The 144,179-nt window shown below is 38.4% G+C and overlaps 1 protein-coding gene and 1 long non-coding RNA gene across 13 annotated transcripts; one reads left to right on the forward strand and one right to left on the reverse strand.

The window, feature by feature from the left end:
- Positions 1–2,930: 2,930 nt before the first annotated feature.
- MBIP (MAP3K12 binding inhibitory protein 1) lies at positions 2,931–24,697 on the reverse strand. 11 transcript variants are annotated; one of them, XR_001428628.3, is made up of 10 exons: positions 24,502–24,688; positions 20,599–20,718; positions 18,557–18,781; positions 18,370–18,466; positions 15,537–15,602; positions 15,156–15,308; positions 11,454–11,551; positions 7,734–7,878; positions 4,799–4,837; positions 3,433–3,533 (listed from the first exon to the last, which is right to left on the reverse strand). XR_001428628.3 is itself a non-coding variant. In XM_015061580.3 (9 exons), exons 1-9 carry the CDS (start codon positions 24,628–24,630, stop codon positions 3,426–3,428), a joined length of 1,035 nt encoding a protein of 344 aa, XP_014917066.2. In that variant the 5' UTR covers positions 24,631–24,697; the 3' UTR covers positions 2,931–3,425. The 11 variants fall into 11 exon arrangements, 9 of the variants coding, with proteins under 9 accessions (XP_014917066.2, XP_014917068.2, XP_014917067.2 ...); XR_008299372.1 differs by having other exon boundaries at positions 3,452–3,530; XM_015061580.3 differs by lacking the exon at positions 7,734–7,878 and having other exon boundaries at positions 2,931–3,533; positions 24,502–24,697.
- LOC113601288 (uncharacterized) lies at positions 24,642–104,518 on the forward strand. Of its 2 annotated transcripts, XR_008299375.1 has the most exons (4): positions 24,642–24,949; positions 38,642–38,733; positions 43,210–43,258; positions 96,585–104,518. It is a non-coding gene; the product is annotated as an uncharacterized LOC113601288 (long non-coding RNA). The 2 variants fall into 2 exon arrangements; XR_003422463.2 differs by lacking the exon at positions 96,585–104,518 and having other exon boundaries at positions 43,210–51,372.
- Positions 104,519–144,179: the final 39,661 nt, after the last annotated feature.

Raw genomic sequence — 144,179 nt, forward strand, 5'->3', positions numbered from 1 at the left:
GAATTACATTATTTTTTTTAATGTTTGTTTATTTTTGAGAGAGACAGAGACAGAATGCGAGTGGGTTAGGGGCAGAGAGAGAGGGAGACAGAATCCAAAGCAGGCTCCAGGCCCTGAGCTGTCAGCACAGAGCCTGACGAGGGGCTCAAACTCATAAACTGTGAGATCATGACCTGAGCCCGAAGTCGGATGCTCAACCGACTGAGCCACCCAGGCGCCCTGAATTACATTCTTTTATTTTCTTTTTTGAAAATTTTATTTATTTGGGGGGGGGGGGGTAGGGGGCAGAGAGAGAATCCCAGGAAGGCTCCATGTGGAGCCCTATAAAGGGGCTCAAACTCATGAACTATGAGATCATGACCTGAGCAGAAATCAAGAGTCAGGTGCTTAACCAACTGAGCCATCAGGCACCCCTGAATTATATTCTTTGTAACAACCTATATGTAAGTTAGAGTTGGGTTTCTGTTTCTTGAAAACAACAAATCCCTAAAACAGAAATTAGCGCCAGCAGTGGGACTGCAAGTCACAGACTCTGAGTGAAAATGAAGAACTAGCTGTGGAATCAAGGCAGAGGGATAAAGGCAGGAGTGACAGAAAGGATTCCTTATGCCATGGAAAACTGGGTAGTATGGAGGTAAGAGTTGGCAAAATAGCTAAACAATTGTCTAAAATTTCTTGGGACCCAAACCACATGTCACTAAAGGCCAAGCTTAGATTTAAAAGTTGTCAAATGTCAAAATGTAGGATTAATTCCCTATGGACATGATTAAAATGCAGTGGCAAAAAGTTTTCTATACCCAGTTGGCTAAAAGCAGATAGGGAAAAGCAGAAATTACATATCTGTTTCATAAAGGTAAGTCTTTTCTAATGAGATTGTTGAAGACGAGGTCCAGATACCATTCATGAATTTGGAAAAGCTCAGGGCTCAGGAGCCTAGCAATTGAAAGGCTATCCAGTAGTAGCTGGAAACCCAGCCCTTTTCCTCAGGATAAACATATTGATTACTATCACCCCTGCTAGCTCCCAACCCTTAGTAAATCACTTCCTTAGACTGGAGGGGAGGGATTTTTAGGGGTAGACTAAGGTGGAAGTGCTTCCTGTTTTGCAAAACCTTTTCCACTTTTCCTCCTTTATTCTCTTGAGGACCGGGCCATTAAGAACAATGGGTCTAAGAGGAGCCAAACTAACAAAAATCCTGAGGAAATGGTCATTAGGTAGCCTGGTAATTAAAGAAGCAAACTTACCCACACAGAAATTCCTAGCATTGACTTTCAGTCAAGGATGTACTCAAGAAAGATGGTGATTGAAAACTCTCTAAAATTCTGGGGTAGTGATCATCAGAACCTTAGTCTTGAATAAGTACCTATGCCAACTCAAATCAACATGTTTAGTCCTGGTCTCTTTTGGAGGCTTGAACTCAAGTAGAAAGGATGCTGGCACCGGACAACACTTACTAAAGTGGAGAGAGGAGGCTTGAAGGGGACAATGGTAAAAGGAAATCCTTCTAGTGGACAGATCCTAGGACTGTTAGGCATGATTTGGGAACTTATTCTACTGTCAAGAGGGTCAAGAAACAGACTCAAGACATTTATTTCGGGGCAGACTAGTGACCAGTATGTGATCCTGTTTTCTAGGTTTCTTCTCTACCTCTAAGTCAACCTCATTTTTACTTTTATTGACTTTTTTCCTGTTGTTATTGGCACGATGGTAGTAAATGTGCCAGTAAACCCAGAGGAGGTCATTCTGGCAGGATCATTACAATGACCAGACTGTAATGGAGACTGAGGAGCAGTCATCTGCAGCTGTCCCTGTAATACTGGATTACGCTGGGCAAGACGATCTTGAAGGATGAGTTGCTCCACAGAGAAGAAATATAGTGGTTAAAATGTTAGTAGAATCGACCTAGTCCACAGCTACTTCTTGGGAATGATTTCAAAGCCCCTTTTACCTGGTGCCCCCATTCTCAAAGCTTCCACAAATGGTTGTGCAAGGTTGTGTGCATACTGTATATTTCTGTGAGGTCCTGCCCCATCATCCTGGCCACAAATGATAGAGACCCCTGATCGCACTGAGTGAGATCTAAGAGGAGTTGTGAGGTTCTGCAGAGTTGGGTTCGAGTTTGCACCATGTCAACTCAAAGGCATGAATGCCAAGGCTATGGAGACAGGGCTAACATGTCACCCTGTATGGAGTAATGAAGTTACTATCAAGTAGTAATGAAGAGGCCTTCAGAGAAATCAGTTCACAGAGAATAAAGCAGTCACATAGATGATTAGGGGTAAGAGAAAAAGAACGAAGAAGAGAGACAGAGGGAAAGAGAGGAAGAGGGAGAGCAGAAAAGAAGGAAGGTAGGGCACAGAGAACTAGACATAGAAACAGTCAGAGGCAGCTAGAGACAGAGAGAGATGAACTGTTGGTGACCTCCTAGGTACCACAATGTCCAGCTATACTTCTTATAATTAAATTCCAGATTTTTTTATTCAACAATTTCCTATTTACAAGCTATTTTATACCTAAAATAGCTTGTAAATAGGAAATTGTTGATTTGATTCTTGCAACCAAAACAATTCTTGACCTAAACATCTGCTCCTTGACTGTAGCTGCATCTTTTCAATGATTAATTTGCAACTATAGAAATACATATGCTGCCTAACATAACTGGGACACTGTAAAAAAGTGAGGCTGTCAAGAGAGAGGGACTATTTGTAACATCTAAACACTTTCAAAGACAGACTTGGTTTTATACTGGAATAATAGCTAACATTTACTGAGCACTGCCCTTGGGCCAGTTTCAAAAGCTGTATATGCATGATCTCACCTATTCATGACAACCGTAGGTTTTATTATTATCAATGCCATTTTACAGATAAAGAAATTAAGATACAAAGAGAGATTAATTTGCTAAAGGTCACACAGTAAGGGGATAAAGGTAGAGTCTACTGTTTATTTACATTAAAGTTGGCATTTGGGAAAAAAAGTATGCATTCATTTAAAATTCATTTCAGTTGGTAAATTCTTCTTGCCTATTACGTACAAAGTACTGATTTAAACAAAAAAACTGGTTAACACTGATGTTACAAATATAAAGTCCTTTTAAATATCACTATTCAAAATAAATCATCCTTTCTGTGGCATGTACACACACACAAAAAGATGTGCTTTGAAATTAAGTTTTTCGGTTTCCAAAATACCTCCTTTAGAACAGAAGGGGACACGTTCCGACAATGCTATTTTCCACACCTTATAACCATTTCAAACTTCACTGGAATATCTGCAGATGACCTGCTGCAGGCCAGACTCTCATGAAAAGAACCTTGATTTCAGAGAAGGAAAGTTACATTGATAAACACATATCCACTTAATTAATTGCACTGTAAGTTACATGCATATAAAAAAAGTAAAATGACAAGAATGAGAGGAGTTTTTCATGGAAGGTGGTGGGTAGCCATGGAGTCTGCTTCTCTTGATTTTCTGAGCAGGGCTTGTCTGAGGGCACTAATTTTTTCATCAAGTTCAGCCAGTGAATAATTCTGCTGTAAACAAGAATAGAAATTGCTGAATAAGACTCTGAAGTATCTTAATGCAGATAAAGGGCTAAATGAACTAGAAATACTGACAATACAGTAAATGTCTTTTTTTTCCTTCATAAGAATAATTTTTAAATGTTATTATTATTATTATTATTATTTTGAGAGAGAGAGAGAGAAAGAGAGCGCAGACACATGAGTGAGGGCAGAGACAGGAGGAGCAAGCTCTGTGCTATCAGAGCAAAGCCTGACAAGGGCCTCGAATTCTTGAACCGTGAGATCATGACCTCACTCAAAACCAAGAGTCGGATGCTTAACCGACTGCACGACCCAGGTGCCCCCATAAGAATAATTCTTAAATTGAACTATTTATGTTGGCTATATCAGATAGGCAGAAAATAACAAGGCTTAAAATATTTCATACTTTTTTTCTCTTTCCTAATGAGAAAGCTCTCCTGGATACTTCTAAAGGATTGTAAAAACTTTTCTTTAACTGACTACTCTCACTTTGAAAGGATTGTAAAAACTTTTCCTTTAATTGACTATTCTCACAGTAAAAAAATTAAACTTTAGGATTAGCTTAACTGCTAGAAATTCTCTTTTGATGGATCAACTGCAAGCAACTACCTCTCCTGGAAAACACGGATGCTCTCAGAAATTTATTCAAAATTTTACAAAAAAAAAATAAGTAGAAAACTATTCTTCAAAAATAAACCAAAAAATTTTTTTAAGTTTTCTCCAACTTTAAATTTACATTACTACCATTAACAGCTATGAGAACCTCACTAATTAAGATTCAACTAATTAATATAGTAGGACTGTGGACAGTGGTAGGCTGAAGTCAACCTCTGCCAAACATCCTTTTTGGATTTAGATGCTGCTAATTAGTAGGGTCAGCAAAAGGGGGAGGGGTGGGTGGGGTGCCTGGCTGTCTCAGTCTGTAGAGCATAGGGCTCTTAATCTTGGGGTTCCTGAGATGGGGGGGATTTAAATTACCTAGCATTTATTATTTTTCTGCATTTGGTAATTGATACATTCTGCCACAATTAACAGCTAGATACTTTCACATTTATATGACTCATATGAATCATTCCTTACCCTTGAAATAAAATTATTTAATTCAAGTTCATTAATTTATGCTGCCCCCTTTTTTTTTCAATCTTGAATCCCAGGGTATGATCTAAAAACAACCAGTGTAGAAACTTTTATTGATGAGAGGCATAAAATTTATCCAACTATTTCAGAAGCCACATGAGAATTCAGTAACTTACTTGAGGTGGTTGTACTTTTCTTCTTTTTCCGGAAAAGCTCTAGATAAAAAGAAAGTAAGTAATCAATGCTTAGAAAATATAAACAATTTTCCTTTATAGAATACTGAACACAACACAGAGAACCCTGGCAGAAACAAAGCCCACAGAACTCATCAAGCACTATCTGCCACTGATATCTGCGTCCTTGTATCTTGGAAGATACTCTCTAAAAGATGATCTTAAAGGTATATAGTAATAGGGTGCCTGGGTGGCTCAGTCGGTTAAGCATCTGACTCTTGATTTCTGCTCAGGTCATGATCTCAATGCTCAGATCAAGCCCCGAGTTGGGCTCTGTGCTGACAGCAAGGAGCCTGCCTGGGATTCTCTCTCTCCCTCTCTCTTTCTACTCCTCCTCTGCTAGCACTCTCTCTGTTCTCAAAATAAGTAAATAAACTTAAAAAAAAAAAAAACTATATAGTAGTAACATCAAAGCAACATGCTCCTCCCTGGCTACACACACATTCCCATTAATTCCCAGCTTCTAATGAGGGGGAATAATTATGGAAGGAGACGCTGTGGGGACTTTCTCTACTTAGTTTCCTTTCTTATAGCCTTTCAGGATACTGAACAAGTGAAGCAATAGAGGAAAACAGAATTTGGAGTACCAGGTGAAAACACACACATCCTTGGTTGACTCTGATGATCACTGTAGTTGTCTGTACAAGCAGCTACCCACTGCTCCTCTATAGGACTCGGGAATGCTGATCGTATCCCACTGGTCTTGTCAGCGACTAGAATGGACATGGGCCCAGTTGTGGCCAATGAGTAAGAAGAGGTTTGCTGGAGACTCGGGAGAGAGCTTCTGGAAAAAGCTTTCTCACTTCTAAGAGAAAGCCTTCAAAAGAGGCAGTTCCTCTGGACACTGCTGTGTCTGAATAGGACACCTGAAAGTAGCTGTCTTGCAATCTGCCACTGGGGGAAAAGCCAATACCAAGCAGAGCTGAGGGGGAAAGAGCCCAATTCTTTGACAACCATGATTTAGCCCAAGAACCAATTAACCCTGAAGAGTGTACTACCATTGAACTTCCTACTTTGTAAGATAATTTCCATGCTGTTCAAGCTAATTTAAGTTTAAATCTCTATTACTTAAGCTGACAACATTCTCACTGACATGCTGCTGAGCCTTTTAAACCTTGGCCAAATGAATTTCTAGATTTTCTTAGTTTCACAGAACCATAAGCTTCTGAATGGCAAATTAGTATATCGGTATATTTGACAAAGAAATTGTCAATGTAGGTGGCAAAAATTTCTCACGAATATTTCTGACCACTAAGATTTAGAATAAAAGGTAAAAACTTTCATTTTCCTTTGTGTCAAAAGCTGTTTCAAAGAATACTGAGGTATGCTTCTTTATCAGTAGTTACAGTAAGTGGGAAATCATGAAGTGTTGTAATTGTTTTTTTTTTTTAATGTTTATTTATTTTTTAGTGAGATACAGAGTATGAACAGGAGAGGGGCATAAAGAGAAGGAGACACAGAATCTGAAGCTGTCAGCACAGAGCCCGACTTGGGGCTCAAACCCATGAACTGTGAGATCAAGACCTGAGCTAAAGTCGGACACTTAACCAACTAAGCTATCCAAGTGCCCCGAAGTACTATAATTATTAAATATGGGGGGAAAGGTGTTTATGTAAACAGGTTCCTTCCTTTGCCAAACTAAGCTGGATACCTGTGATGGGGCCCATAGGCAGGTAAGGGCTTAAGGTTTAATATTGGTCAGATGACTCCTCAGTCTTCTACCTTCCCAAGGGGTGCCTTTTTACACACCGATTAAAATATACTTCCCCTTGTCTTCCTAACAGTTTAGTCTATTAAAATATTGACAGTTTCCATGTCATTGAGCAATCAGATTATTATTATATCACAAAACCAAAGTGAGAAGTATCAGAATGAGGATAATAAGGACATCAGATTCAGTAACTTAAAAACAGTAAAATGTGGTTTTGGGGGCTTAGTTTAGGTGTAGGGTCTTAAGTATTTCTTCCATTGTGGTCCCATCCCACTACCGTGATTCAGATTTCTTTTTGGTGTGGACAATGATCTATTTCCTAAACTATCTTTCTGGACTCTAATCTCTAACTCAAACTTCATAATGCCACCAGATAGGAACAAGTTTCTCTTTCTCAAAAACTTAATTGTGCACCAGTGACACCAGAATTGCAAACTGGTTAGTGTGACCTTCAAGGCCCTCCAAAATGTGTTTGTTTGCAGTTTTATTTTCTAGCCAGATCCAGTTACTACCTCACGCTTCAGGCCCATGACACACTTTCACACGTACATGGCCTGTGCACATGAAGTTGACTCCCTTCTTCCTATACTTACCTTCAGAACCAGGAGTTACCATTACAGACAAGGTTCAGGATCCACCTAGTCAGTGCTTTGGAACAAAGGTAACACACCTTCAAAAGTCCAGTAATGAACTAGCAGCCAAACCCTATCCATTCACACATTTATTCAATGCCTACTATGGTCTATGTGTTCAAAGATGAACAAGACACAGTTCCTGCCCTTCAGAGGTTCAAAATATAGTGTAAAAAACAGATGTGTAAAGATGTAAGTGGTAAGTGCTGTAAAATGAACAATGCTATAAAAATATATTTGTGAAGCATGTTATATTTGAGGTTTCAAGGGTCAAAATTTAAAATCAGTAATAATTCTTTGGAAATACTAATAAGGATTTTATCTTTTAAATGTCTATTAAGGGATGCCCTTAAAAATTTTAAAACATTATCCCATTCAAATCTTATCACGCTGAATGTGAAGAATGAAGACCTTTAGAACTATTACTTTAAAAGGTACAACAAAACACTAATCTTTGTTGTAATTCCTGCTTTATATACATTGTTTTGGAGTTTTATGTCTGTTTCATAACTGAAGAGAACTTTACGTAACTTACTTTTGTTCCTGAACCAAATGCAATTTATATCTTTTTTCCGTTAGCTTTTCCCTTTTCATATGCTGTGCTTCAATGTTACCCATGATAACCAATCTCTGTTCAACTATGAGTCTTCCCTGTGTTTAGAATTCATCTACATGTAAATCTGGAATAAACACAGATAAATATTCTCAGAGTTCAGAATTCAGTTTCTATAAAAATTCAATCCATAAGAAATATAATGGGCTCAATTTTCCCTAAGTTTATTTTATGTTTATTTATTTTTGAGAGAGAATGCACATGAGCAGAAGAGGGGCAAAAAGAGACAGGGAGACAGATTCCAAAGCAGGCTCCTCGCTGTCAGTGCAGAGACCTACATGGGGCTCAGACTCACGAACTATGAAAACATGACCCAAGCAGAAGTCAGTCACTCAACTGACTAAGCCACAGGCACCCCTCCCTTACTAACTTTAGAAGCTAGAAGACTGTACAGCGTATGTACTCTTTTCTATACAGTTTTGAAAGATATGTAGAAATACGTGATTTCCATATGTGTACTCCCAGCATGAGGATGGTGAGAGTGATGAGTATATGTCCTCTACAGGGTATGTGTTTTAACTCTGCCCATGTCCACAGATGTTCCTAGAGCCGGACCTACTTTAAGTGAAGAGTGTGGCTCCCAGAGATGGCACATTCATTCTGTTTAGGAGGGGTGAGTGCCTGTGCCATTGGGCCTGTGCCATGTTTATTTATAGGCCTTAATGATAGAGTTAATATGAATGTTTAAACCTTTTCAGTGTTTTGTCCTTCCTTGTAGCTCACTATTAATTTGGACTTGTCATTTGTAATACTAATCCAGAAGTGATCCTTCTAATCAAATATATATTGTTTAACATATCTGGAAATATATTTTTAGAGTACTAGTTTTATCACAAGTATGGCAACCTAACACATACAGGCCAATCCTGTTTGCATGTATAATGCTTCCTGCTCCTAAAGTTGTCACCAAGTTTCAGACTTAAGGCCTCTGACAATCCCAGTGTTCTTTTACCCATTCTGTTTTAATTATCACCTCTACAGACTTTCCCAATTATTTGAAGTATTAAGTCCTACTCTTGAAAAGTTTACCTGATGTTTCTATCTGCATATCCTGATATGACTTTAAATTCACATTTCCTCCCAAAATAACTCCCCCTCCAGATTTTCTTATTTCTGTCAACGATAGTATAATTTTTCCAACCAGAAAATTGACTCACCCTTGCTCTATGCCTCTTGCATTAATCTTTTCTATTCACACTCTCTTGTCCTTAGTTCAGAATCTCACTTCATATCTAAGCTAGTATAATAATGTCTCCTTATTCTCGGTCTCTCCCTTTTCATTTATCTCGCAGAGTATTAGATAAATCTTCTGAGTAACTTGCACAAGTCTCTTCCCTGCTCAAATGCTTTCAATAGCATTTAAACTTTAAATGCTTTAAACTTCTGGGTATGGTATTTAAGGTCCTCTACAATCTGACTAGTCTACCTCTTTAACCAAAACAGTCTAAACATTCTATCTTGTGTATAAGACATCCCCAAAACAAGATTATGATTTGAAGGGCTTGTTCTTTTGTTAATCAAGTTCAGTAACAGGTAGATGTTAAGCTTTATAAATCAAAAACAAAGAGAATAATGATGGAGCAAGGTCTCTCTGGAGGCATCCAATACTACGATATTCTCTGTTAAGATCAGTTCTGTTGTTAACAAGAGCTATATTAACAAAGTATGAAATTGAACTAGAAAAATAATCTGCCTAGGAATTACTTAATGAAGGCAACTTGAATGGAGAAAAAAAACTTATGGCAGACTGTTTTAGGAAAAAGCATAAAATCTTTATCAAGTTTTCTAGGAAGATACATTCAAAGAACAACCCTAAAAGTGGAAAAACCTTTGCAATTATGTAATATAACCAAGAAATTTTCTAAATTAGACAACTGAAGGCTAAAGGAATTGTATGACTTATCCACATTTTACATATGACACAGTATATTCATAGCTGGTTTCTGAAACTAAGTAAATGCAGAGTTACTGAGGTTTTTACCACATGCTAGACAGTGTGCTAAGTGCTTGACTGGTATTACCTCATTTAATCCTTGCTTCAGCCTTTAGAACTTCAATAAACCTTATTTTACATTTGAGGGAAATAAATCACTAAAACTCTTTAAATTCTTGATCTTTAAGCTTCATTGCTCACTTTTGTTATATAAACCTGCCTTCTTCATCTGGAAATACTTCTTTTCTTTACCTTACTCGAATACCTAATTCACCACTTTGGAAAGATTGCTGGTTTACCTAAAATAATTTTAAATATATTTTCACCAGTGACTTATAAATGATTCATGCTAATATGAGTTATTTTACATAGTTTTTCTGACCCAGGAGTTTTAGTAAAATTTTCACTAAAAATTTAGTAAATTAAAACATTTTGTTCACTTTTAGATGACATTTTGTTCACTTTCAGGTGAAAAGTTCTAATATGACACTGCTTTAAAAAAGAGAAAAAGAAAAAAAACAAAAACAAAATAAAACCTCAGAAAAGGCAGGTGTATGTATAATCACCCCAGAAGACTGAGTAAAATAACACAGTGAACTCAGGGTCACTTGTCTGAAACCTGCTGATGTGACAAAAAGAGACTTATCAGTACAACACCGTTTCTTAAAGTCCTTGGAAAAAAGGGTAAAAATGAATGAATGAATAAATAAGTGCCAGAGTTGAGGAACTAGACAAGCATTGACTAGTCTTTCAAAAAGTTTGGTGGTTAAGCTAAAGAAAAAGGGTGGCAGATTGAGGTGTTTGTTTGTTTAGTATGGAGGAGAAATGTAAACATGTATGAGCTGAGGGAAGGAGTCTGGACAGTGAGGGATTAAACAGACAGAAAGGATAACTGACAGAGCAGGGTCCCAGAGGAAGCCTTTGTTCTATAAGATAGCATTTTCGTAAGTGACAGGATTGGCAACTACCTAGGCTGATATATTATGCCATGAAAATGGCTGAAGTTTGAGAATTTGGGTAATGTTTAATAAAACTACCCCTTTAAAAAAAATTATGAGTCTAAATACAAAATTCAAAATCATAATTTTTTAAAAAGTAGGTAATTCCCTACATATGACTATGTTTTATCTTTGAATTATTATTTTTTTTTTTTACGTTTATTTATTTTTTGAGAGACATAGAGAGACAGAGCACAAGTTGGGGAGGGGCAGAGAGAGAAGGAGACACAGAATCTGAAGCAGGCTCCGGGCTCCGAGCTGTCAGCACAGAGCCCGATGTGGGGCTCAAAGTCACAAACTGTGAGATCATGACCTGAGCCGAAGTCGGACACTTAACTGACTGAGACACCCAGGCACCTCTATCTTTGAATTACTAAAACAGTGTTTCACATGGGGCACCTGGGTGGCCCAGCTGGCTATGTGTCAGACTTCGGCTCAGGTCATGATCACGGTTCATGAGTTCGAGCTCTGCGTCGGGCTCTGTGCTGACAATGTGGAGCCTGCTTTGGATTTGGTGTCACCCCTGCTCTCTGCCCCTCCCCTCTCACGCGCTCGCACGTGTTCTCTCTCTTTCTCTCTCTCAACATTAAAAAAAAAAACCAAACAACCCACCAGTGTTTCACATATAGCAGATAAATGAGTGAATTGTTTGTTATATGATGAAGCATCATAAAATAAAATATTTATTTTTTTAAAGACACTTATACTTACTACAGAATGAAAATATTCAGGAGAGATGCCTTCCAATTCAAGGATTTTATCCTCAAGTTTTTTAATTCTCTGATAAATGTCTCTTGGCACTGGACCACCTAAATACATTTAAAAAAATTCTGAGATTCTATTGAATAATTCTTCTTACAATATTTATTCTTAAAATACTATGCAGAGAAACTTGTGCAGAGGAATGGGAAATATTTAAGCCTCAGAAGATAACGAACAAGAGTAAAATAAAATGAAATCCTTAGCTCATATTTTTATGTTATACACTGTGGGATATATTACACCTCTCCCCAAGCCCCATTTATGCTTCCTATATTTCTAGAAGATTTGTTATATGTTAAATTTATTACATGCTACTGAATAGTTCCTGTATCGGACAATTTGTACTTCTGACAGATTTTGATAGTTACTTGTGAGGAGAAAAATGCATGGGGACCACAGACAGTTCAATTTGGTGACTGCAATGTCTTTATCACTTTCAAGTTATATTTCTCCCTACATGCCACATTTTCCCCTTTAACCTAAAAGAATGTTTAGGAGCTTCATCATAATTCCTAACAAACTTTCTGTGGAGGGGGAAGATAAGTTAAAGTTACTCAAATTTCAATGTTATGATTATATCCCAAATCCTTTTATTTCTCAGTACATCAATGTGACCATTTTGTCTACACCCCCACCATCTCTGTCTGGATTACCACAACCTCCAAACTGGACTTCTTGTTTCTGCCTTGCTCCCAGTCTGTTCTCAACACAGCAATGATCTTTTTAAAACTTAAGTCAGATAGTGTCATTTCTCTGCTCAAAACCTTCCAATACCTTTGCATCTCACTCAGACTAAAAACCAGAGCCTCTACAGTAGTATATAAGGTCCTAAACAATTTGGACATTCTCCCCACACCTTTATCATTCTAGCCATTTGGTTCCTTTTTTTCTGTTATTTGAGTAGGCCAAATACTCTCACAGCTTTAGCACCTGTGGTTCCCTACACAAAGCTTTCTTTCACCAACTTTAGGTCTGGGCTCAAAAGTTACCTTATCAGGAAGGACTTCTCTGACCACCCTTTAAAAAATACCAACGCTAAACCTCCCCACAGACACACTCCCTATTCTTTCCCTTATTTTATTCCAAACCATTACTACCACCTCCATATATTACTACTACAGTCCATATATTTTGTTTTATTGCCTGTTTCTCCACTTTTATGTGAGCTCCAGGAGGGCAAAATTTTGTTGTGTTCATTGGTATGGCTGTGCAGCTTGTGCACTGCACAAACCTAGGAATCATCAGTTCACAAACAGGTGCTCAGTATTTACAGACTGAATGAATATATAATTAGATAATCATTATGCAATTAAAGCATACAGGCAAATTTTCTATCAAAAGTATCAACTTTTGTTGAAGTATGAAAACTCTAGAAATGGGTTTCTTTTTTCAGAATTTTTTTATCTTAGGATCTTGGTTGTTCTTGCTCTTGAGTACAGCAAAATGAATAACTTATTCAACTGACTTTGCTCTTGCTGCCCCCTTTACCTAGAATGTCCTCTGCCTCACCTCTGTATCTTTCAAGAGTCAGTTCAAACTTCACTGAATCAGTGAAGCACTGCCTGAATCTCTTCATATGGAGGCTCCTTGTGCCCCACCATGTCCTTCCTTCATAGCCCCCGTAACATTCCACTTCAGCATTATTCTTTCTCCCAGACTGTGAAGTTCTTGAAGCTAAGGACCGCAGCTATATCATTTCAGTCCCCCTTGTGTCTAAAATAGTACTTGGCACATAGTAGGCCCTCAACAGATACTTTTCATAATTAACTACTTGATACTATTAGACTTAATAAGCCAATCAATCCTTTTATCTAGTTGTTTTTTTAAATGAATTTACTTCTGGGGGAGGGGTTAATATTTAATGCTAATCTCTTATTACCCTCAAAGATTTACTCCTTCTCATCTTCTATCTTCTATTTCTATCCGGCAAATACTCCAGCTAGACTGGACTCAGAAATTCCCTAACCATATTTTTGTGCCTCAGTACTTTTTGCACACGGTGTTCCCTCTTTTTGGAATAATTTGCTCCTGCCTGCTGACAAATTCCTACTAATCCTTCAAGGATGCAAATAACACTTCACCAGGGATACCATCTCTTGATTTCTCCTGAGAGTTCTGAACACTAACTTTGTGCCCACTGTACTTTGCATACATCTGAAAAGGGAAATGAGCAATTGTTCATTTAAAAACCTCTTGAATACCCGTTTTTTGCCAGACACTGTGCTAAGCACAAAGTAATGAACATGGCAGACAGTTTGCTCTCACAGACCTTACTATCTAGCAAGGGACATAGATATTAAACAAACACAACTGTGCTAACTGCTGTAAAGGAGGGCAGGGAGTACCACGTGCTACTGAGACTACATGAATGGGCAATCCATAACAGTCTGGGATCAGGAGGGGAAAGCATGGGCATAAGAAAAAGCCTTGGTAAAGGCCCTAAGGACAGCAAAATAAGTAGGAGCTGGGAAGCCCAGAGGGGGCTGGAACTGTAGGAGTACATCGTGCTATTTAAAATTATAATCCCCTCCCATCCTAAGCTCCTTTCTCTTCTCTTGGTCAACCTGCTTTTCTCTGTAGCTCTTCTTGTGTAGCATATAATTTATTACTAGAATTTTTGTTTACATGTATTCTCAGTGCCTAGAACAGTACCTGGCTTACAGTAGGAACTTAATACCTATTTGTGGAATGAATATATAAGTACTAAGTTTGGTATGCATGTAAGGCCAACAGGAAACCATTAAAGAATTTTTAACTGGGGAGCAGCAAGATCAGATTTGAGCTTCAGAAAAAGCAGTTTGGCCATTGGTCCAGATTTGGTCTTGAGGAAGAAGAGAAAGAAGACTAGTGGCAAGCAACGAGCAAATATCCTTCCATCAGTCTCAGGCAGAGAACAGTGACTTCAACTAGAGAAGCAGCTGTGGAAGTAGACAGAAGTGGGTAGGTTTGAGAGATATTTAGAAGACAGAATCAACAGTTATCTGGTGACTAAATGAGAAGGGAGACTGGCTTTACAGCCAGTTAAGACTGAGGTTTGATTTCGAGTTGTCATTACTACCTTGGGCCTGTTGCTTGAGCTCTCTGAACTCAGTTTCTTCATCTGACAATAACAGCACCAACACCTCACAAAGGTACTATTAAATATTAGGTGAGTTGACATGTATAATACTTTGAGTGACTGGCACTTAGTATTATTCAATAAATGTTAGTTCATTTCCCCTATGGTATTTACTTAGTTATATGCTTCTCCTCACTGAAAGATCTTTGGGGACTAGGATCACATTTATCAATACTTGGTACCTAGCACAGTGGGTGATAGTCGTGGTTAAGTTATGACACTGGTGGCAGGAAAAAGACTACATTAATTTTCATCCATGACTTTAATAAACTGAGAGTGTCAGGATCTATTTGGAATCTGTTCCCTTTCTACTAACAGTCTCAAATTGGTGAGAAGTGCAAGAGGAGGGAGAACCTGAACACATGAACTGTAGATTCCTTGAGAGTAGACTATGCTTTGTTCATTTTCATACCAACCAGAAGCATGTTTTGTACGTGGCAAGTGCTCAATGAAAATTCTGTGACTCAGTAAATTGTGTAGTTTAACTACTTGCAAAGGTACCTTGTTAGGGCACTGCCCAGCACTCTGCTTACCCGTCTGCAATCGCAAGTGAGCCTCAATATTTTGTAGTCGTTCTTCTACAGCCTGATTACCACAATCTCGGAGCATGCTGTTAGGTTTATGACCTGACCCTTGAACTCCTTCAGGTCTAGTCTGTGGTCCATATGTATTCACAACTCTAGAAACTAAATTAAGAAACTTTGAAATGTAAATTTAATACGCTCCAAAGTCAGAAATTCTATCTCCCTAACAGTACTTTATAAAGACCATCTAACCAAACCAAGTATGAAGGCAAGACTTTTTTTGTGTTTTAAAATAAACAAAATTTAGATAGGAAGGTGATTTCTATTCCATTTTGTTTATAATTGAGAATAAACTTCTGTCAGTGATGAAGATATGTAGTGGATACTTACCTTTTACATGACTTTTAAATCCCGGGTAAGGAGTAAAAATGGCATCAGTTCTTGCACAACTGTTTTCTAAGGAGAATTTAGATGAGTATAAGTTTAAATATATTCCTTGCTAAGTGAAATAAGCCATACAGAGAAAGACAGATACCATATGGTTTCACTCTTATGTGGATCCTGAGAAACTTAACAGGAACCCATGGGGGAGGGGAAGGAAAAAAAAAAAAGAGGTTAGAGTGGGAGAGAGCCAAAGCATAAGAGACTCTTAAAAACTGAGAACAAACTGAGGGTTGATGGGGGGTGGGAGGGAGGGGAGGGTGGGTGATGGGTATTGAGGAGGGCACCTTTTGGGATGAGCACTGGGTGTTGTATGGAAACCAAGTTGACAATAAATTTCATATATTGAAAAAAAAAGGTTTAAATATATTCTTAACTTCAACTATATGAGATTTTGATAGACTTCCGATAATTCATATTAACATGCTACTAATAAAAGAATTATCATTTCAAATAACGGTAATTAAATTACCATCTTATTCAGGATAAAATTTAGTGACCTTTACCCTCTAAAATTTATAAGCTTTAATCGTACCTAATTTTTACATTTATAGAAAGAAAAGTCCTCAGCATTCAGTGGCATAATTTAATATAATTTTTTAACAAATACCAATATCCACCCAAACCATCTGGACCTTTGGAGAAAATACTTTATATATTATAGAAAGCATTTTAATTTTAAGCCAAAGAGACTTTATTCCCTTTATTTCATCACAGAAATAAATAGAACTCATTATTTTTACCGAAATGCCTTTTAAAAAAATACAGCATTTTGATATTACTTATTGGTCAAATTAGCAATCATCTAATAAAAAGGATTAATTATACATTTAACACATTTTAATTTCAGAATCCCAAAAGCTATCTATCTCTTTCCAGACTGTTCCTGTCTAAAGGTACAATTTTAGGAAAAATAAGTTGTAAAAATTTGTTCCAATTTTTTCTAAGCTGAAAGGCATAGCTTTTTTTTTTTCTTTCTCAAATTAGGTATCAAAAATTAATTACAAACCCAGGGGAAAACTGGAATAATGTTAACCTAACATGAATAAATTTGAAACATAAATGTGTCAAATATTATGAAATTACACTTAAAATGACATTAAGCCATGCACTGCAGTAAATTTCCTGAAAATTTCCCCTTATATTATAATAAAAAATAGATGGTAAAAGAGATACTGAGGGAAAATTCTTTTTTTCCCTATGGAAACTGATTTTCAAAAAAAAATATTTTTTGTTTCAGTCAGATTGACAGGTATCAAAGGAATACACGAACACATTATAATACATTCATATTTTTTCAGTCTGAGTTTCCGTAACAGTTCTGCTGACAAATTAAATTATGTGAATATTCTAAATTTATCTTTTATATAGATAGTAAACAGAATCATTTTCTTTTTCTTTCCTTTTTTTTTTTTTTTGAGATACCTCAATATACGTTCAAAGGGCCATCACTTCTCCATTCTTTTTCTAACATTTCATGGGGCTAAGGGTTAAAAAAAGAAGCTATCATCCATTCCAGAGTTATATTCCATGTATATAGATTAACTGACCCATCAGTGAGAAATTCAGCATGGTGTGAAGATAGTGAATGTATGAGTGCTAGCCACTCTTCACAGCAATTCTTGCTAGCACTGTTTTGAGCCAGCAAGGGATTGAATGGGCCAAGGAATCCTGCTGAGCATTTCAATTCTTGTCAATTTCTATCCCCTGGTGGTTTATAATAATAGAGTTAGCAGGGAGAACAGAGGAATAACATTAGTGACACATGTGCTTGTTCCCTCAACAAACCCTTTCTCATGGGTTGCTTGCAGTTGGATGGATTGCAATACCTGAGATTTTGCCACTATTGCACCTGTTCTGAAAAGCTAACAGGAAAATTTACTAAGTCTAGAGATATGCATGTATAATGTTAATAGCAGAAAAGGCTGAATTCAGGACCCACTTGAGCCTGTATTATTTCATTATTAAGAGAATCAGTATACCAATGTAAGTGTCAATTCTAGGTTCATCTCACAATTCTGTATTCATAATAATTAGCTAAGAGATGGTAGAGGCAACAAGAAAAATGTTCATTCCAATTAGGAATTCTTCTCCATAATTTTTTCTAAGAACTACTTGTTCTGATTATTACTATGATGCCTGAGTAAGATCTATGCCAGTGCTTTGCAATATTTTGTATACTGCAGCATACCTGCAGATTTGTAAATATACTATAGCACCAAGTGGAAAGGAAAAGGAGAATCTGATAAAAAGAACAGCAAATGCATGCACTGTGAGAGAAAGGAAGAAAGCATAAGACACCACAGTCTTCATGACAATTTTTTTTATCGTGACAGAAAACATTTCAAACAGCTCATGAGTAGTGAGAAAACTGCTCCCTCTTGAGGAGTATTAACTTTACTAAGTTCACTTTATGTATTAACATCATAATTTCAAAAGTACATTTACAGGCTTGAAATTTATATAGCTTAGTTCCTTCTTGGGAGACTAAGCAACACTGCCACCCACACTTCATCTTCATTTCTAAAGGAAATTTAAAAGAATCTTCACCTGTGGTAGCCCTTGTGTGTAGCATTTGATCTTTGCATAACTAAAATGAAACCTGTTTTTGCAATGTAGTGTATTATTAAACAGAAAGAAATTCTGCTGCCTTAGCTTCTAAATAAACCTGTGAAATAAACTGGTTTAATGTTATTCATTTTTAAAAACAAATGAAAAATCAGAGCAACTGTAAAAACTGTGCTTAAAATCCTATGAAAATTAACTTCTTCGAGGTAGTTACCTTGATTACAATCAATAACATTGCAAAATTCCCTCACGTTGTTTTCATTGATTTCAGCTTGCTTTCTTTCAATAAATGCAGATATTCGTCTGTCAATCTACAAACAATAAGTATGCATGTTTTAACAATTCAAGCATAAGATTTTAAAAAATAATACCCCCCCCCCAAAAAAAACAAAACTTCTTACTTCTGCTTTTCCAGCCTTTATTTGAACTACTTCTGGATCAACATGGATCTGTGTCTTTTTCACATCTCCTAAATCACAATCTTTGTGCTTTTCTTCCTCTTGTAGGTCACTAATGGGAAATTTGGCATTTACTTCATTCTTATTCCCCATTTCTGTTTTTTCTGTCCCTCCAACAACAGTTGTATTCTCCTCTTTAATCAGAGGCTGAAGTTTTGCTAAAAAAGGCTGAGAAAAACACAATTCCATCTGCAGAGGTTCAAACTAATCAAAATTAATTACACATTTAATATATTTATATAAATTTCTGCTAAGTAAATGCAATATTTAATATCAAACAAAATATAAAAAGTTGGCATATCAGGATACATAGATCTGATCACGTGTTTGCTGTTCTCTGCTATTGTGACCATTATCATTTGCTATAAATCTGTTTGAAAGAAAGAAAGAAAGAAAGAAAGAAAGAAAGAAAGAAAGAAAGAAAGAAAGAAAACAAACCTGAGGAAATTTAAAATTTTCTTTGAGGGAATCATTCTGTCACTCATCTTTTATTTTGTGCCAAATCAAAGCCTCAGCCTCTGGCACCAATGCCACTTAATTAACATGTCATTCAAATGCCTCCTCAGAACACTAAGGCTTAGTATTTTTCCTCCTTAACATGAGAGCCAGTGCTCTCACTCAGCAAAGCCCTGCATTATCACTGTATCACTGGAGATTCTCCACTTGAAACTGCAGTTGGCCAAAGTGAATGAGACAGCATAGATATGAAATATATAGGTGTTATGCTGAGTGAACACTCAGGCTTTTCCTGACATGGCAAGGTACCTTCTTGGGTCACGAAATTAAATTTTTAAAAAGAAAATAAAAACTCCCAAGTTCCATAGCTGAAAAGAGATATATGCCTATCATTCACTATACTGGAGGGAATTAAAAAAAAACAAAAAACAAAAAAAAACAAAAAAACCCTATTGTATAATGTAAATTATACCACTAATTCCACCCTCCACCCCCCCAACAATCAGGCCTCAATTGAGTTCTACAACGCATTATTTCTGTCCTTTAATCTTAGGGTTAACTATTTCAATATGAAACAGAGTTAAAATTTCCCATAGTCACTGAACAGAGGGTTGAGAATTAATGTTTACTCCATTAATCAAAACACACCAGTACTGGTCAATGTTCCAGTTATTTTTTCATACCTATAATTTTGCTTCTGTTGTTTACTATATACCAACTATTCTTCTGAAACCTTATAACATCCTAATAGCAATAAAATGACCAATCCAAACAGTTCTTCCACTTACCTTTTGACACTTCATATTATATACTTTGATTAGAGAGAAACTGCAAACTTAACATCAGTTATAACTGCAGAGATGTTCAGCTGGAAACTAGCAAATAACTAGTTCAGTTATTAAACTGAAATATTATAAAACATAGCAATACTATTATAAATAATTCAATGTTGACTTCTAATATAAGGGATGAATTATTTCAAACTGTTAAGAAAAAGAAAAGATAAAATAGTGACTGGCTACTTACTAAGATGAGACATTAATGTCACAGAAATTACTTTCTTTTTAAAAAGTATGCTGAAACTGTTTAATTGCAATAGACACTCCAGGATGTGTCATGCTGGGATAATGCCACTTCTTGAACCACTGAAAGCACTCCATGAGCCTCCAAACTCACCCAAGGCATGGAATCATTATCATAGCATGACACACACCTGCCGTGTCTTATTGCTTAATTATAACCCACCATAGATGCTACTGTATTGAATTTTCGGCACAAGTCTAGAATTGAATAGAATTGCATTCATTCAGTCTTCATAGCCACATTGGCCTATTGGACTATATTCCTGAGACTGTCCAGATCACTATGGAAATGAACGGATTTAGATCTAATCTGGCTGAAGTAACCTTTTACTGATAACACTATTAATACAGTGTTAAGACGGACCTGACAAATACTCTAGCTTATAATTTAACTGCAATTAATTTCTATTCTCAATACTGAATTAACATTTTTAACAAGAAATTTACCTGTAAATATAAAACATGTTGTTCAAGTGCACTAAAGAGCAAAGTGGGCTGGAATGCCGAGAGGCTCTGGAGCTTGTTCCAATCGATTGTAATTTTCACCACATCATCTCTGAGGTTAAGCTTCAAAGGGGCAAACCAGCGACATCACAAAAATTACACGATTAAGCTGAATATATGGGATGTCACAAAAATAATATTTCTTTAGAGTAACATGCCTATTTAGCTCAAAGTTATCAGGTTTTTAATGATACATTAAAATGCTCTACCTAGTTACCATTTTAAAAGGCCAAGAAAGGTGCAATTTTTATAGAAAAAAATCACAATGACATCTCATTCTAATTTTATTCTTGGGTCTGTGTAATGGGACCATCTCACAGGTGAAACTGTCCAGGAAAGATGGAAAGATAGGCTTTTTTTGATACTTCATTATCTAAAACCTTTGGATGAGAGGCAAGAAAGACTTGCCCTTTTCAGTACTTCTAGCTCAGAACATTAAACAGAAGGGGCAGGTACATTTATGCAAGTTCTGATATAAACATTTCTTTTTGTTAAATATGTACATAAAAACATAACTGGCATACATCGTTACTCTGATGTTTTCTGAATCACATTTTTATCATTTTCAACTTTAACCAATTTTTAAAATAATTTAAAACTCAAGATTATTCATACATATTATAAAATCTAGGGACAAACTGCAGCATGTTTATTTACTTCAAATAAAAAAACAATTACTTAGCTGTGGAATCTGAAGTGAAAAACAAAAACTTTTCCACAACACTGGCCAAATCTTTGGTTAAATAGTATTTTCTAGTATTGTGTGAGGGCTTATCATATAAAACTTCTTATAAGTTGGCTATGTGTGACCTGTTAGAATAAAATTATATACAGAAAACTACCAAGAACCCGAATATAAAATTAGTATCAAAATTAGTGAAAATTTTAGAAGGAAAGCTTCCATATTTAGGCTCTTAAGTAAATAAAAATGAACCATAATAAACTTTTCTAGGGACATGTGTTTATAGCATACTATAAAGATATGCTGCATCGTAGAATTATTTTTTCAGAAACCATTTATTAAAAGTCCTATTTTGTACAAAATAAAGGCAAGTGTTACATTAGTTCAAATACAGATGTTATGAGTTGTGATTATAATAAAACAAAAAGATGAATCACTGAATAAAGAACCAGAGACCCAAAGTTACCAAAAAGGCACTATACTCAATGAATACTATATGACAAAAATTTACCACCCCCACCCTTTGCATGAGACAAGAAACATTTAAGGTCCATATTAGATACGTATAAAGAAATAGAAGTTTTGTATAGACTGCATTGGCAAAGGTTAGTTTATGTTAACTAAGGTTTTACATTAAGATTACTGCATTAATCTTAGTTTATATTATTTAATGCCTGTAAAAATTTCATTAGACAACAACTTACGTATGGAAGTAAACTATTACTGTACTTCTACAGTCCTGTAAGAGATCTATAGTTGAAAATAAATTTATGTGTTATTCATAAGAGAGTTATCCCTAAACACTAGTTATAATAGAGTTTAGGGATAACACAGATAAATCCTCAACCAAAGCAAAGCATCAAATTTTCTAGAGAAAATAACTTATAGAAAATAAATCTTAATGTTGGGATCATATTCTTCTCCTTTCAATTCAGCATGATTATGTAAGCCTTCCAAGCACAATTAAAAATATTTGGTCTTTCAAGAAAACCACATGATACAAATTAACTTTAAAATTATCCCAATAAAAATAAATAAATAAATAAAATTATCCCAATATATCCAACTATTTACTTAACAAATTCCCTATTAGTAATACGAGTTCTATGCATTTTTACCCTACAGAACTTGTTATTGTAAACCATTCACTCAAAAATGTATTAGTTCGATATTAATATGGCCTATACAAATATGCATTTTCAGTAAAAACTTAAATTAATATGAAACTCCAAGCTAACAATAAATAATGCTTCAGCTTGGTAAAATGGGCCATGGAGAGGCAAGCAAGAAGGTTAAAATCAGTAAATCTGAAATCCGGGATAGAAAATACTTTTTAACATTCAATTTTGTTTCTTACTGAGGAGAGCCAACAATATAATGATACTATGCAGAATGAAATTAGGCATATTGACATTTTTTTTGAAACTTATAATTAAAAATGCAGCCTGCAAACTTGTTGCAAAAGTAAATAGTGATTTCCTCCAGGAGCCATTTGATAAGTATTGTGGCTTTCATGTTTATCTTTAAAGAATACATCTCAAAACATAAAGAGTAATATCAAAATGGTTAGCATTGTAAAAAATAGTTAGCATTTAATTGATGAGACAAGGATTTACTTTTTGACACTTGTATAGATGGTCCCTTCACTGTGTCATGTAAACTCGCCAAATATTTACTCTTAACATTTTTGACAAGTGACATAAGTAAACTTTAATCACATCTCTATTTGTACCGTCAGAATATCTGAATGTTTAAATTTTTTAAATGAGTTGTAAAAATTCAGTATGCAAAATATTTCAAAAGAAATGTTTAAATTATTTCTTAATGTTACTTTAAAAAATATCTCATCACTAAAAAAAAACCTTATGTAAATTATAGATGAGCAAAAACTTTTTTCATCCTGACATTTAAATATAAATAAACCTTACAATTCCAATGTCATAAAACATTCTTAAACTGTTAAACCAGTACAGGTCTTCGGTGATAAGACTAAAATATTTATGTCCCCCAGTCTTTAAAATTTTTTTAGTAAGTCCGTGGCAAACAATTGAGTTCAAAAGTTATAACTTTTATCAGATTCTATTAATAACTGTTCCATTACACCAAACTAATGTTCAACTTGGAGTAGTACTTTTTGCAAGTCGCGACATGTTAGAATTTCTTTTAAATACTGAAATAACTTTTAAAAAAATGTATTCTCTACCCACGGCTTTTTAAAATAATGTTTTACCAATCAGACAAATGATCCATTTTTATAAAGGAAGATAACATTATCTTCGACACAAAAGTCTGCTACCCGCACTAGTACCAACCCCACAACAAACATTTAGAGCTAGAAAATATTCCATCTAAAATATGAGAAAAGATTTTCCTTTTTAAAAGCAAACAAACGTATTTTCAAGTGTTTCTCATTTAAAATATGCTTTGCATTTTACTTCATGAAACGAAATAGTCACTTAATTGTAAGAGTGTAGGGAGTACTTTTATTTAAGCCCAATTTATTATGATATATCTGCAGAGGTTATTTATTAGCCAGTTAAATTAGTTAATAATTAAATGACGATTAAACAACAGTTCCCGATGCAAACTGTTGTCAACCGTGGCTAACTCATCCAACTTTATGCAAGAAGTATTTAGATTAATTCCTTTTATTTTCCTCCTTGTATGAAAGGGTAAGAGATGCACACAACGACCAGAACGAAAAAAAGAAAGAAAACCAAGTGACTCATTACAGCAAATCACTCAAAAAAGGCTGAGAGCTCTTTTCCAAAACTCTCAGGCCGCACTAGCCTATCAATTTCAATAATGAATGGACTGAAGGAAAGAGAGTCCTACGCGCCAGGCACCTTCCCAACCTACACAGCTTTTTACACATTCATTCTCTCCAAACATGTTCTCGGAGCCGGGTTTTCCACTTACACTCTCCTCTCTCACTCTTGGGGAGAAGAGTTGCAAGGAAATCTAGTCTGCAACCCATCCTGAACTAAGTCCGTACGGCCATCCTCGCTCCGACCGTAGGCTGCTGGGCTCGGGCTCCTCCTCCGGCCTCAGTTACTCAGGCCGGATCTCGGCCGGCGTCCCCGGCCCCCCGCCTCCGCTAGAGGAAAAAAGGGGGGAGGGGCCGGATAGTTCCCATACCCCTACTCCCGCAGACCACCACTCACTTGTCCCACCAGGCTATGCAGAGAGCGAAAGATTTCGCAGAGCACCTCTTGGGAGAGATTAGGGCTGCAGCTCCGTTCCAAACTCCTGTCACCACTGCTGGAGCGACTAAGCTCAGCGACAGCAGCCATGACACCTTCACAGGCTACCCCCGCCACCACCGAGTTGTGCTCACAAACCCACCCCCTCCCGCTTTCGTCTCTGGGAGATGACGTAAAAACACAGCGTCTCATTTAGATTCGGCTTTCGAGGACCCACGCTCTCGTTGTGACTGACAAGCCCGTGCACCAATCAGGTGCAGCTATAGCGTCACACCGAGGACTGGGAGCGGGGAATTGTAGACCTGAACGAGGTTGCAGAAGGTATTTGGGTTGGTGATTGGAACTGTGGTCCACTGAGTGTTAGCATCTGAAGACTGTCTTGGTTCTTAGATGTTGCTTATCAGTGATGGTAAGAGGAAACATAGTTAAATGTTAGAGTTTTAGAAGTTAAATTTTTAAATTAAAAGTTAAAATTTTAACATGGCTCTGTGAAATGGTCTGCAGAAAGGTCGGGGATACAGCAGTGCCCACACCTGCTTCTAAACATTGGAAAACTGTTTCACATAGAATTGTCATACTTAGAACATTACAACCTTGTAGAATCTACAGGGCTGTTTAAAACTTACACAAATTAACGTCGCTAATATTTCATGCGAGGGAGCGGAGGATAGAAAAGAACAGTAAGATGCTTTACTATGCCTCATTTACTATCAAGGGAATGACGTTAATTACTTTAAATCTGCAAAATAATTATGTCAAGTTTTAAAACGCGCATCAGCTGCTATTCTCTGGGTGATACTGTAGAGACGCTCACCCTAAAACTTTCAAAGTGAGACACTGTCAATACAGTTCTAACCCTTTAACCCAAGTAATTGCCTGCAACACAATCTTTGGAATTAGAAGGAAGGCATAAATCCGAATTGAAATTTGACAGAGTATTATTCATCAGATTTATTAAAACATATTTGAAGGACTTTCAATCTTATAGTCAGGGTCTAACATTAAAAAGTTTTGTGGTCCAGTTGAAGAACACAAATTTTAGAAGAATTTTTAATGTTAAGCTCTATTCAAAAACAAAACACATCAGTGTAGAGATAAGGGATGAGGGATTTAAAATTCTTAATTCTAATAGTCTAATGCATCTACAGTAGAGAAAGCAAAGGTGGAAACTTGCACAATATGTATTCTTCAGTTTTAGAGTAGGCTGAATGAAAAGAGCAGAATAGGCATCAAGAAAGTGGAATAGGGGCAGTAGGGATAAAAGAACGCCTTTGACCTGTCCCTTGGGAGCCTCTTAATTAGGCTTTCATTTCCAAAGATCAGGAGGCTTGACAGGATCTTGAGAAATCCTGTCTGTTTCCTTGTTCACAGCAAGATACACAATTTATAATCCAGCCTATGTCTAGAAACATCCAGAGAAAGATTTCACAATGTGTAATCCCAAATTGAGCAACCTTCCGTACCTAACTCATCTCCATACCTAACCTAAATTCACGATTCTTTGCGCTCATCTCCATACCTAACCTAAATTCACGATTCTTTGCAATGCTAGCATTTTTTGCCTTAGGTCTCTTTTCAAGGAGAATATAAGAGGGTAACTAGAAATTTTTGTTTTGTAACAAATTAGCAACCAGTTTCAGATCACTTCTTTTCATCTAGGTGTGAACATTTTGTTGTTTTGTTTTTGTTTTTGTTTTTTCCCCAATATTCAGGACACTGGTAGGAAACACAGTTGGGACCACGCTTTGTATATTATAAGAATAGCATCTTTAATTAGGTACTGCTCATTCCTGTCCATGCCATCACTGATTTTGAAATTTCAAGTTTTACTTGTTCCCTTATTCCTCTATTATAGAATTTATAGCCATTTGATTTTTATGTATGTCGTCTATTTAACTCTGTTTCAATATCCAAACTTACACTTACATCTTAGTACTGCTTAATGAGATAATAGTTGGAATTTAACTCTTTTGTGCATTATTCCTACTTTCCAGGGATCTTTCTTACTCCTTCCTGATGCTTATTACCTTCAGTTTGGAAATTTCTTATTTTCTTCTATTTATTTTAAATAGGCTGAAAAGATGTGGATTTCCTTGGGCTAACTTTAAATAGAAATATGTAGATAGTGATGTATTAACAAAAAATATGATGAAAGCTATGACATTTAGAAAGGGAATAAAGAAAATAATTTTCTCATTATAGAAGGCTAATTATAGTTTATAAAGTGGGATGCTGCAAAATCTGCTGCCTGACAGAAATGATTCAAAGTGTTGGTCTTTGTGTTACCAACAGAATTAGAAATACTGTCCTGCAAGTTTAAGCTTAGAATCAGTTGAGAGGATAGAAAGTATAAATGAAATCTGGACTATCCATCTTATCAACAAAAATATGCTTTATGAAGAACCTTAAAGGCACAACTCCATTAAATAATCCAGTGCACAGCAAAATGCCTGTAGTATTATACATGCTCAACATGTTTGTTCAATGTACATAGTACAAATTTTAACTAATGCAGCAAAAGAAAAATAAACGTTATTTATCTTCTCTGCTTCCCCATCACCTGATGGATAAGTGCAAGTTCCTTAGAATGGCATCTTAGTCTCTTCTCATGATCTGGCCTTTGCCTAAATTCGCAGCCTCATTTTCTGTCACAAACCATCTGGTGCTAATGCTCCTGAAACTGCTTTTAGTTCTTTAGAACTTTACTATTTTTGTCTCCATGTTTTTTATTTATGCCCCCACCTCAGTTTATAAAACTCCTATTCCTCTTTCAAACTATGGCTCAGAAATCTCTGATAAGTCTTCCCTCAATTCTCATGAAGAGTTTATCTTTTCTGCTAAACTGCTCCTGCAACTTGTATATACTTTTGATTATTGTATTTATCATATTGATATTGAAATTTCCTTGACTATGAGCCTGTCTCCCCATTGAGCCATGACCATTTATCATGTTTGTGTATTTAAGGTTCAGTATAGTACCTGTATGTCAGGTACTATACTAATTAATCAGTATATGCTTGTTAAGCTGAATTTATTTGCCTATCTAGAGTGAACAGATATGTAAATGGGAAAAAAAAAAACCCCACAAGCTTCTATACTTGAGGGGAAATTGTAACTCATAGTAAGAATGATATGCAAATTCATTTCAAATAACAAAGCATATCTGTTTATCCTCTTCTAGAATAATGCCAATTTCAAAGTGCTCAAATTTTTCTTAATGAATAAATATAGCTAGCCTCCATAAACATTCTCATGAATGTTAGCCATACCAATTAATTGTACATTCTATGTGCCAGACACTATGATCAGCATAGGCAATATAAAGATGAATCAGGCAAAGACTCTCAAAGAGCTCCAATTTTAGTGGGCTAGGTATATATGTAAGCAAACAACTATGATATAGTGTGACAATGATCATTTTAGAAGTATGTATAAGATAATACAACCAGTTAATTCCTTTGAGGAAATGTTTGGGTTCAGTGTCAGGAGAAGCTCTAAACTGATATAGAATGTGGATTGAGGCTCAAATGATGAGTATAAATTCTCAATTTAGATAAAGCATAAGCAGCAACTTGAACATGCTTGGTGTGTTTCGGGAGGATATACTGAATAGAGAAGGATGGCTGAGCCAGAATTTCCCAGAGTTTGTTCTGCTGAATACTAGTTCTGTAAGATGCTTCTTTCAACAGAAGTTTCCATGGCCAAACAAGTTGGAGTAATGTTGACTAATTGTGTTGCCATGTCATGAAATGGGTCACAGTATTCCACTTCCTATTAGCAAGGAGTTCACACTACGATCAAGTCGAGGCACAACGAAACAAATTCCAGAATCCTACCTTTGAGGATTTGTTTCCTGGGACTCTCCATAACAATTTCTGAATCAGTCAAGATTTAGTTAGAAAATAGAAACCATACGTGTTACTTGAACAGAGAAAATGTTAGTAAAAATGTTATTAGGGTACATTGTTAACTCAAAAGATACCAAGAAACAATAATATATCACAATTAGCAAATTCAGGAAGCAACTAACCCCTCTAGGGCTGGGGAAGCAAAGTGAAGAGTTTGGAATTATTAAGATTTAGAGCTTAGGGGAGCATTCCTGTGGAGTTCCTCAGAGGAGATGGTGCTCAGCTGGGACTGGTGTCTTAAGAGGCAGGGATGTGATTAGGCTGATTTGGCAAGTGTTTAAAACTGCAAACAGAACATCAAAGCACTGTAGTACAGCACCTTGCAGTCTAATATACATGTAATTGGGATCCCTAAAGGAGAATAGAGAGAGATTGGGGCTGAAGAAACATTTCAAGAGATAATGACTGAGAAAGTTCCAAAAAATAATGAAAGCATCAAACGACAGATCCAAGAAACCAGGCAACTCCAGTATTGATTGTATACTGCTATATAACAAATTACCCCAAAATTTAGTGGCTTACAACAACAAAAAATTCTTGTCTCCTAGTTTCTTTGGGTCAGAAATTCAGGAGTGGCTTTGGTGGTTCTTTCACTCACTGGGGAGAAAGCAGAAGTCATAGTGCCTTTTAGGACCTAGTCTCTCAAGTCACACAGTGCCACTTCCATCTGATTCTTTTTGTTATAGCAAGTTATGATGTTTGGCCCATACTCAAGAGGAGAGAAATTAGGTTCCACATCTCTATTTCAAATATGAAAGAGGGGCACCTGGGTGGTTCAGTTGGTTAAGCGTCTGACTTTGACTCAGGTCATGATCTCTCTATCTGTGAGTTCAAGCCCCATGCTGGGCTCTGTGCCGACAGCTCAGAGCCTAGCGCCTGCTTCAGATTCTGTGTCTCCCTCTCTCTCTCTGCCCCTCCCCTGCTTGTGCTCCGTCTCTCTTTCTCTCAAAAATAAACACTAAAAAAAATATGAAGGGTAAATAAAGATTGTTTTTATGTAAATAAAATATAGTTCCTATATCACAGCAGACCTACATTATAAGAAATGTTAAAAAACTCTTTAAGGCAAAAATACCACAATACCAGAAAGAAATTTGTGTCTACACAATGAAATGAAGACCTTAACCAATACTTAAAATAAAGTAACATATAAAAGACATCTTTTCCTCATTTTTATTTGTTATAAAGGTAACTAACTATCCAAAACAAAAATAATGGCAAATTTATTGTGGATATAGCATACATAAGAGGAATGTATAACACAAATCGGAAGGAGCAATTCTAAGTGTACACTTGTAAGGTTTCTCCATTGTACATGGTGCAATATAATATTATATGAAAGTAGACTGTGATAAATTAAAGATGTAAATTTTAAACCCTAAGGTAACTACTAAAATATTTTTAAAAGAAATATAATTAATAAGCTAATAATGGAAATATGAAGGAATTATAAAATAATTAATTTTAAAATGTCAGAAAAAAAGAAACAAAAAAGATGGAGCAAATAGAAAATAACTAACGGTAATAGTTTTTAATTCAACCATATTAATAGTTACATTAAATGTAAATGATATAAACTCAAATTTACAGGCTAATTAAAAACTAAGTTCTAATTATATTCTGACTGAAAGAAACTCACTTTAAATATAAAGACAGAGATAGCTTAAACGTTAAAAGATGAAAAAAATACCATGCAAGTATCCATAAAAATAAATCTTGAAATATTAAAATGACTATTTTAATATCAGACAATGTAGGTATCCTAAGAGCAATATGTAATGTTAGAGGGCCAGTTTACCAAGAAGCTTTAACAATATTGTTTGTGCAGCAACAACAGTTCTTCAAAAGTGTTTCATATTATCAGAAAAAACTAATAGAACTGAAAGGAGAAAGATATAAATCCACAATTATATTTGGAGTCTTCAACACTCTTCTCTTAATAATTGGTAAAAAAAATAAAATAAAAAACCAGTATGTGGGTTGGTACATTTGGTAGAGATACACTAAGTAAAAGAAAATGACTCATTCAAGAGAGGAAAGACACATTTAACATTTCTTCTTTTATTATAGTTATGAATCACCTTATTTTTTATAAATACTTTACATTAAAAATATTTTTTTCTTTGAAAAAGTCATATAAATCAAGCTTTACAAATTCAATCCCACTTTCTCGCCCTTTGACTTGTAATTTAATTTCAGAGGTAGTTAGTCTTCATTTCTAATTCATTTTTACAAGTCAGTAGTTCCAAATGTTTAAGATTTTTGTTTCTCAGTAAATGTACAAAATCTATATAAATAAAATTGTAAAACACTTCTGAGAAACACTGAATAGACTTGAACAAATTAAAAGACCTACATTCTTGGCTAAGTATTAAACATTATGAGCTTGACAGTTCTTTCCATATGAATGTATAAAGTTGATACAATCCCAATACAAATATCGAACAAAAATTTTTCTGGACCTGGAAGGTTCATTTTAAAGTCAATATGGGGGCACCGGGGTGGCTCAGTCACTTAAGCATCCAATTCTTGATCTTGGCTCAGGTCATGATCCTGCAGCTCATGAGTTTGAATGGCCCTCATGGAGCGCTTTTCTGGCAGTGCAGAGACTGCTTGGGATTCTCCTTCTCCCTCTCTCTCTGCCCCTCCCCTGCTTGCTAGCTCTCTCTCTCAAAATAAATAAACATAAAAAAAAAATCTTTAAAAAAGTAAAGTTAATGTGGAAAAATAAACAGACAAGAATAGTCAGGAAAATCTACACACATACAAAATTATTATTGAGCTTTCAGCTTTTAATATATTTGCTGGACAAAAAAATCTTGAGTATTTTTGTCTTTCAGTACTTTAAAGATGTGTCTCCATTATTTTTTGGCTTGCATGGTTTATTGAGAAGTTTGCTGTATATGTCTCTTTCTTCCTTTGGCTACTTTTAACATTTTTCTTTTTATAGCTGGTTTTCAGCAACTTTGTTTATGCTGTGCCTTGTTTTTATTCTACTTGGAGTTCATTGAACTTCCTGGGTCTGTGGGTTTGTAGTTTTCATCAATTGGGGAAATTTTAAATTTTATTTCTTCAAATATTTTTTTTCTATTACCTCTTCTCTCTATTTTCCTTTTGGGATTCTAGCTATATATGTTAGGCCACCTAATATTATCTCAGAAGTCTATTTATTTCTTTTTCAGTCTTTTTCTCTTGATGCTTCAGTTTGGATAATTTCTGTTGTTGTGTCTTCAAGTTCACTGGCATTATCTCTGAAGTGTTTAATTTGTTCTAAATCCCATCCATTGTATTTTTCATTTCTTATATTGTACTTCTCTAGAAGTTCCATTTGAGTCACTGTTATATCCTCCACATCTCTCCTCATCATGTCATGTTTCCTCATATTTTCTTAAATATACAGAGTATATTTATATTAGCTATTTCACATATCATTGTTAGTTACATCATCTCTTAATTTTGTGTCTGTTTCTACTGATTTTCTTATGGTTATCAGTCATATTTTCCTGATTTTTTGGTTACCAGACATTTTACACAAATATTACATAAATTTTACATTGTTGGTTTGTGGAATTTGAAGCATTCACTTAAATAGTGTTTTATTTTGAAATGCAGTTAAATTACATGTAATAAGCTGCTTTTGAGGTTTGGTTTTAAGTTTTGTCTTGGCAAGTTTAGAATAGCCGTAGGTCAGGGCTAATTTAGCCCCACAACGAAGGTAATACCTATTCTGAGTGTTCTAGTTAATGTTCCTTGCATTGCAAGAGCTTTTCACTCTTGTTGGTGAAAACAAACTATTCTTATCCCCAGCCCTCTAATGAGCACTGGGAATTGTTCTGCCTATTAGTTTCAAGTCTTGAGTACTTTCCTCTCACATGTACCTGGATCAATACTCAAAGATTCTAGGATACCCCTCTATAGATCTCCAGAACTCTCTCTGCAGAGCTCCCTTTTCTCTGATACTCTGTCCCACAGACTCTTAACTGCCTTGACTCTGCAAACTGATTGCTGTCTCTTCAACCCAGTGAGACAAAGACTTTACTTGCATTCCATCTTCCTGACCTGCAGACTGGAAACTGTCTATAGGCAGCAAATTTGTACAATTACTGGGCTCAACTTGTTTGTTTCCTTTCCCTCAGGGATGACAGTTCTATACTTTCTATTATCCAATATCCAAAAAACGGTTGCTTCTTTTTTGTGTTTTTGCTTCCCACCCCCCACCTCCCACCTAGTCATTTAAGTGGGAGGATAAATCTTGCCCCTTGGTCAGATGTAGCGGGCTGCCACTGCTTTAATTAGGCCTTTTGATTCCCTTATAGTTCATGCAGTGGTTGTGACACTCGGCACAGGTAACATCCTCCAGAACTGGGAAAGCCAAATTTATGCTAAGCCATTAGTACTATCAGGGCTACATTTTCATAAGGGAGGGAGAAGGTGTTGGTCAAAGCACAGATAATTCCCAGATGTCCCTGACAATGACTCGACCTCTAATATTCTACTGTTCTTAGAAGTTCATTCTCTGACTCTGATTTAACACCACTTAAAAGAGTGGTTCTGCTACTAAGTTTGCTTCAAGAACTACAATTACAAGTCCACTTCTCCAAACATCTTAAAGCAAAGATCTGTGAGCGTTAAACTTTCTGTATGCCTGAAAAGTCTTTATTTTGTCATCATTCTTGAGTGATAGTTTGACTTGTCAAAGGTTTCTAGGTTCCAAGTTTTGTTTTCTTTTTCCTCAATACCTTGAAAGTATTTTTCTGGTCTTGTATTTGTTTGTTTTCCTAGTACCAGTGTTACTAATGAGAAATCTAATGACAGTATTTTCTCATTTTTTACAGTATTCTGTGTTTTCTCTGTGGAAGCTTGTCAATATCCTTTACTTTTCACAAGCTTCACCATGAGTTCAGATATGAGTTTTTTTAACTTAATTTTGATCAGCATTTGACAAAATTTTAAAATTCTGCCAAATTGCTACTCATTTTAGTTTAACGTATTGTATTGCCCACCTACCATTCTATTTTTTCCTCCTGAAAATATGTAATATGAATGTCATTTTTTTATATTTTGTTTTTCTTTTTTAAATTTTTTTAATTAAAAAATTTTTTTGATGTTTATTTATTTTTGAGAGAAAGAGACAGAGAGCAAGCAGGGGAGGGGCAGAGAGAGAGGGAGACACAGAATTTGAAGCAGGCTCCAGGCTCTGAGCTGTCAGCACAGAGCCCGACACAGGGCTCAGACTCACGAACTGGGAGATCATGACCTGAGCTGAAATCAGACACTTAACCGTCTAAACCACCCAGGCACCCCATCTTTTATATTTTTTCTTATATCTTGGTGATAGGGGCTTTCCTCAGTTCCATCTTTCTTCATTAATTTTCTTTTCATTTATATTTGGTCTGCTATTTAGCCCATCTTCTGAGTTTTTTTAATATAAAATATAGTTTTTATTTCTAAAATGTCTGGTTATTTTTCTTAACTACTAAGTAATTGTGTGTTTTATCGTCTGTTTTTATTTGTTTGTTGATCTCTTTTATCTCTTTGAACATATTAAATATATTCATTTAATATCTTACTGTACTAAGATAGCAACTAGCTGTTTTCTTTCTTCACCAGAGAACGTAGTGAGATGAGAAAATGAAAACACATTTGAGGGCTTCTGTCTTTAACATTTAAGGGGGATGCAAGGAAAACTTTTTATAGATTTTTTTAGGATTGTAAAAATAGGATTGTTCTCAGAGGCAAGAACATTGACTACATAAAATCAAATCCCTTCTAATCCTGTGGCTGCTTCTAGTATTTGGTAAATGTAATCTTGCCATCTATTCTAAGAAATTATTCTAAAACACACAGAGTTTTGGGGTGCCTGAGTGTCTCCAACTCTTGGTTAAGCATCTAACTCTTGGTTTTGGCTCAGGTGATAATCTTGCCACTTGTGAGTTCAAGCTCTGTGTCGGGCTCTATGCTAGCAATGCAGAGGCTGCTTGGGATTCTCTCTCTCCCCTCTCCCTGTCTCCCTCTCTCTGCCCCTCCCTTGCTTGTGCTCTCTCTCTCAAAATACATAAATAAATTTAAAAAAAAATAAAAAAGTTTTGAGCATAAAGATACCCAAATACCCTTCTATTTATACATGTTTAAAAACTAGAAGTATCTTGTGCATTCAGTCAAATGATACTTAAAGACTCAAAATGGGAACATGGTTGTTATAATGTCAAAAGAAAAAGATAGGATAATAAACTGTATAGATTGTTAACTCGAATACTGGAATGATGCATAGAAAAAAGACTGAAAGGAAATTCACCAAAATACTAACTGTGATTGGTTTAGAGTAGGTTTTTTTTTGTATACTTTCCTGACAATTTTTCCTATAATTTTCTGTAATGACTGAATTGCTTGAAAAATCAAGGAAATGGGAAAAAAATCAATGGTCTAGTATTCGCTGCATGACTTACAAGTTGTTCAAATCAATTGAGACAGAGTAAGTGAAAGCATGTTGTAAACTATAAAATGAAGTAGTAAGCTAAATTATTGTTATTAGCAATAACTGAAGGGTAATATAATTCATCTTTTGAACTCTTCCTATAGAGAGCTCTCTTTTCGGTCAATTTCATCTAATTTATTTTTGTCAATACAAATGGGGTAGCAGAACACTTCGAAAATCTCCCTGAGGATAATAAACTATATTACCTTTTTTGTTATTGCTTTGAACTCTTACCATGATGATAATAAACAAAGCCCCTTCAGCTGGTTTTACCTCCTGCTCTTGTACCCAGGCAACAGCAGTATCCCCTTGAAAAAAAAAAAAAGATAAAACTATTGAGATTTAAAATACAGTTTTACAACTTTCTCTAAAAGGTGAGTTAGTTAAATCACGGGGGAAGAAAATACCAAATTTACAGGAACAAACGTGTGTTTATTTTTTTTTTTTTTAGTGTTTTTATTTATTTCTGAGACAGAGAGAGACAGAGCATGAGTGGGGGAGGGGCAGAGAGAGAGGGAGACACAGAATCTGAAGCAGGCTCCAGGCTCTGAGCTGTCAGCACAGAGTCCGACGCGGGACTCGAACTCACACACCGTGAGATCATGACCTGAGCTGAAATTGGTCGCTGAACCGACTGAGCCACCCAGGCACCCCACAAACGTGTGTTTATTAAGCAACACATTAACTGCAAGGGATTTCATATGTAGATTATCTATAATTTGAATGCAATTTTCTAAATTTTTTTTAATGTGAGTGGTTTCAAAGTCTTTTGGTATTTAATAACATGTGCTATTATTAACACAGTTGTTAAAGTGCAGATGTTTTCTTCAGTGCCTGGCCCTTTCAAGATATTGCCCAGGAGAATGTTATTACTTACAATTGAACTACTTCTGGACCTCATGGCTTCCTTCCTCCTCAGTACCAATTATGTATCTGATGCTTTGGTAGGCAATGGAGATCCAGCTATGAACAGGAGATACAGATCCATCCTTGGGTTTTATGGAGTCTAGTCACACAAGTATTTGAGTGTCTGGTGTGTACCTAGCTCTATCCTGAGAATTTCAGGGTTCCCAAAGGAAAAATACTCCATATACTGAAGAGCCTTTTAGTTCTTGAATGATGTTTTTTTGACCACTGCATAATAGCTTCCTTGGACTACCTACCTGGCTTCTGAACAAGAGGAATTGAAAATAGCCAGAATCAGTCAGCTTCTGTCCATCTTAGACTAGGAACCCCTCTACACTGAAGAAAATCCAGGTGTCAGAAAATTGATTTAAAATAAAAGATACTAATTCTGCCACAGAGTTTTAGAATTGTGATGTATTCAATCCTATCACTTTTTGATAAGCTAATGCAGTTTTGCCATATTTTCTTATGGTCATTTCAGATATGCAGACACATGGGATATATAAATTCTGACTAGACAATGAGCAGCATAAATGAATGTGCTAATAGCTAAACCAGTAGAGGCTGTTCTTTACTTTGTGTAGATTTAATGTCCTCTGGAAGGATCTCCAATTTATTTTTAAAAAATGATTTCTAAGGCTTATAGTATGGGATTCCCAAAATCTCACAATGGTAAAGTAAATGTTATTTATTTAATATTAATTTTATTACATCTTGCATTTAATACTTGTATATTTTTATGAAAGTTTAGTATAGAAGTTTATCATAAGAGGACACTTCTGTGGACATTCATATATAAATAAAACAATTCTAAGACTAGTTTACTAATCAGCTATTTCAGAAGTCATGTTAAAATGTGATTTTAGAATAGGACAGTTTACAATATAGTTCTAATTCATTTTTTATGGATTAAAAATATGAGAGAAATATCATGTAACACCATGTTATTTGGAGGAGACAGGGCTTATAGGGAAATGAGAAGCTGCATTTTGCATTTATTAAACCCCTATCTTTCTGCCATGCCCTCATCTTTAGTCACTACCCTACCCTACCCTATGTGTTTCCCTGATCCTTTTCCTGTCCAATAGAGAATTTTGTTCAAATAGTATTCTTGGAGAACGTCATAACACTATGTGTACCCCTGGCCCACTGCAAAATCAATCTAACCTACTCCAACTGGGTTCTCATTGCTGCTTGACAATCTTGATATTGATCTCCCATTTATTCCCCAGCACACTTCCCTTAGAAGGTGCTTCAGATCTTTCTGCTCACACATCTGATTCACTACTTACCCTTTCCATTCTCACCAGATAATATCCATCCAACTTTACTGAGAAATTTACAGGTAACTAGTGCTGTTTAATTTTTCCTTATCTCTACCTTCAAGCAGCAAACTTTTATTATCAACCATGTGCCGGGCTCTATGCTTGTTCCTGGCACATAGTAGGTGCTCAATAACTGTTGAAATGAATCTATGTGTTGATGAAAAGATAGGTCTAGGGGCTGAGATACTTTACATAGAGGAGGAGTACAGAATGGAAGGGCACAATAGGTAATTTTGACCTTGGATGTTCTTAGTAAAGAAGGATGGTTTCCTATTGCAAAGAAAGAAGAGTTTTGTTTTTGGTTTTGTTTTTTTATTTCCAGGGCTAAACTCTTCTTACCATTCCTTTCTTCTTCCTCTTTGAAAGTGATTCAGCTCTCTCAAAGAAGGACAACTTCATTATATCTAAACATACCTCTCTGAAACCCATCACCATCATCAACAACTAAAATTCTGACCCTACTGACTATAACCATCCCATTTTCATACTTACCTTTTGTATAAGTGCTCTGCAATTACTATAGTATACTTATTTCCTTGTCACCCATATTGTCCTCTTGAATTCATTTTGTCTTTTTTTTTTAATGTTTATTCATTTTTGAGAGACAGAGACAGAGTGTGAGCAGAGGAGGGACACAGAGAGGGGGACACAAACAGAATCTGAAGCAGGCTCCAGGCTCTGAGTTGTCAACACAGAGCCTGATGTGGGGCTCAAACCCACAAACCATGAGGTTATGACCTGAGCTGAAGTCGGATGCTTAACCGACGGAGCCACCAGGCGCCCCGTATTTTGTCATTTTATTATTCCCATTTATACCAACTAAAATCTCACCTACTTTTTTTTTTTTAATCTCACCTATTTTTTAAGACTCATCTCTCACACCAAACATTCTCTGGCCCCTGTAACTGGAAGCTCTCTTGAGAGAACCAGCATTGTCTGTGCTGCTCCTATGATATATATCTTAACCTGCCTTTTACTTCTGTGCAATGCCATGGGTTTCATTTCTAGAACATAGGGTTCAATAAACATTGGTTGAATGAACATCGATAAATTGAATACCTTACATGGGGATGGCAAAAGAAAAAATAGTTAATCTTTTTACAAAATAAACTTTTTTCTTTAATCACTCTAATAAACAATTCATTTTAAATGCTATTTCTATCCATGTCTCGCCACTCCAGTGAATGAAGATGAAATTGTCAGCAATTTGGCCAGCTTCAGTTTTAAGCTAGCAGGATGTTATTAGAAATGGTTATAGTGGTATAGCCATAGTTCCCTGTGTTTATTGTTGGAGGAAAGTAATGCTTTATATCAAATATGTTACTAAAGTCTAGATTTCTCCAATGAAACTTAAAAGGGAATTGTGAGGCACCTCTGAATGACAGGTTTCTGAACCAGTTCCAAGGTGGATTCTGAAGACTACAAATGGGAATTTTTGGTTTGCTTTCAAATAGTTCTGATATTCTTCATTTTGTCATGTTTTTCAGCTGCTACTGGTTATCACTGCACTTTATCAAATAGCATCCCCATTTCAATTGAGAATGAAGAGGTTCTTGGATAAAGAACTTATAAAAATCAGGTACAATAATAAAGTCATGGATGATTCTTGGAATTTGCTAAAATGAAATGCTGCATCTAAGTGCAATATAAGTGCAACATCTTAGCTATATAAGATCATTATCATAAAGTAATCATCATGATTAAAAAAAAACCCTAATTGAATCATTATTCTTTCCAAAAGATCAGAATTCTGAGAATACTACTCAGAAGCTCTCAAACTTAATATGGAGCAGGAAATATTGCGATGAGTCCTCAAGAGTGAGAAATAAAAAACAGTTGTGCTGTTCTTTCATTGTGCTTTTTAAATTTCATTATTCATAACTGTATAGTACTTATGTATGGTGAAGAATGTAGTCAGAGGGGAATGCATCTGTCAGAATCTTAGTATATAAAAAAGAATAGAAGTAAAAACAAAATAAGCATACTCAGTAAGTTATCATATGTCATATTTGAAACTTGAGCTATATATTCTTTTTTGAAACAAGGATAATAAAACAATAAATAAAATTTTTAAAATGTGTACTTATGCTATAACTAAATAAAAGAGACTTGTAAGCAGGTGAATAAAGCTAGATCTATGATTTCTTATTTTGACTCCCTGGACAATACCAACAGCAAAATAATGCCCAAAATATGCGTATCCTTTTGTAACTGTATCTACAAGGATACAAATGATATTTTAATATTCAATGAGAAATATTACATATATAAAAGTTATGGAAATCTAACACTAAATTTTGTGGTGGTTAACATTTTAGTAGAGTCTGTGGTCAGTATAAAATTTTAAAATAATGTATAGAGTTTGAAAGTATGATGGATACCAAAGACGAGAAAGAAAAGAAATTGTAGATAATTCAGTAAGAAGACGCTTGAAGGATCTATTTAGCTTGATTTTTTACCCAGCAGATTAAAAAGTGAAATGCCTAATTTTATATATTTATGGATTATATTTTAAGATGCTTTAATTTAGTCATTCTGTTTTTCAGTCTTCTCATATCTTGACATTGATTCCCATATTGACCTAAGTAAGCTACTACATCAGGCATAGTCTGATGTAGTAAACCTTAGTGCCTTAAAACATGACAAGTTTTTGTTTCTTGCTCCTGTTACATGTACATCATTAGTTGGCTGGGGACTCTCCTGTACATTATCCTCATTTAGAGACTCTGGCTGAAGAGGGGGTCTACCTACACTGTTTCACAATTACTGTGGAAAAGAAAAAGTAAAATGGAAAATAAGCACAAAATATTAAAGCTTCTCCCTAAAAGTGATGTTTTGTTACTTCTGATCACATTGCTTGACTAATGCAAAGGATATGGCCATGCTAACTTCAAATGGGATCAAGAATGATAGTCCCCTCATGTGCTCTGAAGGAGAAAGGCCAGACTTACTTAGTATACTAATGAGTTCTATACTCATCTATAAAGGACTGGAGATGGCAACTCTTTTAATTCATTCTCTGTTCAAGCCAGATTTGAGTGTTGCTTCCTTTTCTAGTTGTAGGACGAGAAGGATATTGATGGATGATAACTTTCTTCAAAGGAAGAAATGTAAGAGAATATTATATGGAGCATTAGGATAAACTTTTATTCTTCACTCATTTGTTTATGGACTTATTTCTTCTTTAGCCCCCAAGGAGGCTATAATTTGTCAGGAAACATAGGTCTGGGCTCCATGAAACAACTGGAGGATGAGGCAGACTATCATATCATTCCAGTGAATGGTTTATAGGCCACAAAATAAAATCAAAAAAGTAGGTGAAATTAAGGAAAAGATAAGTGTTAAGTGAGTTAAGAAAATTTCCTTGAAGAAGATATATCATTAGATGGACATGAAATATTAGGTTTAGTTTAATCAAAAGAAGGAAAGAAGTTATTTCTTTTTTTTTTTTAACGTTTATTTATTTTTGAGACAGAGAGAGACCGAGCATGAATGGGGGAGGGTCAGAGAGAGAGGGAAACACAGAATCTGAAACAGGCTCCAGGCTCTGAGCGGTCAGCACAGAGCCCGACGCGGGGCTCGAACTCACGGACTGCGAGATCATGACCTGAGCCGAAGTCGGCCGCTTAACCAAGTGAGCCACCCAGGCGCCCCAGAAAGAAGTTATTTCTAATAAGAAACACAGCAAGTAAGAAGCCAGAAATGAGAATGAGCAAGGAAGAAGGAGAGATGAGATTTGCTCAACTGGAGTAAAGGGTAAGATTAAAAGTTGAAATAGTACGTTAGGATTAGTTTTCTGTGAACTTGAACATGAGGCTATAACCTTTATATTTGACCTAATGGAAAGTAGTAAGAAACTGTGGATTCAGCTAAAGCCAGAATAAAAGAGTGTTTTAAATTGTAGGAGTTTTAAGGATACACCTGAAGAAAAAATTCCGAGGAAGTTATATTTTGTTACAAAAATGTTTTGAGAAAGCTGAAGACTGGGTTCCTGTTAGACTTTAAGTGTTTCAATCTGGTTGGTGAGATAGACCATGCCTTTGAGATAAAAGTAGTCTTTGGTTAAAATTTTCAAGTATAAATTTGGTCACTGATGGAAACTCTCTAGAAATAGTTAAGAAAAATTAATTCAGCTATCCAAAAAAGTTTTGGTTATTCCACCTGGAGATAAAAGGTTGATTTAACTTATGTTACAATTATTAAAAAGACCCATACATATATCATAAAATATAAATATGCTACCTAATACCCTGTACCCATGTGCTACCTCGTAAAAGAGCATACTGTTTTCAAGTCATGAAAAAATAAAAATTCATTGTGTCCTATATTAATTAAAGCATGAACCATAGTTTCATAGGAAAAGCATGGTTTTTAGAAGGAGACATATCTGGGTTCACATCCAAGGTGAGCTTGACAGAGAAGTAGAGAAGGCTAAACTACTCTAGCTTCTAGAGCCTTGAATTCCTCACCTATAAAATGGCAATAATAGGGGTACCTAGCTGGCTCAGCTGCTAGAGCATATGGCTCTTGATCTTGGGGTCGTGAGTTTGAGCCCCATGTGTGTTTTTTTTTAAATAAATAAGCAAATAAAATGTCAATAGTAATTGGATCTGCCTCAGAGTTGTCAATAAATGATGAAACATATATAAAGTAGCTAGATATAATAGGTATGGTAGCAGTGATGGCAATGATTATATAGAAGCAACTACTTAATATTATTGAATTGAGTTGAGTTGAATTTAATGAAAATTTCCCGTCTTTATATTTGTAAAGATTATAAAATTAGTAAATCCTAATTATTAATGATTTATTCACTAAAATTTATTTCATAATTTTACTTGTATTCTAGAAATAAGTAAAAAGAAGAAGTAAAGAAGAAAATAAATGTTAAGTCAGAGAATTCAGTGTTCTATTTCTTAAGTGTTCATGATCCCTAATAGGTTTTATTCCACTTAACAGATGGCCACCCCAAAGGCAGAAACTTTCATCAGTGACTACTCCCTAAAACTGTTTGTGGTGAATAGTACAATCCTATTTTTCAGATGAGGAGGCTATACAAAATAAGTAGAACTCAAGAAGTTAGTTGAAAAAGCAGTACTTTAACTCATGGCATTTGATTTATATTACTGTGTTGACTTTGTTGTTCCTCAGTAGTTTTATAGTACCTTGCCTTTTAGAGGAGAAGTTATGGTTATGAATGTCAGTCTTCAAACTGTACCCCAAGGACCACATTTAGTCAATCTAAGGTCCCTGAGGATTTGATCACTTCCCAAAATTGTATTCCTGGTTCTTTCCCATATCTGCTGCATACACTGAGTATAGAAGATCTGAGAGTATGGTGATAAGTAAAATGAAAACAAAGAAATAAAATAGAAATTCATATTTAACAGCCTTGAGGTAGTAATCATGAAATTTTGATTTGAAATGGTCTTAAAGTAAAATTACTAAATTTTAATTTGAAAATATACACACACACACACATACGCATGCATATGCTAATAGGGCCTTTGGCTTAATTGAGTATTAAGGTCTGATACTTCCTCTAACTGGGTAGAGCAGTGCAGTATGGTACTAATGTCCTTAGTCTAAGCAGTTACAAAAAAATGAACAATGGTAATCGTTCTCAAGTATTTATTTTGGTGGTTCCTCAAGAGATAGTCCAGAGGTTCCGCCTTACTGGAGAATCATCTACCCCATTACCACTTTGACATCACTTAAAATGGAGTGTGTATGTATGTGTGTGTATAGAAAAAAATCACTTAAGGTGACAAAGTAAATTCAATTAGACCAGGTAAGTATTTTGGCCTGTATGTGAAGGGACTTTTGGACAAATGCATTTGACAAGCCACTGAGGAAAATAGACCTTTGTTATTAGACATGAGTGCTCTGTCTTACAAACAAACAAATCCATCCCTCCTAAAAATAAATAAATAGAAAAGGAAAGGGAAAAAACAGCACAGCTTAAATGATAGGTTTTGTAAATGTTCTGCTATTTTACAGTTTTTCAATTGAAACCACAGTTTCCTTTTTCTTCTTTCTACTTTTATACACACAGCCTAGAAGATGGACGTTTGGCAAGCCATAATAGACTGCTCCTTTCCCAGGTATCTCCTGCTTGTTTCCTTTATCTGTGAATAGGAAATGGCTTAAAGGCACCTGTGTGATGAAGGTCCCAGGGGCAGCTGCCTGACTACTGAATGCCTGATTATGTGTTAACATGCTTTGTCAGATATTGGCAGAATCTGTTCTCTTCTTTTGCCTTTTCAGCAAGGGTACCATTGACAGGCTGGCTACCCATTTATAGAAATGTTGTCCATCAAACTGTGAGGAAGGACAATAGTGTTTTTCTGTGGCCAGTGACTGTGGGAAACTTTTCTTTGGCTATTCAGGCAATTTTTGTAGCTTGCTCTGAAGAGGAGAGACTGATGAGTGCAAAAAGTACAATTAAGCAAAGCCAGACTTCAATTGAAGGCTCTAGTGTAGTCTGCTGTTCTCCTTTTTTTTTTTTAATTTAGAAGGGGGGAAAAACCCTATGGGTTTTCATGTTGCTGTGTGGCATTCAGCAGGGGGCTATTACAATCCTAAATTTTTTTTCTAGACCACCTAATTCTAAGTTAAAATTAAATGTAATGAGAGCCACTTGGAGTTCTGAATATTTTAAAGCATAATTCCCACAGAAGGGATTCGACCTAAACTGCAGTGAGCATCAGTTGGCTAATTATAGCTGCATTTTATATTACAGCAGGTGTCAGATGCAGTCATCTCAATAAAGTCCACATAATACTCGGGAAATAACAAAGACTTTTCTTTGAATGTGGGTACTAATTTCTGCTAGGTGTCATATGAGCCTTGATACTTCTTATTGGCATTAACAAGAGCACTGCAGCACTCAGAAATGCTTTTTGCTTGGGATGAATTGATACTGTAAAGCACTTACCAGTCAGACTTGACAGATGTCAGTAGTTAATACTAATGTTGCAGAGGTCGGAATATAATGCAAAGAGTCTTATGTAAATACTCTTAGATGATGGGCTGGTTTTGAGAAGGCGCCTGAGCACTGCACCAACTCACTTAATGAAAGTTAAATAGATAGCAGTGGGGTATCTGCTTTTACTTTGGCTCCTGCTTTATTGCAAGTCCTCCAGAAGTGAAGGGCAGATGGTAAGGCAGTAAACTAGGTGAACAAATACACTGGACTTGGATAAGGACTTGTTATGTTCACAGCACTTTCCTTGAGCTTGTGTGGGTGATTCAAATTACTAAAGTTATAGGTCAAAAGCCTGAAGATAAGAGCTCCTGTGTATATCCCACAGATAAAAAATAAATTTAATTTAGAAAATATGTCTGCAACTGAAAAACAATTAGACAATGGCGTAGGCAAGACAAATGTCTCTTTAAAATCATGGCAATTGTTCCACACTACTCCGTACTTTTAGGAGTTCTACGGTTTGTCTAACCTATTGTAATCACATTGGATCACAGCAAGTGAGATCAAAACAGAAGACCTATTAAAATCTTATTACAAAATATCGATGAGATAAGACAAATGTGAACTTTTTACACACATGCCATTCTGGGATCAACACTATTTATTTTAAATCTAATTCAGAGGTAACAAAGCAAAGAGAATTGTCCCTAATTATATCTCCCAAAACAGTTTCGGGTTCTCATTTTGGCAGGTTACAGTTTATGTACATCTCATAGCAAATTCTGTAGGGTGCTGTCAGCAATTAGGCAGAAATTGCCTTCAGTAATTTAATATTCATTTAGCATTGGTTCAATAAATGAATGAACACTGATAGGAGCAAAGCACTGTTAAGCCCAGAAATAAAATCTAAGGTAAAACAGAAGACACATTGTCCCTAGAGTGCTGACCATCAGTTCACAAAAACAATGTCCCTCATAGCTGTTTTGAAGATTTCTGTTAATTTTTGTTCAGATCATATATGTTCATGGATTTTGATAAGGTCCAGGACAAAATTGTGAAATAGTATGACAAGTTGCAGAGAAATCACTACAAAGGAGAACAAGTAATCTGCTAATGGCAATAGTTTCCTTATAATCCTCAATAATGTTCAAGTGTTTTTAATGCTTAAGCCTCAATCGTGAATAAAAATTTTATTTCTTATTTCTTCTTACATAAATGTAATGCTTATTACAGAAAGTTTAGAAAACAAATATAAGATACAGAAAAGAAAATAATCCATAATTCTATAGGGACTCATAACATTATTAATATTTTGGTTTCTTTCATGTTTACTCTTTATTCTTCATTTATATACATATAAAATGTATATGTACCTTCTTTTAAGGTGATTTATATTTATTTTGAGAGAGAGACTGAGCACAAGTGGGGAAGGGGCAGATAGAGAGGGAGAGAAAGAGAATCCCAAACAGGCTACACTGTCAGCACAGAGCCTGATGAGGTGATCAGTCTCACTAACGGTGAGATCATGGCCTGAGTTGGAATCAAGAGTTGGACACTCAACCAACTGAGCCACCCAGGTGACCTATAACTATCTTTTGAAATAAACCTTATGGTATACTAAGAATATCTTTTTATACTATTGTGTGTTCTTTCACAATGCAATTTTTATTGATTACATAATATTCTACATAATATTCTAGTGTATGGATGTACTATACTTTCTTTTTAAATTTACTATTGCTGTACATTTAGATTATTTCCAATCTTTGTTTTAAACTCTATTTTGTCCAATATAGGTATCGTTACCATGGCTTTCTTTTCACATCCATTTGCATGAAAAATGCTTCTCCATCTGGTCACTTTCAATCTGCATGTGTCTTTAGGTCTGAAATGAATCTCTTGTAGGCAGCATATAGATAGGTCTTGTTTTTTTATCCATTCTATCAACCTTTGTCTTTTGATTGGAGCTTTTAGTCCATTTACATCCAAAGTAATTATTGATAGGCATGTATTTATTGCCATTTTGTTACTTGTTTAATGGTTGTTTTTGTAGTTTTTCTCCATTCCTTTCTTCTCTTGTTCTCTTCTCTCATGATTAGTTGGCTTTTTTAGTGATACACTTGAATTCCTTTCTCTTTATTTTTTGCATCTCTATTACTGGTTTTTGATTCATGGTTACCATTAGGTTTGTACATAATATCTTCTGTATATAGCAGACTGTATTAAGGTGATGGTCACTTAAGTTTGAACCCATTCTTTACTCCTTTCCTCCCCGTTTTAGGTATATGATATCATACTATACACCCTTTTATTTTTTGAGTCCCTTGAATTATTTTTACAGATACACTTATTTTTACTGCTTTTGTATTTCCTACTTTTCATACTCTTACTTATGGTCTTTCCTTTCCACTCAAATGTCCCTTTAACATTTCTTATAGGGCTGGTTTAGTGGTCATGAATTCCTTTAACTTTTGTTTGTCTGGGAAACTATCTCTACTTCTATTCTGAATGATAGCCTTGCTGGATATATACATCTATTTAGCGAATGTTATTATGCTTGATGGTGTTGCTGAGTTCCCTAAGTCTGTTCTCATTTTCCATAATTTTTTTCTCTCATCTCTCATCTGTGGCCTTGTGGTATTCAACTTCTCTGTACCTCAATTTCCATGTCTGAAGAGTAGGAAACCTTATTATTAGCTATCAATTACTATCACAATTTACAATCATTGATCTACATTAGTTGAATTAATAATGCATAAGATGTTAAGAATATTATTTTAATAACTTTTTTTAGTGCCTACTATGTGCAGGATACTTGAAGGTGCTAAGAATTCAGCAGTGAACAAAAGAGATTTTTTTTAAAAATCTCTGACCAAAAATGACAAAAAAAACACAACACCCCAAAACAACACACACACACAAGGGGGATAAGAAGGGATGGAGAATTCAATGTTAAATAGGATAGTGAAAGAAAGCCTTGCTAAAAAGATGATTCTTGAGCAATTATCTGAGGAAGAGAGGGAGTAAGCCTTGCAAATATCTGGAGAAAGGGAGTTCTAGGCAGAGAGAACAGACAATGCAAAGGTCTGGGAAAAGATGCAGTGATGGATAATGTAAAAGAACTCTGATATGTAGAAACTCTGAAATGTATATGGGCCGTGGGTCATGACTACACAAAAACAACACTGCTAAGTTAAAAATTCAGTTTAAAATGTTTAAAATGCTGTGAGATTAATTGCTGGCATGACAACATGAGGTGTTCTTCTGACTTGCTCCCCAGTGAAACTGGTCAAAACTGGTCAAAATTATTTTTAAAAACTGGTCAAAATTACAAACAACAAACAAAAACAGATTATTAAAACCTTTGGAAATGATCCTAATGCAAATAGCAAATGAAAAAAACATCCACTCAGGAAAATCTAAGTTAAAAAAAAGAAAAATAACTAGGTAAGAAAGGCAAGTGTATGGTATTTGAATCAGACCACTCCCTCTTTCTCCCCTCCCAAATCAGGGAGGCAGAGATTCCCCCCCCCCAACCCCCCACATACACTCCCCAGCTCTGAGCTGGAGGGCTTTCTTCCTGGGACTAGCAGGATCCTAGCATTTCTCACCCTGCCCCCAACTGCCTGTTGCTCAGGCTAATTCCTGAATGAGTTCAGGAAGAGTAGGGATCCCTTCTTGTGTCCAATCCTGCTTGTAGTAGAGAGGCTCTACCTTGGGAGTAGCATCCTAGAAGGGTTGGGACCCTGATAACCCTTACCCAAGCTCCTGACATGGTAGCTCCCTACCAGAAGAAACAAGTTAAGAGGACCTCATTGTCCCTCCTCTCAGCTCCTGGGCCCTTACTCAGAGAGTTTGTCTTAGGGGAGAGGCAGGCCATGAACCAAATACCTCCTAATTTTTTCTCAAAGTAACTGTCTTCATTTACAACAGAGACTGGAAAAATTTAAGCCTAAGGGTGTTCTCAGAAATATTAGATATGTAGTAAAAGGCAGTTGATATAGCCAAGACTAAGGCTGGCTAGTTTGCAGGAGTGAAAGGAAAATAAGACAGCTAGGAGGATCCCTCCTGGGTTTAGAACAAATATCAAACACTGACATCTAAAACTATTCCTTCAAAAGAGCCACAATTTGATTGGATCTGTTTGTACAAGAACTAATTCCTTAGGGCATTATTGAAAACAGTAGAGCAATCAGCCCTGCAATTAGTGTAGTTTAACAGCTTGGTGTGGTTTGAGATTGAGTGACTAAGAACATTCCCAAAACTGTGCCTCCTAGAGGAACAACATCAGCAATGTAACAATGTGGGAGAAAAATAGACGTCACTAAAATAATCCAACCTGTCAGTAAAAAAATAATGAAATAACAAGCTCACTATAGGGGACAAGGGGTAGCAGTACCCAGAATTGCTACAATATAGTATCCAAAATATCCAGTTTCCAATGAAAATTTATGAGGCATACAGAAAAATAAGAAAACGTGATTCATACATCAGGGAAAAAAGCAGATCTATAAACTACCTTTGAGAGCAACCAGATGACAAATTAATTTAAAATAATGATATTTTAATAATATTTTAATAAATGTTAATAGAATATTTCAAAGTAGGTTTTATATACACATCTACAGAACTAAAGTAAAGAATGATTAAAGAAACAAAGGAAGGTATGATGACACTGTCACATCAAATAGGAAATGTCAACGAAGAGGAATTATAAAAATGAACTAAATGGAAATTCTGAAGTTGAAAAGTACAATAACTGGAATAAAATATTGACTAGAGAATCTCAACAGATTTGAATTAGCATAATAAAGAATTAGTGAACTTTAAGATAGACTGATAGAGATTTTACAAGCTGAAGAACAGGGAGAGAAAAGAGTAAAGAAAAATGAACAGAGCCTCAGAGATATGGGACACCATTAGATACACCAGCATACAAATAATGGGAGTATCAGAAGGAAGGGAGAATAAACAAAAATATCAAAGAAATAATGGCTGAAAACTTCTCAAATATATTGAAAAATAATAACCTCCATACTCAGGAAGCTCAACAAAATCCCAATAGGGTAAACTCAAAGAGAACTGCAGGCACAGCATAGTAAAAATGATGAAAGACAAGAAAATCTTGAAAGCAGCAAAATAAAAGAAATTAGTCAGTTATAAGGAACCTCAGTAAAATTATGAGCTGACTTTTCAGCAGAAACAATAGGGACCAGAAGGCAGTGGGTTAAAATATTTAAAGTAGTCAAAGATTAAAAAAAAAAAAAGTTCAACCAAGAATTCTATACCCAGCAGTGCTTTCAACAATGAAGGCAAAAGAAAGACTCCCAAATAAACAAAACTGAGAGAATTTGTTGCCAGCAAACTCACAAGAAATACTAAAGGAAGTTCTTCAAGCTGAGAGCAAGTGACCCCAGACAGTAATGTGAATCTGCACACAGAACGCTGGTAAAGGGTTTCTTGGAGTAACGCACTAGAGCAAGGAAAGTGCATGAGCCTGGATATCATATTGTGTCAGAGAGTAAGGAAGTACTCAAAGAATGATGGGTCATGTTAAAAGAACACACAAGCAAACTTGGAACTTCTACTGGTTAAATCTGGGATAATTTGAGCACCAAAATAACATTGAATTAAACAATAAACCACAAGACCATACTGACTAAATAACTAAAAGTTTAAATTTAGTTATTAAATAACTAAACTGATAGATGAAGAAGGAGATAGTTACACAGTTTTAAAGCATCTTTCCACAGAACACTTAATAATTACATAAGGGAAAAGAGATGTTACTTAATTCAAATTGTCAATTTGAATATTAATAATAGGGCACACAAATTCTGAGACAGCAAGCAATATGAAGAGCTCAACATCTTTTTGTGATATTCTAGAAAAAGATTCTTTACCTAATCATAATGTAATCATAAGGAAATACCAAACAAATCCAAACTGAAGCACATTTTATAGAAACCCAAAGTGAGGAGTATTCTACAAAGTAATTTTCAAAAGTGTCAAGGTTACTGTTGTGGACAGAACCTAACATGACCCCCCCCCCCACACACACACACACACACAAAGATACCTGTCCTTTGGTGTCCATGCCTTTGTGTAATGGCCTTCCCTTCAGTTTCAGCAAACTTGTCACTTGCTTTTAACCAATACAACATGGCAGAGGTGATGGGATGTCATTCCATAATTATCTATGATGTATATAAGACTCCATCTTGTTAGCAGAGGTGCCAGAAACTCCCCCTTACTGTCCTTAAGGTAAACTGCCATAAAATAAATGGTAATGTTAGAGAAGCTAACATGGCAGGGAACTGTGGATAGCCTCTAGGAGCTAAAAGTGGCTTCCAGCAAGAGACCTGAAGCAGCTAACAACCTGAGGGAACTTGGAAGCAGATATATACCCACGGTAGCCTCTGATGAGACCACAGCATTGGCTGACACATACAATTCAGCCTGGTAAAACCCTGAAGCATAGAATCTAGTTAAGCCAGGCCTGGACTCTTGATTACATTTTAAATTATAAACATATATTGTTTTAAACTACTAAGTTTGTAGCAATTGTTATACAGTGTAGAAAACTAATATAGTTATAAAAGTCAATTAAAGACTAAGAAACTTTCAGATTAAAGGATACTAATGTGTTAGACAAATGTTTGATTGTTTTTTTGTTTTTATTTTTGTTTTTGGTTTTGTTTTTTTAGATGTTATTTTTCTAAGTAATCTCTATACCCAACATAGGGCTCAAACTCACAAACCTGAGATCAAGAGTTGCATACTTCACTGACTGAACCAGCCAGGGGCCCCTGCATTGCATGATTCTGAATTGGATTCTTTAGACAATTCTTTGGAAAACTTTAATGGGGTCTGAGAATTAGTATGCAGTAGCAGTATGTCAATGTTCCTGATTTTGATGGTTATTTTGAAGTTAAGTAGGTGGAAATGTGGTAGGAAATAAACACTAAAAGTTCAAGGATGAAATAAAAATTAGTTAATAAGTGTTTTTTCTTCACTTTGCCTAGTAAGATTGACTATTTTTCTATTTAATTAAAGAAGAGAAGCATTGCTTCTGTCTGCCTTTCTCCTAATAGATAAGGAAGGGGATAAAATAGAGGGAATTAATATTTAGTGATCAATTACTCTGCGGCAGAACTATAATATCCAATTCACATGAATTACCTTAATTTAATCCTTATAACACATGCTAAAGTAAATATCATTATTCCTATTTTATAGGTCAGGTGGATTAGATTGTCATTCCCAATTCTGCTCTGCTTCCCTCTGCCATGTGACAGAGTATATTTCCTCATCTTACTGATGTTGATGCTAGTCATGCCACTTTCTTTGACCGAGCATATGTGGGCAGAAGGATGTGCATACGTAAACTGGTTTCTTTCATGTGCTTCTGCTGTTCACCACGAAAAGAACCTGCCTGCATAACCCCTATTCTGCAGAGAATAAGGAGAAACATAAAGTAGACCTGAGCCTAATCTAAGCCCATCCTGGCTGAGCAGAATCACAATCTGCCCAAAGACTTGGTTATTATTATAAGCTACTGAAATTTGGGGGTTATTTATTACATAACATTATTGCAGCAATAGCTGACTGATCCACTGGCTCAAATTCATCCACTTATTTAATTGGTTTGTCTGATTCTAAAACTTACACTCTTTATTTCTCATACTACTACAACTCGTCTATATTCACAAGGGGAAAAAACACTAGTGTTAACTGAAATCTTTTCAAAGTACCTTGATAAATTTATTTTTGCTTTCTACATTACAAATTTATATTATTAAACTATCATCTTTTAATAGTACCCTCAGGCATTTATCATAAAATCTAATAAACTTGATATATCTAAACTGGTAACTTTGATTCTCAGCTTAGTATAGGCTATGTTGGTCTCAGTTTTTAAGTGGGAAATTTTTAAAAGATTAGGATCTATATTTTTGGAGGTATATTATTATGATTAGTATATATATTTTGACTATGTAGATTTGTCAGGATATGCCAAAGAGTTACGATCCAAAAAGTAATCCATAGGTCACTTGTGGAGATTGATTGATTGATTGATTGATTGATTTAAAATATATGAAATTTATTGTCAAATTGGTTTCCATACAACACCCAGTGCTCATCCCAAAAGATGCCCTCTTCAATACCCATCACCCACCCTCCCCTCCCTCCCACCCACCCCCCCCATCAGCCCTCAGTTCTCATTTTTTAAGAGTCTCTTATGCTTTGGCTCTCTCCCACTCTAACCTCTTTTTTTTTCTTCCCCTCCCCCATGGGTTCCTGTTAAGTTTCTCAGGATCCACTTGTGGAGATTTAAAAGTTCTTCAGGTGTGGGGCACCTGGCTGGTTCAGTTGCTAGAGCATCCGATTCTTGATCTCAGGGCCATGAAGTTCAGGTGAAATTCAGTTGGTAGATGAGAGGTCCCTGGTGCCCTGTATTGTATCGCCTCAGTGTACTTCTGATTACAACCACAGCTTTGGTGGACAATAGATTCAAGTTCAGACTCAGGCTCATATTGACTCACACTTCAAACATGCACTGTGTGGTTCATCTTTCTGCCTCAGTCTCTTCTCCAAAACTACAGAACTTGCTGGACCTACGTCAAAGGCAGGCCAGAAGTGAGAGAAGTTAATGCCTCCAGGACATTCCCAACCCGTTGGGGCTGTAGCTAAATGCTCTAGCCTTCTGTTTTGGAGTCAGGCAATTCTGGAGGGAAATTCTGTATATTTCTTAATGATCCAGGTTTAATGGAGCTACCTTTACCCAGTAACCATCTTGGTAATACACTTTTATTGTTATCTCCATCTTCCTTGTCTCTCTCTCACAGTTCATTTACTCATGCTTCCTAGAATCATCTCTAAGGTAAACCACTTTAACCCAAATTCTTGTCTTATTTGGGGGAACCAAACTAAGACAGAGACATTTCCCAGAAACTGAAGAACAAATACTCCTCCCTAAGCCAATATGAATTTGATTATGTCAGGGGTTTTAAAAAGGCAAGCTCAATGGGTGTGACATCCCTATTTTGTTACTTGGGTCACATTGCCCAATGGCTAGTTGGCACTAAGAATACGCCAGTTTCACACACTGATCTTGAAAAACTCCTTGTCTGTATTTCCAGTTTTTTGGCACCTGCTTGTCTTTGTTTTTATTGTGAGAGTATACTGCTGTGACTCCTTGAAGCACAAAGGAGGAATGGCCTCTAGTACTCCAGTCCTCACTCTGTGACTCACTGGATAACTCTGGGCCTGCCACTAAGCATCGGTTTCCACATCTGAAATGAAAATCACGTACGTGAAAGTGCTTTTTATATCGCAAAGCTTTTTATATCGTAAACATTAGAGCTGGCATAGTATATTCATGAAGAGCATCAGTTAAGTCCAATTTATTAGTTGTGTAACTTTGGGCAAATTACTCTTTGTGCCTCAGTTTCTTCATCCCTTACAAGGGATAATAACAATACCTACTTCAGAGGGTTCTTGAGAAGATAGAATGAGATAATGCATGTAAAGAATTTAAACAGCACCTCAGGGAGCCGGGGTGGCTCAGTCAGTCGAGCGTCCGACTTCAGCTCAGGTCATGATCTCACGGTTTGTGAGTTCGAGCCCCACATCAGGCTCTGTGCTGACAGCTCAGAGCCTGGAGCCTGCTTCAGATTCTGTCTCCCTCTCTCTTTGCCCCTCCCCCACTCATGCTCTGTCTCTGTCTCTCTCTCTCTCTCTGTCAAAAATAAACATTAAAAAATTTTTAAAAAAAGAATTTAAACAGCACCTAAAACATAGTAGTTGATAAATGTTAAATAATAATATTACTAAATGTTTGTATAATTAAACAAATTATTGAAGTACCTAAAATAAGCAAAGCTCTGCACAGGAAACAATATTGTATTATTCTATTACATTATAAGCAGCTAATGTTTTTTTTAAAGTTTTTATTTAAATTCTAGTTAGTTAACATACAGTGTAGTATTAGTTTCAGGTATACAATTTAGTGATTTCAACACTTACATAGAACACCTGGTGTAGGGGCGCCTGGGTGGCGCAGTCGGTTAAGCGCCAGCCAGGTCACGATCTCGCGGTCCGGGAGTTTGAGCCCCGCGTCGGGCTCTGGGCTGATGGCTCAGAGCCTGGAGCCTGTTTCCGATTCTGTGTCTCCCTCTCTCTCTGCCCCTCACCCGTTCATGCTCTCTCTCTGTCCCAAAAATAAATAAAAAACGTTGGAAAAAAAAATAAAAATAATAAGAACACCTGGTGTTCATCACAAAAATTACACTCCTTAATCCCTACCACCTATTTTACCCATCCCCCTCACCCACCTCCCCTCTAGTAACCATCAGTTTGTTCTCTGTAGTTAAGAGTCTTGTTTCTTGGTTAGCCTCTCTCTCTTTTTTCCCCTATGCTCACTTGTTTCGTTTCTCAACTTCCACATATGAGTGAAATCGTATGTTATTTGTCTTTCTCTGACTTATTTCACTTAGCAGAATACTCTCTAGCTCCATCCACATCACTGCAAATGGCAAGATTTCATTCTTTTTAATGGCTGAATAATATTCCATTGTGTATGTGTATGTGTGTATGTATACACATACACACCACATCTTCTTTATCCATTTATCAGTCAATGGACATTTCGGCTATTTCCATAATAAGTATTGTAAATAATATTGTAAATTAACAGTAAGCAGTAATGTTACTTACCCTGGTGAATATAGCCATGTACCAAAATATGTGCAGTTCAAAGCTGTATGTACAAAATGTTGGGGGAGGGTTGGAGTTAAAGTAGGCAGGCATTGAAGGATGGTTTCTGTTTCTATTTTGATGTATGAAAATGAGTTAAGTGCTTTAGTCAGTGAGAGGTGCATAAGTGAAGGCACAGACATAGGAGTGTTGTGGGATTTAAGATGAGACAAGTGCACTGGGTCCAAGTTGTGAAGAGTCAAGAATGGTGGGCCATGGAGTCTGGATTCTTTCTGGACAGCAAGAGAGAGCCTCTGATGGACTTTTAAACAGTAATGTGAACAGAATACTATGTTAGGAAAATCAGTCTGACAGTGGTTTGTGTAAAAGCACAGAAGTGGGAAGGCTTAGGTACCAAGAGATCATTTGGAAGAAATGATATAGTACTCTAGTAGTGAAGGAGTAAGGGCTTGAATCAAGGTAGGGCAGCAGGACCAGAAAAGTCAAGACGGGCACCTGGGTGGTTCAGTCGGTTAAGCGTCCTACTTCAGCTCAGGTCATGATCCCATGGTTGATGAGCTCGAGCCCTGCTTCAGTCTCTGCACTGTCAGTGTGTGGGATTCTCTCTCTCTCTCCCCCTCTCTCTGCTCCTCACTCACTTGTGCCCTCTCTCTCACAATAAACAAACAAACATTTAAAAAAAGAAGTCAGGACAGATGTGAGTCATTTTGTTGAACAAATTAAGAGGGTGATATTTCCTTTACCCTTTACTCACAGAAGAGAGTTTACCTGACTGGTTCACCTCAACATAGCCCAAATACAAATAGCCAGCAATTTGTATACAGCTACACAGTGCACTCATCCCTATGGTACACTTTTATGGGGTTTGCCAGAGGTAACCTGTCTGCTGTAAGGCTTAAGCTTTATCACTCTGAAATGTTTTGAAAGGTTACCCTGGAGATAGAAGCAATGAGTTAATAAAAGGCAGTGGGAAGTATATACATTCTTTGAGAAGTGACTGTTGCTTCTGAACTGTCCATGAAGTTGGGTTGACCCTGAGATCATTATTGCAGAGTAACCATGAGAACTACTATTATGCCTGTTTTAAAGATGAGAACATTAAGGTACAAAAAAAGAATTATAAAAGCTCCCTTTACAAATTTTCCCCATCCTAGTCTTAGCTCAAATGTCTTCTCCTCCCTGAGGACTATTCAGAACCTAGAAGAAATCTGAACTCCTTGAACACTTTTTTATGGTCTTTCGTGATGTTTAGAGTTTATATTAGAGTTATTTGTGTACATTAGTTGATCATAAATTTCTTTAAGATAGAGACTATTGTATTCATCTTTGTATTACCCATAGACTATAGTCCTAGTGCCTGACACACAGTAGGGGCTCAATAAATGTTTGCCGAATTTATTGAAGCATGAACACTAATAAGCCCCAGTCTGCTATGGGTATGTTTATTTGAATGTGCAATTGGTGGTTTCCCCATGGATCCCTTGAAGAGTATGTTGATACCGTAGCAGCTCTTTGATGTGTTGAATTAATTGTACAATCTTTTCAGAATTCTTGTATCAAGAAGATAGATTGAATATTATAATATATTCATTGTTCATTCAAAAGAAAGACCTTTCTTTTAAAAAATCTATTTCAGTATACAGTTAACAAAGACAACAAAGAAGAGAAATAACTAGGTTAAAAATATTAACCAATTCCATTCTCCTTAAAATTAAATATTTTAAGATCTCTGTTCTAGTTCATATTCCTTTTTCCCTGCTTTTGGTAAGAAAGGATCCCTTCCTAGGTAATTCCACATGGATAATTCCACATTTTTCTTGTGTTTTTACTTCATGTGAACATTTCAAAAAGAACGCTGGAGTCTGGTTCTCTGAACTGTGGTTTATAAGAGTTTTAAGCCAAGGACAGTTTGCTTCCATGGGATGGAGCCAGGAAGGTGACTCTGTCTTGCAAGCACATATACTTGTGCTTGCAGCAAGCACTGCTGCAGCCTCATAGAGTAATGCTGCTGTGAGGGCTCTAGGCTTCCAGCCAGCTTTAAGGCTGGATATTCCGTACCTTCCATCACACAGCCTTTCAGCTTCCAGCATTTCCTAGTTTTGGGATATAGTAAACCTGGTTTCCTCTTTTTTTATGGTACTGAATCGCTGCTTCTCAAACAAGGCTGATCATAAAACTAACTTAGAGCATTTATTAAAAAATTTATACTCAGGCTCCAACCTAGAATCTACTTCCTGAAAGCTTCAGGGGAGGGGCTAGAATGTCTGTTCTTATACCAAGCACCTCAGATTAAATGTCATGATCTGGTGAACTGGGACACTTCCACATAGTGGCTTAAAATAACTGGCTCTAGTACCTTTCACTTACTGGCTATGTGAATCTTTAGTTTCCACAAATGTAAAATGAGAATAATTATAGTATACAACTATTATTAGAATTTTAGAGAGGATTAAAGTAAATGATAATGTATGTTAAATGCTTAGTATATAATCTCTGGGACATAGCACTTAATAAATGTCGGCTATATAGGGAACTCTGCTTTTATTTATTTATTTTTTTAATTTTTTTTTCAACATTTATTTATTTTTGGGACAGAGAGAGACAGAGCATGAACGGGGGAGGGGCAGAGAGAGAGGGAGACACAGAATCGGAAACAGGCTCCAGGCTCTGAGCCATCAGCCCAGAGCCCAACGCGGGGCTCGAACTCCCAGACCGCGAGATCGTGACCTGGCTGAAGTCGGACGCTTAACCGACTGCGCCACCCAGGCGCCCCTCTGCTTTTATTTATATCAGCAGTCTTGACTTGTAGAAGATCTTATACATCCCTAGGTCACTTTTTCCAGGAAATATTTCCTGTATAATTAGAAGAGATTCTCTGAAGTCCTGTCCTTACTAAACCTTCAGTGTCTGTCCTAGGAGATCATAGTATTTTACACTTAGAAAGGATTTAGGAATGTATAGTCCAATATCCTAATGTCATTTTCTTATTTTTTGGTCTATTTCTTATTCATTTTCACTTAGCTCCCTATTCATGTATGGTTGCAGATTACCCTTCTAGAACCACCTCCCTCCTACTTTCTTTTTAGACTGGGAAACCTGGATGACTTCCCAGGTGGTTGCAGGATCCCTCTTAAATCCAGAAAATGTCCTGGTGTGCTTGTACCCTTGATGGTTATAAGATTTGCCCTTTCACCAAACATCTTTTCATGGCAGCTTTGCCTCTGCTGCCCAAAGAGAAACTCTTCTATGAATGCTTGCCTTCAATTTTAAAAACCAACATGTTTTCCTTACCACTAGCGATCTAAGAGTCAATCTTATTAAATTTTCATTGTATGTTTTTCTAGTTTTTTGTTTACTTACCTAAATCAGTATTGTCTCTGTTAGACTGTATATTCCTGAAAATCAGGGGTTTTCATTTTTTCCCACTGTCTTATGGAAAAATTCTGCACAACTACATAATAAATGCCAAAAGAATATGATGCTGACATTGGTAGTAAATACAATGGAGTTGACTTGGACTATTACATTATCCTTGTTCCTGTAACATTCTTTTGGTCCTAAGGTGTATTTGCCTGATTTCTTTTCACTTTAAAAACAATTTAATGCACTATATATCTTTGTCTCTGCATTTCTCCAATTTTAAGAGCCACTTCTTTGTGCTAATTTGTCAAGCAAAACTTTAACCAACTCCTAGAAATTTAGAATACAGAATTTTGAAGCATTCATTTGCTTTTCTTGGCATTTACTTCCTTAGAGAAGTCAAAAAATTATCGAAGCATGACTTTTTCATTCCAGAGACTGCATTGGCTATCTTTAATCAAGCTGTGCTTTTCTCAGTGTTCCCCATTTAATCTCCTAAAATACTTCCTAAGACTTTGCCCCCCACAATGGAATCAAAACTAAATGGTCTGTAATTTCCTCAAGTGTTCCCAGATCCTGTTGTAAATAATGACATTGTGCTGGCCACTTTCCAGTCTGAATGAAGTGACCTTGTAAAAATGTCTGCTCACTCTTCTATAATGTCTTTTTCTACTTTCTGTAGGGCTCTTGGATACAGCTTGGCAAACAATACCTATTCCAAGAAACACCATTCTTCACCTCAGTGTGTTATTTCCTTCATATAGACAGTGCTGTATCCAGAGCTAAAAGACTTATGTTTACAAGTTAATTAATATTTTAAAATAAGGAATTATAGGTGCACTGTGACAGAAGGCCAGACTGGATGACCTATGAATATCTGAATCGACAAACAGAAAATCTATTGTGGTTTTGCAGACTCAAAGAAAATGTTGAATTTCCATTTAGTCATTACATAGCTTTTATTGTAATCATGTTCAATACTTTTTTTTTTTTTTTTTAGAAAATAAACCATTCCTACTTTATAATACAAAAACATTTAAAATCAGTTATTCCAGTCTGGCAGTTAGAAAGGAAAAATTTCACATTATTGGTAAAGAGAGATGTTCTTTCTGAGCAATTATGTTGCATTCAAATGAGAAATATGTGATGTTTTGGTTGTCCCACTGCTCGTCTTCCCCTCCCCCCATCAAAAAAAAAAAAAAAAAAGAATCAGGACATCTGGCAAGGCCTATAGGGAAAAAGCAGCTAAACTCACTGAAGGGACAGGGTACTTCTCACATGAAGACAGACTAAAAATACAAAAACCTATTAGTGTGAAATAACAAAGGCTGAAAGGAGAGGAGTAACTGGGACTTCTCAATCCCCAGCTTCGTGGGACCACCAGCTAGACAAGCTAATTAAAATTAGCATTTTTGTTTTTGTTTATGGCCTACAGGTTTTATAAATAAGATACAAGTACTGCAACTAAGAGTAAAGAGAGGGAGACATCGGTAGTTTTCAACATAATGGCAGTGATCTTATTACTTTCTTTAAGAAAATCCAAAGGATAAATAAACTTGTGAGAGCATTTTGAACTTCAGAAATCAAATCAAGATTTAAAGACATCTTTGGAAGTTGTAAAACTAGGAAATAAGACGGCAAAGTTTTTTCCTCATAAAATAGGAAGGAGCAAAATAATATTTAAAATTTGGTTGTTTGGTTTTGATTATGAGTAAAGCAAATGCGTTTGCCCATGCTTTCATAATTATAAACATCACATGCATTAGTGGGGTCAGTGTGTATTCATTTACCTTCCCTTGGCATTGTTCAGCTCTATCAAACACCTGTAACACAGTATGCTCCATTGTACGAGACTGGCAGCAAGGTTCTATTTAATTAACTAATTAGATGACTCATCCTACACCTAAATTAGCATTATTAGGTCTTTTATAATGATTGTTGAAACACTGTAAATTAATTTTCTTACCGGCTATGACCATCATTTGCCGCTATCACAGTATTAAGAGATAATGCCATGCACAGTAGGAAATCTCTATCGGCAGAAAATGAACATGGTCATCCTTGGATCACCAATTAGAAAACATATTGTGTAACAAAAACATCATTTCTATGCTGTAATATGATCAAGTAACCATTAATTACCTTCACTAGTGAGAATTACCTTCTTTGTTGGAGGAGTATTGCATTCCATATTATAGTTCAAAAATGTCAGAAGAAACCAGCAACAAAAACATCAATTTCTAAAAATGATACATGTAATCCAAATCATATTAACCTAACATACTTACTATATGTCAGGTGAAATTAGCATAAGCTTTGTTACTGAGTCTGAATAACATAGCTTACCTCTTAGCCTTTAGATGTATTGATTAAATAGGTCATCCTCACCTGCCTATAAATATAAATATAATCAAACTGCACTGTTCTCCAGGGAACTGAATGGCAAAAAAACCTTGGTAAGCATCCAATCCAGATTGATGATAATTAAGAGCCTGTTTCCTTGCTTAATGCAGAGATGACAGAATGAAGATAAGCAAGTCCTTGGAGGCTGCTGTTACAGCTGGTGTGTGGTTGTGTGTGTATATGTGTGCATACCCAAATGCACATGTATTTGTGTCTATCTGTGCATGCTTCCTATAACCAGGGTCCTGGAACTTTCTTTTATGAGATTCTCATAAAAGAAATCTGTGACACCCACTTTCCCTCCAAAGTGTACCACCTTAGAAAGCTCATGTGGCAGCAGCCAATGTGGAACAGACCGCTCATGTGTGGTTGTCATGTATGTTCAGCCATGAATGAACAGGAATGCCAACACGAGGTCTCCGTCTTGTTCAGCATGGCCATTACAGACTCACTGGGCAGGGATATGGTGTGATGGTCAGGAGACGGAACCCTGGATTAAGTTGCCAGGATTTGGTCCCAACTCCTTCCATTTAGAAACTATATCCCCTTCGGCAAGGTACCCTGACTTCTCTGTGGCCCTGTTTTGCTCATCTTAAAACATTAGTCACCTCAAAAATTTGTTGTGACTCTATTCTGAGGGAGTTAATGGTGATCTAAATAACAGAACCACAAAATGAAATTCTAGTAAGTTTGACTACACAAAAATTAAAGTCACTGCAGGACTATAATTATCATAGATTAAAAAAATAATGTAAAATGATATATTTTATTTTAATATAACCCAGCAGGGCAGAGGAAGAGAGGTAATACAGGGAGGTTTTGTAATAAATGAATTAGGTTTGTCTGTGTATTGATAATGCTGGGTATTTAGTCCATAGAAATTTGTTAATCTATTCTATTTTTATATATGTTTGAAAATTTCTGAAAATTTTTTTTAATGTTTATTTATTTTTGAGAGAGAGAGAGAGGCAGAGCATGAGCAGGGGAGGGGCAAAGAGAGGGAGACACAGAAGAAGAAGCAGGCTCCAGGCTCCGAGCTGTCAGCATAGAGCCCAACTGTGGCGCTCGAACTCACTGACCGTGAGATCATGACCTGAGCCGAAGCCGGACGCTCAACCGACTGAGCCACCCAGGTGCCCCCAAAACAGTTTTTAAAAATAAAAACCACAGGTGCCTGGGTGGCTCAGTTAGTTGAGTGTCTGACTTTGTCTTAGGTCATGATCTCACGGGTTTGTGAGTTCGAGTCCTGCATTGGGCTCTCTGCTGTCAGCGCGGAGCATGTTTCGGATCCTCTACCTCCTTTTCCCTCTGCACCTCCCCCACTTGTGCTCTCTCTCTCAAAAATGAATAAATATTAATAAAATAAAATAATAAAATAAAATAAAAAGCAGAAGGGACACCTGGGGTGGCTGTCAGTTGAGTGTCTGACTCTTGATTTTGGCTCAGATCATGATCTAATGGTTCATGGTTTCAAACCCTGCCTCGAGCTCTGCACTGACAGTGAGGAGGCTGCTTGGGATTCTCTCTCCCTCTCTCTCTGCCCCTCTTCCACTCATGCAGGCTCCCTCTCTCAAAATAAATAAATAAACTTAAAAAAATTACCATGGACAATATCAGAAGAATTATCACAGGGATACCTGGGTGGCTCAGTCAGTTTAGCATATGCCTTGATTTTGGCTCAGATCATGATCTCACAGTTTATGGGTTCAAGTCCCACATCAGGCTCCACGCTGACAGTGCACAACCTGCTTGGGAGTCTCTCCCCCTCTCTCTGCCCCTCTCCCAGTCTCTCTCTCTCTCTCTCTCAAACAAATAAACTTAAAAAAAAAAGAATAATTACAAATTAAGGGGAAAATATTTGTAAGACATATAATACTAAGGGACTAATTTCCCCTAATATATAAAGAGGCCATACAAATCAATAAAAAAGAACAACAGTGCAACATTTCAAAAATAGAAGGTGAACACAATTAGAGAAAAAAGGAAAACTATATCAAGTAATGCTTATTTTTATAAAATGTTATATATATTTTTATTTTAATGTTTATTTATTTTTGAAAGAGAGAGAGAGACAGTGTGAGTTGGGGAGGGACAGAGAGAGAGGGAGACCCAGAATCCAAAGCAGGCTCCAGGCTCTGAGCTGTCAGCACAGAGCCTGATGCAGGGCTCAAACTCACTATTAAATAATATTTAAACATCAAATTACATTTTAATTAATCTAAATAAATATCATAAATTCTTACTTACATTTTTATGAAATAAATTTCATTATATTTAAAATATATAGAGTAATGCTCATTTATTCATATTAGGAGAAAATACAAATTAGAAGCAATAGTGAAAATCTATTTTTGACCTATCAAATTGGAAAAGATTAAAAAGTTTGATAATACATGTGGGTAAGAGTATAAGGTAATATAAGTTCTTTGGAGAGCAATTTTATAATATCTGTGAAAAGTTAAAATGAACATTCCTTTTAACCCATCAATGCCACTTCTAGGAATTTGCCTACAAATATATTTACATGTGAATTCAAAGGGTAAAACACAGAAGGATATTCGATGTAGGTGACTGTAATAGCAAAAATTTGCAATACCCTAAATGTCTATTAGGAAGGAACTGGTTACATAGATTATTTCACATCCATATAATTGATACTAAGAGGCAGTTAAAAAGAATGAGACAGCTCCATAATATGAGTTGATCTCTAATGCACTGAATGTGAAAAAACAAGAAGTAGAACAGTATATTAGTACGTAACTATGTAAAAAAATATGCATATGCTTCCATATGCATAGAGTAGGAATCTATACAAGGATATGCAAAAAACTGTCAGCAGTGGTTGTCTCGGGAGAGGGGAATTGAGGTAAAGGAAGAAACAGGCATAGGAGGGAGTCTTACTCTTCACTGTACCTTCTTTTTCTCTTAACTTTTATTTTTTACCATGGGCATGTATTAGCTACTCATAAATGTATTTTTTACATTGAAATGCTTAGAACTGTGTGGGCATGTATTAAAGCTCAGTGTTATATGCTCTTACTATTTACTTTACTGTTACTCCAGCCTCCATTTCAGTTATCTTCCACATGCTAGTGCATATACCTTTTTTATGTTGAACTATTTCCATACTTATATTCATGTGCTTACCTCATCTTAGAAGGTTCCTTTTCCATCTTTACCTGTTGAAATTTTACCTACCTTTCAAGGCCCAGTTCAATTCAAATGTCCCCTCTTTTTGTTTTATATACTTGCTGTGTAATCTTGAGAAATTTATGTAACTGCTTCAGCCTTGGTTTTCACTTCTGTTAAGTGGGTGGTAATAATAGAAGTTGTAAGGATTAAATGTGATAAGGCAAGTAAATCTACTCGTGCATTTATCTGACATGTAGTTGTTGGCTATCTATTTTGTGTAGGCACTACGATATTCACGAGGGCTGGAACCATGAATAAAACCTACAGTATCTCTGCCCTCATGAAGCTCACAGTCTAGAAAGGAAATTTCCAAACTGTTCATAAATGGCAAGTGTGAGTTCAGGGTATGGAAGTACAGAGAAGGGGCACCTACCCAAATAAGGCAAACCCTCAGGAGAGAAATGGTTGAGTTAAAAGGAAAGAAACAAAATATGATTTTAACTTTGAGTGATCCCCAACGAGTTTTAAGCAGGGAGCAACAGAGAATTTAGAAAGATTAGTCTTGTACCTCTTATGCTTGTGACCATCTTGAGTCATTGGTCTCTGTGCCTGTGAAAATCAAAGGCAATCCACAGAAAAGAGACAGTGCTCCTCCTATCTTTAGCCCTGGAAGCTCTCAAGGGTGTAGTGTTTCTGCTGCACCAAGCCTGTCAGCCTTCATGAAGCTAAGCTTTTCCAACTATAATACAGAAAAACAAAGCTCTTTTCTGAAGAGTCAGGCAGTTCTCTCAATGGTGTTACAGGGAGAAATAACAAAGGGCCTGTGCCTTCCAGAATTAGGAGTATCAAAGGATAGTGTCTCCCCAGCCCTCTCACCTGCTCAGTTCTGCCGGAGGTGTCCCTCCAATTTGAGTTCCCCCTCCTCCCTCTGGTCTCCATACCCTAGCCTGCATTTCAAAACTTTCTTCAAGACTCCCAGTTAGGTGATCCCTACTGCTCTCTCTGGGGGCAACTCTCCTTCACCCCTCAAGAGGAAGCTTCTTCTGGCTCCTTCTAGCACTTGGAAACTCAAGCAAGGCCTCAGGTTTGACCTAGGTATGAGCTGAAGTTCTCAACTTAGTCCATAGCATCCAGAAGAATATTTTCATTCCCTGAAGAGGGTTTAATGAGAGTATAGTCTTCCCTCCTTGTGAGAGCTGTGTCATTAGTAAAATAAATGCAAAGTGTAGCAATAATCATTCACTTTATCAGATTAATTCTCCAAATAGGAAAGAATATATCTCCTATTAGCCTGGTTTGGCCTTGACCTTTAGGGACACCACTACCATCAAACCCTGCTATCATTATGCCGAGAAACATTTTCCTCTTAAAACTGAGTGAGACTTGGGGCGCCTGGGTGGTTCAGTCGGTTAAGCAGCCGACTTCGGCTCAGGTCATGATCTCACGGTCCGTGGGTTTGAGCCCCGCGTCAGGCTCTATGCTGACAGCTCAGAGCCTGGAGCCTGTTTCGGATTCTGTGTCTCCCTCTCTCTGACCCTCCCCTGTTCATGCTCTGTCTCAAAAATAAATAAACGTTAAAAAAAAAATTTAAAAAAAACAACAACTGAGTGAGACCTGACAGCTTTACGAAAGCAACTACTTGAGCTAGTTGGAAGAATAAATTACAGTAATATCTAATAAGATCCTTTGACTCTATATATCCTTCTAATGGAAGTAAGGAAAAAGTTTTGCCAGTTTACATAGCCACTTGTTAAATTTCTCTTTCAAAGATTTGTTTGGTTTGCCCTTTTCAGGAGGAAGCTCCCTTTGCCCAAACACACCAGAAACAAAAACAAAGAGCAAACAAAAAGCTCTTGAGTCAAAAATTAAATTCTGTGATTCTTCAAAGAATTGGAGAGTAAGCCCAGGTATCTCCCCATGGCGACTGCAACCATGCCCAACTGAAATAGTAGGCAAAAAAAAAAAGGCTTTCACTTGTTTTGATCAAGTAGCCATGAACTGGAGATATGATTGGATTCAACAGCACAAAGAATCACATGCTGACGCAGTGGCACCTAGCAGGCACACCCCCGGACCCAGTTTACCTCAAGAGGAGGGGAAGGCCAAAGCCTCTCTGAGCATGTGCATGGCAAAAGATTTATGCTGCCCTCTGCTGGTGAGTAGCTCTACTGCAAATTTTTTACAAGGGGCAGGGGGCCTGAGTAGGTTGACTACTACTCCACTCCCAGCCCCATTTCTTAGCAGCCTGAATGAAAAATAATCCACTAAGGATTTGAGAGGAATGGGGCTGAAGTGAGAGTAGAATAGGGGGAGGATATAGGACAGGAGAAGCAGAAAGACCACAAACTACTGATATGTCACTATTAGAATCTAATATAGCCCACAGGGTTCAACTGTGTATTTGCTTTGTAGAGGGAAATTTTCATTCAGACTCTCATGTGACATTTGAGTTACTTAGTACTGGCTGCATTCAGAAAATGCATTTCACTAATGCTTCCCTAATTCATAGGGGCTGCTGTTTTACCAGTCACCATGATCCTTAATCAGTGAAGTTGTATAGCATGTAGATAGTCTGTAAAAGTGCTTAATAAAAATCATTTAATTCTAAATTACATGAGTGCACTTAACCCTAAAGATATTAAAACTGATTGTTTGATGTATTGCCATGAGTAGGTAGAAATTCAAAAATAAAAGCTTCCTGCACCTAAATCAAAGAGCACCAAGCTCATAGCCACTCGGTACAAGCACATGCATCAGTGTCATGAAGCTGGGCTATGATAAACTAACCCATTTTAGGCTTTTAAACTGTAAATATGAAGTACTTGAATTTGATCTGTGATGAGATACATAAGTGAGTTTTTCCGAGCAAAGTACTGTGTGTGACCTGATAGCCTGTTAGAAGCCTGTAGAGATCACCTGTCGCTCATTTGCAGACTTGGTGAGGGCAGCAGTGGAGCCAGCTGATGGCGTTTGGCAGGGCTGATACACAATGCCAATCTAGACTCTAGACTAGAGACAGGTCTGGTGTGAGCAAATAGGAAAGAGCAATTTTCAATGACTACATTTTCACCCTTGGATTTTCCTTGTAACTACATGCAGACTTGCTTAACTCACATAGTACAGCCCTCGGCACAATGCCATGTCTGTGAGGAAACTTAAATCAGTTTTGATTATGGATTAAAATAAATTTTGGAGGGATATGTCTGTCAAATTTGAGGTATCTCAATAATTTCCATGGTTTAATGAGTGTGGTAAGAAAGATTATAAAAATACCCACTCTCTCTTTCTCTCTCTCTCTCTGTTCCAGATAACAAATATGCTTACTTTTTCATTTAAGATTGTTTTCTCAGTTACGAGATTGACTCTCTGCTTTTTTTTAAAGCCTTCTTCTAAGTGGTTAAAGTGGCAGAAGAGAAAAAAGAAATATCCTCTTCTCTTTCCTTCCCTCCATGTTAACAGTGCTTTATGTTTGACTTTTATAAAGCTGAAACTTTGAGAGTCACTTGAAGGAAAATGGAGATTTCCAGAAATATTCAGGAGAACGCATAGATTCCATACATCCCATTGAGAACTAAGCACAGAATTGACTAATAAGGTATATAGCTCATTGTGAATCATCTATGCAGTACTTGTTGAGTGTAATATAATATGGTATGTGATTGAAAGTTTAAATAAATTAATAGAAAATGAAATACTGTGTTTTGGGAGCATACAGTCTAGCAGATCTAAGTCTAGAAGGGTAACAGGGTCTAGTCTAGAAGGGTAACACCCTGTTACCATGTAAATGTATTAGATGCTGGCTAGTCGGTTTCTCTGGAAACAGACTCTGAATTAGAGATTGTATGCAAGAGGTTTTTGGGGGAGTTTGGGGAAGTGAGAGAAGCAAGACTTGGCAGAGAAAGAAGTCTGATGTAATTATAATAGAGGTCTCAGCTAATCCTCTGAGGTGCTCTGGGATGAGGATAGTCTTTAAGAGTTGCCCTAAAAATGGGGTGCCTGAATGGCTCAGTCAGTTGAGCGTCCGACTTTGGCTCAGGTCATGATCTCGTGTTTCATGGGTTCGAGCCCCATGTCGGCCCCATTCTTTGCTGACAGCTCAGAGCCTGGAGCCTGCCTCAAATTCTGTGTCTCTGTCTCTCTGCCCCTCCCCAGCTTGTGCTCTGTCTCCCTCTCAAAAATAAATAAACATTAAAAAAAAAAAGTCCGAAATTGAGGCAAGGGAGTCTGGCTTTTATGTCCCTGCATTGGCATTGGATGCAGGCTGCTGCCATGGAGGGAGCATAGCCTTGAGTGAGGCAGCTCTCTTTGGCCCAGGGAAACATCTGGAAAGGGGCTCAAGCTTAAGCCTTCAGCAGGCAACTCCCCTAGCAGCTGGGGTATGGGGGATGAGTATCTTGATCCTGAAGGGAGGCTTCTGCGTAGTATACTATAGCATCCACAATCCCGACTGTGTGTTTTTTGGAGCCATTTTTTATGATAGCTTCACTCCATCTGGAAACAGCTTCTCTAGGATTCTGGTTGGTATTTCTTCTTGGGTACAATTCCAAGGGGAATATTTATAGGAAAAATGACAGCCCCTGCTGCTGTAGCTGGTCTCAAGGACCGCATCTGATACTCTTTGTCTTCCTCCTTTATTACCCATTCTAGATTTTCTTCACCCTTGGCTATCACCTCTGCTGGTCTAGATTACTTAACTGGAAGGGTAATTTAGACTCTCACCCCAGAGGGGTATGAGCTCCTGGTCACCATACACTTTTTAGACCATGGCTATTGCAAATGTCTTCTTACCATCAAAATTGGGCAGAAGAGCACAAAAACAAACGCTGGTGGATCATCTGAGTAACAAACCTCTAGTCCCATTGTATAATAACAGTTCTATTTTCTATAAGAAAATTTCTATTTCTATTTCTGCAAGAAAGTTCTTATCTCTATAAGGATAGCATCTTGTGGAGGGTGTAGTATTTGCCTACTGGTATCCCTTTTTTACTATAAAGAAAGGCTCTTGGTCCAAGGCCATGTTAGGTGAGATCCTGTGTTGGTAGATCACTCTGAACCCTCAGATAGAAGTATTGCCCAAGGCCTCAAAGGCAGGAAAGGCAAATCTGTGCCTGGATTATGTATAATTTCCAGTCAAGATGAATTACTGCCCTTTCCAGGGTAGAAAAGGCCCAACATAATCAAGTTACCACACTGTAGTCTCCTCAAGTGATATGCTCTGTTGGAGGCTCAGCTCTGGTCTCTGTTATTGGCAGATTGGACATTCAACAACAAAAGTAACTGGCCTGAATCAGTGAGGAGGAGGCCATGCTGTTAGATTGATAAAGTCACCAGTTGTACCACCAAAGCTACACTACTCATGAGCCATTATACCAGCATCAGGATAAAAGAGATTAATTGATTTCATTGTTGAGTCATTCTCTCTGATTGTTTAGTGCCCTCCATTATTGATGCTTTCTGGTGGGTGTTAATATAAGATACAAACATCTTCACACTCATGCTGCTATGGACTAAATGTTTGTGCCTTCTTGTTGAAGCCCTAATTCCCAGTGTGATGGTATTTGGAGATAGGATGTTTGAGAGGTGATTCGGATTAGATGAGGTCATGAGGACAGGGCCCTTCCTGGACTGATAGGAATAGTTCCCTTAAAGAAGAGAAACCAGAGAGCTTGCTCTTACTCTCTTTACACATACAAAGAAGCTGTCATGTGAGCACACAGTAAGAAAGTGGCTATCTGCAAGCCAAAAAGAAAGTTCTCACCAGAACACACTCTGAATCAATGCTGACACCCTGAACTCAGTCTTCTAGCCTCTAGAACTGTGAGAATGTAAGTTTCTATTGTTTAAGCCACCTACTCTATGGTATTTTGTCATGGCAGCCCAAGCTAAAACACATGCCCTCCCTTAGTTCATCCAAATGTTTTCTCCCCAGATCTCCTTATCCCAGATCTTAAAAATCTTTCTTTCTAGGCTCCTGACCTACCAGGCAGGCCATTTGCCACTTCCCATGAGTCTATTAATATTCTTATATTAGGCCACTTCTCTTTCCACACATAGTAGAGGCCCAAAGTTCTGTACATTGGGAGGATTTCCCCTGAACACTCTCTTTTAGAACCATTTGTGAGTGGGACTCGATAGAAGCCATCATTTTTTTGGCTTGTACCATATATTTGGAGATAATCCATGAGTGAAGCTTGTCCTTTTTTTCTCTTCGGTGACCTGGTCATAAGGGACCCCCTCCATGTTGCCATAGGTATAAGCTGAGGGAAAACTTCTTGTGCAACAGTGGTGAACGCCCTGGGTTCTGGGTTAGTTGCTCTCACAAACTTGCCTATGCACTCTGGCCCTGCTCATACCCAATCTCAGATATACCACTTCCATTTTATGATAGAGTTCTTCTGGGTCCTGGTTCTGATAGGATCCAGTTTAACTCTTGCCATATGGTCAATTTATGCCCTACGTTTTTCATCTCTCCCAGGACCCAGTAGCATGCCAGGAGCTAGTTTTAAATGGCATAGAGTTCTATGCTGTAGATGGCATGTCCTTGCTCTATAATCCTAGAGATCTACGTTATAAATCTTCTATTGGCGGTTGCCATAAACTCCACATGGTATCTTTTCCAACTATAAATACCATAGGGTTTGCCATGTTGTTTGGCCCAGATGGCAGAGTTGCTTATATCTCAACCCATACCTGCTTCAGAGCCTCTACTGCTCTGGGCCTAGCTCAAAACCAGCAGCCTTCTGTGTCATCCAGAACATGATTGTTGCAGTATTCCCATGTGTGCAATATCCTGCCTCCAGAACCCAAAGAAGCCTATCAAATGTTTTGCTTCCTTTTCAGTGCTAGAAGGTGCAAGATGCTATGATTTGTCCTTTATTTTGTAAGGGATATACTGACATGCACCAGACCACTGGACCCCTGAAAACATCACTAATTTGGTGGGCCCCTGAATTTTCATAGGGTTTATTTCTCACCTTCTGGGTTGCATTTGTTTTAACTAATCGTATAACAATTTGCCACTTTTTACTCACATGGTCCTGTTAATATGATGTCATTAACATAGTGAATCATTACGAGCTAGGTACTTGCAGATTATCAGAGAGGTGGGAAAGTTAACATAACTCTGGGCCAAGAATGTAAACATACACCATTATTTGTCCCACATGAATGATACTACTTTGATCCTGCTAGCCAGATCGCTGGCTTCATACCATGTGCCCAAGGCTTTGTTAGTCTCTCAGGTATCATATCTGACATAGTAGCTGTAGTTGAGACTATTGGTTGTGTTTGCCATAGTCCACTGTCGTCTTCTATAATTCACCTACTTTTTTGTACTGAGCCAAACTTGTGGATATGATGGAGATCACTGCCCCTGCATCCTTTATGTCTTTAATGGTGACACTAATCTCTGTCATTCCTCCAAGGGTGTGATAATGCTGTTGATTGATAGCTTAGTAGGTGGGGATACAGGTTCAGAGGCTTCCATTTGGCCTTTCCACCTATGACGGATCTTATTCCACAAAAGAATGAACCAAAGTGTAGTTTCTTCTGAATAGCCATTCGAATAAAATCTGTTCATTACAAATAAGCATTCAGTGACCAGCAAAATGACCACTGGCTACATCTCAGTTCCAGTGATCCTTGGGTAAATTGGCCAGGATTCTATTCTTTGCCTGGGCTTAATACATTCCCAATTAATAAGAGGGTTATTCAAACACTTCAGGTTTCCAGGTATCAGTGTCAACTCAAATCCTGTGTCCAACTGTCAAGGAATATCTGTGTATTCCTTATCATCCACTCTACAGTTACCTTAGTAAATGGCCATAGATCTCACTGCAGAAGGACTAGGGAAATCATTTCTACATATGCTAGCCATGATGCTGCAGGGTCATAGTCTATCATTCAGTAGATAGCTTTAAGGTCTGGGAACTGGCTCAGGTCCAGAAACCAGGTGGAGGATCATGGGCTTGTTTGTTTATTAGGATGACTGCTCTCATTCATCCTTGATTTCTTTTGAGTGTATAAATTAAGCAATACCCTTGTCTGCTGACATCTATCCTGCTCCTGGAAACACTGTGTTCTATTAACCATCCCTCTATTTTTCTGAATGTTACACTATGCTGGCTACTACTCTAACATGACTGCTCATTACTTTTGTGTTCACCTTACTTTTGACAGTTAAGTGCCATCATCTAGCCTCTGTATTTTCAGGATATTATTTGCCCCATTCTACTATTACCAGTGTTGTAATAAATTTCTTACCATGAGCTATAGCTTACAGAGGACAGCCATCACTGGGCCTCTATATGGTGGCCTCCTCACTAGCATTCCTTATCACTTTGGTAAACACAGCGCCCTCCAGGCCCTATCTGTCGGTGCTGATTTCCAGTCTTATGTAGTATGTCTGTTCTGACATGCCTATTTTGCTGTGCCTTTTGATTCCATCTGTGATGGACTTCTCATCTAATATGGGATATTGCTTTTTCCAAACTTCCTATAGCACATTAGCACAGGAATTAAAATCCTATGTCCCAAGCAAAGATAGATAAACTCTCCTTTATCTAACTTTACATTTTACCTCCTTTTATCCAGAATCTTTAGAATCCAAATCCCATAGCACTGTCCTGGCTTCCACCAATACATTGTGGGTAGGTCCCCAAATTCCATTAGCATATAATCCCTTTCCTCCCTCCCAGCACTTCCCTAGCTGGGTTATGTTGTAACTTGATTCTAGCTGTTGGTCTGGTAGCCAGGAGGGAGATGGGCATAGATCCCAAGGAGGACTTACATGATTTAGCAAGCAGAGGCCTCTGCGTCCTTTTCAGGTGAGGTGCAAGGGGCATTAGCCATTAGCATGGGGGAGTGATTCCCTTCTGCAGATCTAGAGGATTCAGACTCATCTGTGTTTTTAAAGTTCTTGAGTGCATTGACACAGGTAAACTCCCAAGATACCACTCCTCAGACTCCCAGGATGCCACTCCTCAGTCATGGCCATGAGCTTGGTGTAGGAGACTTGCTAGGATTAAGAAATCAACCCTCTGCTCTCTGTGAATCTTCTACTCTTAAAATTAAGTCCTGGTTCTGACCCCCAGCATTTTCTGTACCCTCACTGTAGGAAATGAGAAACTATATACAGCTATGGAGGCCCTCTGACTTTCACACTTTGCCTTAAATTGGTGGTTAATTATTGCTTTGCCTTTCATTGTCTATGTCAAATATGTATTGATAATACCAGCAACAGTCGATCAATTCCATAGTCCTTATGAGTACTTTTCTTGTTCCTCTCAACCACCTGAGGTATTGTACCAGTCAGTAAATCCCCTTCTACTGGCATCTCATTCAGTTCACTACCTGTAAGAGTTCTAATAATTGCATTGCTGTAGCATGCCGGGCCTATCAGTAGTCCATTTACCACCTGTTATGGTGTCCTGATTACCAGTTGGACAGTGCATAAACCAGCCTCACAATCCTGTTTTACAATATGTTTCTAGGATTATTCCTGTGCCAACTGTCTTAGGTCAGGTTCCTGAGAACCAAACTGAGACACAGATTTGCTTGCAAGATGTTTTCTTTTTTTAATTTTTTTAAACATTTATTTATTTTTGAGAGACAGAGCACCAGTGGAGGAGGGGCAGTGAGAGAGAGGGAGACACAAAGTCTGAAGCAGGCTCCAGGCTCTGAGCTGTCAGCGCGGAGCCCAACACAGGGCCTGAAACCACGAACCATGAGATCAAGACCTGAGCCTAAGTCAGACACTTAACCGACTGAGCCACCCAGGTGCCCCGCAAGATGTTTATTGGGGAGATTTATTGAAATAACACCTGCAGGAAATGAGGGAAGGAGAAATAGGCAGAAGGACACATTGAACTGTAATGAATGTAGTTGCAACAGAGACCTCAGCCGATCCCATAAAAAGCACTGTTGCTGGGATGGCCCCTCTGAGTTATCCCAAACGGAGGCAAAGGGGCCAGGTTTTTGAACCACTGCACTAGTTGTAGACTGGCCCTTGGGAGGGGGTGTAATATTGGGCAAGACAGCTTCCTCCAGCAGAGTCAGGAGTTCTCCACGGTGGTACTGTTGAGATTTTGGACTGGATGATCCTTGCTGGGGGAGAGAGGCTGTCCTGCATCTTAGGATGTTTAGCAGCATCCCTGGCCTCTGCCTACTAAATTTCAGTAGCACTCTCCTCCCCACCCTACCCCCCAGTCAAAATGCCTCCCAGTATTGCCAAATATCTCCTGGGGACATAATTGTCTCCAGTTGAGAGCCACTAAGCTGAGGGCATTTCACCCAAGAATGTAGCTGTGAGCCATTAAGCAGCCAAGACCCCTAAAAGCTGAGGGAACAGTACCTGTGCCCTGAGGAGGAATCCAGGCAGTACACTGCAGCATGTAGCATATGTTGCATGTGATGTCAATGAACACCTGTAGGAGGAAAAGATATGTATTTCAAATAATGCAAGTTTTCAGTACTTTTATACCGGAATCTTTCATCCGTTTGGCATTTATTTTGGGTATGATATGAAGTAGGACTCTACATTTTTTTCAAAAGTTATCATTAATTGTCTGATATTTTTGAATAGGCCATCATTTCCTTGCTAAATTGAATTGCCTCTCATTATACTGAAATTTCCAGTATACACATGGGTCTATCTTTGGACTTCCTATGAAATTCTGAAGATCTACATGTTTATTTTGGTATCAATACCTTGCTATTTTGATATTACGAAGTTATTTTTCTTTTTCAATGTAGGTGTTATTCTTCCTCAGAACTGCTTGATGATTATCATCCATTTATTCTTCCAGATAAAACTTAAAGTGAAGTTATAAATCCCCTAATCTCCAAAAATGATGATTTGAATGTGTATTAAAATTGCATTAAATTTATAGGGTAATTCAGAAAGTGCTGATATCTTTACAACATGAAGTTTTCCATTCCTGAAACCTGGTATTTCTCTCCAATTATCCAGTTTTCATTTTGTGTACTTCAGTAATGTTTTATAGCTTTCTTTGATATAGATTGTGATATACATTTACACACATAGGAGGAATGCTATTGTGCATGAGTTTTTTTCTATTATATTTTTGACATTTTACCAGAAAATAATTTTTGTTTTTATTTTTTATGTTAGTTTCACTCAATTTTACTAGTCTAATTGCTTTTAGATGATTCTTTTAGAGTAAATAAACACAACATTGTCTTTCCCTTTACAAAATTTATACATCTTTTTTTTCTTGTGCATTTTCTAGACCCTCCAGAAGAATGTCTTTTAAAAAGAAGGCCTCCAGTGTTTTTTACCATTAAATTTGATATTTGTGGTTCTTTTCAGATAAGTGCTTCATTATTTTATAAACATTTTCTCCTCCTGGTGCTGGTGCTGGTGCTGGTGTTTCTCCTTCTCCTTCTCCTTCTCCTCCTCCTCCTCCTCCTCCTCCTCCTCCGCCTCCTCCTCCTCCTCCTCCTCCGCCTCCTCCTCCTCCTCCTCCTCCTCCTCCTCCTCCTCCTCCTCCTTCTCCTTCTCCCTCTGTGAGCTCTACACCCAATGTGGGTCTCAAACTTACAACCCTGAGGTCAAGAGTTAAATGCTCTACCAACTGAGCCAGCCAGGCATCCCATCTTCTATTTCTGGTTCATTTGTTTATTTGGGGTTTTAATAAGAATGAATATTGAATTTTATCAATTGCCACTGAGATATTAATGAATACTTTGGGAAATTAATTGCCTTTCTGTCTTTCTCAAATGCCTACTTGGTATAAACGCCCCAATATGAAAGGATATGTGCTCCAGCCTGAATGCTAGCAGGAACACACACTTGGGAGGGATGAAGAAGATCCACTCTGCAACTCTGTTCCTGTTTGAGGGCAAAGGAACTCTGAGAGATACAGACAGGAATGGCAGCAGCCAGAGATAAAGAAAAAAAGCCAAGTTGCAAGAATGTTCTTTTATGAGTACACTGGATCCCTGGGCCAGAAAAGGGGCACCAGGACTAGTGGGCCTATGAGTTCATCATGGCTTAGATGAGGCATGACTTATGGCAGATACATGTAGTTTAACTCCCCAAATAGCTAAGCTTCAATACTCCAATTCCCCTCCTTATTCTTAGAGCTCATTGCTGGGAGAAAATGAACCTTCTGAGAAATTGAGGTTAAAGACAGCCCTCTCAAGGAAATAGCAAATAAAAAGTGAACTTTCAAGTAAGCAAAGTAGATAAAATCTATGTGGACATTGCTAACCCATCTTTGGTTGAAGCGCATTTGGAACTCAGGTCTTTATTATCCTGCTAACGTTCCACTTGCTGTTTATGTTGTATGCCAATACGTAATAAGCTTGTCTCTTTCTATGCCTAGGTTATGTAGTCCGAGTTTCCAAAACAAACAGAAATTAAAAGCTGTTATGTTTAGGGGCGCCTGGGTGGCTCAGTCGGTTAAGTGGCCAACTTCGGCTCAGGTCATGATCTCGCGGTCCGTGAGTTCGAGCCCCCGCATCAGGCTCTGTGCTGACAGCTCAGAGCCTGGAGCCTGTTTCGGATTCTGTGTCTCCCTCTCTCTAACCCTCCCCCTCCCCGTTCATGCTCTGTCTCTCTCTGTCTCAAAAATAAATAAACGTTACCAAAAAAAAAATTTTTTTTTTTTAAAAAGCTGTTATGTTTACAGGGTGAGCAAGTATGTTTATTCCCTCTTCTATTACAAATGTAGGCCAGCCAGGTCTTTTTTTCACTTGGTAAAGAATCAAGGCCACCAAGAAGCTCTGGGAAGAGCTCCACTCTGGTTCTCTCCATTTTATGCAGTTGTGATCAGAAATTCCAGGGGGAACCTAGAAAAGGTGTCAGAGGAAGGTTTACTTGAGATCCCCTAAAAATGCCTTTGTAATAGGAAGGCCTCCCTCAGAAACTGAGCCCTGGATCAACTTTGCTTTGGAAGATTTTTGTTCTAAAGTGCTTGAGGAAAGTAAACAAACAAACAAGAAAAACAGTGCTCCAGTGTGGCATAGGGGCTAGAAACAAGGGTATAAGCAAGGACCAGGTTAGTAAGACCTGACAGTTTGACTATTTAAATGTCTCTGGCAGTCATCTCCCATTCCCAGTTAAATTTACGTCACCCTACTTCAGATATTCATCACTTTTCACCAGATAACAGAAACAGCCAACACTCTATAGCCCCAGGAGAACTTTCCCCACCCACCTGCCTTCTGTTCTCAGAGTATCTTCCTTCAGTGCAATCATGATCACCTTACTCATCAAGATCAAAAAGCTCTACAAGTGATTCTTTGGCACATTGCAGTTAGGAAACCCCTGATCAACAGTGTAAGTGCAATCCTCCTGAGAGATCCTTCAGAACCTGGAACCTTGGCCTGTTTTCTCAGTCTCATTTCCACCAGTCACTCTTCGTTTATACTAAAAGCTGTGTCCAAATGAACGACTTGTGTTTTGTTGAAACATGCCAGGAATGTCCCATACTTTGCCTCTTGATACGTCATTGCTCTCTTTTCTTTTGTCTGCTAACCCCCTCTATATCCTAAAACTCATCTCCTCCTTGAAGCCTTCCCTGATGATGCTCTCCATGAGAGTGTCTTTCTTTTCTTGGACTCCCACAGTACTATGCATATTATTCTGCTCCAGCAGTTACCCCAGGTTATTGCTCTGTAAACACGTGTCCCTCTCCTATATGGGAGCTGCTAAGATCAGAGCCTGGGTCTTATCTGCTTCAGCATGCTAGGGTGTTCAATAAGCACGAGGGAATGAATGAGTGTTATGGTACTCACTGTAGACCAGCACTGTCCAATAGAAATATAATGTGAACATAATTTAATTTTTTCTAGTAGTCATAGTAAAAAGAGTAAGAAGAAGCAAGTGTAATTAATTCTTATGATATATTTTTATTTAACCCAATCTTATCCAAAATATTGTCATGTCAATGTATAATCCATATCAAAAACTATTGAGATGGTTTACATTCTTTTCTCATACTAAGTCTTCAAAATTCCAAAGTGTATTTTATGGTTAACACATTTCAAAGCAGACAAGCTTAATAGGCACACGTGTCTAGTGGTTCTTGCATCAGAAAGGTTGCTATCAAGGTGTATGTGAGAACCTGTGCCGGTGAAGAAAGATGCAGTCTAGTCCACGGTTCATCGTTGCTGGTTACATGGCACTGGCATGGTTTTTACCAAGGCTGTTAACCTTGGTCTCATTCACTGTACAGAGCTGTGAGTTTGGGTCTAACTGCAAAGATCTTGCATACCAGCTGTACGTGGCCAGCAGCAAAGAAGCGTCAGGACTATCGGCAGCTAACAGACCTCTCTACCAGGCATTTGGAGCCAGATACACTACCCCTCTAGGGAGCATTACAGACATTAAGTAAGAGTGCTGCATTCTTTGGTGTGCAAAGCCACACCCTCTAATGCCATGTTACAGAGGCTCTAGTCACCAAAAGAAAAAGCCACAGAAATGTAAATACAGTTCATTTGTAGATGCCTTGGTAGAGGTAAGCTCCAGGTATCCACGCCCTCTAGGGACATCATTCCATCTGAGGGAGGAGATTAAAAATATGTCTTAAGCAGGAAACTTAGAACACTTCCAAGACATGAGCTGTTTGTCTTGCTCAGGCCTGTCTGGGACTCCCTCTAACTCAGCCGCAGTGAGTGCTGGGCTCAACCTCTACTCAACCTCTCAGGGTCAGAACTAAGAAAAGAAAATGAATCTCCAGCTCCTTGCCCCATACTCTGGTGACCGCAGTTAAGAAACCTGGTGCCAACTGGCACCAAGTGTAGGGTGAAACCAGCAGTCGACTTGGCACTCCCAGCCTGGCACTGTCTTGCTGGGCAGTAACCCAAAGAAGTCTTTCCCTCTGTTCCCTCCTTCCCCCCCCTCCACCTCATTTTCAATTAAAACAGTCAGGTACACAAATTAGCATCAGAACCAAAATGGTTTCCTGGGAAACTAATGATAAAAAATCCCAGTTTTAAAACATTTTCTTTGCAATCTAGAGAGCAAAGCTGTGCCTTTCACAAGGACAAAAGCCCTGAGCCAAAGAATTCCATCTCATGGAAAAAAGTGTCATTGACCAAAGATTCTGGAATAGATGAAAAGTGCTATTTGAGGCTTTCAGAACATGCTTTATGTATTTTCCTATACTGTGCTCCCATATAATCCTTGCTGTCCATTCACCCTTGCCTGTTTTTACAGAAGTGAAACATTTCCTTGTTAATTTCTTCTTGCCACGGTCCTTCTTCCTATAAGAAGTTGGACTCTTTGGAATGCAAGCAACTGGAAGACAGGTCAGGAATTTTTGCTATTGTCAGGGGGAGAAGACAGTGTACCTCCATCCATGAAAGTATACCCTTTGGAAATTATCTGAGAAAAAAATTTATATTCCAACAGTAATAGTAATAATGTGCATTTTGCAGTGGTTCATGGTTTACAAAATGCCTTCACATATATTTCCTCAGTTTAACTTCACAATACTTGGAGTAGAAACAACAGGTTCAGTATTCATATGATTTTCCTAGTATTCAGTATTCGTGTGAATATATCTAGAAGCACTCATTCAATTGGTGAATGTACTGAGACCCTTCTGCGTGTCTGGCCTTGTGGAATGCACTGGGAAACAGAGCTGTCAAGACATAGTTCTTTCTGGGAGTAGCCGAGTCTTGGAATAGAAAACAGTTAAAATCTATGTAAACTTTCTGGCAGAGGCATACAGCATGCTGTAGGAACACATAAGAGGGACTGTGAGTGCAGAATTTTAATATCAGATAATTCCTCAATCTGAAGAAATTAAACTCCTTAATAATGGAATTTCTGGTATCCTAACAAGCTAGTAAGGGAGCTGTTGCAGGGAGGCCTTCCCAAGGACCCCTAAATCACATAGCACTGGCTGTGGTTTACCTGAAAGTTATAACTATAGTATGTATATAATATGTGTGTATATACATAACTATAGTATGTATATAATATGTGTGTATAATATAGTATGTATATAATATGTGTATAATATGTATGTGTGCATATGTAATTACAGTATGAAATTAGAGTATGTGTAGTAGTCATAACATTAGGTATGGCTCTAAAATGACAGACCTGATTCTTTCACAATATACCAGGATCCGTATGCTCTCCAAATGAGCATTAGACTCCCAATGTAGAGTAACTACATCTGAATGTAGCCCCTGCTTAAAACATTTTAAATCCCTTTTATTGGCATTTTCTTCAGAATATGGAGGTAATATTTCCCCCCTTTCTTTTTCTTTTGTATTCTAATTACAAAAGGAATATATGTATATACCCATGCTAAACAATTCAATATTACACAAATATACAATTTGAAAAATGTGTCATCTTCCTCCCCCCACCAAATACTGTTAATAGTTTGGGGCATATCTTTCCAGGGTTTTAAAAATGTATGCATTTACACATTTTAAAAAACAGGAATGGGACATACTATACATAGTATTCTATAACATGTTTGAGGAATAGCTCTCTTAGATATCTTCCTGTGTAGGTACAGAGGTAGCCTTCATTTAAGTGACTGCATAGCCATTCATTATGCAGATGCGCCAGAAGTAATTGAAGCAATCTTCTGATGAACACTGGGCTATTTTTATGGTTTTTCAGATTTATACACAGTGTTGTAATTAACAACCTTATACACACTTATTTGCACATTGGTTCGAATATTTCTTTAAAATAAATTCCTAGAAGTTGAATTGAGAGCACATTCCTTAGAGATCTTCAATGAGGGCAAAGCTTTAACACTTAAGAATAACAGATCATCTAAAAACATATTTGTCAAAATAAAACTTGACAATAAGTGGGGAGGAGAAGGAAGATTTATTGAGTAGCTACTATGAGCTAGTCACAGGGTTAGAAACTTGCGTCATCTCATTACTCTTAGAAATTCTGAATATTTTGACATTATTATTCCCATTTTAGAGATGAGGAAATTGTGACACAGTTGTGTCCTTTTCCAAAATTATACAGTTAGCAAATGGCAGAGCCGGGACTGAAGCTTAGGTCTTTCTGATTCTTTCTACCATACCACCTGCCTCTAAGTAGTGTAAAATCACATTACTGGTTTCTGGTTTAAACTCCAACTGACTCTAAAGAAAATCTCAAAAACATTTTGATCAGTTTCAGGAATGCTGAAGTAAATACATATCAAAGACGCTACTTCTCTGAAACATATAAATTCTGCTATGTTAATTATAAAATGTCCCATTAATTTAGCCACCTCTTCTCCCTGTTCTTACTGAATAACAGCACTGTTTATAAGAATATTGCATCCAAAATACATGCATTTCTTTGTTCTGAAATCCTTCTGCTCTGGGTTTACTCAAATTCTGTTATTTAAAACAATAGTAAGGAAGCAAGCTCATTGCAAAGTCAGTTTGGCTACACGCTCCATTATACTTAATGGAACTAACCTGTCATCTAAAGAGTCTATTCTTTGCTTATTAATTAACCACCTCTCTCTTTTCAATCTGCTTTTGAAAATCCAGTTCTATAGTATTCTTCAGGGTTTCTTTCTGGGGCAGTTTCTTCGGGAAACAAAATACAGAAACCATTGGACGAAATGGTTAACAACAAAGGAGAAAGCCGGGGAACAAGGAGGCCAAAAGAATAGTATCCAGATACTTTTACCTCTTCTCTGAATGGTTCTATCTCAATTGTTTCAATTTGGATCATCAACTCACAGGGCAATACTAATTTTTTCCAACGTAATGTTTTACTCATATGTGATTTGCTCATCAGCACTGGGTTTTTCTTTTGTTCTCGGGTCTTTCCTGGCACCTCTCTTATGTGTTTCCACAGCCGCTGTGTACCCCTCCCACATCCCTTGTCACACTGTTTCTCATCTTTCCTCATTAGATTGAGGGTTTCTTGATAACAACTTTTGTTCTGTTATCACTGTGCCCTGGGTTTGTAGCACAACACATGGCACATGATTAGTTTTCAAAAAATATTTGTTGCCTGAATGAATATTTTCAGGAGCATTACTTCCCCTAAACTTTCAAAGAAGAAACTCCTGAGGTGGCCTGATTTAAGTGATTGATGTGTGGTAGCAACATAAAGTCAGGAAATTTTATGGCAGCTTTCCCCAAGTGGTCTCTGTTTGTATCCTTCACTAATATGAACACAGAGCTCAACACTCCAGAAAGGATCCATTCATATCATAAGCATCAGTGAACAATGTTGATTTCACTGAAGGTTTTGTAGGGATATTAGGGAAGGGTTAACTCCTTAAAAGTCTTGATCAGGCTCATTTGTTCCCTGAGGTCCTTTCTTCCCCATTGTGCCTCAACCTCACAAGCTTCCTCCCTCTATTATGCAGAACGGTTCAATCTTCCCCCAGCTCCTTTCTCCAAACTTCCTTGCCCATACCTATTAAGGCCCGTAGTCGACACCTGCCTTTCAGAGATGGTGGAGTGTGTATGTTAAAAATAACATTTTTTCCTTATTATATCAGCATTTGCAGTTATTAGTACTTAAATTAGATTTTCTTCTTTTTAAAGTTTATTTATTTTGAGAGAGAGACAGCATGCACGCACATGTACAAGTGGAGGAGAGACAGAGAGAAGGGGAGAAAGAAAATCCCAAGCAAGCTTCATGCTCAGTGCAGAGCCCGACTTGGCCTTAAACCCACTAACCGTGAGATCACAGCCTAAGGCCAAATCAAGTGTCAGACGCTTAAGGGGCACCTGGGTGGCTTAGTTAGTTAACAGTCCAACTCTTGATTTCGCCTCAGGTCATGATCTCCTGGGGTTGGTAATTTTGAGCCCCACATGGGGCTGTGTGCTGACAGTGCAGAGCCTGCTTAGGATTCTCTCTCCCTCTCTTTCTGCCCTTCTTGCACCCGCTCTCCCTCGAAATAAATAAATAAAAACTTTTTTAAAAATTAGATTTTCAAACAGCTGTAAGCAATGTCATGCAAGCAAAAAATCTTGCTTCTTCCAGGCATACTATTTTTAAAAATTATCCTCTACCTCTCCAGTCCAAGGAAGAACTGGTTGTTTCTTTCCTTTTTTTTTTTTTTTTTTTTTTTTTTGAGAAAGAGGAGAAAGCACGCAGGAGAAAGAGAAAGAATCTTAAGCAGGTTTTACACTCAGTGCAGAGCCTGACACAGGGCTCAATCCCACCACCCTGGGATCATGACCTGAGCTGAAATCAAGATTCAGTCACTCAACCAAGTGAGCCACCCAGGCACCCCAAGAACTGGTTGTTTCTTGTTGATGATCTCCACCTTGGATCAAGTAAAATTCTTCGTACCTGGCCCTCAGGCCGTGCTCACTCTATCACCTCTTGGTGCCTCATGGTTTTTAGCCCTTGAAGAAGGGGCCTCCTCACCCAAGGCCCTGAGGTTACCACGCCAGCTGAGGCAGAAACTTTTCACCTGATGGGCTGGTGTCTCCTCTCTGGCCTCTAGGAAATATTCTTCTCCCTTATTAACAATTAAAATACAAGTGCAAATTTATTGAGCCACTACTGAGCCAGGAACTGTGCTAAGCACTTTTTACACATTACCTTATTTATTTTATTTTTTAAAGGTATTCATCTATAAATTATTTTTATTTCTCATTAAATGACCACAGAGTCATTAGCATATTAATAACGGATACGCTTATTATTACATACACATCAGTGGGGCTTTCAATGCCACTTGAGGCATGCATATTATCCTAGAGACAAATCAGTTTTCCAGTGTTTCTTATTTGATATACATCACTGCAAAGCCATTATAAATTACTGAGTAGGTATTTGGTTAAAAAAATAAACAATAAATCATACAGCCCATATGAATCAAATTTTGTTATTGGACAAGAGTTTAACAGTATTTATCTGGTGATTCCTATGTTAACTGGAAAACATCTCAGATGTATTGCCATAATTTTCTTTTATGTTGATGTAACCTACCTGTTTTGTAAAATTATATGAAGTCATTAATTATTATAGCAGGTAGTTTAAATTAAAAGATTGCACTCAATTTATGAGAGTCCAACAAACCTCTGAATATTTTAAATTAAGCCAATTATCAATGGAAAACCCACTGACACATAATTTTTTGAAAACATGTTCTTTTCAAACTTCTATATTTAGTCATGGCAGTAAAATAATTCTTTCAAATTAAGGCACTAAAAAGGGCAAAGCAACTCCTACTGAAAGTGTTCTAAGGATAATTTACAAATCAAACTGTGCATATATTACCCTGTTTAATATCTAGGACAGCCCTGTAAATGGTTATTATTCTTATTCTTATTCTCGTTTCACAGATAAGAAAATTTAGGTTAAGGGAAATTAAGTAATTTGCCTAAAGGTGCTTAACTCACTTGGGGTTTAAATACAACTCTGATTTCCAAGCCTGTATGTGTGCTTTGATCCCACTCTCTGAATATAGATCCAGCATTGCAACTAGGGCAATCTAAACATTCCCTTCTTCCTTTCTATCTTGTGTTGATCTAGAGCTACTCAGAGACCATAACCTTATCTTTGCCCTACAGGCCAGCTATGCCCTCATCTCAGTGATTGCTCTTAACTCAATCTGTGGCTTCTGTCCTAGCCATTGACACAGTTGGCTCTGGATCCGTCTTTTCCTTTTTTAATTTTTTTTCCATGCTATGGCTTTGGCTGATTTGCTTTTATCTTTTTTCTTCCTCTTGAGTAGTCGTACCAGTTACTAAATCTCTACTGAGAAAAATAAGATGCCAAACTCCATCTTCATCTGACTGAACCCCAAGAAACTTCCCAAGTTTTCCTTATTATACTATCTTTGAAAGTTCCCAGTAATTCCTAAAGATCCCCCAATACATATTCTTACTCCTAAAGAGAATAATTTTTATTGAGTGTTAAGTAACTCAGAATGATACAACGTGAAAAAGGCAAAGTGCAGAGAAGTAGATATGTTACCATGTATAAAGGATAGAAGAACTACCTGGTTTGGGTAGTTTTGAGGTGAAATGAAGACTTTTGACTGGGCAGATGAGGAATAGGGGCAAGGAGAAGATTTCACTATATATATTTTGTAATTTTTTTTAAACATTTTTTAACGTTTTTTTCATTTTGGGGGAGACAGAGAGAGACAGAGCACAAGCGGGGGAGGGGCAGAGAGAGAGGGAGATACAAGAATCCGAAGCAGGCTCCAGGCTCTGAGCCATCAGCAGAGAGCCTGACACAGGACTCAAACTCATGAACTGCAAGATCATGACCTGGGCCAAAGTCAGCGCTTAACCAGTTGAGCCACCCAGGTGCCCCAATTTTTTGTAATTTTTGATGTTTTGACCATATTACTACATTACCAATTTTAAAAATAGCTGAATGATTTTTTTAAAAAAGAAATACAAGTAACTTTCCTGATGGGCAGGAGAGGGTGTTTGGCGACAATACTTGGTAAACAATAATAAAAAATAGTAAATGGGTGGCTCAGTCGGTTAAGCATCCAATTTCAGCCCAGGTCATGATCTCATGGCTCATGGATTCGAGCCCCACATCAGGCTCCATGCTGACAGCTCAGAGCCTGGAGCCTGTTTCAGATTCTGTGTCTCCATTTCTGTCTGTCCCTCCCCCACTCATATTCTGTCTCTTTCTCTCTCTCTCAAAAATAAATAAGCATTAAAAATTTTTTAATAATAAAAAAAAATAATAGATGAATAAAATAGTTTTGAGAAAGAATAGAAAGACAATGAACCTCTTCCAGAGGAATGTTCAGGTCAATGAGTATTTCACATAAATCTAGTAATCCAAAACACCCAATGTTACGGGAAATTTGGGCAATGGCCTAAAAGCAATCAGTTGATAGTGGAAAGTACTGATACAGCTATATGTGTCCTGTTTCTTGTACTACACATGCTTAGGGGTCAGGAGCTTTTTCTCTCACATAACTAGAACTCAATAAATGTTTAGTAGTAATAGGAAAAGATTGCCCACAGAATCCCTTTAACTCTAAGAGGAGCAAGAAGCCATTTTAGTGTGATTTGCTGAGTTCTAAAAAGACAACAGAACCTTTTGGGGCACAGTTTAGTTGACATCAACTCAATCTCTACTTAATAGCATAAAATGGAGGGTAGTCAAGTAAGCAACTGTGCCTTCATTCACATTCCTAACCCAAGTCTTGGAGAATGGATAACCTGCCCTAGCCTACTCCCACAGAGTTCTTAATACAGGTGACTTGAGGAAGCTGGGATAAGTCTCAGGGAATCTGAGAAATTTGCTAGCCTTAATTTGTTACCTTCCAAATACTCTTTTTTTTCTTTTTAAATTTTTATTTAAATTCTAGTTAGTTAACATGCAAAGCAATATTGGTTTCAGGAGTAGAATTCAGTGATTCATCACTTACATACAATACCTAGTGCTCATCATAATAAGTGCCCTTTTTAATATTCATCACCCATCTAGCCCATCCCCCACCCACCTTCCAAATATTCTTGAGCACATCCTAAGGTAGAATAAATCCCCAAAGCCATCCCTAGAAGTGACTGGTTTTCTCAGTTTTCTTTGCTTGGAGATGACCAAGGAGTTGACACCCCCAACTCCCCACCCCAAGATCAGAATGGATTGGATATGACTTCGAGCCTTCTCTATGTTCAGATCTATCTCCCTAGCATCCTGAAAACAGGATAACTGATAGCTTGCTTTCTGTCATATTACTCTTGTAGCAGATGTGGTTTCATCCAGATCGTATTTTAAGACTTAAGGGAATGAAGGACGCAGAAATAGGCAAAAAGAGAAGTTGAATTTAATTCAGTCATAATAGAGACTTCAGTTGATTCCCTGGGGAGCCCTGAACCTGGGGTGGCTCTTCAGAGCTTTCCAGAATTGAGATAAATGAGGGGGCCTTCTATTCCTGCATAGACCTATCTTTGGATATGGGCTACTACAGGAAGGGGTGTGTAGCCTGTGTGAGACAGCTCCCATAGGCTGAAGGCAATTCTTGGGGAGGGACTCTGTTACAGATCTTCAACAGAAAACACTCCTGGGAGCTGAGAGAATAACTACTTTGGTTTACAAAGGAGATCTGGGCAGCACACAGTAGTGTCCACTACATAATCAGTCACCAAAATGAATACCAACAAATGCATCATAGCTCTGAAGGTAGCATGCATTTAGCCCAGAGAATGTGGTAGTATGAAACTTGATGGAGTTTCGCTCTGGCTGAATATGTTAGGAAAGTTCTTGAAGCCATAATTGCCTGTGTATGATTACCTTCTGACTCTGAAATTGCCTGTTCAGTAAGCAAAAGGAAGCTGATTAAAAGCCATATCTATTCTAAAACTCTCAGAGGCATGGCCTCTCAGGGCTAATTCAAAAAGAGAATTCTTTCTAGAGATTCTTCCACATTTTTTCCATTTCTGTATATTCCATGAGCAGGTGGTCACTACCTGCAGCTGATAATTGTAGGCTTTATGCATACCATACTATGAAAGGAACTTGTCTGATGTGCCAGGGCTGATAGGGAAGTATGCAGCATACGTTTGACCCTGTAAAAGGGGGAAATGTCCTTTTGTTATAGGCCATAGGGTTTTCAAGGCTACTATCCATGGCAAATGTTCACCGTGCTCAAAGGCTAAGGGACAAGCATACAACCTTTTAAGTGCTTGTCAGCACAATGTCCATTCACTGAAAGCCTTGGCTCTCCCATGCAGTAGCCAGGTAATCAGAGCCATATTGTGTTCCCCTCTTTTAAAAAGGTGAAAGTTCTATAGCTTATACCACTGAAAATATTGAATATTGAACATTTAATTTTCAATAGTGATGATGATGATGATGATTATGATGATAGAGAAAATGCTGCCATAGACTTTGTAGATAAAAATGGATGTTTTGAACATTGGAAAAACATTTTTTTCTTCTGGGTGGGAGCAAGACAGCCATTTTGACAATACCTAAGAAAATGACATAGCAGTTCAGGGCAAGAATATTGCAAAAGCTCTATTCAAATTATAAGAACAATTGAAACAAAGAATTGGCCCAAACCTGGGTAACTATGCTCCCCCTTCTCATTCTGCTCCCAATTTACATCACTGATAGCTGCCAAACAGATGTTTATTTGATTATTATGGATATTTAAAGATATTATATCATTGTATTACTATTATTAGAATTTTTATTCAATATTAATAGTCTCTTAGATAATTTATAATAAGATGTTCATAATCTAAATCAAGTCACAAAGTGATAATAGGAAAAAGCAGAGTGTTTTCCATTGTGACAGCAATGTTTATTTATTTTTGAGAGAGAGAGACTAGGGAAGGGGCAGAGAGAGAGGGGGACAGAGAATCTGAAGTAGGCTCTGTGCTGTCAGCATAAAGCCCAACATGGGACTTGAACCCACGACCCATAAGATCCTGACTTGAACTGAAGTCAGGCGCTCAACCAACCGGGCCACCCAGGTGCCCCCAAACTGTGAAATTTTAGAATTAGAGGTTACTTTTGAGGTCACTGGGGCAAGTCCAACTTTTACAAATGAAGAAGAGTCCCAGTGAAATGGAATTACCCTCACTCTTACATTCAGGACAAGGATCCAGGCCTCCTGATTTTCTGGCTGTCTTCTTTCCACCAGGAGAAACATACACTCTGATTATTAATATTATACATAAACGTTAGTGGTGCATTCTTATTGACTCCAAGAAAAGGAAAGTCTAGATGCTTTTGACTAGACCATATTTCTAGACTATTTCTTATGTCCCAGAGAAAACTAAATTTGAAACTGTGAACTCCAACTTAATTTGAGTCTCAGGCACAGCTGATTACTTAACCTGGACTCTGATGAAGCTTATCAATATGTGACTGCACAGGTTAGGTGTTTCAGCATTTCTGGCTTTCACATAGTTGTGTCCAGAATCCTCACAGACCTTAGAGAGTGGTTATGATAGCAGCACCTAGTGAGACTTGTAAAACTCTTAAAAGGTACCAAGATGCTTGTAGATCCCAATGTCTTCCCCCCCCCCCCAATTCCCTCATAATGGCACACACTCACAAAATGATGGCATGGATTTTTCTACTAAGAGTTGAATTGTGTTCTGCTAAGGCTAACCCTGCATATTTGGCTCTGCCTACTCCAGTGTCTTAGAAGAGCTGGGGAGAAAAACCTAGAGAAGTTAAAGTGAAAGTCACTTGTCAAAAATATCTTCTATCTTTACAAGTATAGCCATGCAAGTGGCATAGAGATTTTCAAAATAAAGCTTTGCTTTTATTTGACAGGTTTTTTCCATGGCTGCTAATTCCTGGAGATGTAAATATATTTTCAAGTTCTCTATATGTCATGGAAAGTCCAGTTTGGGAGGTGGAGGTGTACATGAAGATCAGGCACCTTTTCTAGAATGACACACAGCCCTCCTAACTAGTCCACCTGCTCCATAATGTGGGCAATGTGTTTATTTCTTCAAATGAGGGTCATAAAGATTTGTGTTGCTGGGGACAGATGGATCTACCAGCTGATGGCTGGCACTGGACCAGTTGAGTTCGTGTTAGGGCTGAAAATACTGCCTTAATGTGCATTTGTCTTCCGGAAGGCTGCAGTTCCTTACAAATATCCTGCCTTTTCCCTTCCCTTCTTACTTAGTCCAGGGTTTCCATCATGGGAAAGAGGGGTCCCTGAGAGAGCCTTATGACTTAAAAGTGTGAACCACAGCCCAGACCTCTCATGAAAAGTTCCATGGAATTGAGATCTTGGCATTAGGTAACTAAGGCTATCGTAATAAAGTATCACATTCTGGGGGTGCTCAAATAACAGAAATTTATTATCTCACAGTTCTTGAGGCTAGAAGTCCAATATTAAGGTTTCAGCAGGATTCGTTCCTTCCGAGGGCTGTGAAGGAGAAACGGTTCCATGCCTCTCTTAGCTTCCACTGGGTTACTAGCCATCTTCGTTTTTCCTTGGCTTGTAGATGCATCACCCCAATCTCTCCCTTTGTCTTCACATGGAGTTCTCCCTGTCTGTCTGTCTGATATGCAAGGACCCTATTTCCAAATAAGATCACACTCACAGGAATTGGGGGCTAGGACTTTAACATCATTTGGAAAGGACACTATTCAACCCATAACCAAGCTTCTAATGCAGATCCAAGAAAGACAATGGAAGCTACTGGATTGGGCAGATACAACCCTAATCAACCCATTTTCCTGCCCCATGAGATGTTGCCTCATTCTCCATTCCTGCCCAGCCATCCCCAGGAAGGGCTTTCCTGAAAGAAGGCTTCTATTGGCCTAGGATGGCATAGAGCTCCTTTCTGTCTACTGAGGCTTTGGACCTGTTATCCAGATTCTAGCCTGGATTTCTATGCTTCTGATACCCAGCAGCTGCTTTGGCTTCTGATCCCTACTCGTATAGACAAATTATCTGTGTTTCTGGTCCTTTTCATTAAACTTATGGATGTGGCAATATAATATAAGGGTTAAGAACATGGGCTTTGAAGGGGCACCTGGGTGGCTCAGTCGGTTAAGCATCTGACTTTGGCTGACTTTTCATGGGTCCATGCCCCATGTCAGGCTCTGTGCTGGAGCCTGCTTCAAATTCTGTGTCTCCCTCTCCCTCTCTCTGCCCCTTCCCTGCTCACGCTCTGTCTCTCTCTGCCTCTCAAAAATGAATAAATGTTTTTAAAAAATTTAAAAAAAAGAAAGGAACATGGGCTTTGAAGCCAGATTCTCAACTCTGAAACTCCCTAGATATAAGACCTGGATAAGTTGCTTAAACTTACTGTTCCTGTTTCCTCATCTATAAACCCATCACCTCAAAGAGTTGTTAAGATTATAAGATGAAATAATTCATATAAAGCAGTTAGGACAATGCCTGGCACATAGTAAACACTAGTTAGCTGACATTATTATCAGCTTATTGCTGGCCCAATGAGCTAGCACTGGTTCTTGGAGAGGCAAGCAGGACAAGGGTGATGGGTGAAAGTGGCACGGTAAGGAGAGGGCCCCAAGGTTGAGCAATGGGGGACACAAACCCCTGCAGGGCAAGCATCAACAGAGGGGAATGAGAGGAAGCCAGGACTCAGAAATGAAGGAGTAAATGAGAAGGCAGCGAAGGTTCAGGAACCATCTGGGCAGCAAATCCTTCGAGTGAGACAAAGAATCTGGGGAAACAGTTCAGGGGCTTTCTGCCTGGAAGAAGAGTGATCAGAGTGTGGGCAAGCTTCAGCCTCAGCAGGTGCACATGGAGGTAGACCAGTAGTACAGGGGTGTGTGTGTGTGTGTGTGTGTGTGTGTGTGTGTGTGTGTGTGTGTCAGTCACAGGGTGTTTTTTGCTCCATTACTCTTTTACCTCAAGTACTGTTCTGTTATATACTTAGTCTAAGAAGACTTTGGGGACCATTCTCATCCTCACCCTTCAAGCCTTCCCTTTGTTCTCTCAATCTCAAAGCCATGTCTTTCATCCAGAACAGCTGCCACCCTGGGCTGCTGCTGCCAGCAGAAGTGCTCTGCTTGCAAAATTCTCTGTTTAGTTGTCACTGTTTGGCTATTACCCCATTGCAAAAGAACAACTCAACAAATGAGTTTAAACTATTCACTTTTCAAATATTAGGTTAAGGCTATCTGACGTTTGATCAAGATATGGTGGATAAGAAATCACTGCCCCTCCTAAAAATTTAGGTTATGATTCAAGTGCTCTTTTAAGAAGCATTTCAGAATGTTGACTGTATGCATTATCCCAGTGCCCAGCAACCGTGGCATAGCTACATTCGTCGATCTTTTGTGATGAGAGATGTGTATAAGTGAAGCATTTGGTCATTCAAGAAAGCATCAACCTTCTCCTGACCCTGCTATTCCCTTAAGGTACCACCCTATCTCTAGCTTTCCCTCTGCTCCTCAAATTATCAAGAAGCAAGTCCGTACTTGTCTTCATTGCCTCACCACTCAAAATCACATTGGGTTATATAATCCTTATTCTTTGCGTCTTTACCATGTAGCTAAAATTGTTCTTTGGAGGTTGTCATTACCTGTTGCATCACCAAATCCAAGGCTGCTCTGTAGCATTGAAAATATTTAAAATATCCTCTCCTCCCAAGGCCTCCATGACCCCCAAACCCTCTAGGCTTCCTATCTGACAGCAACTCCTCTTGATTCTTCTTTACCTATTCTTCCTTCTTCCCCCTAAATTCAGGTATGCCCAAAGTGTGTGTCCTCTTGCTCTTCTCTCTCCTCTTTATACTCTCTCCCTGGCTACGTGTAGTTGCTTGGATAAGACAAGGGGTTGTGGGAAATACAGAATGTTCAAGGCTAGGTATGTTGAGCCACGGGTTTTTGCAGAATCTCCTACCAGAAAATGAGAGCAGGCATTAGCTCAAGCACCCAAGCAGGGGGAACCAACGTAGCAATGCCATGCTTGGGCACCAAGATGCTTGACCAAAAGATAGAGGGGTTCAAAGCAGTCTGTAGGCCAACATGCTTGAAGAAGCTTATTTCTGATGGCTCCATATAACAACTTTAACAGTGTTCCTGTTTTCTCCATAGGGTTTTTCACCTTGGATACGGTGTGTTGTATATTTATCAGTCTATATTTGACTCTAAACTGTAAGCTCTGGAGAGTAAAAACCATCTATATATTTTTTACCATCTTATTTCTAACACCAAGACCAGGGCTTGTCCCATAGAAGAGGCTAAATAAATATTAGCTAAAAGAATGAATAAACCAGGTGTTTAAATTTGGAAATCAAGTAAGTGGAAAGTATGAGAAAGGAATCATATATAAAGCCAGATACAATCTGTACTAAGTGCACACCATATAGTCATGTAGCATTGTTATAGGTGGGCTGCAGATTTCATCATGAACTTCCTAGCAGTCAAAACAAAGAAAAAAAAATGGTTACAAAATTTATGTTGCCTATTGAATTTAAAAAGAAAAAATGCTCAGGTAAAACACAGCTATCCCTGTGATGACTTAGAGAAATGTCTCCATGTATTCTCACAAAGAATTACAGTCTGGGTTATAGACAATGTGTTCCAACGTATCTCTATATTAGATATAATAGTGAGTGCTGTGGGGCTATTTTTACAATGTCCTTCAATATAGGTTAACCACATAACCTTAAATTTAAAGTAATTCTGTGACAGGGAGACCAGGGTAAAATAACGAAGTGCCCAGAATTCTGATGACCTGACTTGATCAAGGATAAATTTAGAATATCTAAAACAAGATGTGTTCTGAGGAACATGACTATTCCATGTGACATGATCCAAAACAAAGATTTCTGTGATCAAGTATATTTGGGAACTATTGCATACTCAGATTTATCTTTTAGGATATTTACATGTACATTAACATACATTAAATGTTTTCAGAAGTCCTTCAGTAAAGAAACATTGTCTAGCTTTTTCACAGCTGGTGTCAGGAATTTCTCCTCGTTTTTATTCTGAGAGGTCTCTGAGGTTTCTTCTTGTCTTTGGGGAGCCCCTGGGTTATATCTTTCTCCAGACTCCGGCCTACCTCTCCCCAGCAGCTCTGCTTGCTCCTGATTTACAGTCTACCAGGTTTTAGGCTCCTGAGAGAATAAAGTTTGAGACCTACCATGACATGTCAGCTAATCAGACCTCTCCCAAGAAATTCCTGATCCTGGTTCCAGAGGAGCATGACATTTCATATGAGGGATTGGTGTCCTTCAGGGATGTGGCTATAGATTTTAGCAGAGAGGAGTGGCAGCATCTAGACCTTGTCCAGAGAAGCCTATACTGGGATGTGATGCTGGAGACCTACAGTCACCTGCTCTTAGTAGGATTCTTTATCCCCTTGGGCATTCTGAAAATTACTCTGTTACCAGAAATACATGATTACATTCCTGAAGAATAAAACTTTGTGGGTACCTGGGTGGCTCAGTTCGTTGAGCGTCTAACTGCAGCTCAGGTCATGATCTCACATTTCATGAGTTCAAGCCCCACTTTGGGCTCTGGGCTGATAGCCTGGAGCCTGCTTTGGATTCTGTGTCTCCCCCTCTTTCTGCTCCTCCCCCATTCTCTCTCTCTTTCTCTGAAAAATAAATATTTTTTTTTAAAAAGAAACTAACCTAAAACTTTCTCTTTACCAAAACAATTAGATCCTCTTATAATATAATATCTGTTTACATTTCACGGAAATTTAAAAATAACACTTTAGGAAATAGTCACCTAGGAAAATTATGGAGTGCATATCTTCAGGTGACCCTATGTGAATATTGTTTCTAAGAACTAAGTTCTTGATAAGAATCTGTCCACAGAATGTTCCATCATTCCCTCTGGCAGGAACTTGGAATGCAGATATTCTGTGCTATCAATTAAAAATGGACTTTTTGTGGCAACTGGCTGGCTCAGTCAGTAGAGCTTATGACTCTTATCTTGGGGTAGTGAGTTCGAGCCTCATGTTGGGTGTAGAGTTTACTTAAAAATAAAATAAATTTAATTTAAAAAAGTTTTAATGGACTTTTTGCTGTGACAGTCAATTCAATAATAGGTCATCTAAGGGAAGTAAAATTCCTGATCAGTCTTTGTGCCTACACCTTCCCCAAGGAGGACCCAAAGACAGACCAAATATTGTCTTAGGAAACAGTCATAACTCCAGTTTATTAAAACCCAGTGATATCTGAATCATTTCAGTGGCAATCAGTCTGAAAATCTAAATTAGTCTGAACTACAGTAATGGATTTCCTCCCAAGAACTTCTAAATGCTTCTAGAAGTGGTGAGAAACACACTGCGATTGTTATTGAAAATAATACCTATCAATGATCTTAACCAATGACTCTATTCTTTATAGGTTAATGTGCCAGTAATTCAGACTGCTTGGTTTTCTCCACAGAATCTTAAGATTTAAATCACTAGATCATAAAAAAAATGATCCAATGCAGCCCCTTCTGTCTGGGCAGACATGCTTCAGTCTAACAATAGTGGGTAAATATAATCTCCATGGCAAGAGGAAGGAGAAATGAAGTTTGTGTCCCGATATATTCCCTACTTCTAAACCACGTGAAGACTTCCTGTATAGTATGTCAGAAAATCATAAGCTAAATGAGGGACTAGAGACACTCACAATGCAAATCACCCAGGCAAAATGGAAAAGAGCCCTAAGAAGGAAGAGGAACACCTAACTTCTGTTTTGTTTTTATTCTTTCTGTTACTAATCTCCTTGAAATTTCTAAAGTATTTCCTGCCCTAACTTACTAGATTTTGTAGAATCAAGAAAGATAAAGCATCATTTAAACATATCAGATAAGTGAGCTAAAATCAATTTTACATTTCATTCTGGAGTTCATTATACTTTTGGCAGCAAATTTATCTCCCTAATTATGTTTTACTTAGGTTGAAATTAATTTTAATTGGTACTTCCTGTGAACACACTGAATAAGAAGCAGAAAAATCTGCCTGAAATTTAAAATTGACCTTGAACAATCCAAAATTCACATTTAGACTCTGGATGACCTCATGTGTGCCCATAATTTCCACTATCCCTGATGCTCTGAGGACTTTCAGATCAACATTTCTCCTCCAGCCCCTCTCCTGAGCTATACAGTGCATCTCAGCAGACTCTTGGGCAATTTCATCTATATGTGCAGTGTGAGATCTCATCTTTTTTACCATGTTTAACATCTGCGCCCCTCTCCCCATAATCCCAACATCAGTCATTGGAACCACCTCCCACCCAACTCAACCTCAAATCTGGGAGCCACTCCAGACTTCTTATCCTCACCACCAACTTTCCTGAGACTAAAATCTAAATTCTTTGGCATGACTTTGAAGGGCCTTTACAAGTCTAGCCTAGTGTTTCCCAGTGAAGGCCCTACTGCCAATTGGGACACAACAGTTTTCTCCTCTGTGCAGAGTTGCCCTTCTTATTCCTAGTCCCACCCACTAAAAGCCAGTAACAATCCCTAGGCACCATGACAACCAAAACCAAAACAACAACAACAACAAAAAATCCTTCCTAATGCTTCTCATGGAGTAATACTGCCTTCAGCTGAGAATCACAAGTCCAGCCTTGCCCACCTTTCCAACCCCATCTCCCACTATGCTCCTCCGCAGACTTGGCATTCCAGCCATACAGAATGATTTGCTCTCCCCGCACACTGTGCTCTCTCAAGCCACAAACCTCCACCTTTGCACATGCTATTTCCCCTTCTCTAACACCCTCCTTTCAGGCCTCTCCTTACTAGGCCAGCGAAAAGTCTATACTTCAAGATCCAACTCAAACTCCTTTGTCCCTGTGACGTTTCATAGCTTGCCCCCAACCACAGTGACCCTTCATCCCTATAAATTTAGGTGGTACTTTCTGTAAGTTTATCTCCTTTGGACAGTTCTAGACTGACCAAGCCTTAAAATACCTGCCATGCACACATCCCGCTCTGAGGAAAACTGCTCTCCCCATAGCTCTGCCATTCATAGGTCTTACGATCACCTCATGACTGATGGACTAGGAGCAGCCCCTGGTCCAACGGCAGCCCACCCATATACTAGTAATCCATATGTACCCTGGTTTAAAAAGATGAACCAGGCTCATTAGATTCTAGATTTTCTGTCTCTCTGTCTCTCTCTCTGTCTCGATCTTTCTCGCTCTCTCTTTTATAGTGATAAATACAAATAGAATGAGCTATTTGGCAGGAGCTGCTATTGCTGAAAGGTCATATGGTAGAGATTCCACAAGGAAAAGGTAGTGACTCAAAGTCTGTGTGGACATGAGAGAGATGGGGAGACCAGAAGAGTCACCCAGGAAGCACATGGCCTGGATTTCTCTCCATCATTGTCCCCCCAGTCCCTGGCAGCACTGGTAATAGTACTGGGGACCTCTGAGAAGAAGAACAGAGAGAAAGCAGGGTGCTAGGATTATTAAGCAACAGAGAGTGACGTCCATGGGCAGAGGCGATGCTTGGCTCTGGTCTGCCCCCAGAGAGCCTCCCAAACCCCAGTGTGACAGGTATTTCTTTTTTGCACCCACAGAGGAAGGAGCAGGCTGAAGGGAAAAGCTGTTTCCTAGCTCTGCTTCCACTGATCACAATCCCTGTCGCCTCGGGCAAGTGTTTCTGGAGCATGTTTTCTCATCTGTAAGGTGAATATTTTAGCACCTGCCCTGCCTGTGGTCCCACTGAATGCTTTATTAACTGTAGGATATTAGGTAAGTCATTTGATCTCTATGAACCCAGTTCGCCACTGTTAAAATAGGGCCAGTAAAACCCATTTCACAAGTTACTATGAAGAGGATTCAATAATCAAAATAGATAGTATATATAGTAAGTGGTTTGTGAACTGATTATTGCCACATATATCTATAAAGTTATAAGTATTATTTCCTTCTCCAAGACTTAAAAGTATCACAGAAGACATTTTTATTGGTATTTATAGTCACATATGGTTGCATCATATTCATTAGTACTCTTCTAAAACTTTACTCAATTCTACTGATATGGTGTTAGTTAAATCTTTTTTTTTAAGTTTTTTGGTGTTTATTTATCTTTCAGAGAGTGCAAGGGGGGAAGGGGCAGAGAGAGAGGGAGACACAGAATCCGAAGCAGGCTCCAGGCTCTGAGCTGTCAGCACAGAGCCTGACGCAGGGCTCAAACCCTTGAACTGCAAGATCATGACCTAAGCCAAAGTCAGATGCTTAACCGACTGAGCCACCCAGGTGCCCTGAATGTATTAAATCTTAAAACTACTTTTACACTATTTTGTAACTGAAGATTATCATTTAAGTTCAGCAGTCTTAGTCACTAAGGGATTGCTATACTTCTAAAAACCATTTACCACTTAACTTTTTATCATGACACTTTGAAATCCTCCTGCAGTCTACAAAATAATGCTTTTTTTCCTGCACACTACCCACTGTTTTAGTTTAACTATAAATAATAGCTTTAAAACCCTTATATAGCTGTGGAACATTTTTTCTGAGATTGTTTATTATATGATTTCCATTAGTAACCATTGATTTTTTTTTTAATCCTTTTGGGCACCTAGAACTCTTGCAAGAGGCTCTGAAACCTGGCATCACTCTTGATCTCTTTCTTTCAAACTATCCAATTAGTTGTTGACTTGTTTTGTCTATTTCATAAATATTCCTAGAATCAGTCCAGTGCTGTTATCTGAGGCCAGACCACCCATGTCTCTCACCTGAATGCCTGCAGTGGCTCCCTGACTAGTGTCCCTGCACTTAGTCTCCCATGCAGGTGCTGTGGACACATCAGTGAGTAGTAACACGGGCAAGGTATATTCCAGTGTCGTGGAGTTTTTAATTAGTAGGATAAAGGCAAAAAAAAATGTTCTCAAGATAGCCCCAATTTGTGAATTGTGATGACTGCTATATAGAGAAGTAAGAAAAAGCTAAAATAGAGAATAGAGAGGGAGGAACATTATAATTATAAGAGGTTGTCAGGGAAGACATCTCTGAGGAGGTGACTGTCAAGCTAAGCCTGCAGGGATGTGAATAAGCCAACCAAGAGAGGAGAAAGCATGCTGGGCAGATTCAGAGGACCTAGGAGGAAATCTAGAATGCCAGTGTAGCTGAGTCATTCCCCATAACTACAGGCAGAGTCAGTGTCCCTCTACCCTCAAGGACATACAGGAAATGTGTGGAGATAACAATAAGGCACCCTATCCAGATGGATGAATGCCTTTTCTACAATATAATATGATTAAGTCACTTAAAGATCTTCATGATTTCCTATTATCCTTAAATGTTCAAACATCTTAATCTGTACATGATTCACAAGAACCTTCACACTCAGGCCTCTACCTACTTCCTCTGTTCCCTCTCTCCTCACTTTGCACTGACCTTCTTGTGGTTCCTCGAATACACCATGTCCAAGACTTCCCTGTCTGTCCTGCTAGCTGGAACATCCTTCCCCTCCCCTTTACTTGACCAGTCCTTCCTAACCTTTGAAGCCTCAGCCTTAACATCACTTCCTCTGACAAAGCCTCTTGAAGCATATGTCTGAGAACTTCTGTATCATTCGCACTGCCCCTTAGCTACTGTATGCCTAATTCCATTCATTGTTCTCACTTCACACCTTTCGGAAGGCAGTTCAGGAAGGCAATTCAGTTCAGACCTTTGGAAGGCAGTTCAGGAAGGCAGACCACACTAGGCTACTGCTGGTGTGGTCAACATTATATTCATCAACTGCCTTTTGGCTGAGGGTATCAAACTGTCCTACAATAGATTCATTATCTTTTAAAACTCTGCATGCTTGGATGGAGTACTCTGTCCCTTGCCATTACAATTTTCTGACTCTGTGTAGGCTCTTATTCAAAGTGGTTACAGATGTATCATAAGACCACTTTCCTTAAGTAAACTCCAAGACAGAATAATAGTATGGTTAGACTGTCTTAACATTAGCAAAGTCTATTTGGAGTTTGCAAGCAGTGCAAGGAAGAGAAGTGAATCCAGTTTCCTAAGATCACATTCCCCCAAGCTAAGCACACACACACACACACACACACACAAAATTATGACATTCACCTTTGATAGCAGCTTTCTACAGACAGAATCCAAAGTCAGGAACATGGATGTAAGATGCTTAAAATCCTGCTACAGTGAACTAATGCTTTCTTTCAACTTCATTCCACTAAAATTTGTATGGAACCAGGCCCCTCCTAAAGCAACTGGTTTGCAGGAACACAACATAGTTGTATGCCCACATCTGTTTTTCTTAACTCCTACACCTGTAGATTTCTTGAGACCAAACCTTAAAATAATAATAAATGTTTACGGTTCTGAGCAAAAATGCCATGAAGTAATCAAATGCAAATTAGTGATTTATTCGTCCACAAGTACCTTATGCCTAACACTTCGCTATTTAGCACATGCAGAAAAGACCAAAGAAGAGTATAATATAATAGCTGCCTTAGGTTAGTCACTTGCTCTGAGAAGCCTGCTTACCCTCATTCAGGTAGGAAATTCCAGAGGAGCTTGTCAGAGATGTTCCTACTGAAATATACTTAAAGCTTCTTATATTAGTCCTGAAGTCATTGACAGTATGAGGCCTGTTTATATAATGTATACCTTACTTGCTACAAGAAAGAATTTGAGATGATATGTGTATATATCAAATGCAGTCAGATCAAAAGTAAAATAAACAAGGAAGTAGAGGGGAAGGGATAACAAAAGGTAGAAAAGTAAGATGTGTTGGGAGTGAGCAATTACATTGTGTCCACAGTCTTCAGTTTTAATGCCATTTGCCAGAACACAATTTTTGTGTGTTAGGGAGAGTGTTATTATTTCCACATTGGCACACCCTCATTTCAAAACAAAACAAAACAAAACTTTTTTCTAGAACTTATCCAGGTTATTCCCTACTTCATTTACAAGCTCCTAAAAGTACACCTTACCTGATTCTATTCACATTTGGTCCATTAGGAGTAAATATTCTTTTAAATTCTCCTATATTTAATAAGTATAATCAATTAATTTAACATTAATAATGTTGTCAATTACTTGAATAACCTTCCCCGCTAAGGGTAAAAGTAACGTGACACTGCCAGTCAAACCCTACAAAACCCTACAGCTCACAGTTCCTGAAAAGTAGGCATTGAGAATCCCAAGCAGGCTCGAACTCATGAAATACGAGATCATGACCTGAACTGAAGTCAGATGTTTAACAGAGCCACCCAGCTGCACCCCTCTCCCCCTGCCCCAACTGAGAAGGTTTTTGGTTAGGGCTTATCAAGAAGTCTGATACTGTAAAAAGCTGCTGCAAAACCCTTGCTGAATGAGAGAAGCCTGAATCCTGTCAAGTTCAGGGGTGGGACAAGTCGAAGGAGCTTAGACCCAAAGTCTAATGAAGCTTACTTTGTATGTATGCCCCTGTGGTAAACAAAAACCAGTCTCCCTTATTTCTCCTTCCAAATATGGGAGGTAGATTTGATTAAGTAACAGAAGAGGCTGCAAGGAAGTCAGAGAGGGGAAAAGAGGATGGGAGCCTCCCTGAAGTGAGGCCCGGTAGGGGACCAGCTAGAACCATGCTGCTGGAGGCTTTCCCACTACTACCTGCATCTGGCTGCTGTGCCTTCTCTTTCTGTGCTTCATCTCAGAAGGGTACAGAGCTACATTTTTACAGCTCCCAGGAGGATCTGGAAACTGATGAAAAGCATCCAGGAGCTCATCCTAGTCAGGCGTGTGGGCCACGTCCCTCACGAGAGCATTAGCTGTTCTGGCTTATTTTCATCAAACTTTAGAGGGACTTAGAGGGATATAGAAGTAGCACAAAACACAATGCTTACTCCATAGGAGTTGCAATCCACCTAGTGATGTGGAATATGGGACAGACCACCATCTAGGGCCACGTAAAGTTCATGCAAACAGTGCAGGCAGCCTAATCCATACAGGCAAATGTGAAATGAAGTTAATCATAGGGAGGTTTCCTCAGAGGTACGAGTTTGAGCCATGCTTTAGAGGAGGGATCAGAGGGGGGCAGAGAACTTCTTGGGACCAAAATGGACATTGCCAAGGTCAAACTGGAACAAGGTGGGGGATGGAGGTTTATCCTGCCATGGCACAGAGCAGCTGTTTTGGGGGTGGAGTCAAAATGGACTCTGGAAATACATTGCTGGCCATAGCCACCCAATTTCAAGGCAGAAATGGAAAGGGTATCAAGGTAGGGTGGGTGTTGTCCAGCATTAAGTATGAATAAGAGTTCTACAGCTCTTCTTGTCCTAGTGAGGAAGGGGAGAGGTCTGCGTCAAGGAACAATAAACAAATGGCAGGCACTGTGGGGTTAGAAGGCTGGACTGGCTAGATGAGTTTAGATTTGACTTGATTGACAGCAGGAAGCCTCTGGAAGTTCTTGAGAGAGAAGTGACATTATGCAAACAGGATTAAAAAAACCTATTCTGATAACTGTGTCCAATGAGTTGAGGAGGGAAAGCTATGTGTTTATGGGAGGGCACCAGTTTAGTGGTTGCGTCTATAGCCCAGAAACACTGTTGTCCAACCCTAAAACAAGTTTGCTGATTTGGGACTAAACTGCAGGATTAAGCCTCCCAGTCTATTATAGTAGGCATCAAGTTGTCAAGTTAAAAAAAAAATGATGCAGTCTATTGATCTCTTGACTCAAAAAATATTTTATGGTTCAAAAAAAGACACAACAAAGCATAGCATTGTGGCCTCTCGGTGTCATCCATTATGTCAAATTTAAAAAAATGTTTTTATAGGGCCTGAAGTTTGCTAAAGATGAATACTGATACTCTGTAACCATGCAAAAGCAGGACATTTATCCAGAAGGGATAAATGACCCCACAAAAGAGATCAATTGCATTAATTAAGATAGAGTTCTACCTTTGCTCCTCCAGTGCCTGTCTTTGCTTAGACTAGTGATTCTGAGCCTGGTTGGGCTCCTAATCTCGAGAGCTTTTTAAAGATAGAGGATGCAGGGCTCTCTCCAGAATCTGAATCTGGAAGAATGCAACCTAAATTCGTCTATACCCATATCACCTTTTTTTAAGGTTCCCAGATACTTTGGCACACAGCTGGAGTTGTGAGCCACTGGCTTAAAAGGTGAAATGGTCTTACACAAAACATGTGCACATACACACACACATTTCTGCAATAACCAGTCAAGGTTGCCCATTTTTTTTTTTGTACAGACAGAAGCATTTACAGATATTCTGGGATTATCAGGCTCTCAGAACCCCTAAATTCTTCAATCCATAATAAGATCAGTCTCCTGGATTTTCTTAAAGCTGAGTACTAATGCAATATAATACCTGTCCCAATACCATGGCATTCTTAAAAAGCAGTTTTCCTAAAGCGAAGATGAGCCTTAGTCACTGCCTTGTGGGATAACTGGAATTTTTTTCTTGCGGTCCTCATTTCAAAGCCAGCCCTTTCTTTGCATTCTGTCCTCCACCCAGCAGTATTCTCTAAAATCCACATTCCTTGTTGATCTCTCTTCCAAAAAATAAGAAAGGAGGGTGGGAAGGGAATAGTTTCTGGAGTCCATGGGGAAGAATTAGCCTCCAAGGAACAAAGTCACAGAGGAATGGCTGCATTCCCCGAGATAATCTCCATTGATTCAAAGCACAAAGAGGGAGGCTAATTCAATTAGCAAGTGATGCCTTCTAGAATAAACTTCTTGGACTAGTATGGGTGGGGGGCCTCCAAGGACTGGTGCCCAGACTACAAACAGAAAAAATCTTGGCAATTCTTGGAGTCTTCCACCCAAAGATCAATGGCTGTTCATTTTAGTATCATTATTATTGAAAAAATTACCAACATGGTAGGCTCTTCAAGACACAGAGCTGTACATTGATAAAGTACAACTGTATGCTGGTAAAGTACACTGATAAAACATGGAGAAAGGGAAGCTATAAAAATATTCTTTAGGGAGAGATGTCTGGGTGGCTCAGTGGGCAAGTGTTCAACTTCAGCTCAAGTCATGATCTCACGGTTTGCACATTCGAGCCCTGCATCAGGCTCTCTGCTGTCAGCAAAGAGCCCACTTAGATCCTCTGTCCCCCTCTCAACTGCCCCATACCCCACCTACGCTCTCTCTCTCTCTCTCAAAAATAAATAAACATTTAAATAAGTATATTCTTGAGGGAAATGGAGGTCTAAAGTGCAAAGGTTAACATATTTAGGGGAACATTTCACATTCTGACTTTTAAGTCGGTTGAAAACAGTTTGTGAAAGAGATACATCTTGAGAGTGCACTCAGCATGGAGCTAGGAGTTCTTACAAGACAGTTTGAGGGGGGAGGAGGAGGTTGCTTATTCAACATACAATACGGTGTTTTACATGTAATAGAACCAGGGAATGTTTATTGAATTGAACATTATTTAAGTAGAGATTGGGGTATTTTTCACTCTTTCTTATTTGAAGAAGATACCCAGACTATTAGAGCTGAAAGGATCTTCATATTGTCCAAAATCTTCTCCTGAACCCCAGTGCTTACTCTGTGTAGGTGGGATGAGCATCTCATGAAAGGTGCAGTTCTAATTGTTAGGCTTACCCTATTCAGTGGCCCCTAAACAATCTTGAAGAAACTCAAGGGCTTGGGGGAGCATGGTTTGGAAACCTCCAGTCTAACAACTCTGTTTTTAAAGGTGAGGAAACTAAAACTTAAAGGGTGTGACAAGCAGAGCCAAGTGCTCTTTCCATATAACAAGGTGAAATCCTTTCCCTGCCCTCACTCCTTCCCGTGCATGCCATATGGATGTTTTGTCTTGGACCTGTGAGGTACAGTGAAAAGAACATGGGTTAGGGGTCAGACAAATGTGGGTCTGAATGCAGCTCTGTACTTATTTGCCTTATATTTTTGACAAATTATTTAGCCTCACTGAGCCTCCATTTTATGTAATGGTGATAAAATGCACATTTTAGATCTTAGCAGTGCATGGAAAGTGCCTGGTGTGTGGTTTGGGCTCACACCCATTGAGTATATTTTAGTGTTCTCTTCCATGCAGGCAATTGACTATTTGAACATAGAGACAAGAGAGGTAGAGGTCACTGTCATAATAATATAATAATAATAATCATACATAGCACTTATGTGCCATGTTCTGTGTGCTTGGCATATCACATTTGTTAACTTGTTTAATCTTCAGAACATCCACATGCAGTAGGTACTATTTTTTTAATCTCCGTTTTACAGGGAAGGAATCTGAGGTACAGACTGATGAAATAACTTGTCCCTACACAGAAGTAGGGAAGTTGGGATGTAAATCCCAATTATATGATTCAGAATCATGCTTTTAATCAATGTGCCATTTCTGCAAAGGTACAATATAGGAGGCAAGGGAGGACCAAAGTGGGGAATATGGTAGGGGAGGCTTGGTTGGTTTGGGTGAGAGGAACATGGGACCTGGCATTAAAGGGCATGGACAGACATCTAGAGAGCAAGTGGCTCAGGGTTCTAGAGCAGAGAAATTTGAGATATTCTCTCTCTCTCTCTCTCCCCCTCACCACAACACACACACACACACACACACACACACGTGTGGAGTCCATGGGGAACATATATGTGTGTGTGTGTATGGTGGTATGTATATATGTATAGTGTGTATATATACAGTGTGTGTGTGTGTATACACACACACACATACACACACCATATACTCCAAACTATCATAGGTTGAGCACTTACTGTACATTGGTGATTTTTGTGCATTGTTTTATTTAATCTTCACAACAGAATCCTATGAGACAGGGTTGTTATCCAGAACCTTAGAAGGTAAAATAACTTGCCCATAGCCACATGCTTAATAAATAGTGGTTCTAGTATTTGAAACAGCTGGCGGGCCTTTACTGCTGCATGGGTCACCAAGTGTTTTTTCCTGTACCGATTATAAAACTACTTTTCATAACCCTTCTCCACCCCCAAATTATTTTTACCCAACAGCACTAAAGTCATCTGCAGATGTCAATGGTAGTGTAATTCTTCACTTGTGGCCTGTCAGCCCTCTTCTCTAAGTTCACAAAGGACATCTTGATATTTTTCTTTACTTCGGAGAGCCTCTCCTACTGGGGCACAGTTACAGCCCTCTTTAAACATATGACCTTTGCCCTGTCGTCACTCTTTCGTATGGCACACAGTGGTTCAAATCATCTCCCCTGTCCATAAACAACTGCACTTGTGAAGCAGAAATGACTATTAAAAAGAGTGGTAGAGACTCCCTGTTGAGACCTCTAATAGGCTGAGCCAAAGACCAGGGAACATTACTATCACATCCATATGTGTCCTCTTACGAGGTCAGCCTCATGGAAACAGGCACAATTAAAGCTTCAAACAAAAGCCTGGGATGATATTGAACTCACTTTCCTGGGAGAAACCTTTCTTAGAGGCCACTACATTCTTGATTAAGGGCAGCAAGCCCAAAAGGAGGAATGGATTTGAGATTTTGGTTTTCTTTTTCATTTTTTTTTAAATAAACATTTTTTAATGTTTATTTATTTATTTGAGAGACAGAGGGAGACAGAATCCAAAGCAGGCTCCAGGCTCAGAGCTGTAAGCACAGAGCCCAGCGCGGGCCTCGAACTCACAGATGGAGAAATCATGACCTGAGCTGAAGTCAGACGCTTAACTGACTGAGCCACCCAGGCGCCCCAATTTTTTTTCATTTTCAAAGGTAGTGAAATTAACTTGAATATGTTCCCCTGGGCTCTTTTTGTTTGTTTGTTTGTTTGTTTGTTTGTTTGTTTTAATTGGGCCTTTAGTTTGCAGACTCAAAGTAAGGGGATCATCATTACACACAAAGCCTGTACCTTTCACTGCAGAGTATAGCCAAAAGTATGTTATTGCTACCTATTGTCTAAACAAGGCAGGCAAGCTAAAAGCCCTGTCACATGAGCCACATCACTCACCTTCACTCTCATAATATATTTACAATGGTGTGTTTTTGACTTGGTTGATCAGATGCCAGGTTTCCAAAAGTTTTTAAAGATAAAGCAAGTTGTTTTGCACCTGGGTTAAAAAGACTGTTTTTTTGTTTTGTTTTGTTTTGTTTTTTCCCCAAGCTTAGAGTATTAATGATGAGGAAAAATAGAAACCCTGGTGACATCTCCATTTTCTATGGAACGCATGAAGCAGTTCTGCAAGGGCATTTTCTATGTGGATCCAGTTTTCTTTTCTGTTGCAATGAATGTAATTTTAGTTGTCATGTGTCAAAGTTTATACTCCTGCTCTAAAGCATCTCTTCAACTTTAACAGCATAAGTGAAATCACCCAAGTGTATGGCCTCACTGGTAATATGGCTTTTAAAATATAAGCTCTTCTCCTTTATACCCCTTGTCATTAACTGGTAAATTACTAATTTATTTCCTATTAGAATTTATATAGTTTGCAGCAATTAAGAAGAAAGGCATAATTGCTGACAAACCCAGGGCACTATTTAAATCACTTCCTTGTTGACAACATATTTCTCTTTCCTCAAACTGAATGTCACTGAAATCTGATTTGTGCAGAACCCTTGTGGACGAGCATGCTGCACCTGTCACCTGGGCGCTAGCATTTTGCTAAGGATCAATTTACATAACCTCATTTAATGGTTCATAAATCATACCCATTAAGCCCAGCTAACAGGAACCAAGGGTTCTAATTTATGCTGCCTTTCATAGCAGAAAATTGGGAGGCTGGAGCCTGTGGATAAAGAACCCAGGTCTTGCCTTTGATTGTTGATTGTGATGGTAAATGTATGGATGATGAGAACAGATTTTCACTTTATTGATTTCCTGCCAAAGCACAGCATGCTTTATTGTGAAAAGGCGCCTTTTGGCAGCAATGCTAAAAGTGGCAGTTGTTTAGGAGCCCTTTGCCAAGATGAGGTCTAAGACAATACAGAGTGGTAAATACTAAAATAATATCAGGCTGAAATGTTATTCTTTAAAGGAAAAAATGAATCTTTAACCTCTTGGAAATCAGTGACCTTTTCTCCTCAGCAGCACCTCCCCGCCCCCACCCAAAAGCATGTGAAGCCAAGAATTGGAGACAAGATGGTTTTAAGAAATGAAAAAAAAAAAAAAAACAATGCTTTCCATCCTCTGCCCTAAGTCACTTGCTGAGGGAGGCTCATGCAAAATAACGCAGATGTCTAGAATCCTTCAGATAATGACATTTCAGCCAGCATGCTCTTCGGGGCCAAGTTTGCAGCCTCTGCTCTCTCTGTCTGCTATGTACTGCTTTTTGGTTGAAAACCCGGAAACACCATTTTTCTCTCTATTTCATTTTTCCCCTTTAGGTCAAGATATTGTATCCAACTATATATAGTTCTCTCCAAAATGCAATATATAAAAGGTCATCTTCTCACAAGTGCTTGGGCTGGATTTCAAAATAGCAAAAGTGGTCCTAAGATCATTTTCCAGATGAAAAACATCTCTTAAGTATTGCTGAGGCATATTGATTCCCTTCTCTCATCTCAGTTCTGCCCTATAATGGACATTGTATATTCTCATTTTAGCTCGTTCTCAAAATCTTTGTTAAACATGATGATTTTTCCTGATAAAATGGAGTGCCTTTCCCCACCATCTCTCTCCTCAAGGCAAGGTTTTCTGAAACACTTCACCTTGATTCCAGGTTGTGGATGTTGCTATGAAGGCTTATTTGATGTGGAATACAAACACTGTGGCCTCCTCCCCACTCCTGGCTTTAAATTCTAAACCTACCATGTAGAAAACCGGTTGGAGCCAGGCAAGAGAATCGAAGCAAGCTTGATGATCATTTCTGTCTGCTTCACCATCCAATGTGAAATGTCTCTTGCTTCATAAGGAAAAATCAATAGTATGAGAAGTCCTTCTTTATGAGGGAAAATCAATGGAGTCTGTCTATTCTATTATCTGGGAGTATTTATCTATAATTAGTTACAGAGAGCTACTAATAGAATGTAACCTGTGACATGTAAACATGTAGAGTTTAATCATATCTGGAACACATTACTTCCACTCTTCTGGTAACAGAACCCTCCTTTTCCCTCAGGAAAACCCGTTCCATTATGATGAAGATAGAGTTGACCCTACTTCCAACTCCATCCAAAGGGTTAGGCTCATAACCCAGACCTGGCCTATAAGAGGATAGCCATTCCCCTGGTCCAATGATCAGTCCAGGAATGGGTACTAGACATGGCCCTTGGGGTTGTCTGCTGTTGGGGAAGGCTATCTTTCCTCTCTGGAGTTACTAATCTGGTAGTGGATAGAGTCCAATAAATGGAGAGAAAATGACAGAACTTTGGAGATATCACTGGAGCCCCTGGATCCAAACATATTTGAAGTTAGATGCCCCTCTGGGCTTACTAGTTTCATGAATTCATAAATCTATCCTTTTTCTTTTTTTTAATGTTTATTTATTTTTAAGAGAGAAAGAGTGCAGGGAAAGGGCAGAGAGAGAGACACACAAAATCCGAAGCAGGCTCCAGGCTCTGAGCTGTCAGCACAGAGCCCAACACAGGGCTCAAACTCACGAACTGGGAGATCATGACTTGAGCTGAAGTCAGATGCTTAACCAACTGAGCCACCCAGGTGCCCCAATCTATCCCTTTTCTAAAAAATCAAGCTACATTGAACTGGGTTTCTGCCACTTGCAACCCTAATGGCTCCACATAAGACATAGAGGAGCTTAATATACAAAAATGTGGTGGAAAAAATAGAGTCTTTTTTGGCACTAGATTCCAGATTCCAGTCCTGATATTGTCGTTGAATCTCTAGGCTTCAATTTTCTCATTAAAAATATCCTGGAGGATATGTGGGGCCCCTTCCACATCTACATTTAATTCATCCATTTATCCAATTATTCATTCATTCATGTAACAAATATTTATTGAGAGACTGTCCACTGGCACTATACTAGGCAGTGGAGTTACAAAAGTGAACAAAATAGAAAAAAAAAAACACAAACCCTGCCCTCATCCAGCCTATATTCTAGTTAGCAGAGGCAGATATACCTCTATAATTTAAGTATCTGGGAAGGTATTAAATTCTTAAGTAGTGCTTCATTTATTTATTACTATACAACAAGCCTTCCCAAACTTAATGGCTTAAAATAAGATGCAGTTATTATTTTTCACAATTATGTGGGTCAACAATTAAGTCTGAGCTCAGCTGGGTGGTTCTTCTGTTGATCTTGCCCTGGGGTCACTCATGTGACAGCAGTTATCTGGCAGCTTAACTGGGACTAGAAAGTCTAAGATTGTCTCACTCATGTGTCTGGGCCTTGATGCAGGCTGTCTGCCAGCCCTTTCCCTGGATGTGGGCCTTCATCCTTCACTGTTTAGCCCAGGCTTCTATACATGGCAGTGGGAGCATCCCAAGAGAGCAAAGGCAGACCTGCAAAGTTTGCTGACAGCTAGGCCCTGAAACTCACAAGCATCAGTTCTACTACATTCTCTTGGTCCAGGCTAGTCACAGGGACAACTCAGATTCAAGGCATGGGGAAGCAGATTACAGCTCCTGAGGGGAGGAGCTGCGAAATATTGTGGCCATCTTTTTCAATCTACTATAAGTAAGGTGGCCAGAGAAGGCTTCGTTGAAAAGATGCTATTTTTGTAAAGACTTGAGGGGCTAAGGGAGCAAGCCATGTGTATATCTGGGGGGAAGAACAAACCAAACAGAGGGAATACTTCCAAAGGTCCAGAGGTGGAAGAAGATGGAAATTCAGGAAGCAGGAGGGAGGAGGCTAGTGTGGCTAAAGTGGAATGAGCAATGTGGAGAGCAGGAGCAGATGAGCTCAAAGTGATAATGGGAAGCTGGGCCTGGTAGAGGGTTTTAAGGCATCTGGCTTTTACTCTCAGTCAAAGGAGGGGTCGCTGCGGGGGGTGATGAGCAGAAAAATGACAATTTAACTTACATACCCAATGAGGATCTCTCTGACTGCTGTGTTTTGAGTAGACTAATGAGGTCAAGATCAAGAGTAGAAGGGAAGAGAGTAAGAAATAGTCTCAGAAGATCATGTGGAGCCAGTTTGTAAAACATCTGGAATGCCAAGAAGTGGGTTGGTAGTAGTGGACTCCTCCAAATTGGGATCCAGGACTTCTTGCCATCCACAATGGAAGTAAAGGAGGATGGAAAGTGGGGACTAGTTTCAGTCTATGAGCTATATTCACTGTTTTAGAAAGTTTAAAATATTAAGCTTCTTTGCTTTTGGTTAGTATTATGTAACACGTTTTCCTTGTAGAAACCTTTGTTAGATCATATTGATTAAAAGATTGGCTTGACTCTTACTGGCAACATAGGCACATCTGGGATGTGATTGGGCCACTTGGTTCTGTTATCAGACCTATAGGCTGGACAGTCATTGCAGAGACAGCATTTCACTGGGACCTTCGACTGTGTGGCAAACACAATTGTGGATACCTAGTAACACACAGTATTTAACTATACTTTCTTAACTTCATTGCTTTTTCATATTGTAGGACATTATATTATGTTATGTTATATTATATTATATTATATTATATTATATTATATTATATTATATTATAATGTTATTATGCAACCCTGATAACCATTGGTTGCTGATGAAAACTTGACTCAATGTTCAAGTGGAAATTGTGCCAACACTTACTTACTAAATGCTGTTTGGTATATAGGAGCTTCCAAAACATGGTATCCATAGCCAGAGTGTATGTTGATTGCTTTTACTTTAAAAGTGGGGCACCCCGACTTCGGCTCAGGTCATGATCTTGAGGTCTGTGAGTTCGAGCCCCACGTCGGGGGCCTGGAGCCTGGAGCCTAGAGCCTGGAGCCTGTTTCGGATTCTGTGTCTCCCTCTCTCTGACCCTCCCCCATTCATGCTCTGTCTCTCTCTGTCTCAAAAATAAATAAACATTAAAAAAAAATTAAAAAAAAAAAAGAAGTGGGGCACCTGGGTGGCTCAGTCAGTTAAACATTTGACTCTTAGTTTCAGCTCAGGTCATGATGTCATGGTTCGTGGGTTCAAGTCCCACAGGTTTTGTGCTGATGGCATGGAGTCTGCTTGGATTCTCTGCCTTCCTCTCTCTCTGCCCCTCCCCTGTTCATGCATGCACTTTCTCTCTCTCTCTCTCTCTCTCTCTCTCTCTCTCTCTCTCTCTCTCCCTCTCAAAAATAAATAAACATTTAAAAAATTTTAAAGTGGTAATGGAAGGTATAGGTCTTTTATTGTAATTCTTTTTGGACCTGGTTGGGGCATAAATTATAAATAATAATGTCCTGTATTTCTGATTTTTTAGTTGTAGACAAAAATTTTTAAAGTAGTTATTTCTAGGTGTTAAATATAGGGGTTTATTCTAAAAATGTACCTGTACTTTATAATTCTGTATGATTAACATGTTGTTTGTATAATTTTTACTACTTGACACAAGAATTAAAGGAGACAGAAATATGGCAAAGTTGTGTTTTATACCAGACCATTACATCCTAACTTGGGTTCATCAGACAAGATGTGTTTAAGCAAAAGGCAGCCTGAGACCTTTCCAAATTGTTCCTTCAACTACTGTGTCTGTCCAGAGTTTGAGGGATGCCTTTTGGCCATCCTACATCTCACATTGAACCCTTTTTCATGGAACACCAATTAGCACCAAAAGGACAGGTGTTCCAAGAAATCCAATTTGTGAGACATTTTCAAAATTACAAATCACAGCCATCATGAAGAGCCTTCTAGAAAGTGGATTTTCATGATGATTGATTAAATACATTGGAGTGGGAAGGGAAGGAAAGATCGAAGTGAAGGAGGTGAAGAAAATTTAATGGAAATTACAACTGAGCAAGTTGGGAATAGAAACCCATTTCTTTTTTGTTCTTGTATCTTGTAAACCAGTGTAACATGTCAATAAAAGACTTGGTTGTATCTGGTAGATTGAACTCTAACCTTTTTCTTAGGAGGATTTGTAATAATAAGAATTCACTTCCCCTGTGTTTGCAATAGAAGCACATTCTTAGATTTAAATTCAGTGATGGCCCTCTCTATTCATGACCTCATTCTTTGGCTGTCTTCCAAACCTGTAGGGGATAGTTGTGGGTTCCTCTGAGCCAAAAGGCTAAAGAAGCACCTCTAGGCCTCAGGAGTTGAGTCATATTCCAGGAAAAATGCAGAAATGGGTTTCATATGCTTCATTTTTACTCTTGTGGCTTTTACTTACAGCATTAGCATGATGCTTGATATTATCAAATAAATAACATTCTAGATCAGTACAGACACTATTTCATTAATGTTGATTTTCCTTTACCATGAAAAATACATTCTCTATCTTTAGGGAAGGATTTTTGGTCAGCTGATCTTGTGAGAATGTAGAGGTTTGAGAACAGTGAGTTGTCTGTGTTTCTTCTTTTAAATCAAAGTAGCCCTGATATCATTTAGCAATTGGATTATATGAAAAATCCCAACACAGCATAGCTCTTCTATTGAAATTGGATTGATTTCTTTAGAGACCATCTGATCTCAACAGCAGTCTAAAATCTCCTCTGGACCTTGAAAGAAACTAAAATTAATGGATTTTTTAAAAACCTAAGGTTTCAGTTTTTTGAGCATGAAAAGATCCCTTCTCCCAGTAATTTACATCTAAAAACAAAAGTGAAAGTGTGTGTGTCTGTACATATAAAAACTTAATACTTCACTCTTGTGCTGAACTTTCTGATTTCTCTATTTACTAAAGAGCATTACTATATTTTTGAATGTGCTAAAATTTTCTTTGAAATGTCTTATCAGCGTATAAACCCAAAGTTCCCCAAACTGCATAAACTTTAAGAAAAAGTGCATAGCTTTGTTAAAAAGGGATTATAATGTGCTTCCCATGGTTTCTATGTGCAGAAACTCATTAGGTATCCCCCCAACCCTATGTTAGGATTCAAACTGGAATACGTGTGTTCTTCTCTTGAAGCAACTTGAAGCCAAAACATAACATTTTGGGACATTTACAATAAAGAATGATTATGTTATGGGGATCTGTGTTAACAGTTGGGTCATATCATAGTGCAACAGAAGGAAGGTAGAGAACTCTATCAGGTGTTGGAAAAACTGTCTTTAAAAATAAAAAAAAACTTGGGGCACGTGGGTGGCTCAGTCAGTTAAGCATCCAACTCTTGTTTTCCACTCAGGTCATGATCGCATGGTTCATGAGATTGAGCCCTGCGTCTGGCTCTGTGCTGTCAGCACAGAGCCTGCTTGCGATTCTCTCTCTTTCTTTGTCCCTCCTCCCCCCATCTGTCTCTCACAATAAATAAATAAACGTTTAAAAAAAGAGTGATTATATTATGGTGATGATCCAAGTTATAAAAAGATTAATCATGCAGGGTTTTTTTTTTAATTTTTAAAAGTTTTAAAAGCAATTTAACCTGAAAACATTTTGTACTTTTACAATACATATATTGTATGGAGTAACAGTTCTCAAATCTCGGTCTTTCGTATACCACTTTTTTTTTTTTTTTTTTTTGCTATATCTGCACGTCAATTGGTTCTCAGATTTTCAGGCTCTGGGACTTATACCAGCGACCTCCTGGTTCTTGGGTCCTTGGCCTTGGACTGAATTAAACCACAGGTTTCCTAGTTCTCCAGCTTGCAGATGGCAGACTGTGGGACTTTTCAGCTTCCATAACTGTGTGAACCAATAGCCATAAATAAATCTCTGGATAGGTAGGTAGGTAAATAGATAGATAGACAGACACTATATATATATATATATATATAATATTTGGATGTATCTAATATCTGTATTCATTCATATTGATTTTTTTGATACTCTGGAGAACCCTAATATAATCTCATTGCCTTTTTTGTAAACATCACATGAGTCTTCTTGTTTGCATGTGGAGATTGTGAATAAGCCTTGCCCCCACCTTCCACTACTACATTAAGAGCTGCAATACAGTCTACAGTCTCCTAGGCTGAAGCCCTACATGGAGTTCTTGGTATAAAGGACCATATTTCCCAGCATTCCCAGAGTGACACTGCATACTCCCAACATCTCTCCCCACCTGCAAGATAGGGATTCCCATTCAATTCGATAAATGTCTCACTTTCTTATAGTGATTTTGGGTCTCTGAGTTGTAAGACAGAAAACTTGAGTGGCCTGCTTTTCCAGGTCTCTGTAACTACCTTGTATTTCTTTTAAAATAGATCTGAACTAACCTGGCGATACGTGTCAAAGCCTTAAAAATGCATGTGTCCGTGACCTAGCAGTTCTATTTCTAAGCCTCTACTTTAGGAAACAATCAGAGATTTGAACAAAGATTAGTTTACAAGTATGTTGATTGTAGTGTTTTTTGTAATAATGAAAAGAAGGGATATGAGAAGCAATCTAATCGATAGATGCTTAAAGTGTTATACATACATGTCATGGAATATTATGAAGATATTTAAGAAATCAAATTATAGGACTTGCAAAAATGTTCATGACATAGTTAAGTGAAAAATAAAAGCTATGGAGATATACAGGAACATTGTATTTTCCACTTACTTTGCCATAAATCTAAAGCTGCTCTAAAAAATAAGGTCTATTTTGGGGACACCTAGGTGGCTCAGTCAGTTAAGCATCCAACTTCGGCTCAGGTCATGATCTCTCCATCTGTGAGTTCAAGCCCTGTGTCAGGCTCTGTGCCAGCAGGACCTGGAGCCTGCTGTGGATTCTTTTTTTTTTTTTTTTATTTAATGTTTATTTATTTTTAAGAGAGACAGAGACAGAATGCCAGTGGGTTAGGGGCAGAGAGAGAGGGAGACACAGAATCAGAAGCAGGCTCCAGGCTCCAAGCTGTCAGCACAGAGCCCCAAGCTGGGCTCGAACTCATGACCTGTGAGATCATGACCTGAGCTGAAGTTGGATGCTCAACTGACTGAGCCACCCAGGTACCCCTGCTGTGGATTCTGTGTCTCACTCTCTCTCTCTGCCTCTCTCTCTCTCTCAAAAAAATAAATAAATAAACATTAAATATAATTTTTAAAAATAAAAATAGTCTAATTAAAAAAAATTTTTAATGTTTATTTCTGAGACAGAGACAGAGCATGAGTGGGGGAGGGGCAGAGAGAGAGGGAGACACAGAATCAGAAGCAAGCTCCAGGCTCTGAGCTGTCAGCACAGAGCCCAACGTGGGGCTCGAACTCACAAACCGTGAGATCATGACCTGAGCCGAAGTTGGTCGCTCAACCAACTGAGCCACCCAGGTGCCCCAGAGTAAAGTCTGTTTTTAAAAAAACTATGTTACCTATAAATAAATAAACAAACATTACAAAGCAATTGTAATACAAAGTTTTGTATAATCCCTTTTTATAAAATCAAAATACTATATTCCAAAATATTAATAGTTTTTTCTTCCAGTATTTTGAGTGATGCTAATTTTCTTCTTTATACATTTCTATGTTCTCCAAATTTCCAAATGATAAACATTTAGCAATTATTAAATCAAAAGAAGAAAATTAAACAAGTAGTATTGTTTAAAAAATAATTAAGAGTAGGGGTAGGTTTGGAGAAACTAAAGTCCTGAGGCACTCAGAATAGTCCAGGCTATAGGAACCAGATACAGAAAACTCAAGACTGGATGAGCCCAGCCCCTGAACATAGTGAAATTTTTTGAGGAAAAAAAAAAAAAAAAAAGACCTTCAGAACAGGTTATCATTGCCAGAGGAAATCCTCAGAATGCCAGACTGCTTTAAAGACCTGGACTCCTCTCATGCCTTTTGTGGTACCTTGACCTATACGACCCTCTCTGGTACTGACCTTTCAGAAGGTCCTGTGGTCTCTTGAAAAAGAGAAGGCAGATGGAGGGCTAGGGGCCCAGAAACAGGAGAGGGCTTCTCAAGGGCTTAAGAGGGGCTTAAGCGCTTGTACTGGGCTTAAAGGAGAGATTCCAGTTCCCTTTACTATGCTCCACGCAGTTCCCCTTGAGAAAGAAAGGCAGGGATTCCTAAAAGAAGCCCTATTCAGGAATAAAGATTTTATCTTTGATGCAGAAGTCTCGCTACTGATTTGGAAATGTCTCGAATTATGTTGTTAAGGAAGAAAAGCAAGGGTCAGAACAACATACGGTATGCTCCATTTTGGTTAAGAAAGGGAGGAAAAAATAAAAATCAAAATACATTTGCTTGTGTTTCCCTAGAGTAACTTTGGAAGCATATACATGAAACTAAGAAAAGAATTTACTAATGGGAAACAGGGCCGACAGAGACAGAGCTATGAGCAGGCCTTGTCAGTGAATATATTTTTATATCGTTTTGATTTTTGAACTATGTGACTATATTGTCTATTCAAAATAGGTAAAATCCAGCCAGAGATTAAGGGAGAAATAAGAAGACTGTCTCTTTGAGGAGATGGGGGACAGGAGACAGGAGGACTTATGGGTAGCTCGGGGTAAGTCATTTTCATCACAAGGTGGAGGAATTATCAGACAGCTTTTTTGGTGATGGGATGTGTCCACTTAGGGTCTGGAGATCAACCTCAAGATTGAATGAGAGCCTACTTGGTACCTTACCAGGTTCTGACCCTTGCTCCCATCCAGGTATTTGGGCCCAGGGCTATTCCTTCACTAGTGGAACACAAAAGGCATTTAGCACTTGGAGTACAGGCTACTGACCTGCAGCTCTGGGATGCTTAGGACCTGGGGTCTATCGGGAGGCTTGGGTGGCTCAGACAGTTACGCATTTGACTTCGGCTCAGGTCAAGATCTTACAGTTCCTGAGTTTGAGTCCGCATCAGGCTCTCTGCTGTCAGCACAGAGCCCACTTCAGAACCCCTATCTACCTCTTTCTCTGCCCCTCCCCCACTTGCCCTCTCTGTCTCTGTCTCTCTCTCTCTGTCTCTCTGTCTCTCTCTCTCAAAAGTAAATAAACATTAAAGGAAGGAATAAAGGAAGGAAGGGAGGAAGGGAGGAAGGGAGGGAGAATCTGGGGTCTGTTTAGAGCAGAGTACCTATAGCTGTGCCCAGAATACAGGCCAGTTCTAGATTAAGTGGCCATGACCTGTACCTTCCCAACAGCCCATGGAGGAACCACTACTGCTAATGTGCCTAATGTGGTAATGTGTCTACAGGCATGAAGGATTAGAAAATGTAATGCACATAGCCATAAGTGTATGTGTTATGTTAATACAGATATACTCAATTCTTGGTTATCCACAAATAGAATTGTCCAGCCAGCAAGGATAGGGTCAATCAGAAGAGGGTTAGGGCTGGGTACAGAAAATTTGAATATGTACATATAAAGAATAAAAAAGTGAGTGTTTAGAGGAAGGAGCAGAGAATGAGAGAGATTAGCTTCATGCCAAAAACCATAGAAAGGGTTCTGCCTCTTTCACTAACCTGAATATGGAGGTCAGATCAGAGACTGTGAAATTTTAGGGATCAGAAGGACATTAGAAATAAATGAGTGGAACTGCTTCAGTTTACAAACAAGGAAACTGTATATAAAACATCTGTGTGGTAGATGGAGGAAGATGCATATATGCACACAGACATAACACGTATGCGTTATCTACTCACACAAAGGTATACCTTGGAATGTTTTCTACTCAGGCAACTTAATTTACATTCAGTTTCATTTAAAACACTATCACTAGCTCATTCTCATTGCTAAAATGAGTCATGAACATCAGGCGTCTCTGTCCATTTATTATTTTGAAGCAACCGCCAAACTCTGTGGAAATGGTTTCGTTTATCTCCAAAATTTGCCAAAAAATCCAATGATGACTGAAACCAGTAATGACTATTTTCTATTTTCTTTTCCCTGAGTAATTGACCATTAATTATAATATCAATAGACAGTGGGTAAGGAAAGCAGACCCACGTTAGGGCTACATTTCATTTGTAACTGTTTTGTATATATCATAAATCTCCAATATTGGGCTATTGTCACCCATGATGAATTATTGTAAGCATGTCAGCACATGGTGGAAGTCAAGTACATTCAAATACTACTCAGTCAGAATTGAATTTGGCATGATAGTCTCATAAAAGGGGGCTCAATTGAGAGTTTCCACTTGCCTGCTCTAAACTTGTCACTTGTAGGTGCTAAAGAGCTTGTTGTGTTGGTTTAATTAGTCAACAAATCGGTCCTTACTTGATTGCGTGGTCGTATCACATATGTTAACACTTCAGTGTTTGATGGAGATATTAACAAGTGACAAGAGTCTCTTGGTCTGTGGACTTTAAAGAAGAGAAGCTCTTCTATATTATTTCATTTGGCCCTGCCAATATTTATTAGATCATGCAGCCCACAGGCTGCCAGTTAAAGAAAGACAACACAAACATTTTTCAGGGTTATGCTCATCTGTATCTCAAAGAAGGGTCACTGAACAATCGATGGGAGAAGAGCATAAGTAAGATAAGTGTTTTCTTCTACAGCTTACAAATTCATTATTTGATACAGTTTGCTGCAGACCTCCTTTGAGCTTTTTTCACTTAAAGATAATTTATGACAAGAACAGAGAGGTTCTTGAAAATGCTATAGCAACTGAAGCTGAATGATACCACACTGGTACAAGACGCCGAGTCACCAGAGGCTGGTAAAGAGGAAGTTTGCATTTGTATGAAGAACTGTATTAGTTAACATTCATCTATAGTGGATAAAATTCTCATGTTAATAATCTATAGGAGATTCAAGGAAAAAAAACTCAATAACCAAAATGATTATTCCCAGGAGCAGGGTTAGGGGATAAAAAGTTGGTACCCTGAAAGTTTGCAAAATATCCGTCTATTCATTTTTTCTATAGCAGAACAAACAAAAGGGCCGTGCTTGCTTTGAAGGACAGGCTTCATTTGTTCTGTCACCATTTCGTTATGGCTTTTATCTGTGCATTAGTAAGAATCAGGTCTCCATGCCATGGGCAGGAATGATGCAAAGCACATGAACCAGAACCATAAGATAGTTCATTTTGGTTGGACGTTGCTTTGCAAAAAAAGATTTAAATGACTACTAGCAATTCAAAAATTTCCAGCGGTGACTTAACCAGTGAATATAGGAGGATAAAATTATGAGTAAAGGGTTTTCTGCCAAGACTCTCCAGTGGGAACTTTTAAAATCCAATTTATGTCCATCTTTCTTAGAAAACAGCCTGAAAACTCAAAAGTTCCTTGTCTCTTTGCCTCACAAAGGATAAAATTTGCCATTCTTCTCCTCAGAAGAGTTCCCATTGATTTATTCAGTATTTAATTATGTCGCGGCCACCATGTTGTTGTCCAGAGAACAACCCTTCTCTTTTCCTGAACTACCACCAGGTGAACCCCCAGGCCTGGCCTAAGTGTTCACCTGCCTGTCAACTGATAATTGTCTTGGAGCTATGGCAAAGCACCAGGAGGGGTGCACGTGAATAGTTGAGACAACAGTGTCTTTACGTTATCTGCACATAAATTTGGAGAGCATAAATATCCATGGGCGAAGGAAAACTTTATTCAAGTAATAATAAATATAACCCTTCAGGTAGTTAGATACCATCTTCCTTCCCAAGGCCACTCCATTTTTAGCCCAGCCCTGAGACTGTAGCAGCCGCAGTGCCCATGGTAAAGCCTTTGCACATTAAGGTGAGTGTAGAGAGAGCTGATAGGAGGAATGCGCTCTTTCTTGCCTACTTTCACCTCAGCTTTTGCTTAGTCTACGCACCAAACTAAGCCACCTTTGGAAGGTGATGAAACTTCTTAACTACCTCATCCCATCCCCCACATCACACACGCTTTTCATTGGAGTTACAAATCAACTCCCAGAACCAGCCAATCAGGTTTTACTGGGAAGCAGGCCTTCAACGAATGCTCCTCGAGTAACTGATTGATTGGCTATGGTAAAATTATGAGTGTTAGTCTAACCAATAGAAACAAAACATAATTTGAGTGAGTTACCAGTGAAAGGTCAAAGGGAGCAAGATGGGGTGCCCTGTGGGGTAGCACAGATTTATGTTAAGAATGTGAACGCTTTGGCAGAGTGATTTTCTTTGGAGGAGAAGGAAATGGGAAATGGGTTGGTTGCTCTGCAAAAGATACCAGTATCCTCCGTGCAAGAATTTTCCTGCACTGAGCTCTAAAGAAAAAAAGAAGAAAGGCAAGGGATGCAGAGAATGAAAAGCCATTTGATGTGAGGTGAAGAGGGGGGATTAGGGGGAGGGGAGAAGGAGTAAAAGCTGTTAAAAGGGAAGCCAAGGAGGGAAGAAGGGAAGCAGGAACATGTGTGACTTAATTTAAGGCTCAATCTCCCAGAGCTTCCAAGTTTTTGCTATTACCATAGTGCTATTAAAGAGCATCCTTATGCATAGGGCTTTGTGTACTTTTGAAAATTTTTGGGAGAAAGGGAAATATAAGGACCTTCCTTGCTACTTTTTATAATTCTGTAATGTTGGAATTTCATATAATTAAAATGGATTGATTTTATAGTCAGAAAAAAATAATTAAGCAACATTAAATTAAGAAACAACTTTGGAAGCTGTTACTGTTTGCAAGTAGAAATATCGGCCTCTGAGGTTTAGCAATTTAATAACAAGTTGTTATTAAGAACAAGTATAATAACAAGTTCACATTTTTTTTCAGTTCATTTAGGAATATTTACTTCAGCTTCCAAAAATGCTTTGAACATACCTACTTTCAAAAAAGTTTGTAATCTTCTGCAGCTCTAAGAGATTGTTGCTTGCTACCTTAAACAAGCACAAAACCATTTTTCCCAAACTGGCTAGAAAAACCTTATTTCAGTAATTTTTCCAGTCCCTCTACAGAACAGGGAAACTGTTCTTAAAAGTGAAATGGGCCTAAGGCAGATCCGTGTTGCCTGGGGCCAGGGATGGGAGAGGGGATCAACCGTAAAGGGGAACATGGGGGAACTTGTTGGGGTGATAGAAATGTATCTTGATTGAGGTAGCGGTTACAGGACTATATACATTTGTCAAAATTCATCAGTGTACACTTAAAATGGCTGAATTTTATTGTGTGTAAGTCATACCTCAATAAAGCTATTTTTTCAATGGCTTTACAAATAAAGTAAACTAGTACTTTTTGGGCGATCATTCACATGACCATTCTAAATTTTATAACAATCAGGAGGACTCTCTTTTCAAAAGTCCCAAAACTACTACTAAGTGGTGTGTCAGATTGAAAAGCTACAAAGACTTCATATACTCAAATGCCATTTCTATCTATTTGAAGCTAGCACAAAAAGAAGAAAAGAAATACATTTTTTTCTAATTGCAGACTTTTATTCTATAATTCCTGTGGTTCTTTTCTCTTTTAATATCCCTTGGGAGGGTGGCATCTTCGTTCTGGTATCAATACTTTGATTAAGACAAATATCCACGTATTCGTTAAAAGTTTCTCTCATATAAAGGAATTCAATTTTTTTGTTGTTGTTGTTGATTGGTGCTAGACTCACAGACAGACAGAAATAAGCTGCCATTCTTCTATTTGATAGCCAGACGCTGCCAGTTGTAGCCAGGGCAGTCATGCTGTTAAATTAGGTCTAATGAAGGAGTAATTGCTTTAGATATAGTGAACCATTTCAAAGAAAACAAGGATTCTAATTGATTTGCAATTTGTTTGGCACATTGCATTGTCTGCAGCTATTGATTAGTCTTCTGGATTTCACACTGCATGTGTTTCCCTTTATTAAGGGAATAACAGGTTACTGATTACTTTCTTTCTGGGTTTAATGTAGCGGTTAATGTCTACTTTGTTCTTGTGTCATGTCACAGGCGAGGAAGGAATAATAGGCAAGTGGGTGGCCCTTTGCTAAGCAACTTCCCTGCTGTTCTGAGCTGTGTGCTCTGAGACAGGCTGAAAAGCAGATCAAGAGAAAGGGTTAGAATAGCAGGACTCACAAGTTACAGCCTGAGTCAGGCTAGACCTGGCTCGAAACTTGGCTTTCCCTCCCAGTCAAAGCATAGCATGGGATGAAGCAGCTGGTGGTAGATTTGTTCTTGTATCATTCGATTATTTGTAGACAGGATATGAACCTATGCCCATTGTTTTGTTTAATAGGTATGCATACTAAATGGGTGCGGAAAAAGAATATTTGAGGTTGAGGCCTTTTGGTTCATTTAACCCTTTGGGAAGTGACATTTTGTTGGCACCTGGGAAGCACTTGTTGCTGAGGTGTCGATATGATCATCAAAATGGCTCTTATGTTTATACCAACTGCAGGGGAGGGAGAAAAAGTTCTCAGGGTTGTAGTCATTTCATTGCCCTCAAAGCACAGCAGGAATTATTAGCTTACCCTGGCGTGCCCCTTTGTTTTCCTAGGGCTTTGCTCCTCCAGCAGATACTCATTTAAGGCGAATCCACTGCTTTCTGAAATGTGTTTTGCAATGGTGCACAGAACAGGCACTCACTTAGCGGATCTAATCCTTTCATGGCTCAGCTTGTTAATGTAGCCAACTGCTGAAAATGGGAAATGGATTCTTTAATGAGACAGGTCTCTCCGTGGCTTTATTCTCCCAGTCCAACCCCCAGGCATTCATCCAAGCCCCCCTTCCCTTCAAGCCAGGATCAGGCACCCCCACTTCCCACCCAGCAAGCGACCCGTTTTCCAGCTCACAGTCCCCCATCTCTAGGCCCCTCGCCGCCCTGCCACCTTCCCAGAGCTCACAAATAACAAAAGGGTGTGGGCAGTAAAAGGTTCCCCTTTCTCTGCATCAGTTACCTCCTTCCTAAGCTAGAGCCCATCTTTTCCTGAGCTCCCAATGTCACCAATGAGGTTATAAAGAGGAGTTACATTCAGAGTAGCAAGTGCCCAGGGATTGCATCTAAACTTTTCAAGTAAACACAACTCTGCTCTACTACCCAAGACATTTTATATAGTTAATATTTTTCTTTAATATAGTTTTTGTGCTTAATCGACTTTACAGTGATCCTGACTGCAAGGGTTTGAAATGGAGCAAAGCAGTTAAGGTAAACCTGGGCTCTGGTCTTAAATTTTTTCTTTTACAATTTTTGTTTCTGTGAGTCTTCCTGAAGCCTGTGTTTTTCTCCTCCAGAAACTTCACTGCTTCCCCCTTATCCCACCCCCCAAATTTTAAGCAGGTAAAATTCAGGTTAAAAGGAATATTAAAGGCAATTTGGAAGTCATGATGGGGTAGTCTGCGGTTTGAAGTACATATTTACCAGAGAAAAATGGGGATAGTTCTGCCTGTTTTGCTTCAAACTCAGGTGATTTGGGAAGTAAGTTAGATATACATGAGTTCAGGTCTTCCTTTAGTCTGAGTTTTTAACTTTTTCTCATGCGTGCCATGGAATCCTTTGGCAATCTGATGAAGTTTGTGGACCTCTTCTGAGAATGATTTTTTAAATTCACAATATAAGATACCCAGAATCACAAAGAAAGCCAATTACACTGAAACAAAGTTATCAAAACACTAAAAAAAAAAATTTATATATAGCAATCCCTTTATTATTATTTATTGTTAATGATTTAATTGCTTCAAATAATAAGATCTATGGATAGGTCTAGCAAGTCCTGTAATTTTGAAATAATAGTGAGAATTAAATTTTGAATTTCAATAACTTTAATATGTTATTTTTAAAAATCTGTGATTTCTCTTGATGTCACAATCACAAGTACTGATGGTTACTGGTTTTTGTTGCCTGAACCTATAACTAAAATAGATTATAAAGATAAAGATATATGTTTTTTTCCATCCAAATTCATGGACTTCCTAAATTTTATCCACAAACCCACAGGACCCCTGCCATCTACAGTAATAGCCTCTTGTAGTGTTCAGTCAGGTGCCCAGCAGCCTGTTGTTACAGTTCTAGAAAAGGGAAAGAGAGAAGAAATGAGCACTGGAGATGCCCAATGGCTGGTGCCCGGATCTGAGTCCTCCACCATATAAGTATATACTAAATTTCATTGGGCGTGAATGTCCTCCATGCTTTCCTAGACTTCTGCTCCTCCAGTGTCCCCCATCTATGAAACTCCGGTCTATTGAGGTTAAGGCCATACACCATGGACACACGGAGAGAGGAGAACCTGGCAAAAGCAAAATAGAACAAGCACATGACTTGTGCACCTTTTCATTATAGAAGTCTAATTACAAGACCTACAAATTCACAAGACGTACAATTAATAAATAAAGTCTTTCTGGGAATTGGTAAGATGACAAAGTCACAAAGTTAAAGATATTATCATGGAGAACTCAGCTCACATTTAGTTAACTAGGGTTGCCAGATTTAGCAAATAAAAATACAAGTATTTCATGGAACATACTTACACTAAAAATTATTTCTTGTTTATCTGAAATTCAGATTTAACTGGTTGTTTTGTATTTTATCTGAAAATCCTAAATTAACATATTGTATAAAGGCAAGTAAATCTAAGCATAGATTATTTATTAAGTGACAGGAGAGAACTTTTGTTTTACTGGTCAATTTGAACTAAACGATGAAGTGGCAAGTTTTTGGTGATTTGTTTTAAAATCAAAAAGGATTTTCAGGATCAAAGGGGAGTAAAGAGATGAGAAGGAAGGAGATGAGTCAGAAAGCAGGAGGAGGGGTGCCTGGGTGGTTCAATCAGTTGAGAGTCCGATTCTTGATTTTGGCTTAGGTCATGAGCCCCACATCAGGCTCTGTGCTGACAGTGCACAGCCTGCTTGGGATTCTTTGTCTCCCTCTCTCTACCTCTCCTCTGCTTTCTCTCAATCTCTCTCTCTCTCTCTCTCTCTCTCTCTCTCTCTCTCTCTCTCTCTCTCTCTCTCTCTCTCTCTCTCTCTCTCAAAAGAAAAAAAAAGGCAGGAGGGAGGGCAGCTAAAGACAAGCTAGAGAATTCAGGGCAGGTCAGCTTCTGGTGGGACCTCTAAGTGATGTCTTCCTCTCTCTGGACCAGCACGCTGCCCTGACTCTTTTGAAACGGATAAATCCAGTGTTGCTTAGGTTTCTGCTTAATTCTCACAAGACATAAGGGAACCAAGGCTCAGGGAAGTTAAGCAACTTCACATAAGCACCAAAGACTTCATGCTTGCCACCATACCTCCCTACCTTTCTCGGAATTAATACTCCAGGATTTTATTCTCCCTTGATACTTCCATTGCCACCTCTCCTATTTACTGAAAAGGGGGTTGAAGCTGTCAGGGCTGGTAGGTTTGTGTTGTATGTCAAAAAGCTATGAAAACCCCACTCTCCAGAGGCCTTTCCATTGTCCAAGGGAGAGCAATTAAATTAATCAGCTGGAAAGCTCACTTCCTGAGAAGGAAAAGGCAAGCTCAGTCTAGTTCCTTATTAACAGCCACAACAACAGCAATGGTAACAACAACAACAACAACAATAACAAAGCAAAGCCCCACGTGACAGAAGAGCCCAGCCTCTCCTTTATTCCTGGGTCCTGGAAATTTAGATCTGGAGTACTGAAATTGAGGAGGGCAGGTTCAGATCTCAAGAGCTGCCTGTGGACTTGTGTGCTCTGAAATGGCTCGTGTCTCCTGTGGTGATGCTACATCCCAGAACTGCCTGGGGAACCATGTTCTAGAGGACCCTAGACACAGAGCCCTTACAGCAAGGGCAAGTGTTAGTCTATTAATTCTTTTTATGCCTCAGGGCACAAGGGCAAAGGGAACCACAAGCAAACTTTAGACCCTGTCTTTGGAAGTCCAAACTTGCTATAAATCACCTCAAGATGGCGATGCCTATGTCAGCTCAACCAGGGCATGCCTGTGTTTAAAGCTGCTCCAAGGAAAAGCTTCCCCAAATGACGTCTCAACCAGCAGATCCCCTCTTAACCTGGGATCCCACTGTCCTGTGTGGATATTCAGATATATCCTCCCTTTGTAGAGGCATTTTCTCTTGCTTTACCACAAGTGGTATCAATAGGTTATTTATATTTTGAACTCTTATTGAAAAGAGGATTATACCAGGACATTTAATTTTAGTTAAGAAAATATAGAAATTACTCCCATGTATGAAAAGCAGTGCTTTAAAATGAAAGAAAATAGTTCACTTCTCGCTGTCACAGCAGTAGCACTGCTAAGTACTTCTAAATTGCCCCACTTTGCTATTGTCTGAGGTCCTTGATAAGCATTCTGCATTTTAAGCTTTATCTATTTCTCATCATTAAAAAGCTCATTAGTTAGTCAGCGTACTGGTACTTTCTTTACAGTTCATAAATTCAGATTATAACCTTGTGTCCTATAAATGGTGCCACTCATTAAATCATCCAAAACACTAGTGTGGAGACATTTAATGGTTAGATTTAAAATTAGATTTCTACATTTAGAAGTGTCATTAAAATACCCTGACAGCCTAAAGTTTTTAAAGGGAGACAGGAAATCAGAAGGATTTTATTGTGTGAGCTACTTACTGCAAAGCCTAGGTTAGGTAGCCTGGGGTCAGCACTGCTTATATAGTACCTGAAAGAGGACGTATGGAGTTAGTGAATCCAAGCTTAAATTCTTGATGCTAAATTCTTCTTTTCCTGATCTAATAGAAGTAGTATTTCCTATTTCCACAGTAGTCAAATTTTGTAGTGATCTTCCTTCTAATATGGCTTTATTGTGAAGCTAATGTCTCTTCATTTGAACCTGGGGTTCTTGAGCACAATTAGGACAATCCATATACTAGAAAAAGCCCATCAGTCATAGACTGACAAGCCATGGGTCAGATAGAGACCCAATAACTCACTGACCTTGATCCCCCACCCCCAGGTAACCTCAAGATGCAGGAAGTCTTCCTAAGAATATGGCACAGTGTTGCATGTCTCGTTCTGATAGTAATTTATTGGGATGAAGAGAAGAAGGTGACAAAAAGCACATTGGAAAAGTGGAATCCAGACAAGACATTGTCTGTCATCCTGGCTTAAACCAAGGAGCAAATGCAACTTCACCAATCTAAGTTCTAAGTGGAAGCAGAGGAAACTCAGTTCCAGTAAAAACTGGGATTGACACCAAATGAAAAAGAATCAAGAGAGCAAGCGTTTCTGAGGGTCCCTAGAACACACACACACACACACACACACACACACACACACACACACACACCCCAACTCCTCTTCTTTTTGATATTTTGCCCTGGACTGGATACCATTGATCTCAATGGACTCATAATACATTTATACTGCCATCTTTCCCTAAAATGACCTACCCAACTTCTAATGCCACTCTGTGTCTTCTGATGGTGAGCTATCTCCTGGTAGAGAGGAATGAAATATTGAGGCTAAACGATGACAGCAGAGACTTGGAGGTGGGGGGCAAAGGTGCAAGTTGTTCTGTGCATGCCTCTGTGAGGCATGGCATTCCCCAGCAAAATGCTCTAGCTGGGTATAAAGTTTCTTAGGCTGGAGAGTTTCAGGAATTATGCTTTCTCTCCTGTGCTGCACTTGACAATAGACAAATTAAGTAATTTGAGCATGAATAAACTTAACTGTTTATTGCCCCTCTCACAAAAACTATCTAGAATGAGGAGAGTCATCCCTTCCCTGGCCACTTAGCTCCCTTTCCTTCCGTTTCATTTCTAATGACTTTTGACAATTTGCCTTTCCTCAGCCACCCCTGAGCACAAGGTAGCATTCAGTTTAATAATTTTTATTCGTTGAAGCCTGTCTTTGAGAATCGTCCATGATGCTTAAGACCTGGGATTACATGGTCCCCTGCGTCATAAGAAGCATATACGCTCCTCTTTGGAGTTGGCCTCTTTCTCTTCCCTGTCACCCTATCCCCACTGCTTACTTTACCACCTTCCATGACCACACCACAAGGATGTTGGAGGCAACATCCTCATTTTACTCCTATCCCATATTGTGAACATGTAGCCCAAAGAGACCAACATCAGGATACATTCAGGAATTCTAGGTTCTATTCTCTACTCCCCCAGGCCTGCCTCTGAAAAACCAAACTATTTTCTAGCACACTGTGTCTTGACTTCTGTAAATGAAAAAAAAATAATGACCTGAATACCGAATACTAGTGAGGAGCCAACAGTGAAGAAAGTGCCGGGTCACGGATAATGACAGCTATATGCGTGCTCTAAGCCAACTTAGTCGTTCCATAAAGCCACAGTCATTCTTACATGAAATAAGGGAAGTCCTATAGTGAAATGTCTCCTTATTGAAACACATTTTTCCTTAAATGTATTGCCCAACTTTATTGCCTGCATTCTAATGATCTTGCCTTACCACCAGAGAGGTTTAGTCTTTCCCAAACTTCATCTCCACATTTTGGCCAGCCTCTTGATTGAGGCCAACGCCTTGAGATGTTAGCAAAGCATTAAGTTTCAGCTCCATGTTTCCCCAAAATTTTCTTGGTCTACTGTTTTTCAAGAGCCTTAGCTTGAGTGGATGACTCACTTTATGCAACAGATATGCTGTGGGGGATGGACAGTACATTTTTGGTGGATATAATTCTGTTTTAAATACACAAGAGGAGCTCACTATATCAACAACCTATTTGATGAATTATTTTGCAAAAGAAAAAAATCCAACACATTTCTATTTAGAAAAGTAGATTTTCTTATGACAAGTAACAGACACCTCAGTACCCAATCTCTTCTTGTTGCTTGGCAGGGGGCCTCTGAGACTCTGTGAGATCCACCTCAGTTAAACTCAGTGGTGATTTGTTCTCTGGATGTTTGATTTCTGATTGCCGAACTATTCTGTGCAGACTCTGTTCATCCAGTTTCCTTCCACTTAAACAATATAGTGCTGTATATGCTGCCACCAGCCAGGCCCCAACCTCTTCCATAGCTCACTTCCCTAATTTTTCCTGCTAAGTAAGCCAGGCCCTCCTCAGCCTGTTCAGCCTGCAGCTAGTCCCACAGCCTAATTCCCTGGGCATATCAAAGTGTCTGCTGAAGCCCTTCTGAGCCCTGACATTGAGCTCACACTGATGTGCAGATAAGGTGTCAGTACTTCTCAGGAATCCAGCACTTTGCGTCCCCCCCCCCCCCCCCCCGCTGCATTTTAGAAGTCAGGGCTGGGCTGCGGTGGGCAGTGTTTCTTCATGTGGTTCAGAGTTTCTGTGGCCAGCAGTCCGTGTCACTTGTTCACACAGTCAGCAGCATACTGCATCCCAGCGCTGTAAAAAAGCATGGTACACATGGCAACAGCTGTTAGCCAGGCTAAGCCTGCACTCTAAAAGGCAACACTCTTATCGAGAGAGTAGAAAGGTGCTCCAGACCAGAAGCCTGGGAGCAACAGGACAAAGGATGGCCCTCATTGGCACTGAAGGGGAGTTAAGAAATCTGGCAGGGGAGGGCTATAAGCAGTTGTCATCTATGGAAGCCATGGAAGTCCGTTAACCCCCATCCTGCCCCCCTCCACTCCTAAATAATGCAATTCCTTGACCTTAAATGTGCAATGACTCATTCACAACTGTAGAAAAGCACAAATTTACCATATGTATATTTTTCATTGGTTTGCCTGATAGGCACAATAATGGTCCTCCAAAGACGTCCACATCCTAATCCCTGGAACCTGTAAATACATGAGCTTACATGGCAAAAGAGATGGTGCAGATGTCATTAAATTAAGGACCTTGAGATAGGGAAGTTAGTCTGGATTATCCAGGCGGGGCCCAGTGTATCACCTAAGTCCTTACAAATGGAGAATCTTTCCCAGGTATGATCAGAGAGAGACGTGAACTACAGGTGACTGTGGACAGAGATGTGACGTTGTTGGTTTTGAAGGGGCCATGAGCACAGGGGTGTGGGTCACCTCTAGAAGCTGGAAAAGCGAAGGGCACTAAGCCTCCAGAATGGAATGCGGCTCCGGGGACTCCTGGATTTGAGCCCAGTGAGACCCATTTTGAATTTCTGACCTCCAGAACTGTGAGAAATTGAATAGGTATTGTTTATGCTACCATGTTTGTGGTGACTTATTGGCCACCATAGGAAACTAATACAGTTTGGAATCGCAGTTTGTTACATTCGTTGCTACAGTTTATCTTATTGAATGCCTCAAGAGCCTTCATCATATCTCCCTCTCCCAGAGATTTTCTAGAGACAAATTACTCCTTTGCCTTTTAATTTTTTTTTCTTTCACATGTAGGCTGAGATTTATTCAGGCTTTTGCCACTGAAAGGCTCTAGCAATATTATCTCAGCATATAGCCCCAGACAAGAACACTCCTCACAGGATGCTACATTTTCTCCCGCAGTAAGGCGGGCAGGGTGGAGGGCGGTGTGTGGGGGCGGCGAATGCATTAACCAAAGACACACACCAGGGAAGAAGGATGAAAAGAAGATGTTTTGACCAGCTTGACTGTGGCACTTCATCCCTGGAGTTGTTCCCTTGAGTCTAAATTGCCGCTGACTGGGCAGTTTTCCTTCTAAAAGCTTTAGGATGGCCGAGTGTGCTGCCCTGGGGAAGAAGACAATAGCTGTGAAAGACTCCTAGATCTCACCCTCACCACTGCACTCCCCAACGAGGAAAAGTTGAGAAAACAACCAAATGTGTGCCTCAGAAAAATGCCTAGTCAGGCTGTATTTTCACCCCTGCCTGTTGAACATTTGGGTCGTCCGATGCAAGTGTTAAAGCTGTGTTCAAACCAGAAAAAATAAAAATAATAAGCTGTCAGAATAATTACTAAGAACATGCAAGGATTATACAAAGTAAACTGCAGCCTGCAAAAAAGAGAATTGCATGTTAGCTAATTGTTAATTTTAGCAATCGCAGTGGCTAATTACCACGGCACACATTGACTATTAGCTTGATGCCCCGGCACCTGCTTTCTCCAATGAACAGATTTCTTCATCGCTAGCACAGGAGCAAAATGTGTAATTATTGGCCATCATTGGGGCGATTTTTCAGTGATTCTTTTGTGCGATGTGAATAAAGCATAATGACATATTTTATTAGAGGGCAAATAGCTGTTTGTTAATGGAAATGATTTGAAATCCAAAAAACTAGAAGCTAGGAGCATGTTTTCGGTATCAGCGTGAATTCAAATGTATTTTCTTTTAACTCTTTATAAAAGGAGCATAGAAATCAAATCTAAACTGAGTATAATATATTTAATGATATGTACAAACACAGCATTGATTAATTACCTCAAATGCTTTCAGTGGTACACCATTTATTTTGTTTCAGTCATGTATTAAATTTTAGTATTTCATATTTAAATTCTTATTTCTTGGTCCGAGAGTCTTGGTGAAGCTGGCCTGCGTCACACCTCATTTCCTGGAGAACTCTCTTTTTATTGGTATACGTGGCACTTGCAAAGAGTGGTCTAAAAATCTAGGCTTCGTTGCTTTGAAAGCTGGGCACATCAGTGTCTCCCTGATGAGCATGAATTAGGTTATCAACACCCAACTGTCAGCCACCGGGTAGATTGTATGTTGTAAATAAGTTGCTCTGAAGACAAGACTGGAACTCTTTTAGACTTGGAAATGACATTCTTTTTCCTTTCATGACACAATTAATAGATCTAGTACAGGAGCCTATCAGAGAATAAAAGCAATGTCTGTCTTCATCCAAGACAGATGAGTGATCATATATGGGTAGGTGTGTGTGTGTGTGTGTGTGTGTGTGTGTGTGTGTATCTACTGGAAAACAGTACTTCCATTGGTAATGATGCAACACAGGAAATAGGGTCTTTTCTTTCAACTTTGTTTTTGACAAGATTCTCAAACCTCTTTCTGCCTCCATTTTCTCCCCCTCCCCTGCCACACTCTTTGTATTTTTATAATAGTTCTAAATATGGTGCTATGGAGCTTGAGTCTAAAGTTCTCTGGAACTCTCAAATGAAAGAAAACCCTTTGAGAATGGATCAATGAAGAATTCATATTAATATGATCAACATATCTCTGTTGTTTTGATTAAGCTCAGGGAAAAAAAAAAAGCTGGTTTGAAGAGAGTGTTTAATTGTGTTTAATTCCACCACGTCGTTACACCTTATTTGTATTTCTAACTCCAAACACTCTGTGCTGAATTCTTCCTAAACCATAACATGAGAAAATGTGCCTCTTGTTCTCGACAGGCAAGATTAAAGGGCTGCGCTTGAGCTGTGTGTTTGCTGAGCTTTCGTCACTCCATTCCACTTGTAGGTTCAGTTATGAAAATCGTGTATTTTCAAAGGTCATTGGAAGGCAACACACCTCTGTTTTCTGAGTGTGGAGAGCTTGCTCCTAATTGCCAAACTTATTGTTTTATTACCACTGTTTACAAACAGGGAGAAACTCCCTTGAATGGGCACTTCCTTTCTTACCACAGGCTTCCCCACTATTTTAAGATGTAGATAAGTTCAGTATTCAGGTTCACTGTTTGACCCATTAAACTGGTATTGAGGTATAATTTGTGTGTTTTCCCAGTACCATGGCACATAGAATGGGGTTCATTTCCACACGTTTGAATAAATTTATCCAGTTCAGTGAACCTGTTGTGAAGCTCAGCAAAACTCAGTAGGTGGCTCTAAAGTCCTGTAATTAGCCCATTACAGAAAATCTGTACTTTGGATTTTTGCACATTGGTTAATAAGCATAACATGCTTCATATATAAATAACATTACATTAAATGATGCAATATAAAGGAATTAAAGGCCAATGGAGTTAAACAAAATACTTGAAAGAGACCTCAAATTAGCATGTTTAATTCCAACTCACTGCACAGGAAAAGCCTCTTGCTCTTACTGTACCAGTTCCACACGAGCTTAGAATAACACGCACTGTGCACAAGGTGCTGGGCCCACTATTTCCATATCCTACCTGTCTTTCGTCAGCTCTGTGAAGCTGGGGCTAGATTTACCTTTACCTCGTTTCCTTTCATTTCTGATCATAGACAAGGAGACAAGTTGAAGGGGTAGAAGAACAAAACCTTCCCAGCTGTGACTTCCTGAGATGGTATTTGCGTGAGCACTTCCTCCTTGAGTCACAGGAGGCGAGTGGGTCTGGCTCTTCCATCCTCTGCTTTTCTCAATCACATCTGTTTGACAATCACTTCGGAATGAAGAACTGTGTGAATGTCACATATTCAAGAACTTACCTTCAGACCTTTAATCACTTTATAAGAACATTTACCAAGAAACAACTCTAATACTGCCTCACTCTGGCCTATTTGAAAAAAAGCTTTTTCACCTTTCTATGGAATGAAGTTATATTTCCATTTAAATGGCCCCCAAATATAGGGTAACAGTAAAGTAAACCTGTTCCTGTGAATTTAAGAACAAGTACACACATAGATGAAGTCACACTATAGTTGTATAGCCAATAATAGAAAATTGGTGAACTACAGCTCATCTAGAATATAAGCTTCATGAAGCCAGGAGCACTGATGGTCTTGTTTCCCTTTGAATTCCCCTCACCCAGCACAATTCACTCGCTCATTAACTACTTATTGAGTACCTTCTGCAAGCCAGGCACTGCAACAGGTTTTGAAGTTACAGCAGTAAATAAAAGAAACCTCAAATAAAAGAAACTGGACAATTGGCCAAAAATGAACCTTGCAAAATCAATTAATCAAATGCTTTATTTTATTTTATTTTATTTTATTTTATTTTAATTTGAAATAGAGCACACATGAGCCAGAGAGAGGGGCAGAGGGAGAAAGAGAGAGAATCTTAAGCACACTGAGTGTGGGTCTGACTCATGGCTCAGTCCCATGACCCTGGGATCATGACCTGAGCCAAAATCAATAGTTGGATGCTCAACCAAGTAAGTCACCTAGGTGCCCCAAATTATCAATTTGTCAAAGTTACCAAATGCATATAATTTACAGCAATTTGTTCATATGGTCTTAGTTGATCAGTTTTCTTTTGCTTTTTATAGCAGCATTTTGAGGCATTTTACTTTAGTTTTTTTTTAAGTTTGAGAGAGAGAGAGAGAGAGTGTGTGTGTGTGTGTGTGTGTGTGTGTGCGCGCACGCGCACACAAGCAGGGAAGGGGCAGAGAGAGGGAGAGAGAGAATCCTAAGCAGGCTCAACTGACAGCAAGGAGCCCATCATGGGGCTTGTCACAGGGCTTAAACTCACGAACCATGAGATCATGACCTGAGCCAAAATCAAGAGTTGGATGCTTAGCCACCTGAGCCACCCAGGTGCCCCTTGAGACATTTTAATTTGTCAAAAGCTAAAGGTAGTTTACTCTTCTTATAGACACATTTTATATCCATAAAGTATTTCATATTCTACCCCAAATTTTAGTGGGGTATTCAGTCTTCTATAGATTTCTTTTTTCAAGTTATTTACAGTTTTGCCAACTATTTAGCATTCATAGGATTGTCTTTGCCTGTTTTCTAGAAGAAATGTTGTCCTTGGTGTATGATGTTGTTGCTTTGTTATTTCCTAGTTCATTTCTTATTTTAGCTATCTTTTAGTATCTTTAGCATTTTTAGCCAATCTTTTAAATCTTTTTTTGCAAATTTTAGTTTTATGATAATATATAAATCAAATTTGAAATTTTATCACTTATTTAATTATTATGCCAATCCCTTCTTCTGAGCCTCCTCACTTCCTTTATGCATATTTGAACATGTTTGCCCTTTCATTTCAAATCTCTTACCTGCATACAACTGAGATATCCTCCTTGTGAAAAAATAAAAATTGAGCATTTCATCTTCAGCTACTTGTAATTTCTGTAATTTTATAATTTTTTCAGATTATAAACATAATAATATTTTTATTACAATTTCTTGGTGGCATGGTGGACTTAATTCTTGTTCCTAGCAATTAAATTTTAAAATTTCAGCATTACACATGGGATGAGAGTGTTTGGATTGATGTAGAGTTTTTCCCCATCTTTTTTTTTTTAATATGAAATTTATTGTCAGATTGGTTTCCATACAACACCCAGTGCTCCTCCCAACAGGTGCCCTCCTCAATGCCCGTCACCCTCCCTCCTCTCCCACCCATCCCCCATCAACCCTCAGTTTATTCTCAGTTTTTAAGAGTCTCTTATGGTTTGGCTCTCTCCCTCTCTAACTTTTTTTTTTTCCTTCCCCTTCTCCACGGTCTTCTGTTAAGTTTCTCAGGATCCACATAAGAGTGAAAACATATGGTATCTGTCTTTCCCCATCTTTCTTAATGTCATTTAGAATTTCTCTATGACCATTATTCCATTCTTTTACCGATGCCTCCAATGGCTTATCAGCCTTAATTTTTTTTAATGTTTATTATTTATTCTTGAGAGAGTTAGAGAGATACAGCATGAGCAGGGGAGGGGCAGAGAGAGAGGGAGACACAGAATCTGAAGCAGGCTCCAGGCTCTGAGCTGTCAGCACAGAGCCCAATGCAGGACTCGAACCCATGAGCCACAAGACATGACCTGAGCCGAAGTCGGATGCGCAACCAAATGAGCCACTCAGGCATCCCTTATCAGTCTTGATTTTATGTGACTAGTAATTAATGTCTAAATCTCTGCATGTTATGTTGATTTAGTTCCTCTGAATCCTTCTTTAGCAATTTAATATTTAAAGGAATGAATATTAGAATTGGAGTACTAATCTTAAGTAAAGTTTTTGTTATTGATTATTAAATACTCTTTCTGAATATTAAATATGTGCTCTAAAAGGCTAAGCCATACTATGACCTTTAGGTGTTAACAGTCAAACATTCCTTAAAATACTATTTTGAGGACAAAATTAAAGCTTCACAGAAATCATCAAACAATCTATCTAATACAATTTGCTGTACAATTTATAAACAGAAACATAATCCACTCTGCTAACTGGTACATTGCTAAATGTGGCAAAGTGTCATTCAGAAAACTGGATTTCAGGAAATTATTTTTATGAGCGACTCAATGCTAAAACAAAAACAAAAAACCCCAAGCACGTTCCCTGCTTTCATGGAGCTCACAAGTAAGGGAGGCAAGCATTAATCCAGGAACTCCATTTGTAGGTTAATGATGCCATGAGGGCATATCTGGGGGAACTGACCTCATTAGGGAGGCCAGGTGTTGAAGAATAAAGTTAACTAAGCAAAGTCGGGGATAGTGGCCTTCCAGAAAGTGAGAAAAGCATGTGCATGACCCAGGACCTAGCACACATACATGAGGCATCTACAGCTGTTGAATGAACGATGTTCTGTTGTTAAGAGATTTCAGATGCTCTGCCGAGCTCTCTTTCAAAAGATGGCCCTCCTTGAAGCTTCTGCCTGCCTCCCTCAGAGTGTGCCTGGAAGGCCTGTTCAGCTAAGACCAGTAGGGAGCACAGTGGTGCATCCTCCCACCCGCACACAGAGAAAGCTTCTCGGCCTCTCATCCCACCCTCAGTCCTGTCTCAAACTTTTCCTAGAAGCAGGTGTTGCAGGAGTACAGGAAACTTTTTGGTAGCAGCTGCAGACATTGTTGACCACCACCAGCTCTCCAAAGAAGAGCATTCTTACACAAGCTTCATCCTAAATAACCCCACAGAACATCAGCTCTGTGAGCACTTGCCTCACTCCAGGCTTGTTTTCTCAGAATTTACTTCACCGATCAAGGATGTGAGAATCTCTCTTGGTGTCATCTAAAATGCACAGTCCAGGAGCTCACCCCAAACCTACAGAATCAGACTTTTAGGAGAGGGGATCTGGGTATCTCTGGTCATATGCATTTTATTTGTTTGTTTGTTTAAAAACTATGTGTTTATTTTTTTATATGCTTAATTATTTAGAAGTAATCTCTATGTCCAGTGTTGGGCTTGAACTCATGACTGACCCCAAGATCAAGAGTCGCATGCTCTTCCACCTGAGCCCACCAGGTGCCCCTGGGTATATGCATTTTAACAACTCTCCCCCCATTATTTTACACCCTAAAATTTGAGAGCTGCTAGTGCAAATGTTGAATAAATAAAAGTTGAAGAGAATATTGTGGCTGAGTTATCAGATGGGGTTTTGCCTGTTTCTTTGAATAAATTGTTTAGTCTAACTCTCTCCCTTATTGTGGAAAATTTGTCAGGGTGAGGGGCATCACTGTTCTGTCTGTCCTAACACCACACAGAAGACTTTTCCAGGCACTGGGTTCTGGAATCCATATATCAGCATGGATTCACCTTGCACACACTGGGGTTTTGGGTATTCTGGGCTTCAGGTCCAGAGCCACAACTCCCCGGTGGGCTAGGGGATCCTGTCTTTCACCCCTCCGTCCACCTCTGGGGTAGAAGCCCATTTGGTTGCTTAGTTGTGTGATAGCACCCTCCCTCAGAAGTGAAGAGAAATGTTTGTGCCTTCACTCAGCCTCTTTTCCTTCCCCATAACACAACCCATGTTACATACAATTAGGGACAAATGTGACCTAAGGCAATTATTTTTGGTTAAAAATGGTGTTTTTTGTGGACACCCTGGGGCATCATTGCCCATAGCCCCTGGAGTTTGGTTTACTCTTGGTAAGCAGTTTCCATAAAGGTGGATGAACACCATCTTCAGTTAAAAAATTCCATGGAAAGTGCAGTAAGGAGAGGGGTGAAGGAAACTGCGAGGCTGGATTCATGTGGGAATAGGAGTAAGAGCTCAGGTTATAGATCTAAACAGACCTGGGTCCTGATGTTGCTCTTTCCCAGAATGGTAATATCATTTGGAAAGCCATCTGACCACTCAGCTCAGTTCCCTCCCAGGGATATGGCGGCAATAATAGTTTCTCCCTCATGTTATGTTGTGAGGATCAACTAAGACAATATTTGCAAAAGCTTCAGTACAGCTCCTGGCAGAGAACCCTCAAAAAAATATGAGTGACCTTTTACTGTGTTGGATTTTTAAAAATTATTTTTAATAAACTTTTCCTGCCAGATAACCAGAATGGCAAATAAACATGCATGAAAGAAGCTGTGGTCCATTAGAGTTTATCTACCTTTAACCAGACATGGGACAAAGTAATAAATCCCATGATGGCACTCCGTATTATACACAACTTTTTTGCCATAGGCGGAGGGGTGCTGTAAGAACCTGGCCATTTCACTAGGCACAACAAATGTACAATGTGTGTACCTTGAAGTTTTTAGACCCTGAATAATGTGAAAAATCAGGCTCAATAGAGCATAAGCATCAGGAAAGAACTGGGGGAAAACCAGTTTAAATTTATATTGTAGTTACTCAATATAAAGGAATTTTTTTTAATGTTTAAAATGTTGAAGGAAGGAAAAACCAAATTATAGGAAATTGTTCTGAAACAGGTTCAAAGCCTAGGACACTGATCCAAGTGGAGAGGCCATCTGACAAATCTCCTCTGCATATGTCCACAGCCTTCATTCTAAATAGGTAACAAAAGCTTGTTCTGGTATCTTTCCAGGAGTCCTACCCCAGGGAAGTATCCAGAATGCCACAAATAAGACAATCATCATTGTGCCCTCAGGATAAGGAGGCAGCAAGCTCTATCCACTCAAGGCATTATGCAGATTTTCTTTTTACATCTCAAAGATTCAGAGCCCTTGGTACATTTAAAAAATACTTTAGTCACATAATGTACCCTCAATACAGGAGAAATTGATTTCCATCAATAACACCATCTCTCAATAATCCAAGTTTAAAACAGAGTAAGTTGTATTTCATAAGTATGTGGATGAGCTCTCACTTTGGTGTATACACGTGTGGATGTGATATTTCTTTTTTTTTTAATTTTCTTAATGTTTATTTTTGAGAGAGAGAGAGAAAACAGAGCATGAGTGGGGGAGGGGCAGAGAGAGAGACAGACACACAGAATCTGAAGCAGGCTCCAGGCTCTGAGCTGTTGGCACAGAGTCTGATACAGGGCTCCAACTCACCAGCCATGAGCTCATGACCTGAGCCGAAGTCAGGCACTTAACCGACTGAGCCACCCAGGCGCCCCATGATGTTTCTTTTTATACCACATCTCAACCTGTCACCTCTTGGGTGTGTTGAGAAGAAACAAGTAGCTAAATTGTAGTAGAGATACATACTCAACTATTCATTCATTTAACCAGCTTTTATTGAACACTTACTATGTGCCAGGCCCCAGTTAGGCCCTGGAGATACACAGATAAATAAGATTTGGCCCTGCCCTTATGTTGTACATAGTCTAGAGGCAGAAGTGTTTTCCAGTTTTATAGCATAGTAAGATATGAGTTAACAAAAGTAGCCTGATTCCTGAGAACTTTCTCAGTTACAGTGCCAGAACTTTCTCAGACAGTTAAAAATAAGAAGGATCCTCCATCATCATCATCATCATCATTGTTATAAGCAAGATCCTGGGCCATTATGCACAGTTGAGTATAAAAGAGTACCACATTCTAAGGGGGCACAAGTCACTTTATAGACTTGGTGTTTATTAGATAATTTTAGATAGATGGGAAATGGATGCTTTTTTCCAATAAATACACAGGGCATCATGTGCCTCTTGGCAGTCCTGCCCAAATAGTACTATTTTCCTATCCATTAGGCACTTAATCATTTAACCCTTCAAACAATTGTGTGAGGAAGGCATTATTGTTTACAGATGGGGAAAACTGAGGTTTAGAAAGATTACCCAGCTTCTTTAAGTTCACAAAGTTCCATACAAGCAATGTTCATGATTGAGGGCTGTTTAAAAACTAATGCATATTCTAAATTGCTTTGCACAGCAGCCCTAGAGGTAGCAAAAGATCCAGCTGAGTTGCGTACTAGTTTGTCTGATTCAGACAAAGCAAAGGCACAGGAAACTTACAAGAAAACCAGAAAAGCTCAATGCTGTGTTCTAGAAAAGAGATCATTCCTGGAATGTTTACATTTCGTTGCTTGTTTGTTTAACTCGTCACCATCTATAATCATGGATCACTGACCAGAATCTTATGGTAAAATCTATTAACTCAAGAGGTATATATTGAATGTATACGATGTGTAAGGCATCGTAATTGGTTCAGACATGGATCCTAATTCCAGGAAGCCTACAGTCAAGCAGAGACGATGAAATGTACTTAAATAACCACAAGGTAGAAAGGTAAATTGCTCTCATTGTTCAGAAGAGGGAGGGATTCCTTCGAAGTAGGATGACAGAGAAAGCTTCATGGAGGAGAGAACATTTGACCTAGACCTTGAAAAGTCTAGGAGGAGAGGGAATTGGACAACCAGAAGTGAGAATGAGGAGAAGATCCCAAAAGATCACTTCATCCCAAGTGAAGGCAGGATATAGGAGAGGAAGAATAGATATGGGAAATGGGCAGTCATCCAGCCTGAGCCCACTGCATGGATATTTCCCAAGGCAACTCTAGGAATTTCTTGAGACTTCCCTGGTGTAACAGGAAAAGAAAGTTTCTTTCTTGGTGTAGATACTCAAAACAGGAAGTAGCCCCTACATAGGTGCTCTATTCCATGTTTGGAAGAGAAAGTTTGTACCTTGGTAAATGTTCCAAGTGAAAACATTGTTATTAGATGTTATGGCAGTGATATAATAAAACTCACAATGGTGTTGAGAATAAAAGTTCAATGTACAACAGATTTTCACTATTTGTGTCATCTTTTTTTTTTTTCTTTTTTCAATGAACTACAAAACCTCCTATATACCTCTCAGGATGTGGTGAAGATTTGTTAGATGAGCATAATGACATGAAATATCTTACAAAAAGAATTATCCAGCATCTGACTCTTGATTTTGGTTCAGGTCATGATCTCACGGTTTGTGAGTTTGAGCCCCCAGTCAGGCTCCTTGCTGACAGTGTGGAGCCTGCTTGGGATTCTCTCTCTCCCTCTCTCTCTGTCCCTCCACCTCTCTCTCTCTCTCTCTCTCTCTCTCTCTCTCTCTCTCTCTCTCTCTCAAAATAAAAAACTTTTAAAAAAAGAAAAGAATTATTCAGGTGATCACCATGACCAGGGCAATATTCTTTAATAATAGCAATATAAAAACACAGTTGACACTGCTCTCTCTCTCTCTGTTTTAACCTACCAGTGTCTTTACTCATACAGTTATATATGGCATTTGCATATGCCCCACAAAGATATGGATTAAATATTACCCTTAGTCCACCACATTCTTCTCCTTTGGAAGGTTTCAAGAGGAACATTTCAAGAAAGGAATAATTAGAAAAATGTTATAACTCACATTCTTTCATTTCATATATATAATTTTAAAAATTAAATTTATCCTTGTTAGTCAGCTACCTGGGTTTACTATGAATCATTTTCAAAACTATGATTGTGGATCATGAGGCGTTAAAATAGGACAGAAATCATGTCCAATTCTGGCCAGTGGCTATGCATTGTTTACAGATCTTGAGCATGACCATCAGATAAAGACAGCAATATAATAACCCAGCCCCCTCCCTGGGCCTTGTTGTGAGGAGTATAACTTGTCTGTAGAGGGATGGATTGGTAGCTCCTTGCTATGTGAGAACATCATTTTACCCAGATTAGAGTAACAGTAATTAATTGGGGCTATTTCCAATTTTGTAGTATCATGGGTTGGAGTTAATACATAAGTTATGTCATTTGATGATGGGTTACCTTCAATATAGCCCTGGAAAAAGAATTTCTGGCATCATTCAATGATAGAAAGAATATTAGTTTGAGTAAAAACTTGTATGTGCTTAGGTCTTAGGTGAAATAAAAATTGGGGTGGACTGTCCTGTCACCCAAAAAATAATTGAAAACCATGATTTTAAAGACAAAAACTTCTTGAACTAGAAAAATTGTGAAGGAAAAAATGTAACAAAATTCTTGAAATTTAAGATATAGAATATGTATGATTAAAATATGTAAGCAAAGTGTGTGGAGGACTAGAATCACAAGAAAAGACGTCAAAATGTGGAAGGAGAACATGTAAGAAACTGGCTAAAGTAATTGCATGTGGATGATAATCATGACTTATACTTTATTTGACTGTATATTATCTTTGATTTTTAAAACTAAAAATAACTTTTAAGACATTAGTCAGGTGTCCTTGGTATTTGTAGTGTTTACTTTTTATATATATCATTCACTCTGTGCTTGCCTCAAAACAGTTTTTGGAAACTGTTGGATTACCAATGATTAGTGAATAAATAAATACACAAAACTCTGTGAGAAAGCAGTTGGGGTGCAGTAGGCTGAGGGCGACTAAAACAAAGAATTTCATTGCTCTGACTTTTACTCATCCCTCTTTTATATTCTGCATTCTGAACCTCATAGAATCCCTCTGAAGATTTCATAATTTCAGTTTTACCCAGCTCATCCACCTTATAATTATGAATATATGGACATAATTAACTGAATCACTTTGAGAGAGAAAAAAATACCCTACTTAAGGCTAATTAGATGAATCATGAATGCCTGGAAGAATGCATTTCAATAAGGTGAAAAACTTTGGATAAAAATTTAATGAAGTTTCCAATTGCATTTGACTACAGAGGATATTGATAAATGTTCGTTCCATGCAGATTATTAAATTGTATTGATTTAGGATCTCAAAGTCTAAATACCGCCATTGCCTCCAGAGGAGACCTGATTGCACTTACATGTCACATTCATAAAAAACATAGTGCACTAATTGGGAGTCTCCCGCCATCTGCACACTTGCTTCCAGGCGCACATAAAATGATCAATGGGAAAGCAGGGTCAATCCAGGCAGACTGCGAGTGAAATTAAAATAATAAAATGTCTAAACATTTAACTGCAAATAGGAAATCTTTATACCCACCCACACCCTATTCTGTAGCATAAAGCTAAGGCACAATTATTCATATACCTCAAGTAATTTGCAGGCTCCATACAAAATCTCATTTAAAATAAGAAATTGCTATTTCTGCACATTTATTCTACCAAATGCCAGCTAATTGCTGCAATGGCCATTATAAAGAATAATTTTCGCTTAGTGAAAAAAAAAGGAATGAAGAGAACATTTTCTGGTTTTGTTCCTCTGCGAAGGCTCTATTCAGTGAATACTGAATGCACAGCGTTTCACTGCTACATTTATTATGCTGAGAGGTCAAGTATTACACAGCATCTTGTATTACGCTTTGCATGCTAAGTATTTCACTTCACAAATTGACCCTCCGGTGTACTTGCTTCATAATGCTTTAAAAACCCAGCTAAAACGCAGGACAATTAGCAATACTTTTACTCCCAGTTAACAATGGGAACACCAATGTAGGTGATTGCATTTACAGTGTAGCTTTCTTCACAAAACATTTTTGACACATTAAGGTACTTCGGAATTGTGCAGTACCAGTCCTCTCTTGTGAATGGCTTTCCAGCATTTGCAGAGAGAAACAGTTACTGTATGTTAGAGCTTAATTGAAAAGAATTCAACCACGGCCTATGAAGCACCAATTAGGGTGATATTATATCATAAAAAGCTGTAATATCCATTTTCAGACTTGCGCATCAGCCAATACAAAGTAGGACACAATTAAAAAGATATACAGTTTAAACTCTTGAAACTGTTAAATTTAATTAGGAGTTCAGTATGAGGGGGAACAAAAGTGTGTTTGTGTGGGATGGGGCTGGGGGTGGCAGAGAAAAGGAAGTTCGCTGCAGGACTGGAGACCAGCAAGCACTAGCAGCCCAGGAGGACCACGGAAGTTGGTCCTTTCCATTTAAACCACTTTTAGTTGATGTACAACAAGTGTGGGGTGTTCGCCTTGCCCCACTGACTAGTTTCTGAGGTCAGATGAATATTCATGCCAGTCAGGAAGTGCTGCTGTCCAGTAATTCTGGTGTCCGCTGATGTCTGCAAGGGAGAGGAGGCAGGACCAGCTTGCTTGGACCATGGAAGCGGGAGTGTGGTATTGATGTTCTCTTGCTCACACAGATCAAACACAATTAAAAGAGAGTTAACTGCATTGCTTTTCATGAGGAAAGACACAGATAATTGTGAAGTAAAATGGACGTGGCCAGATCAGCATAAGTGTCTTTGCAGGTTTGGCTCTGAATGTAATATTTAAATACTGGAACCTGCATGAAATCCCACTTTGAGGTGACAGCCGGCAGGTAATTATCAGTAAAACAACATTATCAAAGTTCTTGTGCGTAGCATGTTTGACTGACTGGAGTGCTTCTCCTTACAAATCCCGCTAATATCCATTTCAATCTGCTTTAATATGTTCACAAGTTGGGGCTTATTTTGAATTCCACTGGGTAAATGAGGACAGCACACTTTGAATTTGCATACTATACACATTCCTTTCATTTGTGGAAGGTTTCCAGAGTATTTTTAAAGGAAACGGCTAATATCCAGAATCCAGAAAAACTTTTTTGCTGTAACTAGAATGAAAATAGAAAACAGCTCATGTATCTGTTGTATTTATTTCATTTGAAGCTATACAGGAGGTCTATGAAAAAGATCCTTATTATGTTTGAAGAAGGAAGGTTATTTTAAAATTTACCAGTGATATGCAGTTTTCTAAGGTATTCAAGGTATTGAAACTAAAAGTTAAATTAATTTTTTAAAAAGTCTGTGTTTGATAGCCA

The sequence above is a fragment of the Acinonyx jubatus genome, chromosome B3 (assembly GCF_027475565.1).
Source record: "Acinonyx jubatus isolate Ajub_Pintada_27869175 chromosome B3, VMU_Ajub_asm_v1.0, whole genome shotgun sequence".
In the NCBI taxonomy this organism is placed as follows: domain Eukaryota; kingdom Metazoa; phylum Chordata; class Mammalia; order Carnivora; family Felidae; genus Acinonyx; species Acinonyx jubatus.

Coding starts and splice junctions, on each gene's coding strand:
- MBIP (XM_015061580.3), bottom strand. CDS start 24,630: ATGGCTGCTGTCGCTGAGCTTAGTCGCTCCAGCAGTGGTGACAGGAGT. Junction 18,467..18,556: donor TAAAGGCTGGAAAAGCAGAA/GTAAGAAGTTTT, acceptor TATTGTTTGTAG/ATTGACAGACGAATATCTGC. Junction 3,534..4,798: donor GAAAAGTACAACCACCTCAA/GTAAGTTACTGA, acceptor TCTTGTTTACAG/CAGAATTATTCACTGGCTGA.